The 121,896-nt window shown below is 42.0% G+C and overlaps 1 protein-coding gene across 1 annotated transcript; it reads right to left on the bottom strand.

Annotated features, from left to right (window-relative positions):
- Window positions 1-1,241: 1,241 nt before the first annotated feature.
- Window positions 1,242-104,468, bottom strand: DRC11 (dynein regulatory complex subunit 11; the record flags this gene model as incomplete). The annotated part of the gene is made up of 19 exons (XM_084289409.1): window positions 1,242-1,328; window positions 5,222-5,460; window positions 8,689-8,866; window positions 11,850-11,936; window positions 20,378-20,577; window positions 23,872-23,979; window positions 26,745-26,827; window positions 29,519-29,577; window positions 35,628-35,723; window positions 35,938-36,044; window positions 41,705-41,780; window positions 46,388-46,510; window positions 54,035-54,119; window positions 76,842-77,029; window positions 88,651-88,722; window positions 89,416-89,604; window positions 91,901-92,014; window positions 95,618-95,942; window positions 104,458-104,468. The coding sequence occupies 19 exons, from the start codon at window positions 104,466-104,468 to the stop codon at window positions 1,242-1,244; spliced, it is 2,427 nt and encodes an 808-aa protein (XP_084145535.1).
- Between the last annotated feature and the right edge of the window lie 17,428 nt (window positions 104,469-121,896).

Below are 121,896 nucleotides of genomic sequence, written 5' to 3'. Positions count from 1 at the left end.
CGTGCATGGTGCATCTGTTTACAGATACCTGTCCAAATACTACCACGGACTACTTGGTGCTCTGTGTTTCTGAGCAGGCTTAGCTCCCTGAACTTGCTCCTTGTGATAGCTGGACTTTAGGCCTAACCCACTCTAATGAGTAGGAAACGCTACGTCAAAGCACAGGACCAGGGAATCTGCCCCTCCAAGTGGCTCAGGTCCTGTGAAGACAGCATTCGAGTCACAGTGCTCCATGTGCCCAGTAACACAGAAACATCTGCTGTGATCCCACAGGAGTCTGAAAGTATTGAGGTAGACTCTCACCAGTGGGTTCCTTGCACACACAGAGCTTGCAGGACTGGATTTAGAAGAAAAGGCTAAAGCAGTCTGGGCTGGATTGGGTTTAACACAGCAGGAAACAACCTTTTAGAAAGCTGAGGCTCTGTGACCATATTCCCTAATGCCATAACCACTGCTGTTCTGTTGCATATAATCTATTTATTTATTTATTTATTTATTTATTTTGAGCAGCAGATACATTGCAGTTTGGGCAAACAAGATAATTGGACAGGGTTTTGTACTACAAAACTGTACTCAGGACATCCACTAAACCTAACCTCACCGTTTGCTTTTGCTCTTGTTCTGCTTTTTAATGTTGCTTTCTGTGATGCATCAAAAGGTGAAAAAGTGCTGGTCCTCATGTGGCTATGTAAATATTCAGCTTCTGGTAGATTGCATTAAGTGTCTTATAATCCATCCCAATTAAAAAGCAGTCTTTATAGCCGTAATAGTTTTATTGAGAACTGTAACACATTAGACTTACAGATATATAAAGCAGTTAGTTTTATAAAGCATATAGGATATTAAAGTAATGAAAGACATTAATGTGACATCAATTTTTAAGGAGAGTTACTTGCTGAAATAAATGAGGATAGCCTAAAAGTTGATGGCATGTTTCAGTCCTGAGTAATGAACCCCTCTGCCCCCTAAAACCTCTTAGAATAAATAATGCTTGAGCAAGTCAGTGGCCATTAACTCTTTATCCTCTGAGAGCTACATGTCACATTGATGTCTCATCCTATTTTGTAACTTTTAAAAATACATTCAGAAATGACTTCTGTTTCCTGGGGTAGCTGTAACTTGCGATGCATTATTCTGAAGTGTCTGCTTTCCTATTGTCTCCTCGCTTTTCGGTGAAGTAGAGCTGTGACTGGTGTGCAAAAGTCTTGAGGAAGCTAGTTTTTCTCTTTTCCTTCATTTTCTTATTTTGTTTTTCCCTTTCCTGCTTTCTCACTCTTTGCCAGCGCTCTGCTTCGTGCTCTACCCAGAGGTGTCTTGGCATACCAAGCCTGGAGAATCAGAAACCATGAGTATGTTTTAATAATACTAAAAAAAAAAAAAAAAAAAAATCATGAAAGAACGTCTAAGAGACTTTTTACTAGTAAAATGGGACATTCCTTACAAAAATCTTAAAATCCTGGCTGGTTTGTGGAGAAGCAGAAATGAAATCCTTAGATCTCTTGAGAACATTGTTATAACAAGAAGTATAGCAATTGCTCGCTTGAAGTGTGTCTCATTAACAGGAATACTTAGCCGGGCCATTTGTGTTGCTATAGTTATGGAAATGTTAGAAGTTCTATGATCAACCCTATTTCCGAGGTATATAGCTCTTGTCAAAACCCCCTCTGGTCTGGAACTTGGCAGTAGACAAAGCATATGCTTCTCATGGTTCTGCAAATCAATCCAGACAGTTTTTATTTCAATGAGAGAGCTTAAGAAACAAAACAAACCCCAAACATTAAAAACCTGTTTATTGCTTTCAGATGCCTGTTCACAGTCCTGTGACTTGTAAATGATTTTGGTACAGTTGCTCTGCAAACTTGCCAAGCTCCTGGGCTGTAATGTCAACAAGGCAGTTCTCGGCCATGTTAAAACCATGTAAAATGAAGGAGAGGGTAGTGCTTTAAAATTAGTAATGTGCAGGGACTTGTCATTCCCCACATGTACATACAGGAACCTTTATCAGCAAAGTCCTGCCTACGCCGGAGACTGAAATGCCAGTAGGTGCTGACATGACTGATAAAATGCATTCCCTCTTGGCCGTACTCATCTATACGCTGCCCCAGGAATGAATGTCTTTCCTCTGACCACAGACTACTATTCAATGCCACCACTGCGTCTCCTCTGCCCTTTGTTTGGGCTGCTGTCTCTGCCAACCCTCCCACCCTATAACATCCCATCTAGTCTGTCCTTTCCATATGATCCATCCAAAATGCTGCCTCCAGCTTGAACCTGATAAGGCTCCCCATAGGAATTCGCCTTGTCCAGTTTCCTGCTCTATGTTTATGTGATATAGACGGGCAGCAGCAAGAGAGAGAAGTTTTGGGGAGAAGAGGTTTTGGAAGCACAGAGGGAAGATGAGCCCTTGTTCCTCTCTCAGTCCTGGATGGTCCCCGTGGGTGTCCAAGGGTTCCCTGAGTCCCAGAAAGGGGCTGATGACAGCCACCCTATTGGTGCCTCTTGTGCTGTGGATTAAATACTGTCAGCAGGTAAATGAAGCCTGACAGCTGTCAAACGTTCAGCTGTAGTGCTGATCTCTGCTCTAATTGCCTGAATCCGCTGAGCATTCCCCCTCCAAGAGCCCTGACTCCACGGATTAAAGCATCACACAACCTCTCACGCACCCACGTCTTGGTGGTGTGACGGGAGGTGTCTGGGAGGAAACCCTGCACTCCTAGCATGGTGGTCAGATGGATTTCACTGTCCTAAACACAGCCAACCCATTCCTCCATCAGAAGAGACACAGATGGGACGGAATAGGGCAGGGAGAAGCCTGGAGATGGCTATTTCTGATCCTTCATGCATGAGTGGGATACGAAAGGCAAGTTGTGCTCTCAGGTTTTGACCACCGTGGCCTTGGCTGAGGACCTCAGTGCAGCATGAGGAGAGGAGCCCTGCTTGTGAGCAGAGTTAAAAATCCTCGCTGCTTGGAGGGATGACATCCACAGCTCTTCAGTATGGGCTTTCGTACGTCTCACATGGATTTTGTACCTGTCGCTGCCAGGCAGAGCTGGCTGGGCCACCCTTTGCTCCCGTAGGGCCACTGCTCTGTCTGTAAAAGGATTTCTATCAATCACCCTGGCGCAATAACTTACAATTTCACAACCACAGATATATAATTGGGGCAGAAATTCAAGTAAATTGGATGAAGAAATCACATTATCACAAATTTTTGCATTATTTATATTCATTTTGGAACACTGGCAGAATATAAATGTCAAACAGGGAGATTCATGTTTCCAGTGAATAGAAATCAAAGATTCATCACAGCGCTAATCTTCGCTTTGAATGCCGCTTTAAGTTTTAGCCACCCCACTTCAAAAGGGACAAAGCAAAGCAACAGAAGAGGTCCAGCAATGGCAATGATTAGAGGCTCGGGAAGAGGGGCTTCTGTGCGAGACGAGATGAAGATCCTGGAGTTAATTAATGCGCAGGCCATTTTGACAATCCTCTTCCCCTGTGCCACATTACAGGTGCTGAGGCTGGGTTTCATGACATTTAAGGGAAACAAATTTAAAACAGATAAAAGGAAATACTTTCTTAAGGGCTCTAATTAATGCAAGGAAATGATTGCCATGGGATACTGAGAACAGCATCATTTTACCAGTGTTCAAATGAAGTGCTGTCTGCATACCCGTGCTGTACAAAACAGGCACATTTGTAGTAAGGGGAATAGTATTTGCGAGTTAAACTTGCTTTAAGTACCAGCTCTCATGTTTCAGGCTACAAATGGATTACTACTTGGAGCTGGGAACGATATGAGCTTTTTCTTCGCTGTAACACTGAACCATTAGCCTTTCCCCGAGGAAAGATATTGGTTTAGATAGGAAGCATGAGGAAAAAAGAGTAATTTGCCAAATATCACAAATGCTGCCTATGCTGAGCGAGCCAAATGGCTCAAAATGGAAATTGGAAAGCGTTCAACAGGGCTGGGAGAAATATGCACTATCATTAGGTTAGCCGTGGAAGAAGACTTGGACAAAGTTGCATGGAACTACATCCTGTTTATTGTGCAGGGCGCTGCGGGGATTCAAAACCAGAGGGCATTCAACGAGCAGCACGAGAAGAAACCCTTTCAGCCAGGGGAACTCAAGGGTTTGTAAGCACGTCTGTGAAGAAGTTGGCAGGGGTGGGGAGACCAGATATCCTTTGTAGGGTCTCTTGGCTTTAGTACTCAAGTTCTGTCCCGTTTGGGGCCCCTGGTGCGGGCTTGAGCTCTCCTGGGTGCACAGCAGGGCCGTCCTGCTCAGTGGACAAGGGTTTTACTAGCAGCTAGTAGGCTTTTAGAGCCTCAGACAAGTATTGTGCCATTTTCCTGTGGTGTCAGCGCCTCAAGCTCTAGTGCTGTACTCAGCGAGCTAGTTCAAGCCCAGTTCAACTGTCCCTAAGCTACACTGAAGTTACTATGGCAAATAAATTGTAGACCTGTAGTTGAGATTGATAAACTGTTCCCATTATTAGGAAAATCAAATGCAATACAGTGAAAGCAGAATTAAGCACCGCATAAAAATAATCCTAGTCTAGGGAAGAATAATTATTACTGAGCTACATGTGGAAAAGGTATCTCTCTGCAGGATGATCCCTGTATATTTGAGGTGCATGTTGTGCACCAACTTTATGGCCTTGGGGGGTGGAAATTGAGGCAGAAAGTAATTTATTTTTTTTTAATCCCCTACACAAAATCTTGTATGAGAAAATTCTTGTCTGAGAAAATTTTAAAAAACAGGCCCTGCTCCCTGTGTGGAACACCCGGAAGATCCCAGATGCCCAAGATTTCTGCCTTCTCAAGAAAATACAGCCAGGCCTGCCAAAAGGGATGAGTGCACCGTGCCACCAGCACATGCATCGTTTACCCGTGCATGTGAGGGCTGCTCTGCTCGCGACGATCTGGGTGCAGGCAGCAGGTTCAGCAACGCAGCGTGCCGGGCGCGCTGCCTGTGCAGAGCTGCTGCCTGTAATAATCACCACTCGCCTGGCACATCCAGCTGCCCAACAGCCGGGGCTGCCAGACATCCAAAAATGGGGGAGATGGGTGCTCAGCGCCGTCGAGCAATACATCATCACTCAAACAGCGATGTGCCAACCCATCAGCAGAATTAGCAGGTCCCTGGATCAAATGTGCCGACAAGGACACAACAGGGGACGATGAAAGACAGCCGGTTAACATAGCTCTTAGTGTCACCTTAAACGTTTCCTCCTCCTCTCTGTACACTGGGTCCTGTCTGGCCAGGGGAGTCATGAACTCGGCAGTCCGCAGCGGCTTCCTGGGCATCTGCAGGAGGCGCAGCTCGCTCAGGACAGCTCGCACCACCTGGACGATGTGTCCCTGGGTGAAACCGTCAGACACCTTCGCGAGGCAGCTTATGTTCAGCAAGTTGGTGATCACTCCTCCATTCTGCTGGATGATGTGCTTCCATAACACTGCTCATCGGGACCCGGAAAAGAGAGAATGCCAAAGACATTCACTAAGGAAAGCATGAGAAATGCTGCTTTTGGGTTTGGAAATTGAACTGGGGAAATAAAGGTATCGGTCAGTGAAGCCAAGATTCAATTTTTTCTCATTTGCTGCTTCTTTCATCCACAGATTTGCAGCATAGAGGCCTTTAGGCACATCTGTTCTTAAACCATTAGTGATCCATTGCTGGCTACCAGTCAGTACTTTCAGAAAGTCATTAAGGGCACATAACGTGAGGTGGATATGTGTGTGAAAATGGAAAGAACTACTTAAATATTCCTGCGTGTATATGGAGGGAGAACTCGTCCAGAATTTTCCCATTTGTGTGTGCAGAGAGAAGTGCCTTTATTAACAGTCTGCTTTTATTTCCGTGACCCTGATCACAGGTGACTCCTGCTGAACCAAGGGCTGCTATGGGGACTCAATATCTGGTTTAGAAGCCAAAGGCCTCCAGCTATGCAGGCACATGTTGCAAATGCCAGGTGTAAATTTCTCTGTGATTGGCATTTTGCTTAATTAAATGGCGAACCTGTTTGTATCTTTTAGATGTGAAACACTGAGACACGGAGCTTTTACATGTTTGTGGAGTGCCTCAAATTTTCCTTACCAAAATAAAGTTATAGTAGTAAAAAGTTTTGTGTTGTTGTTTTGTCCTTTGTATAGTAATGGACTGTCTCAGAGAAGCTTAGTAAAACTTTCATACCATCTCACTATACTTTTCTTTAAAGCTTTATGTTGAAAGCACTTGGAAGAAACAAGAATCATGCATAAAGGCCTTTAAAAAGTTCTTGAATGATGACGAGCTTGTTTGAGTATCCTTTGTTTCATATGTAGTATGAAAATACTGGGTGGACAGTTAATGTTACTGGCTTCTGGGTCGGTCACGTAATGGAGAAAAGTTGCCTGACTTTTCCTTGGATTGTAGTGTAGATACTTAGGGACTTGTGCCCATAACTATTGACAACTTTGTACTACCTTTTTCTCTTGGCCAAACTGTGATCTTCCACTAGATTTATAACCGTGCTCAATAACTATTGGTCATATCAGTGATTTATAATGGAGGAATTCATGCACACAACAGCGATCACTGCTTCTGCATAGCTGTGTATTTGGTGCTGCAGCTTATCTTGCAGGAAGGGTCATGCATAAATATGAGATAATTACCCACCAGGTGATTAATAGCAGGAAACCAGGAGAGGACCGTGACTCTCCCAGTTTACTGATTTCCATTGTATGCTTGCAGTTTCCATCATGCACAGATTGGAGTATTCTGGTTTGTAGCAAAACAAAGGGTTGTAGTGAACACATAAAGTTTGTGCACAGTGGCTATGAATGTTTGTTACGCCATGGCTTTTCTGCCCAAATAGGTTTCTTTAGTTCTCAAATTGGGCGTCAGGCACTGGAAATTGTCACAATAGGAAGGTGAGTGCTCCGTACTGTTAGTATCTTATTTCCACTGAACTTCAGGGAAGGTGTAAGCTAAAGAAAAAGCCAGGCACTTAAATGGGACAATGTCAGATAATTAAAACTACAAGTTTAATCTGCTTTAAAATGTCAAGAGTTAACTTTTTGGGGGCTTTCTGAAGTTTGCAAGTTGAAATCCCTTTGGCTGGCCCTTTTTGTGACTCCAAATTAGTGGTGAGAATCCCAGAATGTGACAGGTTGAATCCCCAGCAGTGAACTAGCTAAATTCAGATGCTATCACCTCCTTTCTCTAGGTCTTACTCATGTCCCTTATCTGTTAGTAATTTATCAGAGCTGTAACGTAACATGAAACACATGTTAGCTTGCTTAGAGACCATTTCCCATCCACACTATGAAAATTATTGAATGTGGGAGAGATTTACAATGCGCTAGGCAGTCAAAACCTGTCTTAAGCTTGCCCAAACACACATCATCTCTATACCTTGGCTGCCTCCACGAAAGGCACTACAAAAATGGACTTCACAATACAGTTGCATCATTTTGTAATAAGGTGAGTATGTGGAGTAATATTGTCTGGTTTACTCAGAGTGCAGTTGTGTAGTGAGGTCCCTGAACTGAATGTGGTTTCTTTTAATTCTGTATTCTTCTGGGGTGTGATCCATCAGAGATCAGTGGCATGAAAGGAGTGTTTTCCTTGATCTGATGATCAACAGGGATATTCATGCTAGCAGCTGCCGGTAGGAGAAATGCACCACTGAGAGTCCTAACTTAGAAGTGTTTGGTATCGTTGTGAATAGTCCTAAATCTTTTTTCCACATCATCTTTAGACTGAACCTGAAAAGCCCTTCTTTTTACAAGTCCCCACATCTAGAATCCATAGTACCCGGAGAAGTGTATTAAATCACATGATGTAACCAGAAAAAAATATATACTTCTGGGAACAAAAGCCCATCTGCCAGCCACTTCTGAAGGATGTGAACGACTATCATTTTTCTTGCAGTAATTGATTCACATTATTAAGTTTAATTTGGAACATTTCATCCTAGTCAATGCTTAGCTATTTCAGACTGCAAGGCAATTCAAACCTGAAGACAAACTTCCATGCTTAAAAGTTTGTCTTTTTTTCTAGCCGCATAAGTTGGTTGAACAAAAGGCACAGTTCTTAGAAGCTTTGACTTGCAGCATTGCTGGTACCCAATGAATTTAACAGACCTTGGGAGGGCCTGTCTACCACTGTAAACATTTGGTAGGCTAGAAATGCAAAATCTTGGATGTCTCTACAATGTCCCTCATGATCTGTAAGTTCAAAAATGGAATTTGATAGCAACAAAACCCAATCCTCCAGACATTGTTCTGTTTATGGAGAGGCCCAAAAATGTATTGTTTAGAATTTGGAAACTAGATAGGAACAACAGAAATTCCCTGTGTAAAAAGAAAAGCTTAAAATAGAAAATGTGCACTGAAACAGAATCCTATCATTCATTTACTGAAAAAAAAAACAAAAAACAGCTTGGGCTGATTTCAATGCACTCTAAACAAAAACTTGAGAAGAAATGTTAGTCACCACAGGAGAGCATTTTAAACCATTTTCCCAGCTTCCACTCTTAATATCTGATCTTTGGGGTAGTGTGTTCCAGTATTACTTAAATTATCCAGAACTGAGAAGTACTTGGGGTACAAACTGTATTTAAAAACAATTCTGATGATAACCAGACAATAAACATGGATGTTAAGCAGTAGTAATTATCACAATGATTTGAAATACTTGCCAAATCTTGAAGCATAGTCAGGCCTAGGAATCATAATAATTTTCTGGTAAACTTTGCAGAAAGGTTTGAGATTAGCATCGAAGGGACGTCTGGTGGTTCCCACTAGCAGCACTCTGTCCTGTGCTTTCAAAGCCTTAAGGAATTTGGGGAGAATCTTTTCCAGACGTTTTGGGCTCATCTTCAGAGTGTACATGTAAACACAAGGAGGCAAGAATTGTTATTAAGACTGACAATTTAGAGTGAATGAGGTGAAGCTATGTTAGATATAAGTAACATAGACATGTACATTGGACATAGACATGTTATATACAATGGGATTTTGGGCTCTTTTTCAGAAGTCTATTTGCATTTAGTATAAACAGACTAGATTCTCAACCTAAGTAGAAAGCCTTTGTCTTCTGCAATTCGAGTTGATTTCTGCCTATGTATTTGTGGGTTTGGGTGCTTGTGTCTTTTACTAGTGCATCTGCTGGTCCTCTTATTGAAAAGCAGGAAGGAAGCAACAACTCATTTAAAGCAGGAAAGCCTGACTTCCAGTTCAAGGAGAAATACTGCTTGGACCTGTGCACCTGATGAATCTTAACAGATAGAAAAATTACCTGGGTGTGTAACCTTGTCTGGAATTCTCACAGCTCTTGGACATTATGATCTACCAATCCTTACTGGTGTTTTAAATGTGAAAGATATGTTCCCTGATTTCTGCTGTCATTTTAGTTTGCTGAGGCTCTAACCCAGGAACACAAGCTCTTTGAACTCAACATTCATTTCTTTGTGATAAATACTGTTTGACCTTATTATAAAAATTGAACTACTGTTTACAGAACAGATGACTGTTGAGCAAAACTTCTTATTGGATAGTTACATTTGGTAATGCTCAAGTGAGTATGGGTTGGAGAAGATTCATCAAATAGCTGTGATGTCGCTCTACAGTTAACAAAGGCATAACTGAATAAATGGGTTAGGGTGGTATATTGTATTCAGAAAAGTCTAATGACTCAGAAGCCTCTCCAGAAATGATTGAGACTTAACATCCAAGTCAGTCACACTCACTTGAAAACCTTTCACTGGGTCACCTTGTGATTTTTACTATATAGTAAGCAGGTACCTGAGAAATCTTTCCTCAATTTCAGACAAGCCTTCCTAATGTTAATAAGATGTCTTCTGCTGTGAAAATAGACTCTATTAGAAAATGCAGAGTTTTTTTTTTTTTTTTTTTAATTGTCTGCTTCCATTTTCACCCCTTACTTATGAAAATAAGTCCTAATTTATTCCTTACATTTCGAACATCAAGTTTTTGGATGACATAATATCCACAGATTCGCACTAATTCATGGTTTGTTAGCACTAATTCATGGTTTGTTAGATGTGCTCATCTTAATTTTAAGATTTTAAATGGCTGTGCCAGTTCCAGACACAAGTGAAAAGTTCCACTCTCGTGTTAAGCCTACTAAGATAGACTGGCAGTTGTGTGCCAGCAGCTCCTGTTACACTTTGAAACTGATGTGTGTCCACAGTGCACACATTCAATGGATATGTACTGAAAGCTAATAATATCTCCTCCGCCTTGAAAGAAATATATCAGCAGCAAGAGAAGCTGTCAAACAGGCAAGCCAGGATCTCAGCCATCATGTGCACCTGAGCTGGAGAAAAGTGGGGTGATTTGTGAAGGTGACCCTTATTTGCGTAAGTATGAGTGGCTGAACTGCTTGCACATCATCCTTGGCAACTGGGTTACCATAACATATTTGATATTTGACTGCTTTGCATCCCTTACAGAGGATTGGAGAGAGACTATTTTTGAGTGGGCATTTGAAGAATTTGAGTTGTCTTTTTACCAGGTTCTCAGTCACGGTACCAGAAATGTCATGCTGGGATTAGTAAAGTCACTTCCAGTCCCTCCAGCTTCTGAGGGCTGAATTTAGCTCGTCTTCTCCAAAGCCCACCTCTCCTGAGTGCTCCTAGGGAAGGCTCCCCATACTGCCAGTTGCCTCTGCCTGTCCCTCCTCTTTCATGCTCCCTGGCTCCGAATATTGGTTATGCTGTGAGCTAAGTGGGACATGAGTGACTCCAAGCCTGGAGCCCCCCACTTGCACCAAGTGCAGAGGAGACATTTCATCAAATACCTGCAGATCTAGTGATTGGATTGCAGGGACAGGGGTGATACCCCTGACTCTGAGGAGGGCACGGGGAGAAATTTTTCCTCACTGGAGGCTTTCAAAACAGTTAAAAATCATGATTGTGCCAGGCAATCTTTGGTCCCTAGTTTTAATTTGAATCCTCAACTGCACCTGCTGTGAAAATTTGAGCTGAATAGAAAGGTTTGCTTTTGGTGTAAGGACCACCAGAGGGCATCGATCAGTGCACACCCATCAGCTCGTGCAGCCCTCGCAGAAGTTAACAGCCTCATCCAAGGTGATGAGGTCTTCCAAAACACCAGGTGTGTGTCCATCACGTAGCCTAGACACGCAGGACTTGCCTTAGGAAAAAAGTTTTAATTTTTCACATGGAGTTCTAAAATCAAAATATTTTGCAAGCAGCATGAACCTAATCAGGATTTCAGGGGAATTGCTCTCTGCTGTGGTTGCTGAGTTGCCGTGCCTATTGGGCAGTGTTTTAATTTTCTTTCTAGTGGGGAAGCTACACAAGACAGGAAGGAATGGAAGCAATGGAAATGGGACTCCTGGGAGTCCAACGAAAATAATCTGTAAACATAACTATTTAATATATGCTCTTTGTTTTCACAGTGGAAATTTATCCTTGTTCCTTTATTGTTCACTTTGGCTCCATCCAATTTCTCAAATTAATAGAGCTGAACAATTTAAGCTCATCCTAACTTTTAGTTTCTCTCCTCATATTTTGAAATTCTCCATTATTCTCTTCTGCTTTTCAGTGCACTGATGAGCAGCGACTGGACTATTTTTAAATAAAGCAAGTACGGGTGTGTAGGAGAGAAATGTGACTTCTTAAGAGCCCCCAAGAGGTCACAAGACTCTCTTAAAAGAAAAAAAAAAATGTTAGTGAGACAAGCTATTAACAAGCAAGCTTTGGCAGGTCTGGTCATATTGGTATGTGCTAAGCTAAGAAATACACCTGTTCCTTTGTGTCTGGTGTAAGGCAACAGGAGAAATTATCTGCACTGAAATAAAAAGGGAGCAACTCACCTGTTCTTCAGCCTTCGGCACTGATTTATAAAATGTTTTTTCTGTCTCTCCAATCCACACGACTGAAGGCTGCAGCTGCTTAGCCACCTAAGAGAAAATGGGAGAGAGGACGCAAGAAGTTGATTAAAATGGCTACAATTTCATACCCGGGTGCCTGTAATTATGCTTTTGAATCCATATTTCAGCAGTTAAAATTAGCTTGGTTTACTTTTTTTTTTCTGGGAACGTTCAGCACTCATGGATAGCACTGGCTCTGCTGAGTAGACCTGGCAAATCAAACAGTTTCTGTTTAGGAATCTAATGTGGAGAACCCAACCCAAATCAGATCATGCTGACTGCTATGATTGTGCTGCATTTCCCAACCCAAATTCAGCTGCTAAAACCTGGACTTGGAGGTCAGTGGCATGCAGACCACCAGCAGCTTTACGCTGGTTGCCCATAGGATCCTTCCCCAGGTTTCTGAGGTCAAAACAGACAGGGAGAGGGGCACGATGTGGCTACTGAATGCTCATCTTTCGGTAAAATAGGCTGGTATGCAATCTTCTGGCTTACAACGTAGCATTTAATTTGCAGTTAGCCAAGGAATTAAAATGGAGCCTGTTAAATTTGAAGGGGGGTCTGCAGAATTGGGCTTTCCAGCTCCAAAGTGAGAGCACTATACCTCTGGTTCACAGCAGGATGGCAGCAATGCTACAGGCTTTTTCACATCTTGCACTCTCCCTATTGCTATAGAAACGCCGGTGGTTTAGACATTCTACTGCCAAATTTTAATCACTTTCCAGTGGCTCTTCTGAGCTCTGCTGCTTCGCTCAGCAACAGAAGTGATGGCTGGAGGAGTCAATGGGTAACGAGGCAGCATTCTTCTCTCCTGATTTTTTTTTTTCTTTCTTTTTTTTTTTTTTTTTTTTTTCCGCAGTTGAAGCTGCTGTTTCCAGGCAGGAAGCATACAAAATCCATAGGTTGTATTTATCATAAGCCTAGTGTTTGATTGACAGACAGTGCAGGAAGAATTAAGTCATGAACATCTTCCCTCAAAGCCCTATAGTTCATTTTTATGGACACGTTTCAAAAACACCAAGAGTGCGTGTGTGCCTGTACATTAAAAATGGATGGAAGACAGGGGAAAAGAATAGTAGATGAAAGCTGTTAAATTTACTTGCTCTGCTGTGCTGCCGATGGGGTGAGGTGGAAACAATGCCATCTTTGGCATGTGGCACTTTATTTGCAGCTACATGTCTCATGTCAGCCCTAGAGTATGTCAAGTGGTACCTCCGAGTTCAGAATGGCTTCATCAAGGAAAATAAAGCTTTCTCTTCTGTTAGAAAGCTGGGGCTATTTAGCGTTAATAACGGGGATTAAAGAAAACAATGCATCATATCATGAAAAATAATATGAATATCCTGCAAAAACGGATATGTGCGCCTAGGCAGTTCTGTGAACATTTATCTGTGTGTAAAACTGTAAAGGGTAACTTCTCAGTCCTGCAATGTATTGAGTATGCAAGCCTGAATAAAATGATGGATTAAAATAGTACAGCAATACTAACTGCCCTTTTAAGGTCAGATGATTTTTATCTATCTTCTATTTATCTATTTTCAGAGGTCTGTTTTATATTCCTAAGCCTGCATACAGGTACAGTGGAGAGAGCAAGCTTAGGGTTTTCATTGAATTGAACTGTGCAGCAGCCTTAGACACAGGTTTTTCTGCTGAGTATCCTGTTATCTAAGGGCTCAGACACCTGCAGAAAATGCAAATCAGCCCCACTGATTTGCACTTGCAGGTGAATTCAGTCAGCACATGGCAGCTTATAAATACGTCTGGAGGCAAGCAGAGAAGAGTAATGTTGTAGCGGTCATGTAGCAATGGTGGTGTGATGGGTGTTCTTTGGATAATTAAAATTTGGGAAGAAAAAGGTAAGCTGTAGGTTAGTTGCTAAAAGAAACTTGTGCCTTCTTAAAGAACAATATTTGCATTTCACGTGCTGACTCTGAAATCTATTTTAATGTGTGGAAATTGACTCAGAGTTCCTTACTAAATTCAGTACTGCTAATGTATGGGCTATCACCTGGGCTCTCCTGATGTTTCTAATGCTTCCCTTTACCTTCTGAAGCATAAGATAACAATAAATTTTTCACTTTTGTTGTCTGTGTGTGCCTGGGGAGGAGGTCAGTTGAGGTAAGGTGAGACTGCTCCCCTTGAAACCTACTTTTCCCTGGCTGGGGTTTGGGCTAGTGACATGCTGTCTAGTCAAGTTTACCAGCTGCATGTGCATGCATTACCACCCTGGTAGACTCTGTCACCACGGGATCTGCTCTTGCTGTGATGCATTCTCCTCTTGTTGTTCACTTTTATGACCCTGGTGATGTCTCAGATACTGACACGGGTTACTGCTCAGTTTAAGTCAATGTAAAGAAGCACTGTGTGTTTTGCTCTGAGAGGTGCTGCATCTGTATGAAGTCTGGGGAGCAGTGTAGCTGTTCTGCAGTGTTTCCTCCATACCTGTGTGTCTGATGCTGCAGTGTGATGTGACAAGGAGAATTGGGGTGGGGGAGGCTACTGAGGCTGTTGGAGCTTTTGGCAGGGATTGAGCTCTGCTCAGGTACTTCAAAGGGAACCATGTCGTTTCTTCCATGGGGCTGCTGCAGTCTGGAGATGCAGATCTTCCCCATTTGGCTCAGAGGTGACTTCAGTGGTTAGCAGCTCTCTAAAATGGAGCCTGAAGGTTTTAATCAGCCTACAGTTTCATTTTAACTCTTAAGGAAAAACGTTCAGTATTTTCACACCTTTTGTTGTCCTTTTTTTTTTTTTTTTTTTTTTTTGTCCCCTTTTTTACCCACCAATTATGTGGAAATGCAATGAAGAAGCTCAGTTCTGGCTGGCTCTTAAACAGGTATTTTTTCTGGGCTTTCTGTTTTAAGGAAATGACTTAGATCTATAAAGTGGCCTGAATCTATTTTCCTGGCATTGGTAGGTGCTAATGTAACTGAAGTCAGCACGCTGCTTTTCAGTCATCTTCCTATTGCCAGATCAGGCACCCAGAATCTATCAGCATCTAATTTACATTGTTGGCAGATAAGTAGCAGACTGCACATCCCCGTGAAAGTGCTTCATTTGAATTATCCATGGACAGTTTGAATCCATGGATAATTAAATGCACTGTACATAATTAATTTGTAATTGAAATGTTATTAGCTTTGCTGCATTCTCCAGTTTGTTGGAGCTGCCAGTAGATGGCTCCTTAACCCTTCTAATACTGCACTGAGTCAGCTGCGGTCTGTGCTGGAAGCTGCTGTCTGACGGTCAGCACTGAGCAATGGAGGCTTCATTTGCTCTTCCAGGAAATTATTGAGAGAGTCTTTTCTTGCTGTCTATCAATATACAAGGGTCAATCAGCATTTTTTGTTAGACTGTGTTAACTTTTTCACGCGTGAGGGCCAGAGTTTAATAGTGAAATCAGTACACATCAAAGTACAGAAACCTGATTCTAGCAGGGGCTGTATGCTCACAGCTCTTCCGAACTTGAAGGTTTTGGTTAAACTTGAAGGAATTTTGCTAAAAGATGCAAGTCTAAGTTTTCCTGAAGATGAATTTGTTGCTGAAAACTGCTTGATCTGAAGTTTATATTCACAGAAATGCTCCAAAACAGCTAAAGCAGAGATGTTGAAATCTCTGATCAGACTTTAACTGAAGGAGCAAGTATTTCAGTACTACAGGGATGATGCCAATGTACTCTGGCTTCACAGAGAGGAAAAATAACTATAAATACTTTCTAACAGGATGCAATGAATTTTTCAATGTTAGAGTAGCAGTGTAAAGCTTCTGTCATGGAAATAAGTCAAATTGAGCACTGGTGATGTTCATTGCTTCCGGGGGCTTCCAGTGCCTGGGCTTCTAGCAGGCTGCACTACACCAAGATAAAAGTATTGCTCTGGACAGCTGGAAGAAAGGCTGAGGGTGCTATTCCAAATTTCAGTTGTAATGAAATGTAATGAAAGGGTAATTTTTGGCCCTAAATAGAGATTTTTGACAGTGTACTAGATTTCAAAATCCTTGCTTCTAAATGCAAGGATTATATAATTTGGATTTGGATAAGCTCAATCTTTTTTTTTAGTATAACACTTTTATTCAGTATTATCTGCTAAACAGCATAACCAAATAGCCTGATAATGCAGTCTCGACGGTGTTGAAATACTTGTGCAGCACTGTAACACTCCTTCAGTACAGGCGGCTGCACAGCATACGCTGAGCTGTCGATACACATACACGATTTCTGTGCTGGTATTTCCTCCTGACCACTGCTTTCCCAACCTTTTAGCCTGGTCAGTGTTGCACTCATAACCCTTTCCCGTGTGTGGCTTTTCTGCACAATGTGCTTTCTGTTGCTGTGGCCCTGCTGAAAGAGGGCTTGTCTCACTCTGGCAGTGATTAACCTGATGGCTGCCTTATGGCTGCTAATGGAAGACCAGTGCTTGTGGCTTTTATTGCCTTGGAGTTAAGCCCTGTGAACTACCTGTGTTTTAACACCTCTGTGTCACTGAATCAGCCTTCTGTGTTTTCTCCATGATCCTTTCTGGATTTCCCTTAGTTTGTTTACCTCACTATCTTCCTTCATACCCTTTCTGTAAGCTGTAGCACTGTTGCAGCTGTGTTTGTGCCTTGATGGGAACGGGAGAGCCAAGCCTTTGGTTGGTACAAGCTGGCAGAAAGCTCCATTTGAGCTCAAGCTGGCTCAGTAAATGGAAAATGTGGCTTAAATGAGAGATTCCAGGATGTTCTGGTTTGTGCTTGAAGGATGAGATTCGTTTTGAGAACTGCAGGGAATTATTTGGATGTTAGAGACGGATTTTTTCTTCTCAGAAGCACAGTTGACCTGGTGGACTTTGTCTTTATGGAGGACACAAGAGCTTGGGCCTGGTGTTCCAGCTTCTTTCAATAGCTTTCCTATTCAATATTAATCTTCCCTACATTTCCTTTGAATAGGCAGATTGAAATGTTGGTGTTTTCCTGTTCTGGTATGAGAAGTCATTTCCTCCATATGACATTTAAAATGCCTGCTTTGAGTAACACACAAGTTTCTTTTTTGGATCAGGGCTGGTATGTCTCTTGCAAGTCTCCTCCCAGAAATAAGGGGGGTGGGGGATGAATTTGGCTCTTGCATCTGAAACAAATTAAAGCTTCATTTTTTCCAGTGCTGTTCACTTGTTTAGGGTGTCTCCCACAAAACAACTGCCAGCACTCAACACTCTGTTATGGACAGAAAGTTTCCTGAATGTCATTTTATGCTCTCCAGAGTTTCCTTTCATTATAGAAACTCTGTTGTTTGCTGATATGATAAGTAAATGAAAATGCAGGGTTACTTCACCTCTATCACAGAGCACCATTAATTCATATTTAGTAAATCCTGGTGTTTAACAGTGGTTACATGGGTTGTATGATAACAGAAACATAACTGCCATGTTTCCTGTCATTCACTTACAACTGTAGGCTTCGCTAGCTCACATAAGGCACTTCTGGAGAGAGCTGGAGCAGAAAGCTTGCTTGACAACATTCACAGTTGCTGTTTGCAAAAAAAAAAAAAAAAAAAGGCCAAAAAGGCCAGAAGTCTCCGATTATAGAGATCAGGTGAATCCTTCAGTAATCATCTGCATGCAAAGCACTTCAACGAGGTGTACTGCAGTAGGTCTGACAGTAGCATTTTATATTTACAGCTCTCACACTACATGTCAGCTGCAGGATACCATTTGCTTTCATGGCTCGTATGCTGTACATACCACTCTATTGTAGTCTTACAATAAAGCAAGTATGTATACCTGATATTTTCACCATGGGTGAAAATAGCTTTTTGCAGGAAAGTATTTCATGTTTCTAATGTCAAAGAAATTGCAATATGTGTTTGTCTTGCATTTGCTGTAGCTCGGGTAACAGTGGACACCTGCAAATAAGAATATAAAGGTTTCCTTTTCCTTCTTGCTTGATATTCTCAGTTAATCAAAACTGATTAAGAAAACGATGTCTAAGAGTATAATCCAGTTTCTGTACTGCTTTAGAGCACAGGACTTGATGGTGCTAGCAGCTGTAAAAGGTGGATTCTGAGCACTACTGGAAGCATAATAGATGGCCACAGAGCAGTAGGAGAATAAGGATTATTATGACAGTACTGCTCAGTGTGATGGCATACTTAGTGTGTCAGTGCTCTGACTGTTGCCAGATAACTTTCAGCTGTTGCTGCACAGAAAAAACTTGAAGGAAGGTGGATGTTTGTGGGGATATGGCTCCAGGACATGAAGGGCACAGCATAAGCAGCTCTGAGCCATGGCAACTGGTATCGTAGACCAAATCAAAGGTGGGAGCTGACTTGGTAGTTGACTGAGATGACAGGTAGGATGGAGATCTCTCAAAGAGTTTCAGCTCATTAGTCAAGAAATAACTTGACCAAACTGCTGCATGAAGTTATTCTGTCCCAGGTGCAGGACTATCAAACTGGATGGGATTACTGCATACTATAAAGAAACAGCAACTGATTGTAAAACAAGAGGAGTAGGTGGCCTCGGTAGGGACTTGAGTTTCCCAAAGACAAGGAAAATGACACTTAGCATCTTCAAAACCAGGTGAAGAGGGGCTGTAACTTGAGTGGTGGCAGCCTGAGAGTGCTAGCTGTGTAGATGGAAGATTGTTTCTAGTCTGGCTCTGAGCATAATCAACAGATGGGACAAATTAGTGACATGTCCATGTGGACAGAAGGTGGCAGGGAGAGGTCAAACAACCAAAGGAATCAAGAATGGAAACAAAATGTAGCTGATGTGAATGATGCTAAGACAGGTGCTATGCCAAAATGAGCTTGCAGAGAAAAGAGCACAAAGACAAGCATTCCTTGGGAAGAGACTATGCTGTGCTATTTGCTCTGTTATTAAGGGAGTGGAGTGTGGAGCAGTACTGCTGTTGCAGCTGGAATGAGTCACCTTTTGATAAGCAAGTGCCTGGACAGCCTTTATTCCTTGTGATTGACTCTGAGCAACTTCTATCCTAGTACATTATGCAGGTGCCCTGAACTGTCATTGCTACTTTTGCAGGAACTACAGTAGAAAAGTATATGTAAGCTTGGATTGCTTCTCACTAATTTTGGAGGAGGTGTTGGATAATGGTAACATTTGATCTTGTGTAATCTGGAAAAAAAAATGAGGGTTTTTAAGCATCTATCTCTATGATTATACACATGTATACAAACATGTATGCATATATATATTATATATGTTCCAGCTAATGTATATTATGTGTAGATGACTATAAAAAACACACCTTAATATCTTCATCTGGAACCTTTTAGGAGTGAAAAAGACTGCCATTCTTTCTCCTGTGTTTAAATGCCTTGTGCTCCAGCAGGGACTGGATGATGGAAAGGATGGTGTGTGTGCTGTGCCTGCAGCCAGACATGTGCTTTGCTGTTGATGAGGGCACAGAAACTGAGTGGAGAAGGGTGAAATGGAGGGAGGGGAGGGAGTATTAGTTCAGTCTGATGGCACTAGCTTGTGACAGGGAGTGCTAGATCCAGTGTTATCAAAGGGCCATGATCACAGCTTTTCCTTAGGCACTACTCTGACCAGGAAGAAATTGGGGTCCTTGGGGATTGCTTTACTTTTAACTGAGAAACCTGTCTTTTCTGGAGATGGAGACACCTGTCAGAGAACCTGCTATAATACTAGACTTAATAAAATACAGCTGATAAATCCCTGGGAAAGCCAATTTGAATACAGCCTTTTAGTAGGCCTCTGGCACTGGAAAAATATTGCATTTGGCTTTTTCTAGTGTATGCACTGTGTTTTTTCTTTTTAAGAGTATTTCTTCTGGAAATGTTTACCAGCTTCCTTCCTTAGCAGAAATGCTGAGGACTTAGAATGTGGAAGAAATCCTGCCAGGATAGTGTCTCCCTTTCTGATGAGGATTTGGGATATGTTTTTCACAGCTCATATGCCTTCTTTCATTTCCAGACTTCTCATACATTTCTGCTAATGTAATCCTGAACTAAGATTCCCTCTTCTGAGAAGCTTGCTGATAGGTAAACAGAGCAGTACAGTACAGGGGAGAGCTGTTTTGCAGCGATAGTCCCAGAGGAAACTTTTGACCACCCTTAGTCTAGTATTTGATTAAATGCTGCATGGCAAGCATTCCTGACTGATGTGCATATAAACAGAGAACAGAATTTTCTTTATCTACGATGCTTTTCATATTTGAGGCAACACACAGCTTGCATAAATGTTAATGTGAAAAATATGGCTACTATATGCAATTTCTCAAGGGGCATTACATCCTCTACAGTGGCACACACACTGGCTGTCAGCAAGTGGTTTTGAAGACTTGAAAACAAGAAGACAGTTTAAAATTTGGGTTGGGACCCCTTTGGATCCTATATGAGTGGTGTACCTGCTGAAACCAGAGTTTGGTATGAAGGAACTATCATACAATTTCCTATTTGTGCTATAAAAGAAGTGATGAACTGCAACAACTTTGCAGGGAAGTACACAAAATGGTACCTTGAGAACCATGTGAAGCATCATTTGCAGGCCACTCTTGCCTGGATATTTCCCAGCGATGTTGGAAGCAGATAAATTGAAGAGGTTGGCTCCTGTTTCTGTACAGATGGCATCGACCAGCATTTTCTTTCCAACACCAGCAGGTCCAGCCAGTAATAAGGCTTTCACCAAAGGAGCCTTCTCATGAACTGTTTGGGAACCTGTAAAAAGTCATATGGCACTATTATTGCTTTCATTTAAGTCTGCCATAAAGGCAATGGAATGGTTCTACTTTTTTTTATTCACAGTAAATATTTTATAATGCGAATTCATTGTTTCATTAATGTAGCACAAGTGCTCTGGAGTGAACTTGTGTATAACGATAACTGTGGCCCCTTCAGCTAACATCCCTGCTTGCAGCAAAACCCAGCCATCCCTACTTGTACCTTTGGATAGGCAAAAGTTAGCTCTAAATCTATGTGGGTTAAAAGAACGCTACTTCACTGGCAGATTTCTGAGTTAAGAGTGCTGAAATGACACTGCTGTATGTGGATGTGTACAGACAAGCCTGGTGCTCTGCACGGGGACACTTGCTTTCAGTTACACCGCAGTTGTTACCGAACTCCATCAGCTGTCAGACAGACATATAATCAGATGTACCTGTGGCTTTATGCTTGGCATTTGTTGTCAGAGCAAGTCTTCACTTTCTGCTATTGGCCTTGGGCACAGATTCCTGCTGCACATAGTACTAGCAGAATTCCTTCCTGCTGTCTGAAACGACACTTTCCAGCTCCCCCAGTTTTAGAGAAAACAAACTAATGGGACTATCTATTACGGCTGCATTTGTCAGTGATTTTGAAACCAGATGTTACCATGTATTTTACTTTCTCTCCTCTGCCTTCTGTCTGCGCCTCCATTTTTGGACATTTTTCCTCTTAAATGCTGTTACTGTTCAGTGAGTATTGAAGACTGACCATTTGTCACTTAGGCTAGCTCTACTCCAAAATCCTTCACTGCTGATATCTTTTCTAAGCACTGCTGCTGTGTGGTGTCAGCTCATCTGCAGAGGAGCAAATGCTATTCTCCAGCTGGAGTATGGCAGCTGCACGTGGCAGAGCAGGTAAAATATATCTGCTGGGAGAAAGAGGATCTTTTCCTGTTCCCTTAATTTTATTTGGGTGAGCAAATGCCAGGACTGCTACACTTTACTTGCTCTGCCAGCAGTGAGTGCTCAGCATTTTGAAATCTGTTTCAATAGCTGCTCCAGGTAAATTCATTCTGGGCTGTAAGAAATCTGCTCCATCACCTGGGAAAGCCTAGTGGAAATCTGTGTTGTGAAAACAGACATAGAGAGCGATTTAGGTGGTTGATGGTGGTACCTTGTCTTCCCTGCAGTGCTGCCATAGTATCATTTAGGTACTTTACAGCACTGTTATAGTAAAGCTCCGGTGAAACTCCAGAGGTGGAAGCACGCAGGAAATATGAGATGCTTCATCCATACCCACACCACAGCAAAATCACTGTCTTGGTGTTAAAAAAAAAAAAAAGTAAATAATAATCCTGTTGGTAGTGGTGATTGTTATAAAGTCAGTTTTGAAATGGTGTGTGTGCATCCACTTCTGAAGGCTTTTGATGTCTCCCAAAGTATGGGATTAGTGGGAGAAACTAGCTCCAAAGGCGTTGGTGTGTTTCTGAGGGAGATTAGCCTGGAAAAGTCCCCCACGTATGTGAAGGTAAGGAGGAACTCTCAACTTTAAGAACTTTAAAGAAGGGGATGGGAATAAGGGGGCAGCTAGGTAAGAGCAGTATTTAACAATAAATCAATTGGGCTGTGTGTCTGTGCCCTAATGGCTTAATGTTCCAAATAAATGGCAATGAACTGAGAGCTGAGATGAATGCCATTATTTCAGCACTGTGCAGGATGTAGTGAAGTTGTCAGCCGCACAGCCTTTATTAATATTTGGTTGTATAATTGTAATAGATTGGTACAAAACATAGATTTATTATGAGGTGTGCAGCAGACTCCTCTGTGGCTTAAGATGAAGTATCTTTTACAATTATTTCTACTTTCAGCTGCTTATAATTTTCTCAATGCCATTTAAGCTGGGACTTTCCTTGACATCAGGTTAAAATTGAGGAAACTTTTACTTCTACACATACACAATCATATAATTAACTAATTTTGAGACTAATTAAGTAAAATGCCATTCATAATGTATTGTCCTAAAGGTGAAACCATTCCTGTGATTTTGTTTTGGCTCAGGCACTTTTTTTTTTTTTCCCCTCAAGGCATTTTTCAAATTGCTATTGCAAATACGCTCTCACTAGTCCAGGGTCTCCTCTCCTTATTTATTTATTTTTTTTTTTGCTAATTTAATAGTGCGAAACTTAAGGGCTCATTCCTCCTGCCTTGGGGAGTGTCTTGGGGCTTGATTTCATTAGATTAGACGGTGTTAAACATAACCTTGGAGTTATCAGATAGGTGAAATACCACACTGAATCAGTGCAGAAAGGGATAACTGCTGAATCTTGCAACTGATCGTGGTGAAGCTTATGGCCAGTCCCTGAGGGCTTACCCCAAACCAAAAGAAGGCTTGGGATGGAAAGAACTTCACTGGTGTTGCTAGCATCACGTTTGATAACCTGGCTCTTCATGTGGGAATACCTGAGGAGAGCCCCAGAGTGTGTCCTGAACAACCTGAGCACTTCTTTTTGGAGAGCGCGTGTGTCTGGGGAGAAGGCTCTGTCACTTGATGCATTCCCCAGAAGGGGAGGCAAGGAATGTTAGTTGTTTTCCCCTGTAGAGGTGATGAGCAGAAAGTGACACAGCCTGGGGGAGGATATGCCTAGTTAAAATCTCCCTCAAAATCAAATCACAAATGGAAAATGATGCTAGTGAAGTGCAAGTAGAGGCCCTTGAGACAGGCACTTCTTGCAATCAGTAGAGCTTGGCTTAATGCCATTCCCAAGTAAAATATGGGGGTAGGTTTTATGTTAAAAGCAAACAACCCAGCACAGCGTTGTTAGATGTTGCTTAAGTCTGGCATTAAAACTGCAAGGGCATTTAAGTGTTCTCTCTGATGTCCAAAATGTATTCAGACTAATTCTTTAAATGATTGCATTGTTTAGTGCTGAGTAACATTAGCCAGCTTGTAAAAGGTAAATTGCAACCTTAGCCCTTCCCTTAACTTGATTAATTTTGATCACTGGAGCTTGTTTTAGCTATTATCTTTCCCAAGTGATTTCCTTTTATGTGCTGCCATTCACAAACTGTTAACATGCGAGCAGAGATGGTATGGAAATGCAATACCTGACAATAGCATGTGCAAGCTCCTTTATGCACTATTAAAATGATACGGTCTTCACTCGGAACGCTTAATTGAAAAACAATTATACTGCAAAATGCTTTAGATTACGATTAATCAAGCCCTGTCAAAGCCAGTAAAAATGCATGTTAGTGACAGGAAGCAAAACCACTATATTCTGCCTTCCAGTAATTTTTGCTGTGCTCTTACCTAATGGCAATATCCCATACAGCGCTATTAGCTGCCTGACATCTGCAAGAGAGGGCACCGGCTCTATATCTACCTGACGAAGTGTAGTCCCCAGATAGCTGTACTCGCCTGTAGGGAGGAAGCATGGGCTTAATAAATGTGACACTGCATTGTTATAAAATGCATAACTCAGGTAATGAAAAACTACCACGGAATACCAATACTGTGTGCTCTCAGCAAACCCTGCCCTGTCAAGGGACGGGGACTCGACCAGGGCAATATCGTTGTGGAATGTGGCCCCAAGAAATCTGAAAGGTGAACTGAAAGAAGGAAAATGACATTAAACACTCTGGACTTTCCCTGCTAACCAGATTGTGGAAGGCATTCAGTCAGTCTCAAATAACCTTTTAAAGAAACTTTGTGGAAAAGAATCATTAGTAACACCATAAATCACACTGCTGGCAAAGGATTTCTAGATTTGGGATTTTGCAGGGCTGGAATCCCAGTGAACCACACTCTATCAAAAGGATTTCAAAAAGGGGAAAAGATATTTTAACAAGCTTTTCCCTGGGCTGCGTCACATCTCAGCTTCTCACTATGTGAGACATTTAAGTGCTTCACCTAATTTGATGGGGATCTTGCTTTGCAGTTCACCTTTTTTGTTCAAAAAAAAAAAAAAAAACACCAAGGAAATGGAAAATCACTGATATGAACTCAAGCGATCTAATCTTGCCTCAGCTCTTGTTACAGAGCCATAATCACATTGCTGGACCTGTCAAAGTCCGTACAGAAGATGTGTTAGAAAGCAAAGAGCCAAAAAGATGGGCCACAAGCAAGAAAACTTGTTGTGACAACGTGGTGGCTATTTTTAGCATAAATGATGTGTCATTATGGTGAATATTGGTGAAAAATAATAGTATGCAAATAATAGTATACAGTGTTTTATTGGAGACGAAAAGGGAAAGCACTAGAGCTCTCTGCAACAAGAGGTAAATCAGCAGTGGCAAGTGCAGAAGTGGAGCTGTGATTTGGGGCAAAAAGTAGAGGAGCCTTGGTACAACTGCACCCTCCCCTTTTGAAGAATAAAATTCATTTCAGGTTTTATCTTTTATTTAAGGAGAAATCAAAAGAACTGGATAGGAATTAATCTTCACAGATTTAATTAGAAGGCATCAAAGGGTTTAATTGCAACTGAACATAAATCACAGTGGATATTCTCTGACTAATTTAGATAAGGTCACCAAGAAAATTAGTTCAGTGATGTCAGTTTGTCATAGAGAGGGACATTTTGGTGCTTTTTACTTGCTGTGGAGCACAATTCCACTCTTTGTCCTTTTCCCAGGAACTGGGAGGGAGTGACCTTCCTTAGGCTCCAGCCCTGTAAGAGCAGAGCAGTTGAGGACCTATTTATCTAGAAGCTTTGACTGTCCCTTTGTAATTTTAAAAGGAGGCTTTTGATATTTAAAAAAGCCAGGTCCAAAACCCAGACCAGCTTTAAATACCTTCTGTATCTTCTGGCAGCTTAAGCATGCCTGATTTTGGTGTGGGGAGTAGCCGGGTTGGCAGCCTGGGCTGCTTCTTGCTGCCTGGAATGCTAGTGCCCGTGCTGTGACACGCAGGGGACCTGTCATGGGGGTAAGGGAGTGATGTGGACGTCACTTTTACGCCTAACATCTTCTGCTGCTGGGAGGTGAGTGTTGCCTATGAAATGTGGAGCAGCCCTTGTGTTGCTGCAGAGGAGCCAGGGCTTCAAACCTCAGGGTCAAGGGAAGGTGGCCCAAGGACATCTCAGCCCACTTCCAGGTTTGATGTTACCAGCTGTAAATCATTATCCACTGGCTAGGATGTGCTTTCAAAACATCTGCAGCAGGGAATGTCTGGCCAGAAGTGACCTTGAGAAGGACAGACAGTACTGGCTGGGCGAATGAAGAAATAATGAAAAGCTTCCATTACTGTGCTTCATGCTTTTTAATGAGCATAAAATAGAATACCTATTAATTCAGCCTTCAACAGAATGGGCAGGGACCCTAAAGGCAGCAATTGTTGCTTCTAAGAGTTTATAAACATGGAACTTAGAAGTGATATGCAAGAATGCAGCTTTTCTGGCTCACGTACATGCTGTACTAACAGCCAATGGCTTTGTAGCTTCTGGATGTCTGCAAATTCAAATAATAATGGTGATCCTTGACACAACTGAGGTTGCTGTGATCTTACTACATACCATCAAATGCTTTTGGAGATGGTGGCAGGCCCCCTGTGAAGCCTGCAAGTGGGTTTTATAGCTCTGTGGAGAACCCAGGCTGATGTTACCTGCAGCTGAAGGCAACAATGGGGCAATTTCTGAAATGCAGAACGAGGCAGAGATGCATTTCATTCAAATCAAGGCCCAGACATGCCTCAAAGCACTGCCTCAAGGCTGAGGGGTGTTCAGGGAGCTGGAGGTAAGGGGTGAATTTTCTCTGCTGAATGAGCAGATGGTAAGGACATGATTTTTGCTGCTCTCTTGGAAATACTCAGGATGAATTATGACCCCCAGTCTATTATACTTGTGGTGTCTTGGTGCCTGAGCAGTGCTCCTTAAAGGATGTCCTATTACACCGCCAAGTTGCTTGTGACATCCAGAAACATTCAAGGCCTCCAGGTGCTAGTGCTTGGGGCCAAGTACCAGCTCTGCAAACAGGCCCTGGTTTCAGAAGCAGAAGTGAAAGGCACAAAGCACCCCTAAGAAACAGACTTGATTTGCATACACGCTTTTAGATATTCATGTTGGAAAGTCCTGAAAGTGTAATTACTCTTGAACTCATTCTTGACTGGAAATAGGGGTTAGTGAACCTTGAATGGCTTGAGATTTGGTCAGATTAAACACCATGTTAGCTGTAAAAGGTGTACTTTACCAACGTAATCGGAGAGATACACTGTCTTGGGTTTTATTAGTACTCCTTCTTCCACTAGTTCCCTGTACAGAGAATCGATGGTCCTACGGACAAGAAACATCACTCAGAAATCCCAGGGAATTGTAAATGAAAGCTCAGTCCTTCAGTAAGTGAGCTAGCCTCAGAGTTATTTATGCTTCCTCAGATTTATAAATGGATTTTGTAGCTCAGAGGTTGAGGTGATTAGCTCCATTGATATGAAATCAATAAGTACTGTTTCCTGTGTTATGTCAAGGACTCTTTTACTAACTCACACACTGTATTGCTCTGTCTCACACCAATTCCATTACCCATTTCCAGGTGATGCAAGATCAGTTATGACTTGTGTAATAGACTCATTCATTAATATCAATTACTGGGAAATTATTTTTAAATTATACAATAATAGCAATCCTAACACTACTATACCTATTCACTTAGCTCTCCAATTAGTAGTAATTCATTAATTCTTCTGGGAATTTATTCTGTTTGCAATAGCCTCGCTTCATCAGGAACATACTGTGAATGATTTGACTGGAGCAACCAGTGGTCCATCAGCTGCTGTGGTTGTGTGATGGTAAGAGGAAGACTGGGAGAAAAACATAGAGTGGAAACTGGCATAGCTCATTCAGGGGAAAGGTTTTTTCCTGTTTCTATCAGTGATTGGCAATAGTTCCTCAGTTACTGAGGATTACACTTATATTTGTATCTGGTTTTCTGTTGGTGTGGATGTTCTCCTCAGTCTCTTTTGGAGATCTATCCAAATATTAATTTCAGTGACATTCTTTGGCACTAGGTTACACGGACTGATACTGTTTCAAGGATGCCACAAAATGAATAAGCTTGTGTGTAGGTCTTGTTATAATGCTAGTGTAAACAGCACTGATCTAAGCCTTTCTAGACCTTTTACCATTTGTGCACATTTCACATCTTCTCCCTTCAATATCTGAGCATTTTTCTCTGCTACCTATCTTAATTGGGACACTTTGGTATTGCTACAATAAAAATATTTAACAGAAGCTCTCAGCTGGCTAATAAAATCACATATATAATCTGAGGTCTGTAGCTTTTTTTCCACTTGAGCTGGGAAGTTTTATGTTTATGCAGTGTTAGTGGTACAATTAATACAGGAATAGTAATAAGCAAATATGAAACTTAACATACCTTCAACATTGACTTTGCCACTCTGACTCTTGCTCTCATTCTAAGATTTTTATGTTGAGTGTGCATCATAAAAACAAGCAGAAGGTAGAATGGGACTAACCTGGCAGTTCTGTTGGGAGCATGACTCTACTTTTGCTGTCATTATTTTTACTGTGTAAGTTTAATGATGCATGCCCTGAGTCTCCTCCAAGTATGTGTGATGTGATCAGCCTCTGACTAAAGCCCCTGTGCCTTTCCACTGTGCCAAAACTGAGATGAACCTGAACTTCTCTTGGCTATTTCTGGAATACTTCCTCCTTTCCTGCTCAGCAGGGAAGAGCAAAATATGGACCCCAAATGCCGCAAACTGATTAAAAGCCAATGACTAAAGAGCATGCATTCTTAAATGGCTGTGTGTTGTGTTTAGCTGACACACAAGAAGCAGGTATGTGCAAGAGTAATTTTAAAAACACAGACTATACACATACTTGTTAAGTTTTGGCACTATTCTTGTATGATAGGTCATGCTCTGTTATAATCCATGACAAGTTTATTTTAAATATTTGCTTGGAGAGATTTTTCATTGTAAAGTAGGTAAAGAGATTGATTGTGTAGTGCTAGCACCCAAATGATCTAGTCCAGGTCTTGCTGTGCATTGTACAAATGGATTTGGGGGTGAATCCCATCTGCTGCTTCCTGCAGCGGCTGTTTGTCTTCATGCTGTTCTCCAGCCCTGCTCCCTTGGGAGCTCAGGATGCTCCTGGCCTGCATTGCTACTGTCAGCAGGTCTCAGCAAATGGCATCTCTGTAGCTGTATTATGTGCACAGGTGAAAAATGGCTGGGTTATCAATGAATGCATCACAAGATCACTGAAAATGTACTGTCAAAAGAAGAAAGCCTCTCAAATCCTCCAAGTAAAATAAGGTTGTTTAAGAGAGCAAGGGTATGCAAGAGGTTGTCAGGTCTGCCAGAACTTATTGATAAATAACTGATTTATATGATAAGCACTTTACCTCACACACGAATGGTGATTTATAGAGTGCAGGGGCCTGTCTGCAGCCTCCCTTATCAGTTGTCAGCTGAGATGGAAAAATCTCAGTAAAATTTTGGTAAACAAAACTGCCAGGTGCCTCTGCACCTGCCACCACTGGGATCAAAAAGAGGCAAATAGGGCCCATATTCTGCCTAAATGTTACATATGCTTAGCTTTACAATCTGGAATTAACCTCTCTGAAGTTAATGGAGACTGGCTGTAGTGGTGTACTTCCGCAGAACAGGGTCTGTGCTGTGCATCATTAAAGCAGTGTTTTGTCACCCTGTTATCTGTGACCCTATGTGGTGGTATTCCTTGGGAATGCAAAAATTTTAGTGTCTGTACTTCAAGGTTATGGTAGATATTTGCCATCTAGGCTTCTAGTGGAAGTTCATATCTATTATTAAGCAGATTTTACTTATTGTGGGGCTTCTGATGCTGGTTATTATATGCTGAGATGGTCCTTCTGCAGTTAAAATCTGAAAGGGTTGCCAGGGTAGTCAGCTCAAAGACAACACAATCTATCAGTGTCTGAATCTATCGTTGTCTGAATCTCAGGTAAAGGGGTCTTAGCTTTACCTGTCAGAAGTTAGGTCTTCTTCCAGCTCAGATATTTTCTTCCTTGCTGTCTTTTTTTTCTGAAGACCACAAAAACAGGCAGGAGTTAGTGGCCTTTGTACAGTTATATCTGAACCTCCTGAAGCAACATTAGGGCCAGAATATTTGGTGTCGGAATGTGGGCCCCCCTCATCACTGAGGAACCCAAAGGAAAAATCATATCCTTGACTGCCCTTAGTTGAGGAAGTCATGCCCCTACTTATAAAAGCACAGGAAATACTGTAATTTGTAAGTCCCAAGGCATGGGAGAGGTGAAACAACTCTGGCTTTGACAGAGCTGAGGATCTGTGTCCAACCTATGAACCCCATGTACACCTTGCAGCAGGTGCTCTTGAACTGGATTCTGCACACTCACCCCAAGAGAACTTATCATGCTTTTTTTCTGGAGCCTGACTTTGTTGCTGAGCAGGTATGGCCTGCTCAAAAAAAGGGTGTTGGGGTCCCAGTTGTTGCTCCAGAGTCTAAGCTTAATGTTGTGTTTAAATATGTATGCAGATGCCTTCCTAAGGTCATGCAGGCTGCTTACAGCTGGACTCAGACCTGAAATCAACACTCCCAACTCCCCAGTTAGCTTCCTAACCATTAGATATCCTGTCTTCACTTTCCTAATGCCTTGGGGAAGGAGCTTGAAGAGGCCAGAAAAACATGACCTGCTCTTCTCTTGATACTTTCACCGTACTTCTACTATGGGAAGATTTTGTCTTGGGTTTCCTTACATGCTGGGGAAAAACAAAACCACCACGGAAAACAAAATTAAGATGTGAATCAGTCACACCAGGCCTCACAATTAATTACAGCTCACAGAACATAACTATGGTTAGGGATAATTAACAGAGGAGAAAGCATCATTAATCTATGCACCATATGTTAGTGCCCAACACCAGTGTCCACACTTCGGTTCCGCAAAGCGCTTTGGTATGACTTCAGCAGATCTACTTACACAGTAATACTTAGGCACTATGGGACTTCTTCAATGGCTTAAATTTAGGCATGTGCTTAAATGCTTAGTTGATCAAGACAGCTTATTCTTTCCAAAAGTTTATGTTCAACTTTCATGGGAATAGTCATTTCTTTTTTTTTCTTAATGAATACTTCTGCAGAGCTCTAGAGGCTATTCTGTAGAAAGAACACTTCTAGCCACTCATATGAAATTTTTTTCCTAGAATATGTCAGCAATATTAAAAATGTACTACTTATAAATTTTCAAGGACAGTTGCAGTCTAACCTATGGTTCAATCACCTGTAACTACTGACAATGCAATAAAGATAATCTAGATGAAAATGAAAACTAAATGCAGAGCTATATGGATAAGCTAACTGGGAAAAAAAAAAAAAACAACAACGATATTGTAAAGTTTTGGGTTAGAATAGTGCAAACAACTCAATTTCTGCAGAATGACACCTTGGGTTTCTTTACATAAGTAATCTTGGTAGCAAATATTCCTCAAAATGTGCAAATGTTTTCTTCTAAAGAAAAAGATGAAGAACAAAGCATATGCCATGCTGTTTTAACAATTGAGGAAATGCTGAGACTGTCAGTGGTGTATCTGCAGTGTTCCTCTAGCTTTGTCTCTTTAGCCTTTCTTCTGACAAGACAGAATTGTATATCATGGGGTCTGACTGGGAAGAAAAGCTAATTTCTACCTATGTAAAGACACTAAACATATGCTGAATTTATTGGCCAACTGGTATTGTCCTCAAGGCAGCTTTACCAATAAAGTAACTCAAGCAAAATAAAAATGTACTATGCAGGGGAAAAATGTGTTTTCCTAATTACATCAGCATTCACAGGAAATTTGGCAAACACTGAGATGTGATAAGGGGAAATATGAATTGTAGACAATGGCTTTCCTCCAAAATGTCTTACTGGGAACTGCTTTTATTTAGAAAATGATAATGTTTAATGAATGTGAACATGCTCATCGTTTATAATGGAAATCTTGTTTCCATCTCTGAGATGTCAGTCTAATTCCTGGTTAGCCATCCATTTACGGTTATTTTCTGCTTTGATACATCACTGCGTAGTGAACTGCATTAGTTATTAGTTAGCAGCTGACAGAAGACTGTCTTCTGTGCTCAGTGTGGTATCCCGTCTTACTGGGTGGGCTCATCAGTATGTCTTGAGTTTGAGTAGCTCAGAGGTTGCTATGAGAAAACGTGAGGAAAAATAATGAAATTACTCCACTTAAGGGAAGTGAGTGCCCAAGTCTACCAGGTGTCTTCCTTGGATCACATGTGATGCTTAGAAGGTAGACTGAGCAAGTGCAGCCACACTGGGGGAAGCAGGAGGCAAAGATATTCCCTCAGAGCTGGTGGGTGGGAAGTGTTCATCCTATGTCCACACTGCATTGTGTGAGCACCTGCTCTTGGTTAAGTCTTTTCTTGCCATACCAAGGCTATTGATACTTGAGCAGCTCCTGATACTTGTACTGGAAAAAGTCCTCAGACCAAGATGTTCCCATTCACTGTTGGGCCCTGGCTCAAAGATGGCTCTGGTTTGTGATCCCTGTTGGATTTAACCACAATATCCAGAGAAGTTGCAGCTCCCACAGCTACCTGAGGGCTTTGGGTGGTGTTCCCTTCATCACTACAGAAAATCCAACAGGGGTCATGAATGAATCACTGTCTGCAAAACCAACCTTTCTTCACATCTGACTCAGCCTGCATTCTGGCCTTATTCACTGTGGCTTTGCTATTATCAAGTCTTTAGATGAATGTTAAAACTCCTTCCATATGTGTTGCTGTAGTTCATCTCTTCTGGGTTGCTTTGCTTCTTCCTGACTGCATTAAGAATGGATACCCAAATCTGGGTGGAGATGATAGCAATGCCTATTTCAGCAATTTACTTAGGTTCCCATGCCCCCACTTTTTTCCAGAGTTCTGGCCATCCTTTTAGTGTATGTGTGGGTGTGTTTACTTACAATGGGTTGCTTTACCTACAGTTGGATCAGAGACAAATCTTTAGGGGACCAGAGCAGGAAAAGCAACACAATAGGCTAGATAAAAAGCATTCTGATAAGCACTCAATGTAATTTCCAGGTCAGAAACTGCAGAAAGCTGATCTGTAAAGCTGGTCTGTAATTTCCTATATTGGGTGCAAAGCCAATGTAAAGACACCAGGCCTGCAATGGTATATTTGGCCACAGGTTATCAGGAGAAATGCTTTCAGCTGCTAAACCTTCTGGGTATTGTGGTTAGGTATGTGGCATCCATCTGTAGAATAAACATTTGTAGAGCTGCTGGATTGTGTTGAGTCACTCAAATCAGAAGCTTGGGCTGTAAACAGAAAGGGTTGAACCACAAAGAATAAGATTTCAATTACAGAAGTTCATGCTGGTGCAAGAATGCCACCAACTTCTTACAAAACTCCATTGCTTCTGAAAATACTAGCCATGGTGCTTTCTAACACACTCCTCTAGGTTGGCTGGAACCTTAAGCCTTCCTAGATATCAGTGCCATATTTCCCTTCAAATTTTTCCTCAACCTGCCTTTACACGGGTGCTTACAACCCCAACCTGCTGATCCACAGTTTGGCAGACAAGCTGGCACTGTGTATCATGAAGAAAGAGGCAACTGGCAGCTGAGATGAACCACTTTCCTTTGTTTCTGTTGCATATTTATTCCCTCTCCTTTGATTGCCTTCAGATCAGGAGTCATCTGGAGAGCTTTCTAGTCAGCCCCCAGCACAGTGTGTCTCTGGATGAATGAGGAGGAAACTTGTACTCCTTACCCAGCCAATGCTGGACAATAATGACAATTAATAGTTGGCAGGGTGAAGTGCTTCCAATGTGGGTAGAGTCTCTACCTCAAATGATAGTGGTATGGTTTGTTGCAGATCAGGTGCAATCTAATTAGTTCAGATATTTCCAGATCAGCCTAATGGTCTGGAGACCCATTCATAACGAGCAGAGCAATTTGCCTTTCCACCCAAGCTTATTCTTCTACAGAGGTTGGGGCTTTTTATCTTCAGGAGCAGCAAGAGTAACTCTTGACAGGGTTAAGTGTCCACTTCTAAGTGGTATTTGAAGGTTTGGGAGTCAGTGATAAAATTCAGCCTAGGAAGTACAGTGCATAGAAATAAGGAGTGGCCTAGAGGTATGCCCAGAGCTGTTAAATTTTATCTATGAGCTGAGCCATCTGAAATGCTGGCTGCGAGGGTGCAATTATCTTCCTGATACTTTCCCTTTTGGAATCTAATTTCAAAATGCTGTTGTTGAATTTCCCCCAAAAAGGGACTTCCAAACAGGTTCTGAAGCTCAAATTTCTGTAGATCAGGCAGACTTTTTTAATATGGACTTAACAGATTTTTTTTTTTTTCGAGTTGAAAGCTACTTATCCAAAGGTGCTCTTGAAAAGGCAGAGGACATCTACCCTATGTGCTCCTGGGCAGTGTCTGTTCCCTGACAACAAAAAGCTCTAGTTCTACTGCGGTGTCTTTCTGCAAAGGGTGGAAGAAATCTCACTCCAGATGTGTCCATGGATATGATGAGAATACAAAACCATTGCTGTTTCACATTGTGTAACTCAGAAGAAGGATGTATGGGACCCAGGATGTGCTGATGTAAGCCTTGGAAAAAAGGATTATTGCTAAGTAACAAGTTAATAAGCTGTTTCCATTTTTTTCCAGTTCGTATTATCCTTGTTACATAGGCCAGACTTTCATAACGCAGATCTGAAGTCTGTGTGCGCACTGCTAGTTTATGGACTGAGACATTTATGTAAATACTAATTAGAAAAAGCCTTTGTCAGGGCTGGCTGGAATTTTCAAATAGTTTTGCACAGGGAAGATGTTTTGAACTGGGTAGCTCCATACATTCCCCACCCCTAAAATAGAACTGCTATTTTTCAGAGAAAACCTTTTGGGAACTAGTATTATTTAATTAGTACTACTTTTCTCGCTCCCTCATTCTCTCAGGCTACTGGCACAACATGGGAAAACAACAGTTAAATAAACTCACCACCCAAAACTATTCCAACACTATATTGAAGAAAAACTGATGTAAAGCTTTAAAACTGCAATACGACGTTTTGAAGCAGAATTTCAACCAGCTGATCTGAAGTGGCCAAACGTGTCTACGCGGAACAGCTTAGAGAAGATTGTTGCAATACTTTGTCTGCATATCTTAAGCCTCACTATTTTTGAAACAGATTTAGAAATCCAATCAGTATCACTTTTCAGAGTTGCTCCAGTCTTTCATTATTAAATTGCCCTTACGCCTTTGTCAGGTGAAAGAGCATTTTTAAAGATAATTTGAGTAGAAGTACTGCAAAATCAAATATTTGCACGCTAAAAGGATTATAGAAATAGAATACAACACAAGATTAGGGTTGGCTATTTGCCCTGAGCCTTTTAAGTGGAACTGCTGATTGAACCGTAGGGTCTGTAAGCTTTGAGTTATTTTGTACTGACATGATCTATAGTTTAAATGCTTGGGTGAGGAATTCAGGGAACCGTGGGCTGTGGAATTTTGCATATGGTAATGCTGTGAAACTAGATGTGAACGTGACATGTGGGCAGCACATTAAAATAATGTATATCTTTAACCTATTTGATATGCTTAAATAAACTTGGCTTAATCACAAATTCTCAAACCCTTCAATACTAAGTAGTAACATAATTAAGGTACACCTGGCTGGATATCATCTACATGTTATACATAAATGAAAGGTTTTACCAAGGCACTTAATTTTTTTGATGTACTGTTTTGAAACAAATCACCAAGTCCTCACTTAAAAGGAAAACAGCAGCTGGGGATCTTACTGGCACCCAGGTCCATGCCTTCCTTGGAAGACTATTAATCTGAGCCAGTCACCTTAAGAAACAGAGGGACTGCTGAAAGATTCCTATTATTCCTCTGGACCAAAGGATTCCAAAAAGGTGTGTATCCTTCTTGAAAGTCTGATCTATCTTGTAATGGTTTATCTTTGGAATAGTTCAACTTGTCCCAAGAAATAATTATAGAGGTTAATCAATAACAGTTAAGAAACAAGGCCCTGAAACTGAGGTTTGCACTGTATCTGTGTAGAGAATTGAGATTTACCCTGAATTTTCACAACTTGCTGCTCTTACCTTTTCACTTTTTCTTCCTTTTTTCTGCTTGGCACTCTTCTCTCCATCCACAGCCAGTTTGAGATTCTCTAGTTTCTGTTGCATCAATTCATCAACCTGTCCAGGCATACAATGTTGAATCTTTAAGTCTTCTGTTTTTGCCACCACACCAGACAAATGCTTGTTCAGCCAAACAAGCATTAAAGCAGAGAACAGATAGTAGGGAGTCTGGAAAGAGGTAAGGTCTATGCCAGGGCCAGTTCTTACAGCTGTAGAGAAATATACACAGGCAATGCACATTATTAGTGTCCTCTTACTATTGTAAGCTCACCTGCACTCTGATCTCTTCCTCCACTTCTTCCCGTTTCTCTTCTTTGATCAGCTCCAGGTCGTGATCCTGGAGCAGATCCCATCCCTCATCTCTGTTCTGCCAAACGGCTGTTATCCAAAAGAAAGAAGAAAGGGGAAAAAAGTTATAGAAGCCATCGATTTCTCCAACTGCTTCTGGAGGCACAAAAAAAAAAAAAAAAGCTAGTCGTAGGCAGCTTTTATTAAATTATTAGCTGTATGAAAGTAGCAAGCTCTAGGGACCCTTACCAAGTTCAGAGCCCTGTTGTGCTAGGATCTGTAAATCTTGAGGTTAACTTCTTTTTGCCTTGGGCTGTAAATTGGTATTGGATTTCAGGAGGATAATAATGGGATATTGAAGTTGTCGTTTTCTGGTTGTAAAGCTGAATGCCTGGAGTGTTGCTCACCTTCAAGAGCAGGTAGTACAGTAGCAGCTTAACCATATCATGTCTGATCTTGGTGTCTCTTGTCTCTGCTTACCAGCATCGTGTTTAAATCTTTACCATGAAAGAGTTGCAAAGACAGCTCCTGTTCTGAGGAGTGTGCTTTCTACATACATGTATCTCTTGGCTGGCAGAATGCAGGCTTGGGGACCAAAGTGAGGTGTAATCTAAAGGAGGAAGTTTTCCCTGTTCTCTCCTGGTCTGTTATCTAGTGTTCAGTGAAAGAGGACTTTCAGCTGCAGTAATTCCCATCAAGCTGAAATATGGGTCAGGAGCGCTGGAATATAGGTATAAACGCCTGCCCTCAGAACAACAGAAAGAGGAGTGAGAGGGGACAGCAAGTCTGACAGCAATAAACTGCATCCAAGCCCTGAGTGGCATAAAGCCACAGCTCTAGGGAGTTTTAAGCTTGATGCCCTAATGAAAGGGCATCTGAAGTCCTTCTGCAGAAGAGATGAGACTCAACTGATGCACCTTTGTTTCTTAGTGATGTGTAAGCCATATGTATTACAGAGACCACACTCAAGGAACCAAGCAAACTTGTGCAAACTGATCAAAAAAATCCTATTTACAATAAAGTAGCTAATGATGCTGAAGTGCAGTTATTTTTGTTGATGCAACTGTTATTTGCTCTTTCTAAAGAACTAAATGATGTCTGGCAAGCTCTGTGCATATCTGAATCCTCTGCTATTAGCAGAAGGTACCTTTTTAATGGAAATGCCTCCCCCTTTTCTACATTTTTTTGAGCTTATTTAAAGGAGGCCAATTCATATCTTTAATTTCCTTGCATTTCAAGCTCTGACAATATCTCTATAAATGACAGCTAATCTCCAGCAGTATGTGCTAATTCAATTTCCAGATGATTTAAAATGACAACTCTCTACTTTAAGACATAGGCTCCTTTATGAATCTGTTTTGCACAGGGAACTCTTTCCTGTACCTACTGCCATTTCTAAGGCACTATAAATTCAGAAATGTTTTCACAGTACCCATAGGAGATCATTCAGGTTTTAGTTCAGTTAATATAATACTGTCTGCTATTTCCATCCTCTACGAATTTTCAGAGTCCAATTATGTGCAGAGTATTTGTGACTTTACACAAGGGGAATAGTTTTTGCAGGTGAGTAGTCTTAATTTCATAACAAAAAATGGTAGAGATGGAGAAGGACAGTGGATTTGGGGGAAGGAAGAAAAACTCCAAGGTACAGACATTAATTTCTTTCAATTACTCATGGGTCATCAAATGGCGTGACAGATGTCACATAATATTTCAAGAAAGAAAGCTGATTTGCCCTAGTTGCACAGTACCTCCTCCAGGGTTATCAGTTTGGAATTTCAGCCTTGGGGAAAGGGTGTATAACTCCTCTGTAATGTGAATTTTTAAACACTTTCTTGACTGGGTCAACAGGTTGCAAGTGCTATGTTTTCATAGAGGAGTACTAGGTCTTCGGTATTTGTCTTTCATAGAGGGATCATAGATTTTTATTGTTTTTTCATAATTGTTTATTGTCATTCTGTAAATCGATTAGCAGTTAATATCCACTGCAGGCAAAGCAGCAACAGTCCTCACACAGCTTAGGCAGTTGCCTTTGATATTACCTGGCACTGAGTTCTGAGTGCTATATTAGACACTGGGTTAGAGGTCTCTAATTTTAGAAAAGAGATAAATAACTCATAGGTGTTAGGTGCTATGTTGTTCTTTCATAGATCAACAAAACATTTCAAAGCTATTTTTAAAGTCAGGTCAGAAGGCTAAGGATGTTGTTTTCACTGGCCAGTCAAAAGAGGCTGGTATTTTGTTACAGATGGGTTGTGCAGCTATGGGAACTATTTTTGTGTGTGCACTGCGATTTATATTGCCTCTTCTAAAATAAAGCATGCTTATCTTTGGATTATTTTATATGCATAACTCCGGAGCTCAGGACTCAAAAGGCAGCCAGTGCACTAATGTGATTGCTAACATCACTTCAGCAGCATTAGCTTTCTTCTGCAGACTAGCAGGTAATTCCAATATCTCTGAATTTCAAAGCAGCTTGTGACTGATAATTGAAGTACTTTTTATCTGAAGTATGAAGCTTTTCTTCTTAACATGACTACTTTCAACCTCCTGACAAAAGGGTTTGAATCTTTTGATACAAGGCAAAATACACAATATCATCCCACCTTAAAATTTGGGTCATGCAGTATTGAAGTTGAACTCTAGTTCCGACTGAAATATCCCCTGCAACACTAAGTCAAATATCAACTGGCTACCTGTAAAATGGGGGAAATAGCACTTTGTTGCCTTACAGCATGGTGTACTGCAAAAATAAAACCCAGGGAGACCGAGGTAGTGATTCAGGCTACTTACATTTATTCCACATACTCCTGTTATTCCAGTGTACATGTATAAGTAGTGTATAAGTAAGCCTGCAGAGAAACTGGCTGTTTCCAACAAAAGTATATAAAATAAGTGTTTTAGATAGGGCTTGGCAAATGTAGTTTAGCAACTAGTAAAACTGCCAAATACAGTTTTGGGAGAGCAAAAGTGTTTGTGAATTCCAGTGAGGTTTATTTAAGTAGTTCTAATGTGGGGTGGGATCGGTATGGAAAAGTCTGTAAGTGAAATACTTAGATCTTTGTGAAAGCTGATCTACGTCTTTTACAACATTTAACCCAAGAACAAATCAACCAGTTTCAGGGGATGGAAAGACTTTTTAATTGTAAGAGTTGGGGGAGAGGTGACAAAATGAAAACGCTCACTGTTTGGACAGCTCTCACTTAGTAGACTGCAGCTGCATTCATAAAGGCCTTTAATTCCATTGTAGGCACCTGATATAAATCTTAATCAAGCTCCCTTACTTCAGTGATGCTTTCAAGATTTATGCAGTAATAAGTTTGAACTTCTATGCAAATTGTAAGAATAGCTCAATTACTATCACATAAGAATAGAAAAATGTTCCCAATGTAGAAAGATCAAACCCAAACCTTTTTCTAAACAATTCTGCTACTGAAATGAAAGCAGGCTAAAATTAAAAATGTAAGAAATTGCTTACGCTGTTCCTATCAGATGTTCTAGACTTCTGGGTGCCTTGAAAAACTGAACCTCATCCATGACTAAATTCAATTTTTTGAACCACCAGGTAATATTGCGATAAAGTGGTGATAACTGTGTGGTTAGGCACAATAAAAGCATGAAGTGCTGCTGAATGAGGAAAGAGACTGCTACATGGAGGAATTAACAGCTCTTTACTAAAAGTAACTATGGTGTTGGGTAGACTTGAATCATTAGAAGGAAAAAAAAAAAAAACACAACTGAGGTTTAACTGGACAGCTACAGATTCTTACTGTACGTAAGACAACTGAAGCTATTCTTTGAAGCTTGCGTGAGGAGCTCTTTCCACTCTGAGGAGTTCTGGTTGTGCTCTGCAGAAAATGGTTCCTTGTATGCTGTTAGAGGTACAGGTGTCAGCTCTGGTGGGATGGGCTGGCGATGAGCACTGGTGTCCTAACACAAAAGGTAGGCCTGTGGCTGACCTACCTGAGTGCATTATTATATTGTATTAGCAAGTGCTGTCAGTATGTCATGGGATGACGGAGGTATTCACACCAACTGGCTTTAAGTATCCAATTTAGGCGCCTGAGTGGGAGTGGAGATTCTATAGACAGATAATGAGCTGTTGAGTTGTCCTTGGGAGGCTTTGTGAAATGTATAGGAAAACACCTCCCAGTTCAGCACTCCTCTTCGTGCAAAAAGTTGGCCAGCATGAGTAACCCCAAAATGTGTTACATGCTTTGAGTTCTGCAAGGATATATCTTGATAGGGGTGACAGTATATGAAGTGGTATTCCATTACAGTCTGGGTGACAAACATGTCCCTGTCTTCTCATAAGCCCCCTGACTTGTTACTTGAGATCGTGGTGAAATTTGGGAGTATCCCTTCCTATCAAACTAAATTATCAACCCCCGGTGTTTTTATCCCCAGCACTCACGTCCACTGTGCTGGAAGCACTATTTAAAGCCTGAGTGTGAGGTCTTTCACAACCTGGAGGAGAGTTATTAATAGGCGCAAATACAAGGAGTTGGTGAATTCACAGTTCAGCATTGTACTAAATACTGCTAGATGCTGCAAAGCCTCAGCAGGGGTTCCAAGAAGCACTGGAAAGCATAGCTGTGCTATTGCATACTCAGCAGGATGCTGGATAAGTGTATTTGCCAAACCTACTTGACAATGTAAAACCCTCCTGCCCTCTTGTTGCTACTTTGCAAATGGTGGGGACTCTACCCTGCCTCTTGCAGCTCTTGGGACTAGCTGGATGGGAAATATGGGTCTTGCTATTGCTGGTTTTGGGTTGCAAGGTGACATCTGGTCCTGAGTGTATAAAAAAAGCACAAGTAATATTCTGGGATAGTTAAGGAAAATAGTATAGATGAAACTGATCCTTATCTAAAATTCCTGCTGACTTCAGTGGGGTTCTGATGCAGCAATCAAGAGTAAAGTTTGGCACTAAGAACTTTCTTCAAGCATAATGCTCCTTTGATTTACAATGTAGAACAGAATCTGAATTGTTAGAAGCCAGAAGTCTGGCAAAATTGTGCTGGTGCATATTTAAAGTTGCTTGCTTTCTCTCCAGCCAACTCAAATCGGGCAGAACACTCTGCTAGTGATTTGTTGGAGAGAAATGAGTATTTTTCATATAAAGAACTCTTAACAAGCCATAAACACTGCAGAGTGAGGAGAAGAGAATATTTTTAATTGTGACAGGGCTTCGATTATACAACTCCAAGCTATATGTTATATATTCAATCATATTTGGGAAGTTGCAAACACTTTGAGGTATATTCGTACTTTAGCAGCATTTCTCATGCTTCTGCTTAAAAAGATTAAAACATCAAAGACAATTTGACTAGCTGTGGACTGTGCAAATAGTATCTATAGACACCTTCCATGAATGAGGGGCAGACAGCAGTTATAAGAGCATGAAAACACTGATGCTGAAGCCTCATCTACAGTATGGTGCTATTAAATCATTTGCTGTTCAGATGTAATTCTTACCACTCTTAGAAAATTTGTATGTACTTCTGGTTCTAGTTTGGCCACTGTCACTCAGACAGGAATGTACCATCCTTTGTGATTAGCACAATGATTTTGAGACTCCTGGGTACTTGAGGTACTGAGACTTCCTAAATACCATTTATCTAATGTCCTCATTTCTATAAAGTTACACAGTTTGGGCAGCTGTGCAGTTTGACCTTACAGGAATGACATTCAGACTAAACTGAATTAGAAGAACATTCCAGCTGTAATTGTTATCTTTTTCTACTGACCTTTGTATTGACTGCTTCCTTCCTCCATTATTGAAAGGAAATTACTGGGAGCCATTTTCCAGCCCTCATCCTCTTCCTAGACTCGAGGGGGGTAAAAAGAAAAATCAGAATATTAATATATGTATGTAGTAACTTAGTGTGAAAAAGTCATAATTCTCACTTTTAATTTTTGCAATGTGAGGAATAAGGCACCATTTCATCATGCTGTGATGAAATTTTTCATCAACTACGGTTTTCCTAACAGGGTATAAAGAAAATTTATCCTCTTTAAAAAAAAAAAAATAAATAAATTAAAAAAAATAATAAAAAGAGGAGGGTAGAGTGTCAGTTCATAAACTGGCCTATTGAGGTCACAAGAATTATATTTAGGCTGGTTGGAATCTGTAATATAGGTAGCATACTTGCAAAACGTGTAAATTAAATTACCTTGCTATTTTTTCAGTTTTTCTTGAGTTGCACCCTCCATGCACCAAAGGAATTCCCAACCTGTGGGTAATTCCAAGCTGTTGAAACCTCATTTTAATCTGTTATTAGAAAAATAATGAACTTGGTGTATTTTGCAAAACAAAATATTTGGTTTCCACTTAATCAAAACATATTGATGCTTTCCTATCTGAACTAAATGACATTGACAAGTTCCTGAAATAGTTTAATTTCTTTGAACCAGCGTTTCTAATGGAAAATCTTGTCAGAAAGCTATAAAAGATTCTTCGCATTGTGTCAGTCATAAATCTTCAAAATGCTAGTAAGGTAACAGTTATGTGGGAAGTTATATCTGAGGAGGAGCTGGTGTGGATTTACCAAAGACAACACAAGTTGTATCTGGCTTTGATAATCAATGACTAGTCTGTAAGGTGCTGGTTATAAGGAAGTTATAAGATGCAGTTCCTGAAATAACTAGAACCAAAACAAAAACCCTACAAGTGTCTCCTTAACTAGATGCCATTACTTGCTTATCAGATACATCTGCAGACAGGTCACATGAATTATTAAATGTTTTTAATTAAGTTACTATAGCAATTAAAGTTTAGGCCCAGGAGGACATGCAGAACCTAAATACATTTACCACTTCTATGCCATGGTCTATAGCTATATTTGAAAAAGATTCAGGAGTTTCTAAATTAAACATCAAGAATCATTTGGGTTAACTATAGCCAAGTGCTTGAGGATTTGACTTTTGGAATCTAAATCCTTGCTTATGCAAGTATTCAGTTTTGGCAGGGTGTGGCACTTTGACATTTTTAGAAAATGATTAAAAGATGCTCTTCTAAGAGCATACTTGTAATTGCTAACTATTAAAGGCCTAAAAATGGGATTGGTATTCATTTTTAGCCACTCAGTAGCATAGGATGGGGGTTAACATTTCTTTTATTGTTAAAAATAAACCAATAGATAATTTTAATTACTAGCTTCAATGATTTCTGTATACTGACATAACAATATTTACGTCAGTATCATTGACTTTAATCAAAACTATTGTGTGTCCAAAGGACAGTTGCAGAGTGCTGTTCTGTATTCCCTCTTGCATGTATTAACAGAACAAGGGTCAATGTAATGTATAAAACTTCTTTTCCTTTGAAGTCAGTTGATGTATTTTTCTGTGTTCAGTGGATTGATTCCACGCTTATTCTGTGCTGTGTACTAAAGTACCTTGAACCAACAATATACACTTCAATTTAGGCACAAATATGGAAATAATAGTTTTAATGTTTTTGAAGCTTTCTGAATTCTAGCCCATGCTAGATGGCTTTATATTCTCATTCAACAGCAAGGAACACTGTGAATTAACTGTTCTGCACTTCTGTTATGGAGATTTTATTAATGGATTTCCATGAGGATAAAATGCACCTCACTGTTTAATGTTTCTGGATGAAATCTGTGAATTGTGCAGCCTTGCTCATGTTCTGTAGGGAGACCAGTTGCAGAATGTTACTGGGTGAAGCAGCCCAAACTGGTCTAATGTGCTTTGCTCTTGGAAAGAGGAATCAGATGGTGCTGATGGTTTTTTTTTTTTTTTTTTTTTTTTTCCCTCAAGTGTCCAATGGAAAATCAGATCAACACCTTACAGAGGAAAAAAAATGAAGTTACTTTGATATGAAATACGTCTTTTTAAAGATTGCTATCAGGCTTCAGAAATATTTAAATTTCCTTCTGGGATCAAACTTTTGTTTTCTTAAAGAAGTGAAGTTATGAGCAAGGGTTTTCTTTGACTGCACTGCTATGACTTATCGCCTATACTTATTAAAATAAGAGTCCTGCTGTTAGAACTTTTCCATACACTTCTCAACTGGTCTTAGATGCTATTTTCCCTGTCAGTATTATAACCTTGGAGAGAATGTTCCCTTTGTTCTTTCTCAATGAACCATAGAGAACCTGATATAATGGCTCAGAATTTTACTTGACAGGACTTGTGATGGCTGAAGAGATGAGAACGACATCAGGTTATAAAGCCCCAGAGCTCTATATTGTTATTTCACCCTGTTTCAAAAGAACCTTGCAGAGGTTGTGAGAGGATAAGGATTCATTTCTGGTGTAGTCTTGGTTCTTATCTTACCATCTTATGGAAGATGAAAAACACAAGGAATCAAATTTATTCTGTGAAAGTCATGTTTTTAAGCAGGTGGGTTAGTTGACATTCAGTTTCAGAAGCTCAGATTGGAGATTAGGTTTGGCGTTTTTAGCATGTCTAAGCATTAATGACTCACTTTAACTTGGACTGAAGGGTCTGGAACAGCCTTCTCTGCTGCCTCTGCATGACTAGGTGCATCACAGCTTCTTTCTGGGCTGGCTGAGTTGGAAAGGACAGAGGACAAGGACAAAGCCACGTAGAAAGATGCTAGAGGACACCCTTGTGAATGCTTCCAAGCAGAGCTGGACAGTTTGAGATGCTACGAGGTCCTGTAGCTGGGAATAATGCTCTTCTATGTCTGTAATGGCAAAGGCTTTTCTAAGCAATGGCTTTCATTATGTGTACTTTTATCTGATCCTCCAGAGCTCTGCAATAGCCATACTGATTAAAGGGGTCACAGGAGGAAGTGGTCCTGCAGAGCTGAACTTGGCACTTGAATAACTCCCTAGAAATCTATGGACAACTTGGTATCGGTATTAGGTTTAGGTCTGCAGGGATTATGCTCCTCTTTCTGTCCTCCTGCTCTTCTGGGCTCAGCTCTGCCAGCTAAGGTACAACGAGGTGGTGCCAGCAGTCCACTTCCTGCTCCTTGGAGCCTGGTGCCCTCACTAATGCTGTCACCCTGTGATCTAGCAGCACCCTGACAAATAACAGATGTCTGAAGATGTGTGTGACTAAGATTTGGAGTTTCAAGTTATCCACACACTCTGCACAAGATGGGCCTCAGGCTCAGAGCTTGGAGAATTTTTATACATGCTTTTCCTTCAGCCTTCTATACATATTCATTTATAAACAAAAAAAAAACAAAACCCCATAACCCAAATTCTTGGGTCTTGTATGACCCAAACAGCATCTTTCCAAGCTGAAAACACTATCTCAGCTGTGGGTTAACACTTTATCTTCATCCAAATTAGACAGATTGATGCTTCTTAAATTCATGTAACTTAGTTTCCTGGCTAGCTGTTATAAGAGCTTTGGCCAAAGTGATGATTGTTGCTTGAGAAAAGCATGTTTTTGGTTTGTTCCAGGGTTAACACTTAAAATCAGAAATTCAGAAAATCAGAAATTGTGTAAAATTTGCAGTGAAGAGTAAGCTTTGTGCCAGAGTATTGACCTCTTTTCCTCCACATACTCAGATTAATGACCCTTATTAAAAAACAAAAACATTATTTTGTGTTTCTTTATACTATAAAGTAAATGATAACTAAAAGTTGCTGCTTCAGCAAAACTATACGATTTTGTTGCAAAGCTTGGTTTTGAATATGCCCTCAGGTCACTGCTGTTGCAGGGATGCTTTTCTCTGTAAAGCTGCTCCTGAAATAATTTGGGAGCACACCTTTAGGGAAACCAGAACCTTAGTGTAACAAAGATTTCAGGGAATATATCACACGTTAAGTGGTGTCTGCTGTAACACGAGGCAGAAAAGAGTTCATATCCTAAGAATGCAAACTGAAAATGCATGACTGCTATTTACGGGCTTACAAAATATTGGCTTGCACTACAAAACACAGCCAGCCATTAGTGAACTGTATGTAAAATAAGTTTTGAAATCCAAGCAAGATCAAAAGCGGGTATCTGATGGAAACTGAGGTTCTTGTTTCCTAGTTCTTGTGTGAAGTTACTAAATTCTCCCTATTCCACATTAAGAGTGTAAATGCCTGGAGAGCAAAATGGTGGCCAGTTTTCCATCTGTACAAAAGGCAGCAGTGCTTTGAAAAGTGTCTTGGTAACAAGGTCAATTCCACAAAGTGTATTTTTTTTTCCCCTCATCTCTTTCTGGCATTCTGTCCACCTACATCAGTTCTTTCCACTTAGCTGAGTCATGGCCAAGCAAACTCTTTTCCTAAAAAATGAGAGGTGAAATTCAGTTCCCTGGGAGCATCAAGCTGACTGAAAGTCTCAGAGGGTCTGGCCTTAACCAGTCCCTATATCTTCTGGGCCTAGGCCTTGGTGGCAATACGAATTAATATTCTCTGCCCACACATAGTTGAGAAGGCCGGACTTCAGCTCTGTTTTCACAAACTGCTAACTGATTTTACTGCAGGAAGCCTTACCTTTTTTCCAGTTTTCTGTGTTTTTCCTTTTGTCTTTTCCTTTTCTTTCTCTTTTTCTTTTCCTTCCTTTTGGGATTTTTTCTGCAGAGCCATCTCCTTTTTGGCAGCCAGTTCTGCAGCAACCTGAAAGAGATAAAAGAAACATGAATAGCTGGACAAAATTTTCACATGCAAGGTAAGGTGTAAGGCATGTCCTGCAAGAGTTAGGGACTAGTATGCATTTCTCCTGCCTTGGTTGCAGCTTTCCTCTACTTTCCCAGTAGAGGAATCCAATATCCAATATTTTATCCAAAATGTTGCTTGGTATAGTCTTCTATGGCTACGTTCTGACTAGACCTTTCCGCTTGTCATTCAGATGGTGATGGGCAACTCCAAATACTCACTCTGCATTGTGGGGGGTGCAGGAACAGAACTTACATGTCACTGCAGCATCTGCAACCATTTTAGAGGTGAGAAGGGAGTGGGAAAAAAAGCTCTCAAACACATGATTCTACAAATCTAGGTGTCAGAAGATGTTTGGCATGGTGTGGAGAGAACTTCAGAGCAGCTAATCCATGACAGAGTGACCCCTTTCACTTATGCTGACAGCACTCCTACCTGCAAACGTTGATGCAGGTGATACAGACTCCTAGCATGTATTTGAGAAAGTGATTTCCATGTCCCAAACCACTAGGGCTTTTATCGAGTAAGGCCAATTCCTGAAACCACCCAGAAGCACAATATTCTAATGATATACAACTTTGAGCTCCCTCTGGACTTGTATTTGAATTATGAATGTGTCTTAGCATTTTTAAGGCAGATTGATATTATACAGATGGATTCTGAGAGACTGCCTTGAGGCATGTCCAATTTCAATATTTGGCTAAAGACTGAAATTGGTGCAGTGGAAGAGAGACTGGATAGAGAGATTGTGATGATCTCTGACAGATATGCACTGATAACCCAGCATCTTTATCCCTGCAAGGTAGCAGTAGCTGATAACTGGATAGAGCTACTTCAGCTTAGTTCCTGTCCATTTATGCATTACTACCTGAAAAGGGAGACAGGGAGATTTGCTTTTTCTATCACTTTCTTGTTTCCAGACACCTTTCATTGTGTTCTCTTGTCCTAGAGATGAACTGTAAGATCATCCACTGGTGAGTGTAAAACAATCTGTGGACACTGAAGCTTATTAATGCACCATTAATACTGGCAGTACTGTGAAAGTGTAGAAAACAGATTTCCAAGTTTAAGACAAGTGTTTCCTGTAACAGTAAAAATACTTGTTTTCTAAAAAATGCCTTTTAATGGATTAAAGATTGGACAGTGGAAGCGAGGGGCGACAAGGGCTATATTTTGCAGTCAGTGAAATTTCATTACTGAATTTCCCCAAGCATTTCAGTACCTTACATTTAATTAAATATGGTAATTTAAACCCCAAGCACCGTTCAGTCATATCTTGCGGTGATAAGCAGTGAAGCATTTCATTCTCTTGGATAGATTAATAGATTGACTAGAGTTCAAAATAGGTTTTTAGTGTCCCAGCAGGCCTCTTGTATCCAAAACCAACAGAGCTACTCAGACTGTATCCTTTACTGTAGCACTAATACCCGGCCAGATATCCAACCTCGTCACCTCCACCTCCAACCTCTGCTCTGCCTGCCTGCTAATGGGTAGCTGTAACCATTTCCAGCATCCGAGGGGTGGGTTTATCCAGCAGGAGTCCTGTAAGCACGCATGTGATTAACAAAAGGTTTTAATTTTAGGCAGTGCTTCCAAGTTCTACTGGCAGTGTTTTAAGTATATGCAGACTTTGATTGGAACGATTTTCTTTTTCATGTTTTTATGCAGATGAATAAAAAGATGTGGAAAGGGGTTAGTTTCTGTTCTTGTGAACAAAACATATAATGGGATGGAATTGTTGAACTGCCCTTATCCTTCTGTCTTGCCTTCATCAGCTTTGTAGGGTGGAAAAACAAAGCTTGTGTTTACCATTTTCAGAACTGCTTGTGTGGGGTATGAGCAGTGGTGTGAAGCCTCCTACTAACTGCTTAGGTAGGTAACAGCAAATGGTGCCTGCAGTCAGTGCTGGGTGCAACATATGGGAACACAAGAAGTCAAGTCCAGAACCATGCCCAGTGACTGAAGGCAGAGGTTGCGTACATGTAGGGCCTCTGTCCTAGGTGGTGGTGTGGTCAGCATGTAAAGCCAGACTTTTCTGAAGCGTGTCTCTGCTTCCCAAAAGAGAATGACAGAGCAAATAGGATTTTTCCTTTTCTGCATCAGATATATCTTCTCCCCTATGTTCTTTTGGTACGGCTTCTCCAGCTCTGCTTGCACTTGTGCTCTAAGCAGCTTCGTAATTGCAGAGGACTGGGAGGTGGGGTGAAAGCTGGCTGTGTACCTAACCTTACATGGCTTGTATTCTTCTATACAGAACAATTTCTCCTCCAGCTACAAGAAGATGCCTGAGGAATCTGACAAAAGAACGGGAAAGAAAGGAAAGGACAAGCAAAGGTTAGTTTGAGAAACTAAGCAATTCACCTGCATTATAATACATTTTTTCCCCTGAAGAAAACTTCATAGTGGAAATAAAAGCAGATGCCTTCCTAAATTATTTCAGCCTGCCCTTTTCTTTGCGAGGTTGTCTCTTTTTGAAATGATGCTGAAAGCACTTTGAAAACCCTTAATGTTGGGGAAGGGAATGCACATCGGTGAGAGTGGATGAATTTTAGTCTCAATTTTTCCTAGTCTTGCTGTAGGAGCCCTGTAGACCTAGTGATGACTTTTATCCAGTAACTTTTTATTTCAAGGCTGAAAAGACACTTTGCTCTAAACTGATCTTCCACAAAAGCCAAATTGACTTTCCTTTTTATATATCAGTTTAAGTGTTTCCAAACTTTTTCAGTGCAAATCCCCTTTTTTGGGAAAGACGGGGGCGATGAAACTGAGGGCAGCCAATGAATGGGAATGCCTGATGTCAATGTATGAGCCAAGTATCCGAAAACCACTGGCTGCCAGTAGGACTCACTTATGTTCTGTGTTCCTCAGTCACAGAAAGCTTGGTGTTGGCTCAGGCAAGCAGAAACTTGAAGTAAATGTTCCTCCTCAAGAATAACCCCTTCCCTCATTCCTTGAAAGAAGACCTCGTTTGAACCTTTTGCCTTTATTAGTGTTGTGGGCATAAAAGAAAAAAGCAGTGATAGAGTGAGTTTGGGAACTTTAGATTGCCAGCTGCGGTGGGTGAGACAGCCTCAGAGCCTTGTAATTCTGGCTCTGAAACTACTTTGAACAGAAACAATGTGTTCAGAGCCTACTGTCTCTGGAGAGAATTTGCTGTCTTTGAGAATTAGCTCTTCAAGAAGAAGCTATTCTGATGTCTGAGGCAAAAATGTTTATTCTCCAAGGAAACAGGACTGAGATGGGAAGAAATGCCATCCCCCTGTCCCACAGTAGCATACCAAATATCAGACATCTACACGACTTGTGCATAACATGCAGTATGCTGTAAATGTTCTCTACCTGCCACCTTCCCTCCAGCTTCAGGGCACTTAATTAAAACTTCTACGAGCTGATTATTTCTATAAGATGGTATTTTTTAGCTTTGGGTGTGCACCTGCAAGTAAAGATTAAGCTTAAAAAAATATCCCAGTGATGTCTGTCTCGCAGGAATGAATTAAAAATGATAGGGAAGATTTTATAGTTATATGGGATCTTGCAAAACCTTACAGTTGGATTTAATAGACAGTCTTGCATTTCAGTCCAGGATTGACACGTGCTCTCATCTCTTTGCAACTGGCAGATGTTGCCCAAATGTAGCTTGGCTCACCAGTTAAAAACTTGCTTGCTCTTTTGATCATTTTCTGGCAAACACTTCAAAATGTTAGTCTCCATTGAATGTGTTTATGAAAAATCTATTAGTGTTGCTTGGTATATTTTTTTCTCTTTTTTCAGGGAAGGTGGGTGGTAGAGATGAAAAAAGGGGTTGTTGATATTGCCTGGCATTTAGGCACACGATATAGCCTGCTGACTTCAGCCAACAGAGAAATGATCATGCTCAGGGGGCAGTGGAGAGCTGCTGAACCAGGAGCCAACCTGCCGGTGGCTTTGTTGTAGTGCATCAATGTCTGGAGGTGAATATGTCTGCCTGTTGTGTAGCCTAACAGAGCCTAAGTACCTTTTTTTCCTTTCTGCGTGGTTAACCTTAATAATGATGATATGAGACTTGGAGGTGCCCAGGTTCAGCTGATGGCACTGTTTAGCGCTTGTGAAAATCCAGCCTGATAATTTCTGAAAGGACTAGCCAAAATAGTGTGGAACATGGGAGAAAAGGGTAAGTGTAATTGTAGGCATCTATTGCGACTGCTGAAAAACTCACAGTTGGTGTATTTGCTATCAAGATAAAAGTGTATTTGCAGAAGGCTGGATACTACAACACGCAGCTCCACAGAGCCTCTTGGAGCCATCTCTGGCACTCTAAGGCTGTTTGATATACTCATTTGGAAGAAGATAATGCGTTTAGATGTGTGTGTGTGAACATGGTGGTACTTGATTGCATAATATCACTTTACTGTCTTGACCTGGGAAATAGACAGGTTTATTAATTATTAACTACTGGGATCCCTTGCACTGACATTCACAATCAAACTGATTACTGGGATTCATGAGAACTTTTAGCTGCTGGTAATAATGAATGCTAATCAGTGGTGTAGTGTTGCACAGAGTGCCAAATGAGGATTAGGAGCTTGTATCTGTAACAGCAGTTAATGCATACTCTTTCTTGCCCCTTTTCTGTGCTTCTGGATCAAATACCGGGATTATGTTAATGTGGAAATGACTGTGCTCCAAACAGCAACTGAATGTGTAACCAGAATCTCAGTCTATTTTATTATAAGGTGCTTAACAGTGGAAGTGAGAGGGAGTTGGGAGAGGGGGAATGTGACTGCTAAGTGACAACTCTCTTGGCTTACTTTCATGGTGATGAGACTTAATGAACTACAGGAAGAGATCATAATTTTGTTGGCAGCAGTATAAGGGCAAAGCCAAAAATTGTCATATCTGATGATTATCTCTGGAGCAAAACACGAAAAACCATTAGGGATAGACATCTGGAACAGATGCAGGAAGATTACACTGAGTCTCAGAATCTTAAATTTCTCCTGAAAAGTGCATCAAGTAATAGAGAATTGCTTCTGTTCGGTTGAGACAGTACATATTTTTCTGACTAAATTGCCAAGCCCTTCGCATCTGGATGTCTTGGGCTTACCTTTTTGAAAGATATTTGTAAAATATCTTGAAAATGTCATGAAAGCAGTTTGTGCAGAAGGCTAGCTACATTACAAAGTCGAGTAAGGTCAGAGTTGTCAAAAGATAAAGAAATATAGAATGTATAATAATGCAGCAATGGTTCGTGAAGTGATTAATTTGTATTTTATTTTCCCCAAAGTGTCTTTACCTAAGTCTTATAAAATGCTCACTTTTTAAATGCAGTTCTGTCATGATTTTTCATGGAGTTTAACTTGAGAGTAACCAACCCATTCACGGAAGGTAATATATACAAGAGGTGAAATCTTTTGTCTCCCCTGAATTCAAGGGCAAAGCTCCCATTAACTTCAATGGGGCCAGGATTTCATTTATTATGTTGCCCAGTAGACCAGAGTGAAACAAAACCAGTTGCCTTTGGGATTTTTTAAATGCAGGCTGACTCAGATGATCAAAAAATATTTTACTTTTCTGACATTCGGGTAGGAGCATGAACAAACTGAACTTTCTTTTGCCAACTACCTTCTGGATGCCTGTTAAGGGCATGTGAAATACGTTCTGCTCTCAGTTGTGCTGGCTGAAAAGGGAGGAAAAAATGGCTCCAGGGATCTCTTCGAAATCAGATAACTGCTGGTGAAAATTTGCTGGGAAAATACATGCTTTTTATTTTTTTATTTTTCCTTGCAGGTATTTTCCTTTATGCAGGGAAACCAGGCAGTAAAATGATCTCTCCAGGTTTTTAGATTCCTTTATATTTTATGCAAAGAGAAAGCAAATACCCAGGAGCCACAGCAAAATACCTGAAGGTGGAAATTCAAAGCTAGGAATAAGATAGGTAAAACACATTTCTCCAGTATTTACTAACATACCTAGTTTTGCTCAGTACAATTTCTTGTAATTTTTATTTTCTTTCTGAATTGTATTTATCCTTGTTGATAGCACGTCTAATTAGCGTTGTGACCCCTGAAGCCTTCTCCAGCAACAAGCCCACACGTGCTGGGTGGCTTCCCTGCTGCTTAGAGCAGCCAACAAAGCCTTCTTGACACTGGCATGTGTTTCTACTTTAGAAGCTGAAAACTTAATGGACTGGTCTCCTTCACTCTGTCTGGGACTGAACAACAGAGCGACTTAGATACAGAGGCTGGCAGGGTTGACCTTAGCACACTCTGAACTTGGCTAAAAGCAGGAGCATTCCCTGAGCTCAGTTTTAGTGAGGCACACAGCTGTTTGTCGCAGTTTTCTTGTGTGTTTCTGTAAGCAAAGTAACTAACAGAGCACAGTGCCTTATGCTGCTCTGGTCTGTATTTATATTTCCCCAAACCACACAGATGCTGCTAGCATGCTCTAGACTTCTCTCTATGATTCCAAGAAGGACTGAGTCCAAAATATTGTTTTGCCATAGTTGTGTGAGATCATCAGTTGCAAGCAACTAATGAATAAAACAGTCTTTCAATAGAGGAACATTATTTTAAGGACCACAAAGGTCTGTCTTTCATGGTTTAGTTTTCCTAGCCCACTAGTAGCCATCATGCCTGGTTTACTCAGGGGCCAAATCCTAGCCCTCTGTGCAGGGTTTCCTGTTTGTAAACTCCCTCAACAACCTCATCATCCTGTTAAGATCACTGTGGAGGCTGGAAAAGGCTCTAAGTGCCAACTATTGCCTTCACTTCTTTGACTGATCTTAATCGCCTTCTCTGTGTGACACCCAAATGATCAGAGGAAGAGATTATCAGCTACTTCCATTAGTCAGAGAAGCCAGAAGACTGTTTTTTCTCAGGAAAACAATTGAGATTGTTACAAGAATACATAAAATAAGCCAAGATGATTCCTTCACTTGAATGTGCCCCTTGTTCAAGCTCTCCTTACGCAGGCAGGCCTAGGCCTTGATTTACTGCCAAGAAACTGTTCTCTGCTCAGCCTAAAGTTGCTGTGCTGGTACTGAATGTAGATACACTGGAACCAATCTCAGATTCTTTTTCCTGAACTTGGTAGCTTTGGATGCCTTTACCAAAGGTAAAACTTTGATATATGTTTCCACTAGTGTCTAGCACCAGTCAAACTACATGGATTTTTGAACATTTGAGCAATTCTTTGTAGCTGAGCCCATTGCTCCCAGCTGCCTCACACATTTAGCTGTGTAATTTGTATGGCTGAGCACCTTCCACTGTGATTAAGTGGTTACGTATCCTGAAAGGGGACAAATTTTGGTACCTGAGTTTTGTGGTTTACCCTGGAAGAAAAAAATATTTTCACTAGCAGCAAAAACCCCTTTAATCATAAGGTACCTGAAGAACTGAAGGCCATGGTCATGCAAAATTGCAACTTAAATAAACAGACATGTTTTGTGGAGGTTCCTTTCCCCTTCCCCTACCCCATTAGCCTTTTGCATTAGAGGAGTGACAGTACCTGCTCTGGGGTTTTCTCAGAAAAAATAGTCGCTGAACCTCCTGCTTCTTTAGTAGGATAGTCAGGAAACCTGCCTATGATGTGCCTGCATGAGAAACAAAAGATGGAAAAGGAATTAAAATCCATAAATTTCATGCAGTCGACAAAAATGTCAGATGGTGGTGAAGCATACTATTTGCTCCCCAAAACAGAGTGCCGTCTCCTGTGTCAGTGGCTTTTTGTCCAACAAATTCATTAAAACAGCTACAAGCTCATTTCTCTTATGTGGTCTACCAAGCACTGAATGTCCTTATGGAATTTCTTAGGGCTGTGCATCACTTCATAGCAGAGAAATTGCCTAAAATACTTATATTTATAGCTTTGCTCTCTGCTTTCAACACCCAGCTTTATTAAAAAAAAAATAATAATAAATTGCTTTTTGATCTACAAATTCCAGATTGTATTTTTATGTGAGGATCTCCGCTCCCCGCCCCAAAAATTTCCAATGTACTTGCACAACTGGGCAGTGATAAAAGCTGGGGAGGTGACAGTGAGAGGCTTTGTGGTAGGATTTCACAGATGGGTATGGATAACATCGGTGTTTCCAGACCCTTCAAAAAGAGATTAAAACATATAAATAAAACATATAAATAATTACAGTCCAAAGGTCATTTATAGTGGTGAGAATTTTTCGCCTCTTTCATAGCTGTAGCTTTTTGGATCATATCAGTAAGAGTTTCTGCTTGGTAACATCAGGACAATTTCGTGTTCCAAAAAAAACCTCTGACACATCAGAAAACTATCTGTGCTGCTTTCAAATCAAATGGTAACATTTCTTCTAAATGAAACGAAATTTCCCTTGAGAAGGAAATAACTTGGGAAGGTTGACATGATTCATAAAAATTACTTTAATTTTTTAAAAAAACAACTGGTACCTTAAGGGACTTTCCTCATCTACAGTTACGCTGCACTCAATGTTGAGCTCAGACCCACATGTATGGTTTGGATCCCTAGCTGGTATTAAAGTAATACCAATTAGAAAAGAATAAACAAACATTCATCTGTGTTTGTAAGCCCTGACTTGCATGTTCAACAATTACTAGTTCTGTATGCGAACAGATGTAAAACTTTGTCCCTTGCATTCCCAGAAACCAGTCTGCATCAACAAAGGGGTGGCATTGTTAGTGATTTTTTTTTTTAATCTAATAAGAATGGGCTTTTGGCCTCAAAAGACTGCATCATTTAGTTTATTTAATTTTAGATCTTTTTTTTTTAAAAAAACAGGCAGAAAATTGCTCAGTTTTGTTACATGCACTTTTATTTTAAATGTTGCTACAAGTCTGGCTTACAGCAACAAAAAATCTTAAAATCTGCTGTTAAGGCTGTTGCTATTTCACTAACACCAGCTGGGAGGAAGGAAAGGCAATATGCACTGTGGGTGAAGAACCAGTTTGGAGTCCACCACCCACTGAACGTAGTATTGGTGCCAGCTTTCAGTATTTACTAGTGCTGCATTTGCTATTTTGCTAGCTCTTCATTTTGAAATCATTTACAGCTCTTGCAGACAAATATTTATCCTTTAGATATGTATGCTAAGTTTATATCTGAGTGCTGAATGAATTCTATCACTCTCCAATTCGGAAGCAAGTTGTATTTGTCCATAACCTGTATTTTCTGTGTGATTTTTTTGCTCGTGGTACAGCTGTTTAGGATGACGTAGCTCTTGTTTTTGTAGCAGCTACGGTAAGAGCTTACATTGCAAAATAGCTTGAGGTTAAGAGAAGGTAATGCCAATCTTTTGAAACAAATGGAGGAAAAAGAGCATCAGCCCGTTACTAACCAGTCAGCTGTTTGGGGACTGGGTCTTTGGTTGAGGGCAATACAGAATAAGTTCCCATGGTCATCAGTGACCTGGGAGCAGACAACTACTGTACATTTCAGGCATGCTAATTCTTCAGGGACATCTGTTTTTTTCTTTCTGGGCTTTGTCCTTTCTTGTGTACTGTTGCCTAGCATATCAATTGCTGCCCAACAGCCTCAGAGCATTGTTCTTGTTTCACTTCCCTATCAGACCTCTTCTGGATTTTACTATTTTTCCTCTAGTTTTAAAGGCCTACAACTTCAGTCTTGTAATGCCTGGAAATGCCCATGCATGACCCTTATAATCAGATTCCTTTCTTTATGAAACCCACAGAGTTTAACTCAGGGATTCAAAATCTGCCTGTAAATCTATATAGAAAAAAATCAGTAATTGATCTTCCTGGTCAGAAGTCCATTTTAAAGGTAATGAATCACAATTTTCTTTCCCTGTTCACTTTTTGGCAGTGGTTTACTCAAAGCACCAGCACGCTGGGTAGTCTCACGCACTTCTTGTAAGATATTATTTCAGATTCAACTGGGCCTAAAGTTACATTTTGCATAAGCTCATTTACAGTTGCTGATAATGGCAAAACATTAGGACAAAAGTGGACAACGCGTGCTTTGTGAACAGCCAGGGATGTTCCTATATCCTTGTTCCATCAGATGCACTGCGTGTTATATGGTGTAAGAAATTCCACCCAGCATGTTCCACGTCGAAGAGGGAACAGTCCTTGAACTAGGATCTTCCAAACATGTGGAATGACTTTTGAGGTTGCTTTATAGTAATAATTGTTCATGTAATGTTAAACTGCCCTCCCCTCTGGAAACATCCTAGAAACAATGAAGTATTCATGATCAGAGCCAGTTTTAAGGCAATAATACTGAAAGAAAACAAAAACAGATGATGTAGGAACTTGCTCCAAGCCTGAGCCTAGGATGCTGTTTTGTTCTGTGGAGCCAGGAGGGTGCAGTGTAGAGGAGGGCTGTATGTCTGAAATCCTTGGTTCCATCTCTGGCATCAAAGGCACCACCACACTCTGAACCAAAACTTGCAGAAGGTGGAGCTGCAGAGTTTCCCACAGTCAGCAACAAGCCTGAAAATCAACCTGGGGACTAGAGCAGCGTTATACAGGCACCTGAGTTGTTTGTGTACTCCAAAAACTGAGATGCAGCTACAGTCACTGTAAAACTTTAGCCCATTAGAGATCACTGGGTGAGAATCTCAGGCTGGTATTTGTTATTTAGATTGCTCTTTTGGTTGAGTGAAAAAGAAAACTACTTGGCTGTGTTTCCTCCAATCTGCCTGGTATTTATTTTTGGTGTTCATTACTACCTTGACATTTCCTTTGCATGCCAGTCACAATAGACAGATTACCTGCAAAGTTCATAGACCCTGATGCTTTCACTACATGTCACTGTAAAGAGAATAATATGTAAAAACTAAAAATTGGTCAGAAAGTCTGGTTGCACGTTGAGGGGGAGTGGAGAATGTAGAAAGGTTAGGTACTGGAATGTGTGTGTATCTGAGAGGTATGCTATGTGTCAGGAGCACCTGGTTCCAAGGCAAGTCAAACTTGCCTTGTTGCAGTTCCACTGGAAGAATAAGGGGATAACAGATGGAGGAGTGAAGAAACCATCTTCCACTCCTAGCTAAGTAAGAAAATGATGTAATGTTGTTACTCCAGCTATGTTCTGCTCTCCTCTCTGGTTCACAGTTACTGCTCTCCCCTTTTCCAAAGTTATTCCTCTTATTATAACTTAGATCTGTCAAAGGTAATTGAAAAAGAATGGTCTTTTATGGTCTGCAATGTAAACCTTTGTCTTTGGTCATGTAGCATAGACTTCTAGCACTTGAGGGCTCAAATTTGTTTTAGTGTACAAGCCATATACGTGTCTGGGTTTTAATGAGGTTCGAATGGCTCTTAAACATCTCCAAATCACCACCAGACTTGGTGTGAGTCAGTGTGATTGGCAGCCTACTGCAAGTCTCTGCTTGGCACTGAATGCTCTGATACCTTAATTCCGACTTGAAAAATCAGTTCCTTGTCTGAACGACGTCTGTGCACTGTGCTCGTCTCATCTGGTGCTTCCTCCTCTTCTTGTTTCAGGAGCATCATCAGAGAATCAGAATTTTTCCTTGCGTGTTTTCTCTCTATCCCACATTGCTCAGGGATGGTTATAGTTAAGGCTAAATATGGCTGATTTATGAGGATATATTGTTGATTTAAACATTTTGCCTGGTAATAGACTCAACAAGTTACTACCTACTCTATGCTCTGGCAAGATTTTACATGTGTTATTCTTTCTTTTTGGCCGTCACTTCTCTAGCTAATTACATAAAAGGCCTCATCATGAAAATAAAAAATTATTTGGAGAAAAAGGAGTGTTTAACTCTTTTTCAGGTTAAGAAAGGATGTGGGCTGTGCACAGAGAAGGCATGACTGATGGCTGTATGTTCTAGGCAGAGGAACACCAGGAGCTTTCTGCACAGAAAAGAAACAAAAACACAGGGTGGGGAGAGCCTTGTAAAGAAATAAACCCCTCTTTGTTTTGTGATCTTTGCCTGTTCCTGTAATCCAGCCTGATATGGGTTCTCTCAAACCACTTAAACAGCAGTGTTATTTTATTTTAGGTGTCTTTGCTCCAGCATTTTCTTTCCTTGTGTGTGCTTTCTTTAGCTCTTTGAAAAATCACTTCAAGATAAACTTAACCTAAACAAATATCAAATTACTCATAAAGCAAGATTGATTTCCATAGGTTCCTTGTCATCTTTAATGGGTTTGGACACAGATGTATTACAACCAGACACATTACAACTGATGCTTTACCTATGGTCCTGATCCTCCAAGCATTAGCTCGGATGTGTGGTTGTTATGCATGGATGTAAGTCGGTGGGGAGACTGGCAGGGAGAAGTGCTTGGAGGATTGGAACCTTAATTGTTCTGGCAAAATACTTGGTTTCAAGTTTAAGATCAAGTGTTGTGAGGCCAACAATGTGCAAGAAGAAACATTCCCATGGAGAAACGGGTGTGAAAGGTTTTGGGAGAAAGGCGATATCTTTTATTGCAGTAACTATCACAATTGAAAACAATAGATTGTCTTTTGGGGGTACCCAATGACTTCCTTAGATCTGAAGTGGCAGAACTGAGCTTCAAAGCCAAGTAAGAGTTGGGAACAGTTGTTGGAGGGGACAGGCTTAAGTGTGGAATGTGGTAATCCTCTGTGATAGTTTTATTACATGTAGTATTAGTGGCCAGGAAAGGTAGACCTTTGGCTGACCCAGTACAGTTGTTCTTAAGCTTCTTGAGTTCACAATGAACAGTTCCTAAAATGAAATAGTCTCTTCTGCTTTGTCATGAAGTTATTTTATCTGTTCAAGAGTCCTCTTGGTCTTTTAAGGATAGCAATATGTAGTTAATGTACTGGGAAAAAGGGGAATCTCTGCTCCATTTCAGACAGGCCTGGCCAGTCTGAAGTCACACTTCTGGCTATCCTGCTGTAAACCATGCTGGGAAAAGGGTGGAAAAGGGATTTTTGACCTATTGGTAACTTCAAAATTCTGACCAAAAAAAAAAATATATATATATATTCCTAGTTTAAAATAACAATAGGTTTTGCTCCTTGAAATTAACCAGAAACATGGGAAGGTGGTGCTACAAGTTACTGCTGTGTTTTTGAATGGAAAAAAAAAAGGCATTGTGGGCAAGAATAATGCCAACAAGAAACAAAGCTTTATCACTTTCAATATTTCAGCTTAAATTAAAAAAAAAAAAAAAGGCAATATCAGCCTTCACAATATTTCTGTGCTGCTGATTTCGCATGTCCCTTCCTACCCCGCCCCCCAACATTGCCAAAAAAAATTTCTTGGAGCTCAAATCTGAATTAACTCAGGACTGGGAGTTGGCCACAACCTGACCTAACTAGCTGAACTTGTTTGCAATATTTAATAACATCTAACCTATACTGAAAGCTTAGATAAACCTACAAAAGTTGAATATTAAATTTACCCACCATGGCACAGAAATGGAAATAAAATTAAAGTGGCGAGAAAGCAGATTGCTACAAAGATATTCAGTTTTTCTGGCTTGACTCCTGCAATGGAGAATAGTCTTGGGCAGAGCTGCTGGTGAGCCTGATGTGAGGCTCTCTAAAGTAATGCTGAAAGCATCTCCGGGTGGACGCAAAGACACTGGGATCCCATCACCACCCTTGGAGGGAAGAGTTTCTGGGCAAGGAGCAGGGCACATCGTGGTTGTCACTCAGCAGTCCTGTCTGCAGCATTTCTGCTGCTGTTGGCCTTGCCAGGCCTATCTGTATCTGCCTTAGTGAGTAATTCATTAAATTGAGTATACATGCTTGTGTTGGGGTATATCTTGATTATCAGACACAGGCCCTATAGAACCAGAAATCCTATTTTACTTCTCTGAAACCTACAGGAGAAAGTATTATGGAACCTGTGTTACTAACAGGATACTAAGAACACACAAAACTAGTCTAACAGCAAAATAAAAACCTGATCTATCTGATTTAACCTGCACTAATAACCAGGTCTAGATAATAACCAGGTTCATGATAGGTCTAGAAATAGAGTATGGTGAACCGTATTTGCTGGAAATACCTGCAGGTACCGACATCCACACTCGTTATCTGTTTCCTAAAAGGTTTACACTTCTTTTAGTTACTGTCATTCTATTTCGGACTTCTTAATGACCCGTTATTTACTGGAGCCATGAAGCGGGCTGTCTTCCTCACTGGGCTGTCTCATAAAGTGAAGAGCTGCTCACCAGCTTCCACAGACAGACTATCCTTAGGCTTATTTCCAGCATAAGCTTCCTGTTGACTGTCTACAGCCTTTCGAAGAATGCAGCTCTGTCAACCAGGCTGTAATGAGGCTGAGTTGAGCAATCCTTATGCGGAGGAAGAACTCCCCTCAGGGCCTAGCACCATGTCTGGGGGACTTGGCTGCTGGAGTAATGAGTATGCTGGAGCTCAAAAGTCTCATTAAACTCTCATCTGTTTTGATTTTCTTACATCTTTCCATTCTTTTCAGAGTGAGGTCAAAAATACAGAAGCTGACTCAAAGAAACGCCAGGTCAAATTCCCCTTGCATTTACTGAATTCCTTACCTTTGGTCAGCTTATCCTGCTTTCCCAGAATGTCAAATCCTGACTCAAATTGGCAATATTTCTTGTGCTTAGTATTAAACTTAAGAGACTGAAACAATTATGGCCAGTTTTAAGCAAGATTACTTTAACTCAGACTAGAAGCTTTGCAAGAATTGCTTTTCTGCAGAGTCAGCCAGAGGGAGTCAACAGTTCTTTATTAACACAATATGAATTCTGTAAAGAGGAAAATAAAGCATGCAATTTCGTAGCAAGGCCAGCCAAGAAAAATAGCTTACCCTCCAACATCACCAAGTCACTTGGGAAGTGGAGTGAAATGGAGTACTCTGAACATTTTCTCTTATCGGCTTTGTTTATGAAAAATTTGAGCGATTGCTTTTGCTTCTAGAAGTCAAGGTGTCAGAAGCAAAAAAAAAAAAAAAAAAAAAAAAAACCAACCAAAAAAAAACCAAAAAAACCCAACACATCTCTTTTGGAGGAGAAAGAAGGTACAGGCTGGGCATCACTGCTTTGTGTTGTTTTGCCATGGCCCATCACTGACCTGCACTTTAATCTGATGGTGTTGCTGTGGCGAGGGTGCCCTGGACAGGTCACCCATCTGGAAAAGTGCTGCTCACACTCATGCTGTGTTGGCTCTCCCTGGGCTTCGCCTTCCTCATTCTGTGATGTTTTGGCATGTGCTGTATTTCTTCTGCCACCACCTGACTGCAAAAGGTACTTGAGGTATTTCAAGGGTATTACAGGTATTAGCTGATTAAAAGCTCTCGAATGCCTGTGCTCTGCCTCAACCTTTTGTTCGTATGCTGGACGGAGAGTTGCGTGCGTGCATAATAAATTCAGCACACTTGGGGCATGTCAAACTCCCCGCACGCACTGTGCAGCATATGCATCCTTTATGTCTGTCTGGAAAATTTGGGACCGATAGCTTGAAAACGAACAGAGAATCTTTGTGCTTTGATCTACCCTTATTTAAATGCTCAAATAAATACAGCGCAGCGTATAAGCATAATAGTTAACCTTGTGTGTCAGTGGTTAAAACAACCCAGCCTACCAGAGGCAAGGTCTAAATCAATGTGATTTTTATCTGGTTTATAACTGCTTGCATAATTTTACTGTGGGGTGAAGATGGGTAAATCTGAGGTGATGGTGAAAGCAGCATCAGATGTATTTCAGCAGTTAATTTCCTTCTTTTGAGGAGCTCTAAGTCTGCCTTACTTCTGTGCAGAAACACAGTTCAGTCTGACAAAACTGGCAGCATTTTTCACCTCCCTATATTAAAATTATCTGCATGTGTGTGCTGTCTTATCCAACCACTATATCAGAGCTGTCCCATTCAAGGATTGTTGTGCCTCTGACCTGCTGCCACTCCATGACTTGTCTTTAAGCGTTTGTAAAGGACAATGTGTAATCAGCATCTGTCAGGCATCACATTACTGCTTGGGAGAGTGGCTTGCAACTTCATTTAAGATCAGTATCGCAGTGTCGCACAAATGGCACTACTTGTAGCTAAGATGATGCTTGCTTTACAAGCACTTGTGACGGGGGAGAACTTCAGTGGGGAATAAGAGGTTGAAAATGTGGCATGATGTATTCTTCAGTTAAGAAAGCAACCAAATGCCTTGCTCTGAGATTTTCTGCTGCTAACATTCTTGTTCACTTCGAGAGATCCGGTTCTCTGTGGTTTCCATGAGTGTTTAAATGAACTCTTTAATGATAAATCTGAGGCAATTTCATGCATATGAAAGCAGTCACAGTGCATGATTTTCAATGTTCGTCCCAATTGGCTTGAGCAGCCTTATTTGAATAAATCACAATCAGGTATACACAGAACATAAAATGGGGAAAAACCTGAGACTGATCTTGAAGAATATTGCTGAGAAAATGTATACAAAGTTAGAAATGTTTAAATGTGCCTGGTCCAAAGGATCCTTGTCAATACTAACAAACTAATAGTTCAGTACCAACAAAAATCAATTAGAATCTCTGCATTGGCAATTTAAAAGCGGGTGGGAAAAAAAAAAGGGAGAAACATTCTAGATGAGCTCAATTAGAAACTAGTCTCAGGCTGGTACTAAGAGCATCCATTTATCAAAGGTGTTAATTGAAAAACTTAGTCATCTTTGCAGTCCAAGAAACACACTGATACCTTGAGATGCCAAGCTCATTAACCCTCACCTTTTAGTTATGTGAAAGAAAAATTGGAGTGGTGTGTATATATACATAGATAAATTTTTGTTTACTTGTTTTCTGCATCTCTCTGGTGTATATTCTGTCATCTCCTGGAACTGGCTGAGAGTGGGGGCAATCTTAAAGACTGATAAAGAATTGAATTCTTAATTCAATTCTGAGTCCTATTGCAGGGCTCAGGCATTGCCTCTCCAAATGAATTCTTTTGCCCATGCTACTCTCAGTGGAATGCACTCAAATTTAAACAATTATAAGCACAAAATGGAGCTTTGTTATTATTCTTCATTTATGTTGTGGCCTGATGACATGGTTTTTAAACGTTTCCTTGGTACACAGGGCAGGTGCTGCAGAGAGTTGCTGGCAGTGGGGCAGGAAGAGGCAGACTGTCAGAGGTCTAGGGGCTGTCCTCTGGGAATATGGAGCTGGTCCTGCAGCCCACTTGTGGCAGAAGCAGGGCACCCAAACATTGGTAACATTCTTCTTCCCAAGTGGTGTAACATGTAAGGAAGTGTGGGAAGTGCAATCTGAGAAGAAAGGCTGAAACTCGAAGGACAAGTTGCATATTCACTTGCTAACCCTAGAGGTATGTTTTTTTCTTCCCCCTTCTTTCTCTTTCTCTTTCCTTTTTTTTTTTTTTTTTTTTTTTTTTTTTAATAGTGGAGATCTAAATGTGTTGCTTTATGGGCCTATACAGAGGATCCGTTCTTTGGAATGGCCTTATTGTAGGAAAGCAGGGCTCACGAAGGGAGGAATGTAAAGATTAGGTTTGGACAGGAATGAAATACAGGCACATACGTGGGAGAGGCTACAATCAGCTTCTCCCACCTTCACTCCCACCAGTTCCCAGGCCTCCCACAACTGCAAACCTTGCAATCCATAAAGAATAAAAGCCCATGTTATACATGATTTCCCAGAAGAGGATGACGGCGAAATGATATGTTGGGCATAGTGTTACCCTCTCTGTGGCAGCCACGAGTGCTGAGCCTGTGATGGGAAGCACATGTATGCAATACGGAAGATGGCAGAGCTCTGGAATTTGCTCCCCTGGAGCAATTGTGTTTTGTCTTGGAATACTTTGAGGAATCCTGCAGCTATAGAGACTGCAGGCTTTAACTTACAGCCGCACTTTAAACCAATATCTTCAAAATTACTTGCTGGATTAGATGCTTTCCAGAAAAATCTGCAAGGAAGAGCCAGTCTCCCTATGTGATGGGGAGCACAAAACAAGAAAGTAAATTTCCTTTCCAATCCACCACAGGATTCATGCATCAGTAAGGCAATCTAAGAGGAGAGGGGAGTGTTTGAACAGATTTTAGTTAGGAGCGATGCAGTTTCCTGATATTATATAAATATCTCAGTAAGTACTGAACTCTTTTATGTAAGTACTGAGACATACTCAGTACTTTTATGCAAGTATCGAGCTCTTTTATGGTTCTGTGCTCTTTGCCCAAGTGAAACAAGTTTCTATTTGGTGAGACATCACACTGACTGGGACTATGCTGAAATTGTTATTTTTTATGAGCAGAGCCTAACAAGAACCAGCAAGCCCCTTACATGCAGTGTAAAATCTCTTACTCTGCCTAGGATGGTAACTCCTAATACTGCAATTGTGTAAGTCCTGAAGATGCCTGATACAGCAGACAAAACATAGTTTGTGATGCCAATAGCTGGGCATTTTTAAAGTAAATTACTATAAATAGATTTTCTGTTGTATCTGCACATGGCTGAAACGCAGCATGACTGAAAAGCCCTGGACTCTGACCTGGATAATAAAACCAACCTGATTGATGGAGTCTGACTAATCTCCCCCATGCCGAAATTCTCAGTAAAACTGAAACATATTGATTCTGGAAGGAGTGGATGAGACTCAGGTTTCAGGCAAGTTCTTGTTCCACTCTCAGAAATAGTATCTCAAAACCTTTTCAGTGTTAAGTCAAGATTCAATCCGAGCATAGCGTTTGGATGGACCAACTTTAATGCTAACTTTGCACTGGGGAGGATTTACTTAGGTGCTTGCCAAATCTTGCAGCACACTGCTCATTTAGCAAATGTGCAGTTTGGTGCTCCAAAGGGAAATATGCAAAGTCCTTGAAGGAGAAAAGATGCCTCGCCTCACCTGCCCTTGGCACCCTTACCTGGGTGCAATATTATCCAGGTAATACTGCTGTCACCCGGAGCCTGTACTGGCTATTTCATTATAGAGATCTGGAGGCTGATGAGGTAACCTGCTTCTTCCACCCTGCTGCCCACATCTCCTTTTGCTTAACCCTATCAGAATTTGAATTATGCCCCAAACTGAAGAAGGGCATAGGTGTGAAACCCTAGTGGTATCTTATGGCAGCTGAGCTTGAGTCTAATTGTGTATTTTGACATTTGGCTTGAAAAACAGATGGGCTAAGGTACAGGTGAAGAAGGGCAAGGAGAAATGAGACCAGGATGGAAGCTGTCTTAACAGTGTGGTGGATGTTACACTGATTTCCAGTGAAAGCCTGGATTTTCTGTGCTAGACGATGCAAGTCCCTTGTGTGTGGGATTCGCTTGAAATTCAGCACTTAAGTAACTTGTCAGCAGCTTGTTAAATAAACACGCTGGCATATTGAAACCGCAATGGCCTGATTCAGTCTTATATTCCATCAGACACACTGCCGCTATGGTCCCCGGTATGTAAACTCCGAAAAACCCACTGTCAGTGAAAACAGTGAAAGGACTGTATTTCAGAACTAAATATATCCCTCTTATCCCGTGAGAAAGAATAACAGGCTGTCATTCACAGCTGTATTCCCAACCATAACTCACATGCTTTCATCCACTCCATAGTCAAATCAGACTTCCTGGCTGTAGACAATCGTGGTTTTTTTTTTTTTTTTTTTTTTTATACCTCCACCTGAGCTTGCTTGGTGGCATACACCTCCAGAGACTGCTCTTTTGTCTTTCTATTGGACATGCTTCATATTTTCCATCAGTCTCTGGTTCTAACTGTCCCTGTTTTTCAAATTGGTAGCTCAGGGTATTTTTTCCCCCAGTTATATGCCTCTTTCATCCATTCTTTTCTGCTTCTGCCTCTCTAGCTCCTTGTGAATGTTTCTGCTACCCTTTTGCTCTGCTTCTTGTGTCAGTCCATGCCATGTTTCTTTTTTCCCCACTTGCTTCCTTTCTTCTTTGCATTTTATAGAGCCAAGGCTGAAAATGTCTTTTCTACCTCCTTTGCTTGCTTTTCCAAAGAGATCTTTCTGTGGAGCAAGGGCTGTAGTTTGGGAACCACTGCTCTGTGCTTCCTGTTCATTTTTATTCGCCTTACTTCTAAGCTTTTCCTTACTCTTTCTTTTCCCAGAATATCTTTTAAACACCTCTCCTCTGCCAGCCACTGACTCCCCAGTACCTCTCTGTCCTTCCACCAGGCACCAGTGGGACTCCTGAGGCTTTTTTCTCTGTCTGCTCCTTGTTCCTGTATCCCAGCATATCTTCATTCACTCTGTGGCAGGAAAGGGGGAAGTGGGAGAATTGGTTCTTCCACCTGCTCTGTATTAACTTGCTGGAGAAGATACCTCTCTCTACCACAGAGTGAAGTGAAAAACTGCTGGGCTGGGTCCCTTCCTCTTCCCCTTGGAATTTACTCCCTTCTTCCTTTCTTATTGATCAGGACTGTGCTATGCTGCTCAAACAAAGAATAGATGCCACTGTTAAATACCCCACTTGTCCCTTCCCTCAGAAATCCTGTCTGATGTGTGGGGACCCTGCTTGAGAAAGGAATAAAGAAAATACAGTGTGGAAGAACTGCGACCTTACGTGCCCATTGCGCCAGGCACTACTGCAGCATTTCCCAGAAAAAAGTCCAATCAAACCTTTAAAACATGTGGAGCTGTATTGTAATAAGCTGCTGGCAAGTGCAAGCCCTGAACCTTACTGATGTTTGTGTCTGTGTGAGTATCTATGACAACAAATAAATCTACTGTTCGGGAAGTGTCCTTGAGAATATCAGCGGGAGGTTGTTGCATTATGTCGGCAACACTTAGCGTTTTCAAGCTTTTAATTCCCAAGTATTACTGTAGATGGCTATGAGTACTTTAGGAAAATGAACTAATTAGTTACAAGATTTTTCTTCTTGCTTGCAAATGGGACCAACTCAGAGTAATGCTATTTACTTTAGCGGATTCCAGACTTTTGGACGTATAAAGGAATGAATATTTTTAGGAGCTTTAATGCTAAGCAGGAGGTTTAAACTCAAGGTCAAGGGACCCTGGATATCTGTGACTCCTTTTCAGCCATTTAAGGAAGGTAGGAAGGGAATCTAACCTAAATTTGTTATAATGGTCAGTTTTGCCTCTGTAGTGCTGCAAATCCAAAAGTAGAAAGCGAGTGAAGCCAGGAATTCAGCCTGCAGAATAGTGCTCGGGATGGGTATGTCTGTAAGAACTGGGCTGGAAGTGACTGGCATGACAGGTCAAAGAGCAGCCTGCCCTTGGTCTAACACTGTGATTTGGGTCCTTTGGTTTTCCCTTACTGACCATCAGCTGTAACACCCAGTGCACATACTGAGACTTCCTGCTTTGGTCTTGCTAGCTGCAGACACCATTTTGCTAAAAATGCAAATATCCAATGAGACCTATCTTTTTGATCTCAAGATGTAGGACAAGGAGCTGCAAGCCTTTTGAACATATATAGTTTTGCTGTCCCTGTTAAAAAAAAATAAATAAAAAAATCCTATCTCCACAGGCCGAGCTAGTTGTCTCTGAAAATTTTTGCCTATAGTCTACAGTCACCAGAGTGTTTAGGGCTTTACAGTTGAAAACTGCAGAGGCAGACCGTGAGATGGGGTGGGGAATCACAGAATACTTAGGGCTGGAAGGGACCTCAAAGCCCACCCAGTACCACCCCTGCCTCAAGCAAATCAGGCCCTATCCAGCCTGGCCTTGGGCACTGCCAGGGATGGGGCACCCACAGCTCCTCTGGGCAGCCTGGGACAGGGCCTCACTGTCCTCAGAGTGCAGAATTTGTTCCTTTGTTCCTAATCTGCATCTACCCTCTTTTAGTTTAAAACCATTACTCCTTATCCTGTCACTACATGCCCTTGCAAAAACTCCCTCTCCAAAAAGGTTAAGTCTTTCTGAGCAAGTGATTTAGAAGGAAGCAGGTTGAGGAGGAAAGTGAAGGAGGAGGACAGAGTGATCTGAAGAAGAACCATGCTCGTTATGGCTTTGTAACGTGTGACTGTTCAAATCTGAATGAGCTTTTAATGCTGCTAATGAATAATTTATATGCAAGTACGGCAAGAAGTGTGCAATGCAAATCATGCCCAATGAAAAGATGAATATGTGTCTGCAGATGCTTGGAGTCCTGAGTGTTCCTGCAAGATGCTGAGCCCTCCATGGCACTGAAATAGTTTTCCCTGAGCTTGTACTCGTGGTGAACTGCTTGGAGAGCAAGTCCTTGGGGTCCAACAGCATGCTCTTCTGTCTGTAAAACCCTTGAAACAGCCCTGATCTTGTTAAATTTGCTCGTAAAGTACATGAAACCCTCTTTAGAAGCTAACAAGGGTCTGCTTAGGGTAAAGACTTAGCTGTGCTAAATAATATCAGGGCCTGACCCCATTTCAGAAACAAACTGTCAGTCAAAGGAGAGATCATTCAGGTAAGGTCACCAACAACTTGTAGTGATTTAAGACATCTGAATGTCTATCTGGAAGGGAGCAGCAGAGTTTGGAAAACTGGTGCAGTTGTGTTTATGTGCAGTGTTGGCTCATTAGGTGACAAAAGTGATGTTGAAAACTGGGAATCTTGACTTGCACCTGAGATATTTTAAGAATCTTATTTTTGTTCCTCGATTATTTCAAACTTTTGAAAGTTCAATGAACAAAATAGGAAATGAAGAAAGAGCAGCAGGGTCCTTTGCATATGTTTTTAATCACTATGCAGAGCTGCCAATCACTATAAATTGAAGTGTAAATGCAAGGAGCCTTACAAAAATGGGAAGGCAACATATTTCAGAGTTTGTGATGATTTAGAAAGCAGAACTAGTAATACTATCAATGCCTCTCTGGAGGCCTGACACCAGGGTTCAACTGGTCTTACTGTTGCAGATACCCGCTACCAAGATTTATCTGTGTTTCACCAAGTATGAGAAATATATGAATCCAGGGGATTCCGGCTGATCCCCCCCAAAAGCCATCAAGCCGCCTCCATTAATGTCAGCACTCTCATAAATTCTTAGCACACACTGAAGTAGGCAACTTCTGCCACTGCACAGAAGCTTCCAGAGGTGTCCCCTGCCTCCTGTAAATCCACGGACACCCAATAAAGTGGATTAACTGCAGATGGACTTAATAACAGTTGCCCCTCCTCTGGAATTAGAGGGGTTCACACTTTTAAAAGAGGACAATGGTGTTCCCACAAGCAAGAATGACTGAGTTATTTTTTTTTAATGGTTATCAGATCTTAAGAGTTGATTCCAATGAATGGGAAAACAGGTTGCAGCACTGTGGGCTGCAGTCCTGGCCTCTTCAACATCCTGCTTCTCATGATAATCTTGCTATTTAATCCTCAGCGCACACTCTCTGCTCTTCCCCCACCATACACAAACCGTCCTCTTGTTTATGATAACTTATTTTCCCTCTGCTCAAAGAAACCTGGTGGGTTATTTGTTCTGGTACTCCTCCGGTAAGCCAGTGATGCATTTGCATTCCCTTCCCTCGCTCCCTCCAGCCCTAAAGATGTCTGCCAAAATTAGTCAATAGATAACTACTCAGTGGAAGCTTTAGGAATGCGTTAGGAAAGGCTTGAACATTACCCATTAATGTTTACAGCTCCTAATTATGTTAATTAATCACTCTTAGAGGTTGTCTCACCCTGCAGCCCAGAGGCAGGGTTTCAGTTCCCACAGATGTGCTCTGAACTAACCAGCTTGGGCTCAGATGGCGGTGTGGCTGCTTGCAGCGAGGGGCTCAGCATAGCTGACAAAATCTCTCTGTAGGGTCCTGTGCAGGTTTTGCTGCCAGGGCTAAGCACTGTCACGGCTGCGGTGTTCCTTGTGGATTTTGAAGCTAGCTTTGAGTGTCTACGCAAGGTACAGTCAAGCACCTGGGTGCAGGCTGAGCCATGTCCCCCATGTCCAGAAAAGTTGATGTTAGATGTAAGCTGTTCCTAATGAATGGCCTTTTGGCTTTGCAGAAAGGTGTACAGAGAGCACCTTGTACTAGCACTAATTGTTACAATGCCTTTACAAAATCTAAAGTTGTTATTTCTGTCAGAAAACAGAGGTGAAGCTATGGACTGAAAAACAGAACTCATCTCTTCTGTCCCTTGCTTGGAGGTTTTGTAAAAGACAAATCTTGTTCCAACATGAAATACGGCAACAATTCTGGATCAGTTGATTTAGAGACTACAGGAGTATCTCCTCCTTAGTACTTAAAAAAAAATAAAAAAATCGATTATTCAGCTTTATCTGAACCTTCTCTCTTGTTCTCAGCAAGCCTGATGAAAGAACAACGTAGAATTCTTAGTATTTAGCCAAAGTTTAGCAAATGTGCCCATTTGCTGTAGTATTGATGTCCCAGTAGGAACACAAAGTACTGGGAGAGAAGAGGACCCCCAAGCCTCTGCCATCACCTCCCAGAGCTTCACCTCCACAACTTAGAGCTTGTCTTCACCCTCCTGAAAAAAGGCTCAGAGGAGAAACACTCTGTCTGCAGATTGATTCAAAAGAAACTTCGACTTCTTTTGTGACATTCCCTGAAGAACTCACTTTGTGCAGGCTTTCGGTGTGTTGAATACACAAGGCTAGGAAAGGATACGATCAACTTTAGCGAGCAGATAAGGACAGGAGAAAACTGTGCTGCAGATATAGACTTCTTTCTAATTTCATTCATCTCCTCCTCATCTGATGCGATTAGGAGACAATTCCCTTATTTATCCCCGACTGCAGAACATCCTCCTGTTGTACATTGAGCTCACAGCTACTTCTGGCTGGTAATTTTTGCACCCAAATGGAATGTCGCATACAAGTGGCTCATGAGTGCGTGATGATCCTTTAATGATGACAGGGAAAACAAGTAATGACAATATGGATTAGGTGAAAGAGAGCATTTCATCACCCATCTATAAACAGCTCCTGTGGGCAGTAACTCCTGTCTGTGCTGAATATAAAGTACCAGATGCAAGAGAGGCATTCCTCTGTAGGTTTCTATGGGAGAAGTGCCCTTGCAGGGGTAGCAGAGAAGAGGGAAAGGCATTTGTAAGAGTAATGGGGCATTGTAAAGTGTGGATTGTGATTAAGGGTCTGATACTCTGTCTATTTGGTCATTTTCCAGGGAGTTCCAGACTGGAGCTTGCTCTTTAAAAGAACTGTCTGCCATTGTGGCTCGCTGCACAGAAACTAGTTATTAAGCAATTTTCGTATCAGCTGTTTTTCAAACTGGTGCCATATTGTGCAGAGACTGTACTCTGTACTCCTTGGTTCCTTGGAAAGAGCTTCTGGCAGCCTGAGAGCACGTCCAGTAATCCCAGTGGGGCTGGAGACCGAGACAAGTCCGGATGGACTTGGAGCGGCTCAGCTCCTCCGACCCGGGGCCAAGGGAGCAGAGGGCAGGGGTGGTGCAGGCTGGCACAGCTGAGGTGCTATCTGTCTGTGTCCTGTTGGCAAGATTTTGGCTGTTGATGGATTGCCTGGCAACTTGCACACGCATTAATATTAACTTCGTAAGGAGCAGAGTGTAGGGAGTGTGAAAGGCGATACAGGCAGCACCTGACACAAATGAATACTTGCCCTATTCTGTGGAGTTTCAGTGCAAAACCTCTCTCTCCATTCGTTTTCCTCCTGCCTCCGCATCACCCACCCCCTGCTACCTAGGGAGTCCCGTGAACAGGCATATTGGCAGTGAACTCGGCTCAACAAAACAGTCCTGTGAAAAAGGGAAATATAACACGATCGCTTCCTATTTCTTTCTCTCTTCCCCTGCATCAAAGCCTGGGCTGGCTGTCAGGAATGCTCCAAATGAATAAATAAAGCACAGGAACCCCCCGCTTCAGAAGAAGTCTCACTCGCTCACCATGAGGCTTGGCCAATTCTTTTTCTGACAGCACTCAAGTCAGCAGGCAGAGCGAGAAGATCATTCAAAGCTAATCAGTAAAGTGTAAACCTATTATGAAAGCACATTTACCCCTTGCCTCCTCCTTCCTCGAGAAAACCAATCCCCAAATCTGTGGGAATAACACATAACGTACATAAAAGTTGCTATTACTTAGATCCCCTGTTATTAGGTCAGCAATGCCACTGATGAAATGCTCCCCAGAGCGCTGAGCAGAGGCATATAAATCCTCCAAGAAATTCACGGCATAATTTGTTACAGCTAGAGGGCATAAGACACATTACAGCAAAGCCTGTGTATTAGGCTCTCCCCTGTGATTCTTCAGGCTATCTCTGGTAATAAAAACCTCATCTTGATTTCTGATCCTTTGTATTGATTTCTGTCAGAGCAGACTTTTCTTAGACAAAAATGCTACAACAGTTTTCCATATAATAAGGGGATCCTTCTTTACCCTTCTTCCTGCTTTTTTTTTTTTTTTTTTTTTTTTTTTTTAATTTAGGGATGAATCCAAGAAAGATTTGTTATCTGGGGACTGTTGGTATATACCGTGGAGAAGACAATGATGACAGTTCTTGCATATGCAGTGCAAAACCCTGAATGTGAAATTAAGAGAAAAATGTTTCTGGTCTGGAATAGCACAGGAAATTGAAACTAAAGCCCCAGCTATGTAATTGCTACATTTTAATATAAAACTCTGTTATTAATATAATGGATGGAATGTGTGGGAGTCATTTGATTAAAATCCAGGCTCAGAGGTACATAATCACAGCAAGTATTAATTCTGGAGCATTTGTACTCCTGTTCCATGAATAACATAGCTACCTTGAAAAACAGGGAGGACTACAGGTAGATTGCATGATGGTTTTTTTTTTTTTTCAAATGATCTCAAGCGTTCAAAAAATCTTTCTTTTTTTAGTATTGACCACAGGAACAAGGCAAAACAGAAGTCTAGAAAGCTGTATGTGAATAATCTGCCAGCCACATAAGAAGAGCTCCATAAAAGTTAATACAGATAAAGAGAACGATGGACAGTAGGGCTATTAATTGTAGTGTTACATTAAAAAATATTTTGTGTTATAAAGCAACTGAAACTTTTTTGTTCGATCTATTCCTTTGGGTTTTGCTTTTTTTTTTTTTTTTTTTCCAGAACCTATCTTCAGAAGTTGTTGTTTTGGTTTTTGAAATGACTGAAGCTACTCCTATTCCCTTGTGCAAAGAAAGTGGTAAATATTTATAACAGTTCTCTGTATAAGTGGAGAAATTTAATACGTGCTCATTGCTTTTGTAATCTGATAGTAGCGGTGCTGAAAGACAACACCTGCTAATTGTATTTCCTATCACATCCCGTTCCAATTGAAGGATGCAGTATGGAAGTTTGGGTTTATTTTTTTAGTACATGCAGCAAAATTCATTCAAAAGAATCTTTGTTCCCTTTTAGCTATCTGTTTATTTAATAGACTACAGAAAATGGTAAACTCTGTCAAAAAGCCTAGTTAAAGAATAATTTATAAGCTACATTTAGATGTTGATCTTGTAGACTGGCTTAATGGAGAGCCAAAGTACATCCTGGCAGGTAATAATGTAAACCTTGACACTTCAGTTCTGGCCCGCTGCTCAGCAGGCCAGGCAGGAGCAAGACACAACTTGGCTCTGCCCGACACACGTGCTTCCCCTGTGTAGCAACATTTAGCAAAATTTTTCTTTCACCTATTTTGGAAGCAAGTGAATGTGTCTGCTGTGAAAATTCTTTTGGTCACCTCAATGGAGGTCTCCCGCGAAGAGCATCGTGGCAGGCAGCTTGGTGCCTCCTCTCTATCCCACAAACCACGGCATCACTCAGCCAGATCCACACGAGCTGAAATATTGGGTGATGTCCAGCCTCCGCGGAAGCTGATGGCAGCTCTCCCGCTGGCTGCAAAATGGGGACAGGGTTTTATCTGCCACACTGCTAAGTCGCTAGAACAGATTTTATTAATGAGATCTGTCTAGTCTTGGCTGAAATGTGCCTTAGTGATTTTTAGATAAGTTGAGGGACAGTTCATTTAAAAGAAGACAGTAACAGGGAGAATGATTGAACACAGTGCTCTGATGGCAGCAAGTCTGTCACTGTCCCTCTGCCACCTGATGACCCCCCGTGCAGGCACACCACAAAATTGCCATAAACACACATGCAGCATTTCCTTTAATTGTGCTCCATTGAAATGATCTGGTTTAGCCTAAAACTGATTTTTATTCCAGTTTAAAAATCAGATTGTTTTAGATGGGTGGATAGAGAAGCAGTTCTGTCATAACACAGTTCTGATTATAACACAAGATCAGAGGGGAGCTGTTTTCTCAGCCTTTCTCAGTTGCAGAAGAACAACTTGTCTGACTAAAGCCTTGTGGATAAGCAGCATTGTCACTGATTAACTCTGTGTGTGGGTGTATCTTAATCCCATTTAATACAATCACTTGCTCTGGAAAAGCATACCCATAAAGCTATCTGAGAACAGTTAATGTGGTGCTTATACTCACACATTGGCTTTAATCTTTGTTAATTTTCAAGTCTAGATGAGATTCAAGACTACTGAACCTGACTAGATCAGACCAGACAACTTACTGGGTAGTTAAAGACTCCTTACAACTTCTTTAATCACATATTTATATGCTGGGATACTGACTCTGTCTGCCTACAGTCTTGAAGTCTCATCTGAAGTTGGGCCCCTGGGCACATCTGGGATATAAATTTAACAACAGGGTCCCATTTTGCTTGTAAGGCTTACTAAATAAGAAGGCTCAGCATTTAAACTCCACTTCCCTTCTTCAGAGTATTTCACAGATACATGAGGCTCAGGTCGTTTATAAAATAGGTAGCAAGGGTTTTGATGAATAGCTCCTTCAGCCACTCCTCTCTGCCTCCAGTGATCAAACATTGGTATCAGCTTCCTCCAAATGATTATTTGGATTGGTTAGGCTCTTTGGTATCTGCTGTTACTACCTTGATAGGAAGGATTTTACTTTTAATAGTATCTTGTAACTGTTTTTAAAGAGGTTTACAGCTGGGTTTATTCTCTGGGAGATTGGCTGTTCTCTGTTAATCTCCTAAAGAAACAATTATACACAGTATTTCAGCTAGCTTTCCTCAACCTCTAGCATCAAGATAATTGGACACGATTGACCTATGCTAGAGAATTACTATTAGATGAGTAATATTAAGTAAAGGAAATAAGATCTTTCTGTACCTCAGACCATGGGAGTTGTGGGAAGAGGCAGGAAATGGCAGCTCAAGCACTGTGCAGTCTGGGCCCTAAGAGCAGGGTTGATTTAGGGGATGGGGAAGTGCTTTGTGAAAACTGAGGTTTGTAAAACCCTGAGTTATTTTTAAAGGAGGGCTAGATGGGGTAAGTATATACTAGAGTCTAAAAGGTAGGTAAGATCCAGAAGTACAAAAAAAGGAACATAGATTGTGATAAACCTGCGTGCTATTTTAATGACTTTTTTTTTTTTTTTTCAACAAACGCAATTGCTGTTGTATAGTCACCAAAGGCAAGGGATAAATAAGAATAAGGATATTTAATGAGAAAGATTTCATCAGAAAGCATTTGTGTTTCCACCTGGAAACTACACGCCAGTAGACTGAAAGGGCCAGTACACTGAAAAAATACCGAATGATGAATGGATGTGACACCAGCCCACAAGATGAATACAAGCCCTGTAACATCACCAAGCAGCTCAAGACACAAAACCACTGGAAGTGATCATATGCAGAGCAGCTGAAACTTTGCTGATAAATCCTGGAATTTCTGGGCCCTCCTTCCCAATTTACTTTTACATACTAACCCACTGGATAGGGTAAATCCTGGAAAAAAATATCTGTGTCACAGAAACAGTGTGCATTCCTTAGAATGAAGCTTTACAGTATTGCTGTATCGAAGTTGCCAGTCTCAAACTTCAGCTAAAGTAAACTTCCTGAGAGAACTATAGGTGTCAGCACTCAGTTTAAAAACGTGTAAGTATGTGCTTAACTCTACTGAGACGTGAAGTTTCACTGAGATCAGCAGCACTACTAAATAAAGTTACATTTGGGGGAGTGTCTTCAAGGTCAGGCCTCAAGTACAAGCATACTTCAGACTCATATAGGCTGATAGATAACACTGGCAGCAGGCACCTGGACTGCAGTACCAGTGATGTGATTTGCTATAGGAAGTAATTACACTTCTGTCTCATGGAAGTCCGTGTTACTCTCTTAAACCTTATGTATTCAGACAGGGAAAAAAGTCAGCGTTCCTAAACTGTAGGTGTGCTTTTTATAATTGCAAAGCTAGAGCCCGAGCTAGCATGCAATTTGAATGTGCCCCTGGTTTAATCTTTGTGGGTCTGATTCTGCAGCCAGTCTTTCAAGGTGCACCTCTGATCCCTGCTGGGCTGTGTACAGAGTAATGCTCTAGCCTGGGTTCCCCAGTTACAAGCTCTGCTGCTCGTTCTGCAGGTAATGCTTGCAGTGGGATTGGAAGGTGGATTTGCAATTTGTAAGAACTACAAAATTAGGCTCCCTGGGGCAAATGGTTTTCTTTAGGGGCAAGTGTTTCTCTCTGCTCACCGACACTCGATGAAACATTGGCCGATCTGGTCCTCGAGAGTTTCCTTGATGTCAAGCCCCTCTGTTTCTCTCAGCTTGTCCTTGATAAACACCTCCTCGTTTCTCTCATGCACCTCACCTTGCTGGGCATTTATTTGCTTGGCATGCATCTGTGAAGAGCTCATTGCCTTTAAGTGAGGAGGTAGGCTCTGAAAACAACAAGGGGAGAAAACAAAAGATATACGAATGAAAAGAAACTTAATACACTCTGGAATGCCAGGTTGACAGTGAATCTCAGCTTAAGCCTTAATTTATTTGCGGGAAGCCAGGAAAAAAAAAAAAACTATGCTCATAAAAAGTGCCTGGATGCACACAATGGCCTATTGTTAGTTTTTCAGCATTAATTAACAACATTGTAATGTACAAAAACAACCCTTTCAGCGTGGGATCCTGGGAGCTCAATGAGACAGGTGAGAAAGCTGCTGTTCTGCAAATGCCAACTTTATCCATGTCAGAAGGGTGCCAGAGATTTTTAATTGAAATTTCAAATGTTTGGACTTCCTATTGGTACTTTTTAATTAGCCAGTATTGTTTTTAATTTGTTCACTTAAAATTTTTATATGCACCGCTTGGTCAGTGGTTTCCTGGTATTTTGTTGCAGCTGGTTGTACTCCTTTAGGAAATCGACTTCCCTTGAGGAACAAACAAACAAAAAAGAATAAACAAACCCCCAAACACTGCAATAAAAATCATAGCTCCCCAAGTTTCCCATGATTTGATAACCTTGGCAAGAAGGACTTTTAAACCAGTTTCAAGTCTTACAATAATAATTTCTACTCCGTGATTGATTTTACATGTGCACTTTAAGAGAGATAAAAATGAAAGTCATTCTGGTATGCAAATACAGAAGCATGAAAAATACCATCTGTCTGGGTGGTCTGAAACTTTATATTTTTTAGTTTGCAATGGTTGATAAAGTTAAGATGTTCCCAGTGTATTATGAGCTATTCCTAGTTTGGAAGGTAGAGAAAAGGGTATATAAAAAAAATAAAATAAGCTTTGATTTTTTTTTTTTTTCCAATTCTAGAACAAAATATTTTCCATATACTTGGGAAGTATTTATATTTTATGTCATATTTAAGAATGGAAAAGAAGATAAAATCTAATAAGCTGGTTTTGTAATTCAGGGTGTTTTACTCCTCAAAGTCAGTGACTCACATATAGGTGGCAGCATATGTGAACAAAAGCTCAGGACTGTTGGTTTGCACAACCCCCCCTGCATTTCTGCTCTGGCCTTCCACCTTCAGAACATATAGATTGTCCTTAAATCAGCACATCTCACACTAATTTAGTCATAAATTCTTCTTGCACTGGTGATGTATTTTCTCTCATGCTCCAAGTCCTCATTCCAGAGGACTCCCGCAAAGACAAAAAAGCTTCTATCAAAGGTTTGGCCAGCTTACGTTTAAGATCTGTTATTCAGTGTTTTTCCATGCCTCAGCCAGGTTCCAAAAATCACTAACAAGTGCCAAGCAAATTTGGTTTCAGAAAATACACGGTGCGTTTGCACACTATCCAATGTAAGCATTAGAGGCCCTGTTCAGGAAAGCAATTTACTGCCCTCCCTGCATCTGCAATGTGTGACTTGCACTATACAAAAGGAATTGGTCAAGGCCACCGGTGAGAAAATATTCAGAAGGAAAAAAGACATGTAGCGTGCGTTTGAACGGCAGCTGCACATGCTCTGAACCTGAATATATGACCCAAAGATGCTGCCTTTCACCCTGAGATCTTATCTTCACCCATTTCTCACTCTCCACAGCAGTCAAGTGTTTCCAACTCTTCCCTTTCCACAGCAAGTATTTTAAAGTACAGCATAGGTAATGTTGGTTCTATTTATTTGTGTTTTACCTGTAATGTTAAATGCACCTCAGAATAGCCATACCTGGCAGATGTGATGCTAATTCCTCAGTGCTCATTTGGAAACCAGTGGTGGGCCCATGAGGCTTGCTTCCCAGATTGCAATCTAGAAACAAGATCCACTTCCCTTAGGCAGTTTCCCACTCAGCTATTTGTTTCACCAGTGTAATGCTCAAGGGACTGCTGTTCTTAGAAGTTCCCATCAGAGTACTAGTGCCTAGAGGTACTGGTACCATTGCTGCTACTGAAGGGATGAGCAAGCTAAAGCCAACACAACTCTTCCATGTCTCTGTAGCACAGCCTGCAAATAGGCAGTGTGTTATGCACAGACAGCCTGCTAGTTTTTCTAACCAGATGCTCACCAGGGGAACTGAAGGTAAGAGATGTTTTATATAGAAATATGTTTTCCAGCATTTCCTGGGAAGATATGCAAGAAGAATAGGGATAAGGGAAAGAAACCTGGGAAATAAGGGATTGATTATTTGAATGAGCAAAGGAAGTTGTGGTGAATATCAGAGGTGTCTTGCTGGGTGGACAGAAGATTCTCTTGTCCCATTTCCTTTGGGACAGAGGCAGAAAAAATGGAATCAATGTTCAGGCCAAGGCAACTGGGTACAACAGGCACGAGGATATCCCCAGCTTTAGTATGGCTAACTTGCAGTCGACGGAGAAAGACAGGTTCCTCTACCGGATTTATCTGAACACTTAAGGATGAAATTTCATGAGCTGGCTTGTTAGATGAACAGCTTATTGGCACTGGAAACGGCCAGTTTCCACCTCCACTCTGTCTGCTGGATGGGTGGTCCCTGTCTTCTCCTGCACAGGCTCTGGCACTCACCTGACCCTGCAGTGAACCAGTCCAGCTTTCTAAGAAGTAGAAAATAATCTCCTTTATCTTTTCTCCCTCTCCCATCCCCTCAGGTTAATTCTCTCCCAGGATAATGAGGTGAATCAGTCAACCAAGGAGGCAGCTGAGGGCCAGAGCCATTGCAAGGGGAGCGATGGGTGAGCGTGGAACAACAAGGAGGCAGGAAGGCCCATGCAGCAGCACAGAGAGGGGAGCTTCTCTTCACCATCGCTGACCCTCATCTTCACTCGGCTTCTCTTCTGAACTGCTCTCCAGTGGGTGCTTGGGGAGCCTGTGATGATCAGCTTCTTGTCACTGCAGATTTACTACCAGCATTTCTCATCAGTACCTAAGGCAGGTGAGGTAAGAACAGTTTGAACTCTCAAGAACGTGCCAGCATAAGCAAGACCATAAGGAGGAGATCCTTATCTCTCAGTGAACAGATCATACCTATGCTTGAATCCCGAGTCACAAAGCTCTAAGCTAGCTGTCTCAGATGCTGATAGCAACAGAGCTACAGAACGTGCTCTGGTCTGCAAAACCCACCCAAGGCTTTGAGTAAATATTTGTGCAGCTACCTGTCTGGTCTCCATATGGTTACCAGTATGTCTGCTGATATTTGTGTATGAGCTGCAGTCAAAGCCCTAAGGCTGAAGTACAGATATATCCTTCTACAACAGCTTATAAAAAGAAGCTCTGTTATATTTGCCCTTCGTGTTTTCCTTATTCTCTTTTCCTTGTACTGTTTTACTTTCATAAAACAAAACAAACAGGAACCACAGGAAAACACCTACCCATGAGTCTAGTTACCCACCTTCAATAACTCACTAAAAAAAGGGGAAAAAGGGATGAAAGAGAAGAGGAAGGCTGGTTAAGACCACACTCTTATTGGACTCTCTTTTCCTCCAGATCTATTCCTTTCTTGTTATTAGTATTTTCTAAATTAGGGTACAGCCACTGCTCATGTGGAAAAGAGTTTATTTACAAGGAGGAAAAGGCTGTTGCTGACATGAAAAGTGCTGTTGCTTGATTGCTTCCATTGCTGGGAAAGCAGAGCTGGCTCGGAGCTAGACGGCCAGATAAGCCAGATTCACAGGAAGGAGGCGAGGGGCTGGAAAGGAGCCAACGAGATAGTATGACATGGCAGGTACAAAAAGACACTTGATCCGAGTGGGAGTCAGCTCCGGCAGACAAGCTGTTGTGAGGAGTGACAGTGAGTACGTTAATAACAAATGACAGCCTTTGAAGTTGGCCTAGTGGTGGACAGACAGTTGCCAAACAGGGGCTCCTCCTATAGTGCAAAGCCTTGGAAGGAGTACACTGTGATTCAGATGGGTGAGGGGGAGCACAAAGTGAAGAGCAAAGCTGGTCGTGATAAATGAGTCCTGGAGGATTCGTGGCAGCCTAATGGGGAACATACGCAACGCACCCTGTTTATGAGTGAAGACCAGGAGGCCTACACATGTCAGGAACCAAAAGCTGGCTTCTGTTCTGGGGGAGAAGGAGGAAAGCATCGAGCAGCTGTGAGGAAATCAAGCTACAGCTATTGGATTTTAAGGGAAGCTTTACTGGTGAGCATACAACTGGCCTGGCTTTTCATTCAGTTACTTTGATATCAATGCAGTCATGTCAACAACAAATGAATTGAACTTGGTGTCTCTCAGAATCTTTCCAAGCAAATTCCAGCTTGCTGGGCATGAAAACCAGCTGAAGAACTGCACAGAAAAATGGCAACAAGGAAGAGCATGAATTTTGTTTAGTGACAGGAGGAATAAGGTTCTGACACATGAGGAAACACCAAAAGAACTTAGGTGTACGTGGGCTAACATGTAAAACAGAGACTTAAAAACTGCTTCCTTGGCCTGTAAGAACTGATCCAAGTGCACTTAAGGGTGTGAAAGATCAAGATAAAGAATCAATGTTAGAGTATAGGTAGGGAACAAGAAGATGAAATAGATAAAATTTGAGTGTGGAAGTGAATTTAACAACATCACCTAAAACAGACACTTCAGCAGCACGAGCTGCTGGAGAGATATACCAAGATGTCCAGATGATATTAGTTTAAAAATGATGTAATTGTACCATTGTTTTATCTGTCAGTTCTCTACCATCTGTTGTACATTTGCAATGCATTTTCAGAGCAAATCTTTTCTTCTTTTGTCAAATAAAAGACTCAAACTGAGGAAAGAAAACTGAGTCCTCAGGGAGCCTGTACAACGGATGGTATGAAATGTTTTAGACTTTTACAACACCTTAAAAAAAAAGATTTGGATAGCACGTGCAGTCTGAATTAGAGAACACTGGTTCCATTTTCTTGCTTTGCAAGTGAAGAAATAAACTATGTGAAGCTCTATTTCTTCTGACCCAGTGTTCTCGTCCTAATCACAAAAGTGTATGTCACCCTAAACCTCACTGGTTCTGGAGTTCAAGCGATCCTTAATCCTGCCTCAGTTGTGAGGAGGCAACTGCAAAATGTTGGAACTTAAATTTGTCCTTCAAGCACGCTTGGGTCTTCAGAGCGAGGTGGCTCCAGTGGCATTTGTGTTCTCTCATCAAGGAGCAGACTTCAGAAGAAAATCTGTCTGAAAAACAATTGTCCATCTAATAATGCAAGAGAAAATAGGTATAGAAAGGGCAGAAACAGTTCAAAGACAGATGGACAGTGCAAGAGGATGGTTTCAAACAGCCTCAGCTAGTCTTTGACCTGTCCTTTGCAGTATTGCAGATTGGCTTTCCATGTGCCCCCCATACTTGTTCCGGAGCTCTAAGAGTTATACTGAGATGATATGATGACTGCAGCTTTACAGCTATCTATACTTAATGTGCACGTTAAGGAAGACAAAAGCCAATTTATTTCTAACATCACTTCTCTCAGCGCCTCTAATGTTTCTGCTTCTGAATCAAAGGGAGGCATTCTACAGTAGGACATAAATAAATAGCTTTTCCTTGGGGGAAGAAGCATTTTCCCATCTTAAAGAAATTTCTTTGGCCATGTGAAATTCAAATTTGTTAACTTGCCCTACAAACAGCAACTCATTTAGAAACAAATTACAAATATTAGATGGAGACAGTGAACTTGATAATGCAATGCTGCCACATCAGTTGTAGAATAATGCATCTTAATGAAGGCTTCCCATGTGAATAAACCATTATATTTACAAGCTTTTCACAGTTAATGACCCAGAACTGGATAACGAAACTCACATTTTTAGTGTGGTCCTCTGTCAGCAAAAGTATACATATTAATAATTGATGTTGCTGTAAAAATAGGGCATAATAGGAAGATTCCTGAGTTTGTGGGAAAATAGGACTACATGGTCCATTAACTTAAAATGCTTATCTAATGTTTGATGGGCTTTGTCTTTAAAATCCTTGTTTAAATTAATAAGGCAAAATGGACATTTGTCTAAAAGAGAATTTTGTTCCAACTCATCAGTCACAAGCATGCTGATGAGAGAGCTGTTTGATCTTCTGCTCTTTTCTGCTCCCCCTATCCTCCCCAAAGAGAGTTGAGGTTTTACCAATGTGGAAGACCCACCAGTAGAAGGAAGGAGAAGTTCCCTACGCATTCCAGGTAAGCCAATGTGATGAAAGCCTCTGTACATGTTCTCTTTCACACGTAGGAATTCAGTGGCATAGATCATTCTTTCCTAGCTTGAAATGTCTGTCTTTCTGCTTAGTCAGCTCAACAGCTTTTTTCAACACAGACTGCTTTATTGTTCATTATAAAACACTTAGAGGTGTGCAGGCTGGCTGAACATGCTTAAGGCTAGACTTCTACATATAGGAGGCCCCATACTGTGGAACTAACTGCTCTTCAATTGTTCCATTATGACTACACTTACAGGGAAAGATAGTCTTCATTTTAGAGAAATAAATAAATTCATTCTATTTCATGTTTTAAGGCTACCATACATATTATGCCTGAAAGGTAGATTTACTGGAGCTTTTATTACTGGGTACTTAATTTAGGACAGTTTCCTTTCTTAGATCTGAAACAGCACAGCTGAAAGATATACAGTGTGGTTTTAAGAGACTTTTCCAGTGTATGTTCTGCTACAGACCATATCGTCCAAAATTGTAATCTTCCAATAGATGTAGTAATTGAGTAGCATTTTGTTGCTCAGTTTCAGAAGTAGCAGAGTTTGCTTCTCTGGAGGACTATATTTCCTAAGCAAAGTAAGTATTTTTAAGGGTCATTTGTTTTCACCAGAATTGAAAGTGAGATTTCTACATTTCGACTACACAGACAAGTAGCTCCTTACTAGCAGAATAAAGGAACTTACTCCCTAAACAACCAGGGTCCTGTTTTTTACTAACTTATTATACTGACATTTAAACTGTGATGTGAATTCTCTTTAAAAGTTTAATATATGAATTAGATATGCTCTTGCTTTCTTGTTCCCTCAATGTATTTTGTCTGGATGCAGGAAGAATGTATTTTGAAAAAAGTCTCATCTGATGAATATTGTGTTCATATAGATTCCATGGTACACAAATGGTGATAGCCACATCAATTATATGGCTGAATTCCTAAATTAGGCACAAAAAAGGAACAACTAAAGAAAATATATTGCGTTCATTAAAGCTTTCCTACTATATGATTCACTTCAATGGCTTTGCCAATTAAAGTAATTGTCATATGCATTCAAACAAAGCATTTGTAGTAAAAGGTCTTGTTAGAAAAATATTGAAAAAGGCTGTTTCATAGATTTGTACAATATATAAATAAATATTGACATGCAACATTTTTTCATAAGATAAAAGAAAATTTGGAGTGGGAGAAACATTTATATTCATGACCATATAAGTTTATGTAATTATGGTTATGTTTATTTAGATATTATACCTGGGCATGCTGTCAAACATACTAAAAATGGCAAGTATGCTTTGGACTCTGAAAGGCAGTGATTTCATCGCTAGTGTGACTCTAGTCAATGAGAGCCAAAATATTCAGTGAGATTCTTGCTTGCCAGCATCTTGCTACTTCAAAAATAAGCAGGTTTGAAAATTATGTTGAAAGCCTAGCAGATTATTTATCACTGTTTAGATGTGTATGCATGCCTGGTGAAATAAAACTTCTTCCTGATGTTTAAGCATCATCTAGGTTAAAAAACAAACAAACAAACAAACAAATGTTAATCTTGAACTGGATTGAAACAGTCTGGATGTGTAACACTACTGTGTTTGTCTGTTTCCAACTACTGAAGAAATATTTTAAATTTTATGTATTTATGGAGTTTGCAGTTTGTTAAATCTCATATAATATTTATTTAGCCATAACCTTGAATGTTTATACAGAAGGCTATTCTGGGAAATGCTAATTTTTTTCCGACTAGATGAAATGAATTATATTTATCAGGAATTTAAAGAATAAGAAATGTTTGGCAGACTCTTTTCTCAGATATAAATAAAAGCATTACCCAAGACAACATGCCTAAATTAGGGTATGTTTAAAAGAGGTAAGAAGGAGAATACAGTTATTTATTTAAGACCACATAGATCCTTTCATGTGAAAAGGATACAGAAAGAGGAAGACTAGTGGAAATACTATATGAGAAAATTGTAGATAAGTACATATTGTACCACTAACTGTTTGGCAAGGGCTGAAATTATGGAACAGAACAGTGTGAGAGCTGTGTAACCGTGTAAGTCAATAGATTTATCTGTGAGACAAGAAGGCATTTATGCGTGTGCATGTCCAAAGCATCCAGGGTTCGGTCCTATAAATTGTCAAAGCATGCGAAGCACTTGGCTTCAATGGGATTGATTACTTGTGCTCGTTATGTGACAACATGAGCAAGGGAACATCCAGGGCCTTTGGAATACTCCAGCTGCAAAGCTGCAACAGTAGGCTGGGTCCCTAAATTGAGACAGATTTTGTCTTGTCTTTTTGTATTTGTTGTTCCTAGGCTCCTCCTCCCCTTCCATAAATCAGTCATTGCAAACTTATCATAACATTTTATGCTAAAACCACTTTTTTCCTCTTTCCAGTAGCAAGTGTTTTGAGATTGTAAGTATAATGTCCTGCAGGGTCTACCCTGTGAGGAGAGCCAGTAAGTGAGAAAGCTGTGTGCAGATTCATTATTGGGCTGTTTTGCACCACTTTGAGACAAAGCAGTTGCCAAAAACCACTCTGCAAATCCATTTACACCAGGCTGACAGCTAGCTTGCACTGCTGTAGAATGGAACAATCACACATCCTGTAACTGTGGTGCTTAATGACAGAGTTTATGAGCTAAAAACAGACAAGTGCAAGTATATGCCAGTTTAAAAAATGGAAAAATGGTCCATTATAATTGGCCTGTAACTGCAAAATAGCCTGAGCAAGGAAAATACAAGTCTGTTTGGACAGCACATGCATGTTTTCCAGACAATTTAATGTTTCCTTGCAACATCAGTGTGGTCAGTGTGGCTTAAACACAGACCTTGGCCTGGAACATTGGTTGTGGTGCTAATGCTGGGGCTGGCAGTAAACAGCACTGTGGCAGCGAGGTGAGGAAGATCAGGAAACAGGTCAGGATACAGTTATCAAGATATATGTGCTCTTAGCGAGGGTTGCTTCTCTTTACAAATTAAACTGGTATTGCAAATTGTGATTTATCGGAGATTTAGAAAAACATGTGCTGAGGGAATCATGCTGTTTCTGCAATTAAGCTTTAATAAATAATAATAATAATGAGGCTTTACTTTTGAGCCAAGAAAAATCTCCGGAACATAGACTTCTATTCTGTCATCAAGCAAAAGAAAGAGAATCGAATTCCAGAAAACATACATAAATTTTACAGAAGTAAGTAGGCAGTAAAGAAAATAAAATTGGATTAAGCAAAAGACTGAACTATCTTTGTTGCACAAATTTCCATGTTTTTAGACCAACATGACTGAGTTTTTCCAACAACCATTATTCAGAACTTCAAACAGACTAGCTCTTTTTGTAAGGCACTCTTTATATGAAAGCAACATCTACATTTTTTAAATAGCTGTAATTATAAGAGAAATTATATTTATTGCAGTAAAAGTCAGGTCTCCTTTGGGATGGACTTGGAGTAATGGATGGCTAGGTCTTCTAATTTATCTAAGTCGTGCAGCATTGGAAAAGCAAATTCAACATATTTACACATGAAGATCTGTGGTCATTTTTTAGGGGGCTGACATGATCATACATCAAAGAGACTTGACCTTTGGAGCTCACTGCCTATCTGTCAGCATGAACCAATGCCTGCTTGCCACTCACTTCCTGGGGAGACCACGGAAGGGAGAGTGGCATGAAAAGTACAAGCGAAACATGAAGGGGGAATATAAAAACATTGGAAAGATGAACAGATTTTTTTTTTATTATTATTTAGAAGTATCCATTTTTTTCCCACATCCTTTGATTATATACTTGATAAAGAGTAATGAGTTTGAGTGCAGAATTGAAAACATCAATTCTCTTGCTCCTAAATGGAGGTCAGGAAATTAATTCACTCCATGTGTTTGGTTTTAATTCCCTTCTTCCCTATGATCAAATAGATCTTCCTCCCCATAAAATACAGTAGATGGCTATTTACACCCCAGTTATCAGTTACTCCTACAGTTGGCCACCATGGAAAGAGTGCTTGGCTGTGAACCCTTCAATAACTAATACCAGACTTAGACTTCCTCCATAACGCTCTAGTTTTAAGACAGTATTGTCATGGGACTTGATAGGAAATGATCTCTTGTTTTGCAAAAGGTATATTTTATAATTTGTTTTCAGTACATTCCAAATATTCACCATATTAGGTCTGCACTACTTAAAATCTTCGTCTTTTTCTTAAACAGAGGCAGAATCAGCGCACAAAACTCTGGTTACCTGTGCTGGCCGTGTTTACTGTTAGTGACTAGCAGATATTAAAGGTAACAATTCACAACATTTTATCTGTATTTAACTTGGTAAAAACTTAGATAAATGTACATGTTACTTCCTAAAGATAAGATTTTAAGGTCATTCTTAACTGATGATACATGTTTGTCAGATGTCTGCTACAGGTACAATTGGTTTTCTTAAAACCAAAACCTAGCTAAGTGTAATTCTATTGCTGGCTAAGAAAATCATCAGAACTGTCTGGGAGAAGCAGAAAGCATGTTTTAATTCAAAATTAAATTATTAGTTTTCAAATTATCATTTAAGAGCTACAGAACAGAGGCAATAAATAAACTTACCAAATATAGAGCAGGGATGAATGTTTCTGTAAGGCAGGTGCTAAGCAGCAGCATTACAAGAACCTGGTGTGAGGGACACCCTACTGTAGTTGGAGTTGAAGAGAGCTGCAAGGCTTGACGCCTGCTAGTGTCTAATGGAGGCACCCAAAGAATTGGTGGGGGACAAAGAAAATACCAACTCTAAGGTGTCTATTCTCCTTCTCACTTATTTGCTAGGTGCTGGTGTTGGTGCACAAGATGTTGGTGGGAGATGTACCTTCTCAGATTGTGGGAGATTCCTTCCTCTGTCTGTCTTATCAATAGGGGTGCTTTCATTTTCCTTTCACCCCATACAATCTAACTGACCACAGACAACTGTTTACTTCCCCATACCTTTGCAGTATGATGTGAGGAATTTTTAGGTTCTTTATTTCTAAGCGGACTTATACAGTAATATAGCAGTTCTAATACCCCTTTCCCTTTCTCTTGAGATACATATATACATTGGCTTGCAAAAGGGTGTGAGGAGAAGACACTGCTGCTTTAATTCTTCAGGAATAAGGCAGATCAACTCTCCTGGCATTCTGAATTAAAAATTGATGAAATTCCCTTGCTCTGTCATGCCTGCATCAAATTCCCTAGAACCTAGGGCAAACTCTAAACTGTCCACATCTGCCATATATATTAGGCTATGTATATATAGCATAAGAGCATGCAGCTCAAGACAAATTGGGTTACTTACGTGCCATTTATCATTTCTGCTTAGTTCTGTATTCCTTAGAGATCCCCTTTAAAATGGGAAGAATCTTAGAAATTAATTTATTGTCTTCTGGTAAATTACAAAAGTCTGAAGAACAAACAGACTATGGTATTTTATATTCTCTAGACAGCATCACTTACCATCCCCAGAAATATCATTTCCTCTTCTCTCATTTTCTCTGTTTTCTTGCGCTGGATATATCCACGCCAAACCTGAATTGTAAACAAAACTCTAATGAGATAAATGGGCCTTGTTACAGCTTCCTTTACTGTGGCAGACACAGGAAAAAACAAATAGAGGAAGGAAAGGCACAATATACAATTGAAACTATTACTCTTTAACAGGTTGCCAGCTGCTATATTTTTCTATAAGAATTTCTGAAGTTTGTTATCTCCTCACACTGGCATATCTATCTTCTAATACAACAGCACTAGGATTCAAAAAATGTTTAGACTGAAGATTTAGACTGAATTCCTGTTCTCATTTGGCTGAATTATCTGAATTATTCATGTGAAACGACTTTTTCTGGAATTTAGTTGTGATAAGCCATTCTCATTTTCTCAAGATATGGGATGAACTCTTTCCCCAGAGACCCCAGGAAAAGGCACTGGATTTCAAGGTGGTGCCAGAAAGAGCAATTGAGGTCATAAAAATCAGAATGGAAAAACAACATGTAGGTTATAAAGTCATCCTGTATTGTCAGTGCAGGACTGTTTGCATTGATCTCACATCTAGGGTTCTGTCTCATTTTTAAAGTGGTTTAAATGATATATTTCACCTTGCTAAACACCCTCAGAGCAATCCATTCAGAATGCTTCCCACCCTACGAGCTCTGTTTCTCCCTACTGCTGTTCTGAATAGAACACTTGCCTCTACCAGAACTGTTGTTACATCAAAGATCTCACCTTTTGAATGCGAGTGGCAGCATCATCTGGGTTTGGACCAGTCTGTACCTGAAGTTTTGTTTGTCTTTTCCTCTTTTCTTCAAGGTACATTTGCTTCATGAATACTGCTCGACGACGACCCTGGCGAGCCCGCTCTGCAACCTGGATCATTTTAACGGCTTCTTCAAATGTCATGGCCTTGACAGGTATCTTCAATGGCACAGATAAAAATGAAATGTAAAAGCAGAGTGTTTTGTTAATTGCCTAGCTAAGTTAGCAAATGAGACAATCAATTAACCTTTTGTGGAAACTTTCTAAGACAAAACATCCCTGTCACAAACAACAGAGACTCCTCTCTTATGCCACTTTGCAGTATCTTCGAAGTTTGCTGTCTTGAGACACACGTTTTTCCGAGGACCTTAAGGTGAAGGTGAACCTGACATGTTGATGAAGTTTCTATAGCACTCCAGGTAGGTAGATGGTTAGGCTGGGCAGAGCCAAAAGAGTCAATGGAAGATGGAGAGGAGACAGGCTGCAGCCCTGGGGAGCACCCCTGAGAAGCAAAAAACTCCTGATGCTATAGTGGGAAACATGGTTGGCTCTATATAGTTTACGCAGATTGCTAAACTTTATCCATTTGAAAAAAAAAGACATAAAGAACCATGGGGCTTTCTCCTATTAAAGAAAATTCCTTAGGCTATGGAATGTCTTCCTTTATTTTTCCCCTAGTTTCTGAAGAGATGGGTTTCTGGATGTGCTTCTGGGTCTCCAGCTCTTTTGTTGAATGAAAGGACAGGTTTTGAACCGGCACAGGCATGGTCAACCCAGCCTGGGTAGAAGAGGATCAGGAAAAAACAAGTCAGAAAAGGGCAGCTGGAGAGAAGGACTCCCCCTTCTCACTCCTGGGGACTCTTGTTAATACCTCATGCTCCCCATGGAAAGGCTGAATGGTTGTCCTTTCCTAACATGAATCCCCCTGTTGGAGACAGTTCACACCTAGTATTTCAATATATACTGTGTGGAGCTCACTATACACATTTTCAGTAGGGCTTTCTGCAATGGAAATACACAGGAGGAGAAATGATCTGCAGAGCAGACTCCTCTGATGAACTCCACAGTTTTGGATGTACACTAAACTGTTTGTCACGGGGCTGCCATGGACACTCAAGAGCACATTTGTCTGCTACACAGCAGGCAGGATTTCCTGAGTGTACATGGCTTGCTATGATGCATGCGTAAGTGCTGACAACCCTCTAGAAATCACAGCGGTGACTGAACTGGAAGCATAGCACTGGGCACAGGACTGAAACTGTGTTCATAGGAGATAGTTTTATTCATGTTTATTGATTCCTATGTGTATCTTGTGGCATCCTGGCAAGGGTCCTGCCGGGGCCTGGTGCTCCCAGGTGAGCTGGCTGCACACAAGATAGTCTCATCTGTAACGGATGCCATGCTGAAAAGGGATGAGAGCTCAACTGTGGGAAACAAAAAGGCTCCAGGATGTAATGTGCTGAAACAGAGGATTTCCACAGCCCAACACTAGACTATTAGAAAGTGCAGAGAATATACCCAGAAATTTACTGCGGAGGCCAGGAGGACCGCAGCTGCCCATTAAAGTAATCTAGCAGGGAGACTGCTCTCTGCCTCTGCAGACTGTCTCCTTCTGTCCCTGGGAACCTTCCCTCGGTTGCTTTGTGGGATCAATACTACCACGTAACGCAGCAGGGAGGCAGATTTCCCCCAACGGCACAATTACTGTGGAGAATTCAGTGGTTGGGGCAGTGCAGCAGTTTGACTAAGTGGCCTGATCAGGACTGTCTCTTACAGCTACAAAGTCGATGAATCTCAGTCGCCAGACTTGTAAGCACAGTTGTTTATTTCAGGAGGTTAGAGGACTGCTTGCAGGCAGTGCGCCATTTCCAAGAGGTCAAAAGTATATCAAATCCAGAACAGTCTTCACTGGAGCACTCATGTACTTCTCCGTAATGACTTTTGCTCTGCCAAAACTCAATTTTCTACTCCTCCTAGCAGCTGCAGCTCGATAGCTGTACAGAAGAGACTGCAGTCATTGTTCAGAGGTTATAAACAACTGAATACTAACAGTTGCGCTGACCTGAACTCTGCGTTTTTCCTGTTCCAGCCAGGAATCCTGGTTCAGTAAAACTTAAGCCCAACTTGATTTCAGTAGGACGAATTATGTGATGAGAGTTAGCTAGGTAAATAAAGCACCTACTAAACTTGGCCAAAGTACTGCCCTTTCGCTGACACTCACACACATAAAGCAGAGTCGACTCGTTTCTTGAATCTTAGACCCAAGATGTGACTGGGTATTACTACACAGGAAAATTTAAGGTTACTTTTTATGTGTGTCTTATCTGTAAGCAGACTTTTACTTCCGAACTACGATAAAAATACTTTTCACTTCAGTGGCTTATGTGCTCAGACATGTGTGGCTATAAACTAAAAAAGTTAAGCATGTTATTGTGCAAATACATGGGATGCTTACCTGTGTCTGCAATCCAGCATCACATAAAATCTCATCAAGCATTTTCTCTCTCTGCTGCAAGACTTCCAGGTTTTCTTTAATGAAATACCTTGGGATAGGTATTTCTATGTCTTCCTAGGGGAAGAAATAGTCACGAGATGCTTTTTTAGAACTGCATTAAAATCACATTACTTATTAATTGAACACCTTTACAAAGCAATTAAATTGGACTGAGATTATTGAATTTTTTTGGAGTGTTAGGGAATTTGACCTCTGTAACAGCTGCCGAGCTGTTACTTCGCAATTACTTAAGACCTAATTCAACAACAACAAATAAATCAACCCAGTTTCTGAACCATGGCAGCCCAGAAATCTTTCTTTTTATAATGGCTCAATTATATTATGAAACTGTTGAAACATTTGGCATGGTTGCCAGTAATTTAAACATGATTTCCACTAAATTGAATACCTCTGGCTGTGTGATCATCCCACTTCTTTTTTAATCAACATGAAAAATAGATCGGTTCTCTTGCATTTTTTGGAACCATTACAAAGAACCAAAGCACAGAATTCTGTTTGTCTACAGGTATTTCTGCACTGTCTGTGACTGTGATATCTCAGTCAATTCTCAAAATCAGGCTCAATTAGAAGTGGCTGTCTATTCATTTCCATCATTAAAAAGATGTAACTGATTCACTTTTCTGCCAATTTGGCTCCTGTAGAATTTCACAGTTGAGAAACGAAAGAAGTGACAGACAGGCAGGTAGACAAAAAACACCCTAGACACTAAGATGCTGCAGAGCAGCATCACCTGATCTTTGTATTGTATTGAAGGCTAGAGACAATTCTTCAGAAATAGTTACTGCCAAGTATAGTTCTTTGGGGATGGAGGGCAAGACCTATATTTAATAGGTCTGGTTCATACTGGTGCCGTTTTCCCTATGCAGTATTTCAGGAACATCCAGACATCTGAAGCAAATGATTCACCCTGAAGGACAGAAGAAGGGATGAGGGGAAACAGGCAGTTATCCTGCCGCGCTACTACTCATCAGGAGTTGCAAAATCAAGTTCCATAATAATGTCTCCAGGTCCTTTTGCCCAGAGAGACTGACAGGTACAAGACTTGATGTTGCACTACCACTGATCTCTGCACTGTCTTCTGGGGGAACTGGTGGGCTTTGACCTGCTCAGGGCAGACCTCTGACTTGATCCTCTGCAGCCTCAATGCCAACTCTGCTGTGGACAGATACAGTGAGCAAAAGCAGGAGAACTGTGCTGATTGCGAAGGACAGTGAAAGCTCCTGGGCACGGGGTAAATGTGCTGCTTGCAAACTCGATGCCTTTCCAATTTCTAGAGCAAGAGTTTGCCAGGAAGGTTATGGGCAATGAAAACAGCTCCTGCAAACTGCCAACTTACCCATTTCATTACTAATAACCACCTCTGCACACTGTGCAGAACTGGGCATCCCTATTATGGTAGCACAAGAAAGCCTCCAAGTAGGATTGTGCTTATCTCTATTGATTTTATCAATGCAGAGGTCTGGTCTGCTGAAGTTTCTAAATATTTGTCTTGTTAAGGTCCCTGTTTGCATTTTCTAGCATTTCAACTGTTGATGGAAATGATTATATATTGTATGTTAAGAGTGCAAATTGCTCTAGGAAGGGATTAAAAATCCATCTGGCTTTAGGTACGAGAAATCAAGTGGTTTGTCTGGACACCCCCGCATAGGATGGGACGGCTGTTACACTGCCAGGTAGCAGTGCAAGGCAGTCAGTGCAGGGTTGATGAGTATCTCTGGTATCTAACCTGGGCTTTAATCACCAGTAATTCTGGACTGTGACTTTTACTGACTGGAAAGATGAGATCAAAGCCATAACACTGGGGCTGGCAGAGGTGGGGAGTAGAGACTACTCTTCTTAATAATCTCTTTTTGGGGCCCAAGACTGAAAGGTTAGGCTTGCAATGTTTATCCTCAACTCAAATTGACAGCTTCCTAGCCACTCCCAGCTCCACATGGGATTTGTGTATCCAAATACCTTTACAATTACCCTAATAAATGGAGTCACTGAGTGTTGGAAGGCAACCATAAAAAAACATGAGACACAGAACTAGAGAAAGATGAAACTTCACCCCAGCTGGCCTCAGTAATGCAGCAAAAAGTAGAGGAAGCACTCTGCAACATCAGCCATGAGGTATGAAATGAGAGTTAGCATCTCTGTTCTGCTCTCTGCTGATAACCATGTTGGTTTTTAGCCCATAATAATATGTTGAAAGAAAGAACTAGAGACAGCCTTTCTGGAAATGTTCTTTAAGAATTTTAAGTTATTTTTTAAGTTCTGGCCAATGATTTTGTTTTGGAACCAAGAATATGTGATTATAAGAAAATTTAATCAGGTCTGTATTTCTATCTACTGTGGAAAACAATGTGTTTTTTGAAAAAGTCCAAAAATTCTTCGGGGCTTTTTTTTCTATTTTTGTAGTAGGAAGCTATTTCAGGCCTTCTTCAATTTAAGGTGTGGCTCAGGAATTTGAATTTATGCTTGTTTTTTACTAGATGTGAGGCATTACTTTTCAGGCTTGCCAACTTTTTCCTGCAGGTGGATTTACTGATAAGTCATAAAAACAGCAATCCTTAGTGATTTCAAAATATGATTTGAAGGATCAGTTTCCCCAGAGGTGTGTTTGTATCCCCACTATGCCTTCTCATAGTTTAAAATAATTCTCTGTTATGATTAAAAGAGAAGGTAAATAGTTGGTTGAAATTCTTGGCAATTACTTCCTAAATTTGCGGAATGAAATACACATGCAATTGCAAACAGTAATATGTCTGCAAATCTCGAAATAATTCCCTAATGATATTAGGCAATTTATCTCGTGTTGTAGCTGAGATCCAGAAAACTGAAGTAACTTCAGTTTCGACTTTTTTCTTCAGCAAAGCCGTTACCAGCGGTACCTAAATTTGACAATAGGTGGAGCTGTCTGCGAGAGAAGTAGCTATCCTTTAACAGCTCGTTTTTCATCCTGCTTTTAAAGCACAACTTCCAGACTTTGCCTTATTGTCAGACTCATTTGGTTTAGCAGGCTGTATGTCGGGGCTACTTCTAGCTCAGGCAGTCCTGAATCCTGGATGTTGAAGATGCTCCTAGCTCCTGCCTCCTTTACAGTAAGAACCTGGTTTCAGATCTCTCATTCTAGTACTCATTTTAGAAGTCCAATGTACTACGAAGTACTGGGACAAATTATGCAACTTTTAGCACTACCTGTAGCTTCTGGAAGAGGCCTGGGACCAGTCTGCTTCAGAGTGAAGCAAAGGGCAGACTGAAACAGACTGTACCTTAGTTATCAATTGTCCTTTTCTGTCTAATCCCACTGTAAAATCAGGTAGAGTCATTTTCGTTGTTCACGCCGAAGCTGTCTAAGCTAATATGACTTCATGTTAGGATATGTGCAAGAGCAAGACCTCCAGAGCCTGTGCTGCTACTGATAAGCACAAATACAACATACTGATCAGGCAGATCAACTTAAAATCTTGCTCCAGTACATAAAGTTCATCACAGACTGAATGCACTCTGATCCTTAATAACCATGCCATAATTACTGATTACTGTACACTACTGAACATCCAAGAAGCTAAATCACTCAGTGCAACTTCATAGACAGCGAGTAAATGAGACTCTCCTTCAAATACAGGGTAGGCAGGGTTCTTGTGGAATTGCTCAGTACAGAGGTAGACCTACCGGGAGAAGCTTTAGATCTTCTAGGATGTTATCGATGTAATGAAACTCGGAGTTCTCCAGCGCCACCATCTCCTTCTTCATCTCCAGGATGCGGCCAATCACGCCATCTAGCACTTGCCGGATCGCTGCCCGTTTCTGCTGGTGAACAAGTCCATCGTGCGCCTCCTCCAAGTTGCGGAAGATCTGCATGTATTTGATGTAGGAAGAAGCTAACATCTTGAACACTTTCACGCGGTCCTTCTCTGGCTGGAGGAACTGTTCTCTCTCCATCTGGAGCTGGATGTCGAGGTCTTTCTGGGCATCTGTCCATATCTTGTTGTAAGTGCTGATTGAAAAGAGGAGACTGTCTTAGTCTGACATAGCAGCAAGAGCCAGCACGCAATGATATCAGGACTCTACAAGCATGGGTTTCTCCAAAAAGGAAGTTTGGAAATGCAAGCCGTTGTATTTCCAAGGAGATTTTAACTGCAGTTAATTTTCAAAATCACTAGCAAAATTACTCTTTTTGTTTGTTTTACAAATAGGCATCTTAAAATGTTGCTTTATTAGTGAAACTTCAAATATTAAAAACTTTTTGACTTCATCCTTACCATCCACTTTAAGCTACGACCCTGACAGGGCAGTCAGTGAGTTTCATTCAACTGTGCTAAGTGAGAGGATGATTTCATAGAAAAGGTGTCTCTCCCTAAGTCCTTAGAATAGGGAAAATTCTATTTTAGGTCTCTCCACGTTTGGGGTGAGGATTACTTGATGTTGCTAAAGGGCGTGCTGCCTTCCTGCCTTTCTGAAATGGTTGCTCTGAGTTAATTTTAGGGTGAGGACTGTATTGGTGCCAATGCTACACTGTGGCTGTGTGTGCTATTTCAGAAGTGAAGGGAGGAAAAGAATTAACTTATTTTCTGTGGAAGCAGTTGTTGCACTTCAAGCAATTGCTATGTGTCTGGTCCAGTGGCCAGGGAGCTCTGTGACATGGAAGATGTCGCCTAAGGCCAGCTTCATTTCCAGAAGCCATAATGCTTTTTACCTGGGAACTTCTGCACTTTATGATGTGAATAGGCTGAGCTCTGCTGGGCAGGTTGTCAGTGGCTTTGCACAGTAAGGTAGACCAATGCTGAATAAAGAAATGAACTCTGGGCAATGACTTGCTCAGAGAAGAGCCCAAACCGCAGGCTTGTCAACCCTGCCAAGAAAGGTGAGCACAACAAACCGCTCCGTCTCCACTAAACAAATTTCAGAGCAGACTTCTTGCTGATCCATGCAGCACCGAGGGTACACTTGGGTGTTAATTCTGAAAAGAGAGCCGGGCTGCTGCTAACTTCGCTTGTGCTTGATACTAAACACCTAGGCAGGAGCTCTGTCAGCTGCCCGTATCACTTCTGGTATCGGAGTACAGGCTGACCACAGCCAGAGACTACCAAGTGGCAGGACGCTGCCCCAGCCCGATCCCAGCAGGATGCTGCCAGGGCTGCTGAGACTCACCCCAGCACTCACCCAAACCCCCTAACAATCTAAACTCTGCCATTGAATGTGCTCCATTAACTTTTTAAGTGCATATTATGCTTTTCAGCTGACCTGGGTTTCTGCAGGATGCAGCTGGACTTGCTTTTCCTACTGCCTCTGCGGCCCACCCAGGTCTTTCCCCTTCCTTTTTTCCTCCCTCATTTACATCCCATTACACGAGCTGAATCACTCAATTGCAGTAATTAACCCAGGTGCAGGAGATAAACAAAATAAAACCAGCAAAGGGAACAAAGATGGCCCTAAACAAGGCCCTTAGGTTTGACCTGGTGGTTTGGCCAGCTGATCAATGGGATTTTTGTGCACTTACTCTGAAGCCAGCCCATGGAAGAACATAAACCGATGAGATTCATCAGCACAGAAGGGAACAATGTGGTATTGTACTCGCTTAGCTCTTGCCTACCTATGGATGATTTGATAGTGGGGAGATTATAAATCTTCGTGGAAGTCCATGGACTGTCCCCACAGCTATATGGCTGATTTATGAACGGTAGTGTCTTTGGGCTAGAGTGTTTCCAGCACAGGTTGCTGCATGAAGACACCAGAATATACCCAAACATGAACTAGCTCCACAATCGTCCCCTCTGGTTTACAAAAAACCTCTTTCTCTCTCCTCTAACTGAGGAATGTCAAGTGATTCCCCCTGCTGAGCCAGCTAATATCCAGTTTCTTTTTCTATTTTGAATGACTTTTTTTAGGGCAGAGAGGGAAGAAGCGCTCTAATCCTTTGGAGTACGTTAATGTAAGGCTGCGCAAACGGGATGTAATTGTTTCCATAAAGTATTAGTTTATCAGATCGGCACTGGGATGATTGCAAACACGTTGCTGTGGGTCTAATGCTAAGATTATGGATATTATGGTATGGTTGGAGCTCTTGCAGCACTGATGTCCTGCGTAAGTGAGGGCAGAAGAGGGGTCAGACTCAGAAATGAAGCACTGCGGTGGACCCCCTGAATTTCCAGCTGTGGGAGGCTGGTGGCTGCCTGCTGCAAGAAGGGTGCCCAACATCTCTGTCCCTAGAGCTTTTGGGGTTGTGAGCTGGGTGGCTGGGAATTGCAGGCACTTGATAGCCGGGCAGTATCAGCAGAAGGACGATTTGAGTGTCTCTTGGGATCCCCTTGATTTATAAACTAGAGGACATGCGCATTGCTATTTGCTTCCTTTCCCCAAATCTGGATTTAAATAATTATTTGGGCGTTTCCTAGTGTCCAGATAAGAGCACTTCTGGGTAGTTTGAAGGATAAGATGTGCTTGGTGTTTATAGCCCTTGCTGGAGGACTTGGCTCTTGAGGAGTTGTTTAGGTTTGGGGAAGAAGTGACCACAGAGAGTGTGCATCTCACTGCCCCTGAACACAGTCACCCTCTGCTTAGGGACTAATGTGTTCAGGGGAAGCAATGCACGTCCTCAAGATGCTGTGTTAAAAGCAAGGGATGGCACTGACCCTCCTTGCCTCTTAATCAGACAGCATGCAACCCCAAATTCTATTTGTATTTTTCCCAATTTGCTCAGTGTCCCACTGTGTTAAGCTGCAAACTCCCTCCAATTGCTTCCATGTGCTGAAGGGGGAATGTAGGACAGCCTCGAGTGCTCCTTATTTACTGCTGCTGGTTTGTCTGGTAGGTTTGTTCCCACTCTGTAATGGCCGGGTTGTGAGCTACGCACGTGCCTGAGGACGATATTGCACCAGAGATGGATTAGAGCATCCGACTAGCCTGCTAGTGCTGGTAAGCTGCAGGACTGAATGTAATTTCCCTTCTTGAGGCATAAGCTTATCAAAACCTGGGAAAGAAGGAAGTCAGTTTCTTGATCTCTGCAGACAGTCTGTGTATAAATGATGCTGCAAATTAATTGTCATAGCAACTACAAATAGGAGTGTTATGGGAAAAATAAGCAACGCTGTAATGGGACAAGGGGAAAAAACACATTAAGTGACTTAACTCCAGAGCCCCCAGAGCAATTTCTGGCAGCTTACAGCGGGGAGGGAAGGTCAGGGCTTGCCTCCTCACCAGCATCCCTTCTTTTCACTCCCACGAAGTGGAAGCAGAGCCTAGTACAAGTGTGTAAGAAGACTCTTGCCTTCACATGACTTCCAGCTTCAACTTTATTTTATTGCTCCTGATCTGCTTATTTTGAGTGAAATTTAGACACATGATTTTCTGCTGAAGTTATAAAGAGACGATTAAAATCCTGCCAGGTCACACATTGCCTCATTTTTTAATAATCCAGGGCCTTTTAGCTTTACATGTTTGTTTGACCCATCTCTTCTTACAGTTAGAGAAATCTGTTGGTTTTCAGTACAGCTGAGATTAGCCTGCCTACTTGTGTTGAACTGGCTTTGAGACTTAAGCACACCCTTCTTGGAAGGATTTGTGCTGAGTATGCAAACTGTCCCTCAGACCACTCTTGAGCCAGGAGTGGAATCTGGCATCAGTGGGGTTGCTTTTGTTTCTTTTCTTTTTTTTTTTTTTTTTTTCTTCCAAATTGTCTCTTTTATTTGGCAGCCAAAGGGAACGCTTTCTGCTCCTCCAGGCTGTGGCACAGTTTGTGCTCCAAGCTACGCCAGGCTGGATTCATACGCAGTCTGATGAACCCAGGCTGTCTTGATGCCTGGCTTTTCTGGGGTGTCCTCTGAGGGCAGAAGTACCTCAAGCTCCCACACTCCAATCGTGGAAATGCACAGCATTTTCTGATGTGAAGAGGTGGAAGTGAAAACTGCGCTCTGAACTGGTGCGGCTCTCTTTAGCCACCTAGTGTAGAAACTCCCTTGTCTGGTTACGAATGTTGTGGTGTGTATTGCAAAATATACGGTGTGAACCAAGGCAGCAGAGGCTGTACGTGGAGTCACGGTCTCCGTGCAGGGCTGCAGGCGACCGAGGCGTGGGCTGAGCGACAAGGAAGCGTGCGCAGGGTCCTCGGGTCTCCTCTGGGTGCTTGACAGGTCAGCCATTGTGCTAAACCCTGGGCAAACAGGAGGCAGGGAAACCCAGCCCTGCAGCGTTTGTGAAAATAAAGGAATAGGAGACAAAGGTTGGAGGAAAAAGCGAGGCCCCAGGAGGAAGAGGGGCTTGCAAAAAAGCTGCTGCCTTGCTTTTCTCTTCTGAAAAAGCACCAGGCTTGGGCTGGCTGCTGGATTATTCACGTCAGCAGAGTACCTGTTCCCTCACAACAGCCTGCTCGAGCATTGCGTAGTGATTGCTGGGCTAAACTTATTATAGGACAGAAACAGATCAGCGGGGACTGTAAGAAGGAGAAAGAAATGGCCTTAAACATTGTCTGAATCAGTTCCTGCTTTAAAAGCCTTTAGCTTATGGTCTGGAGCAGTGAGGGCTTGCCACTTGGTCAGGCCTGCCTGCCTTGCTCCTAGTATAACAATAGCCTTGTAATTATGCCAAACTGTTTAGCTGGTGGCTAACGCAAGGCTGCTAGATGACTTCCCTCTTTGCTCTAGCTGCGATGTTTTACAGTTTGAAGTATTTGAGGAAACTGAAGGATAAACCTCAACAGGCTTCAGTTGTGAGTGGGGAAGAAAACATACACAGCACAAACAGCTCTGCACTTCTGTCATCTCCAGTTCCAGTCTTTGGTACTCAAACAATGATGTGATGAGGGGATAAAAGATTTTTGTAGCATAAACATAATAGGAAGTCTTCCTATTCGTCATAGGAAACCACCTCCAGTTGCATGCACGAAGGACAAACACTCTGAGTGCCTCTCTACTGTTGTCAGGCTTTTTGCTCATTTAAACTTCACGCTGCCTGCTCAGTTTCTTGAAGACTGTAGCCTCGTCTTTCAGCTGCTTTCTGGCACGAGTGCTGCTGGGATAGATCTGCTGACAATGCTTTTTCCCAAAGGAGGAAAGGTATGAGTAACACACAAGGTCTTTCCCTACCTGCTCATTAAGGGAGGCACGGGAGAGATGCAGCCTCGAGTCTTGGTTGTGATCATTCTGATTCTGTCTCTGTTTTCCTCTGTTAATACAAGGAGGATGACACTGATGCTTGCCAGGGGTGGAAAAAGGGGTGAAGATGAATCCGTGAATGTCTGGGAGATGTATTGGCGAGAACATGATAAGAATGCCCAGGAGGGAGCTAATAATTGTGGTGTTTGGATGGAATTTGAAGAATATGGCCTGGGGCCACGTGCTGGATGAGGGGATAAAAAGAAACATTCAACAACAGCCCAATCACCGCGTGAGGCTTGGGCCTCACGGGAAGAAAGCAGGACATGATCACAAAATATGGAACTACATCATAGTGCAGCCACGTAACGCAGGGGGAGAGAAGGGGAGGAGAAGTCACTCTGATATTTTCTTACGTTTTCAGTGCTTGGTTTTGCAGCCTTCATTTTCTTTAACTGAGCTTTGGGGATGTAACATAAAATATACAGCTCTCCTTTGGTCGCTTTTGTCAGAAGCAGAAGGGGAAACGCTAGAGATCTTGTCTTAGATTAATATTTAACAATTGACTTTATGTAAGTTCTGCTTGTGATACGAGATTAAGTTTTAAAGCTTTTGGATTGTTTAAAGCTCCTTGGTGGCAGTGGCAAATGTCTTGCAGCTGATTAAAACCTGGTACAAATGGCAGCAGTGCCAAGACTCGGCTCTGAACATGTCTGGACTGGGGTGAGTTAAGAAATTACCGGTCAAGATCCTACAGGTCAAGTAAATGGTAAGTGAATTCATAAAAGAGGAGGAAACGCAGCAGGAAAACAAATGCAATAACATCTACGCAAATCTCCTGCTCAATGTCTGGAACAAAATGTACATCTGTATGCAAATGCTGGGGCTTGAGCACTTGAGGAAGTGGGATACATCGAGCACCTCTTAATCAACCTCACAGCAAATGTAATGGGCGTGCTTCCTCGTGAGCGCTACCAACTGTCCTTAGAAAATGTCGAGCGAGTCTGGACACGCCAACTTTTCTTTTGGCCGGCTGCTGGAGCTTATCGGCCCCACAGGGATGTAGCTGAGCTCTTTGAGTGTCCTGCCTACAACCCAAAAAAAAGACACAAAGCTTACTACAGCAGGGAACAACATGCTTCCACCAGCTGCAGAACACACCTCTGTGAAAACCACAGGGCCTTGAAGATCGTCAGCACTTACATGGATGAAAAATGCTGAAACCCTCAACAAGTAGGCTGCGTGCAGCATGATGCTGCGCTGCAGTGCTGCCAATCCCACTGCTTGGAGATGCAGTGCATGCGAGGCAGCTGCCCTGTGTGCACAGTTAGTAACTCTGGCACGTCCAACTGGCTGCACGAGGCGCGTGTGATTTCTCTCTGTGCATAGCAGCTGTTTTTCCAGATGTCTGAAAAGCAGCCGTTTACCTCAAACTCGAGGAGAGGAAAAAAAAAAAAGCTGTGCAGCTTTTCTATACAGGACACAGGATGTGACTGTACAGTATTGAAAAATCTGTGTTACAAACTCAGCTGTGGCTTACTGATGTGCCTGCCTCCTTCCAGGATGGAGGCTGGCTTCCATGTGACATGGCAGCTTAGGCAGCCATTCCTTGCAAAATAATATAACCTAGGGCAAAACGGAAGCACTTTCCTGTTTCTTAACTAGCAGCATTGATTACTGTTCAGCTCTGTGCTGGGAAGCACAAAGTTGTGAGTAGTGAATACTCATATTGACATACCAGCATTATCAGCCTCAACCACTTAAAAATAATGAAATTAAGCCTATGTATATTTAGCTAAGAATTTAAGAATTTAGTACTTTTCATTCTCCAGAGTGATTGGAAGAATTTTTGATTCACTTTTTTTTTTTTTTTTCAAAGGGATGCTATGATTCTTATGTGATGACCTGCATCTAGTTGCTGGGGAGGTAATAAAGAGCATGAACTACCCCAAAAACTTGGTCTAGTGAGACGCAGAATACATGAAACAAAACAATCTAGTCAGCTGCTTAAATCCAGCTCTCCAGATGCAGCACTTGGTGAGCTGGTGCGTATTCAGACTCGTGTTTACGAAGGGCTGAATTTGCTTAGCTGTAAATGTGCACAGCTACAGCATGATTGCAGTAAGTGAGCCAAGCAGCTTCAATGTCAAACTGGAGACCCTTAGCAGTATCACTACCTCGTTTGGGAACAGGAGTGTATATATATTTTTGTCTTGTGGTGTAGCGATGCATATCATGTTTATATGGATTTACTGTGTAGGGCTGGCAATGCGGCAGGAAAAGGAAAGGGCACTCTCTCTATTAATATTAAACTGAGTTAAACCAAACTGTGGAAGCACAACAATTCTTCAGCTACACTCAGTTTAATTCCTTCTGTGTTAATTGAGCCCAAGTAAGAGCGGGCTGTATTTCAGACAGCAGGAACTACGGATTCTGAGAACTCTCCTGTGAAGAGGTCAAACGCTACTTTTGCTGCTTGTTTTAAACCATGAAGTTTAGATACCCATTTATGATTTTATAAACCTCCCCTAACAAAGTTATAGTGCCAGTGTGAGGCACAATTATTGCGTTACAAGCCAGGGTCTGCACCAGGTCAGCCAGCAACCAAACTGAGCCTTCCCCAAACCTGCAGCAGCCACAGGCCGGCTCTGGGTGCTTGGACAGAGCCCCCGGACACTCTGCAGCACCCTTGCAGGTGTTTTTCCTTATTCCTCTCAGCTCACCCTTCTCCTGAGCTGGGAAAAGTAAGCTGGCTGGAAAAGAAGCCGCGTCTGGGCTTTTGAGGGCAGATGAGGCAGCGGCAGGGAAGGATGAAGGTGGAGCTGCTCCAGTTTGGAGGTGGAGGGGTGTTTTAAAGCCTCCGGGGTCTCACCTGGCACAGAGAGATGTCTGGGAGGAAGGTTTCCTAAACATAAGGGTCAGGTTTTCTATGGGTGGTATTGCTGGAGGAGCGGGCAGGGCTCCTTGCAGACATTTTGATGTGATGCCATCATCGGTGTCTGGCTATTGCAAATAAACTTGTGAGGCTTTGCATTGTGCTGAAAGCATGAGGAGTTCATTACGGAGGAAAAAAAAAAAAAAAAGATAAAAAAAAGAAGAAAAAAAAAAACATATGTGCAAACTTTGGTCTGTAAGGGAGGAAAAAGCGTGTTTGGCGAGCAGGAGAGGACCTAACTCGGGATGGGTCGTATTGGGGTATGGATAATATTTCTGTTGGTGACTTGAGGCTTTGTGGGGCTGAGCCCAGCGCTCTCCAAAGGGCTCGGTCTCAATTTTGGGGCGCTCGGTCTCAATTTTGGGTGTTTTCTCCCCAAGCCGCGCAGCTCCCGTGCAGCCCCACGCCGGCTGTGAGCCCTCCCCGGGCGCTCCCTGCCCCCCCAGCCACCTCCGGGCTCGGCCCGGTCCCCCCCCGGCGCTACTCACGCCTGCGACATGCCGAGGGCAGCGGGCACCGGGACGGGGCCGGTACCGGGCACCGAGCACCCGGCGCCGGGATGCGCCGCGTCGCCGTTGTCACGGAGATGGGGGCGGGCAAGCCGCCCGAGGAACGGACGGGGCGGCAACCCATATATATATATACGTATATATGGGATATATATTTATATATATAGCAGGTGGAAACCCGTCTCGTGTTTTTATTCCCTTCAGTTTCATCCCAGCGCTGTTCATCGAGCGCATCTGCAGGCATGGATCTGTTGAGGAGCGAGCGCACGCTCGGCGACGTTTGGCGCGCAGGCACGCGTAGCAAAATTTGCTCATTTTTTTTCTGGCTTCATTTTTTTCCTTGTTGTCTCCCCCGGTCAGCGAGAGGGGACATAGCAGTGCGTTGCAGCGTGGCCTGTAAAATCACACCCGTAATTTTGGAGCCCTGCTTTTGTCGGAGGCTGGCAGCGAGGGTTGCACAGCTGCTTCCTTTCCTTGTAAACAATGGCTCCTTGGCAGCCCAGCAAGCCACTTACATGGTGGTGAAGCTGGAGTCTTTAAAAATAATCCCGTTTTAATTTATTGCATGTATACAGCACGAGAAGCATCCATTACAGAACATTAAAGGCCGCCTCCTTTAAAAGGGGAAAAATAAAAGCCAGCAAGACAGGATTACGGCACATCATTCTGGGGAAAAAATGCACTCCTCCACAGAACGGGTGGGGAAGGAAAAAAGAGAGAAGCTTGGGACAATGAGCGTTTGCCAGTGATCACATTTTTTGCCATAAATCTCTGGGTGTCTGTGTTCCTTTTTTTTTTTTTTTTCCTTTTTTTTTTTTTTCTCTCAAAATCCTGGCTTGTATAATTAGGTGAGAATCTTGGCTATAGCGTTTTCAAAATAAAGTTCCTAGCCCCCATGGTTTTGGAGAAAAGTTTGAAAATGTGAGCCTTGAAGAACCAAGACTATAATAAAAATCATGTAAGACATATTATTTTTCAGGCCATGTGATGGCTATGCCAGTCTCATGATTTTGTTGGTGTCCTGTTGGACTGGTGGTTTGGTGCTATGTGAACTGAGTACCTGTTCCTTTTCTTTTGGTCGGAGGATGGTGAAAATCCACTTGTAATTAGCAGTGTTAATCTGAAAGCACCACTTCATGCTGGTTCTATTTCTATCAGGCATCTGCCTAGTTCCTTTCAATGTCTTCTAATTCTCACTTACCTGCAGGTCAGGGGATTTTCTACATCGGTAACTAGTTTGCATTTTGCTCTCGCTGGATACCTTAACCAAGGTAACTCCATGGTCTGAATGGAAACCTCATATTTTTATTTCCATTACTGCGGGCATCTGGCCAGCACTTCCATCTGAGTTATTTTTTCAGCCAAGGGTTTTACCTGCAGAGTCCCAGTGATACTGTTTCTGTATGTGTGTATGGTTTTAAGGACCAATTTGGCTGTAACCCCCAGGCGATACATATTTTCTCATCCACCTCAAGATACCTTTCATTCTTTTGCTCAGTTCCCAGATCACCAAGAGAAAGGGAATTGACACTTGTGTTTCAATAAATAAATTCAAGAGTCAGTCCTAATAGAAAATCACTGTGGTTCTTTTACTCTACAACGTGTCGCTCAAAAATAGCTTCTAAAATAATAGCTAAGAAACCCATCGTGTGTGCCTGAGACTAAAAAGCAAGAAGCTTTCTGAATCAGTTGAAATGGGAGTGACAAGATTGCTCATAATGATGTGGATGGCAAAGACGGTGCCTCAAGTGAGGAAGCCTGTGTATAGTTCATGATGCATGAAAAAAAGATCTTCCTTTTTGTGAGCCACACAGTGGAAGTAAGGTTTGTCTGATATAAAAGGCAACCGCTCTGGTGTTGATACTATGTTAATGTGAATTCATTGCCCTCTGTTAGCACCTTAGTACAAGGATGATCTTTTTTTCTGCTGAAAGCAGCATGAAAGATGAAGTAATGCTCATTGCTCATTTTGCTCCCCCTCTTCCCCTCCCACCAAAAAAAAAAAAAAAAAAAAAAAAAAAAGTTGGAGGAAACCAAGCATCTTCCTTTTAAGAATGGGAAATTGAGCCTCAAAAAGTGATGTGCACAAGTCTGTGCAGAAGTTCAGGGGTTTTTAATTTTCATCAGCTGGTAGGGAACTTGAAAAGAGTGAATCACTTTGCTGAGAAAAGTCATGCAGTAAAATCAATTATGAAATGCGTGGAGTTGATATTGTTGTCATGGAAAAGAAGCCTGCTTTGTAGCCGAAATGAGAGTATTGTATGATTGAGTAATTGGTTTAGGCTAAGAAAATACAAGGTTATGATGAGAGAAACTGAGGAGTGTGAGATATTCTGTTTTGCTTTAGGTTTCTTGTTGAATCCTTGTGCTTTCAAGTAAAGATTTGAAGTGAAATGGTGAAGCTTTGCCTGGGCTGTTCATCCTGAAATGATTGCCTGGCATTGTATTTTCTGCTGTGGCTGCATCTCTGCCTGGGGTCTGTCTCAGCTGCTTTCCATCCCCTTCTCCAGCTTTATTCTCCTTTTCCTTCCTTCATCTCCCATCTAGTCTCTCCCCCTGGAGCTACCACAGCCCTCTTTCAAGTTCTGTGCCTCTTTCTGAGCTTCCTTCATATTGTGTGGGTTGTGAGCCTTTTGGGGCAGGGGAGATCCTACTCTCTGATCCATTTCTGCAGAAAAGATCTAGGCACACACCAAATTGTAATTGAAGTCCAGCAGACCATTGACAGTCAGTCGATACTGTGAAGTGTCTCAGTCTTTCCAGTCCCGGATCACGCGTCTCCGACAATTCCTACAGGCAGCAGGCTGATACTTCTCACTACAACCAGAAATTAAAGGGATTTGTAGTTGTTTTTCCACACATTGTATATTTTTGTATAGCATCGATAGTGACTTCTTGTCTTGACCACGCTGCATTAAAAAATAAAGCCATGTTATTTAATCTATCCAGCAGGAATAGGTGATGGGTTTTCTACAGCGCATTCCTTTTGGCATCAGTAATTCCTTAGGCTCTTGCAAATACGAGCTTAAAAATTCTGCTGCCTTGGAAACTAGGTGCCATCATTTTTCAAAAAAAGCCTTTTATTACAAGCTTAATAGGCGACTAGTGAGCTTACAGGAGGATAACTTTTAAAACTGGAGGGCCTTGTTCCTCTAAATTCAGGTCCCTGGCAAAGAGCTTAGTGCACCTGTCTCTTATTGAGTGGGGGCTTAAAGTAAAGCGAGGAACATAATAGAAAAAATGTTATGCCTTTGCAACTCATATTTCAAAGCACTTACAAAGGTCTGGATTGTGCCCCAAGGCACAGTACTGAGGGAGGAGTGCTGTTTTGTGCATTGCTGCCCCAAAGAGCGTGCAAAGGCTGGGTCAGGGCTTTCTCCAGCATGCAGAATGGATGATCGGAGGCTTTGGGCCCCAGCTTGGGAGTCCTGCTGCTCGCTTTGCCGTGGGGACTTGGGGCACAGCATTAAAAGTTTTGGTGCGAGAAATATTTCAGGGAGGTGGTGTCGGTCGGCATTTGGAATAGACCCAGCAGCGTGAGGGGTGGGAAGGCTCTTTGGCCAAATTCATTCTTTCCTTTGGGATGGGAGACTTGCAAGGTTTTCTCGACGTTGTGGCAGCATTTATCTGTATGTAACCCCAAATAGCAGTGTGGGTATTGCATTTGTTCAGCCTGCAGTACAGTGTGGGAACATGTCAGGTCTAAGGAGCATCTCTTGACAATGTGAGCAGTCCTTGAAGGGGCCTCTCTGCATGCTGAAAATGAGCTGGATGAAGCTGGGGTTGCAAAGAAAGTGCCCAAATGGGGACCTGGTTGCAATCCAGTTGAGTGGCAAACTTGTGTGTTCAGGGCAGGAAGAAGTAGGAGCTCTTTCAGACAAGCTTGGCAAGCTGTTGCTCTAGGCTTCCTTGCAGATAGATGTTTGGTTTCCCTTTAAGCTTGGATTAACGTGCATAAAGGAGCTCTGGGCGGCTTTTCACTGCAGGCTTGGGGACTTAGGACTGCATTACGGCTTCAGAGCTGACTTCTAGCTCACATCCTTGCATGCTCTGATATTGGGGAGGAATGGCGCTGCCAGTAGGGCTGCGCTGACCAGTTCATTTTGTCGTGTGATGAGTCTCTGAGCTATTTGCCAGTTAACATTAACTACCATGATCTACAGGAGGTTTGCTGCTTACTTCAAGGCTAAGTGAAGGGGATTTGTCGGTAGTCAGGTCTATTAGACTTTGATATAGCACCAGCGTGTTCATCAGGCCCGAGCATGGTATGTGGAGGAGGAGGACTGGAGCAGAATTAGAAGGTATAAAGTTCAAATCTAATTTGAAGAATTTTCCTCTATCACTTAAATGTGGGAAATGTTCCTGTGGTTTCAGGTATAAAATGTCATACTTCATAAGGAGAGTGCGTTTTAAATCTCAGCCAGATATTAAATGCCATGCCACACTCCACTTCTCTCTTTGTTAAAAAGTAAAACCCCAAATCATCTCTCATGAAATAAATGTTGTTCAATAAAATTAAAGCTTTCAAAAGAGCCAGTTCAAATAGTGTCAACTCTCTATCATTAGGAAACATCTGGTAGCGTATTGATTTTTTTCGGTATTGACAATTGTTCATCAGCATTCAGCCTTTTAATTATCTGCGATGCTGTTCGTAAAGCCGCCGACCAGAATAAATCTTGCAGTCAATACAGATTGACAATTAACATACACCAGATGTTTTTTGGCGAGAAAGAAATAGAAAAAGGGATTGGATTCAGGCTTCTGGCGATTATCCAAGTAATTTGTTAGCAGAGGTTTTAGAAAACTAGTTGGCTTTAACATTTGGCTTCACCTAGCAAGCTTTTAATAAATTAATGCAAACCCTGTGTCAAGCTTTAATCACTTAGGAGGGCAAAGGTCACCTCTATATTATTCTGGAAAGCAAATATTGGAAATAAGTAGCATTTCTTTTGGTTGTGTAATATGAAGACGTATTCACCATCAAATGTGAAATGGCACTTCCGGACAGGCCCATTTCAATTCTTTTTAAGATATACAGATCCTCTAACCGTTCACACACTTCACAGACTCAACAGCCAGCAATTTAAAACACTGTATACATTTCTCTCTGATGTAAAGGTTAAATAAGAACCTACAAAGCCAAAATCTGCTGCTCTTATTTGTTTCTCACCCTTGTCAAAATGAAAGGAGGTAAATGGGGTTGAACCCACTCTTGGAGAATGGTTGCCAATGCAGCTGTCAACCTAGTTTTTTTCCCATTCTGTCCAAACCATTTGCTGTGGTTTTCTATCTGATGGAAAATTTTCACAACCCTATTGAGAGAGCTCAGAATATCTTGTATGCTTTCATTTTTTCCCCCCAGTCATTTATTTGGTGTATAACATTTAGTTTATTTTGAGCCAAAGTATCTGTTGGATATTAACGCTCTACATCACTGTCTCTTAATTTTGCTTGTTCTTGGGTCTGTGAAGTAATCGTGGTGAATATCCATGTTTATGGGGTGGCCTCTGTTCAAAACTTATGGAGAGGTGAGAATGGCTATAAGTCTATCTGTTCCCCTGTAGGAAGGAAAAGCGTGCCTGTTATACATGCCTTCTGAAGAGCTGAAATGGGATTCGGAAGGCAATGACTTCCAAATGTTTTGAAAACACTAGCAAGGGCAACTGAAAATATGTTGGGTCTGCTGCTTGTGGTCATTTCAGTTTGTTTTGCATCTCTAGCTTTATTCTCCTCCCCTAATTTTTAGCATACCTTTCCTTTTCTCATTGTTTTTGCCATCAAGGGAGAAAAGCTTAAGCCCATGTTCTGAGATGCTTTCCAAAGCCAAAAACAAATGTATGATTCCGATGGAAAAATGACAAAAAGTTTGACTTCTAACACTAGCTATGTCCGCACATTCATCACAGAAAACTTCAAAAATTCTCATGGTTTTAACAAATAAGGAGAAAGAGCCACTATCTGTTCCTTTCAATTGCATGAGCCATTATCTGTTCCTTTCAACTGCAGTTATTGTCCATGGGATTGTAGTTGACCTGAGTCAGCGTGCCTCATGCTGTCTTAAATAGGCAGGAGATTCGGTGTGACCGGCCTCCCGGAGAGCCCTGGGTTAGTGAGAGCTCGCAGCAGTAAAAGGCTGCTTGCTTTCAATGGAAGGAGGGGGAAAAGGGTCGAAGATGCTGGTCAGTTCATAGCCGTGCTGTTTGCTATTTGATGGTCTTCCTGTTCAGGGGAAAAAATAGCTGTTTTACCCAGTTGACGAATTAAGTAATTACATATATCTGCAGTGAGCTACTGCCATGGATTTACAGGGTGGTGGACTTGGCTTCAGCTGTCCTGCTCAATACATAAAACGGAGACTGATGGAAAATCTCTCATCTAGGGCAAGAAATTGTGCATATGACTAGGGTGCCTTTGCAGTCCAGCTGGGTAGCTGGTGTTTCAGAGGATGACCAGGGAGGAGACCGTGATTAAGGGGCAGAGGAGGCATCTCAGCCTTCAGGGGCCACATCTGGATCAGCAAGATGCACTTCAGACACTCAGTCTGATTGATGGGAGGTGTTTGGGCTCTGGGACTTGATGTCTTTAAAGCCAGTGACATGGGCCTGAAGGAGAAGTGGATATTAGCCATCTGCTTTAGCAGTTCCTCACCCAGCAGACACATTCATCTGGTATTTGTGCACGTAGCCTGTTGTTCCATTGTGTTTTGTTTTGTTTTCCCTCCCACTCCCCAGTAAAGCACCTGTTGAGTTAATCCACTTTGATTCATCTCAAAAGTAAGGAAGTCAAACTCCTTGGGAGGCCGGGCAGATCAGTTCTCTTTTCTCTGGGTTTCTGGGGGGGCTCTAGCTAGCATGTTTTGAAGGCTTCCAGAAGTGAAACTCTTAAAGCAGGGAGGATAGAAGGGTAGGAGGGGTATAAACAGATGGAATACTTAATTTTGCTGGATATAAGGATGACCTGAGCCATGAAGCATTAATGTGGAATGGAGAAATACCTTGGAGCTTCACATGTTATTGCTGATGGGGAGCAATGTTCTAGAGGTCTCATTTTGGTGCATCTTTAATGAAAACTAATTTCTAATTTGAATTAAAAAAAAAAAAAAAGTATAACAGCTTTTACTAAAAACTTTTACTAAAAGCCACTTCACTGGAACTGGTTGCACTGAGAAAGAAGAAGAGGGGAATATAATTTCGGCTGAGAACTGTGGTTTTTGTAGGTAGCCACAGTCCATCAGCAGCTGAAATTTCATTGCAACCTTTGGTTCTGCAGGTGTGCATGATGCATCGTGCATTCACATTTCTAACCCTGAAGGCTGGGCAGCCAGAACCACCTATGCAGGGAAGGAAATTCCTCCAGAGGGTGTACTGGGAGGACCCTCTATGTCCCCTCTAAGCAGTCAGCTCTCGAGGAGCCTCTTGCACTCTGCTGGCCGTAAGGATCAAAACACAAGCACTGAAGGCTAAGATGGATGAGCAATTTCCACGATCCCTCCCCCATAATTGCCCATCTCTTTGTGTTGAAGCTCTAGGGATGTTATATTCAGTACATGATGACTGAATTTCCATCTGGAGTGCCCCAGAATGAGTTAGCAAGAGAGGTGCAACTGATACGGCTGTATGAATGCAGCAAAACCAACTTATACCCAGCTAATTCATTAGTCATGGCAAGAGCTCAAGGGTTAATACCCTAGGTAGAGCTGAAGGAGCAATGCGAGCAGAGTGCCTGGTGGCCAGTCCCTTTCACGTTGCTCGTGCGTCACGTCTGTATGGAAATGAGTGTGAAACTTTTTTCCTCCTCCTGGTTCAACTTCTCGAGCTATAAATAAACTGTACAGTGTGAGAGAAAAATGAATAACAAGGGGCTGTAGTTTTTAGGTGCCTGTGGCAGGATGTTTTCTTGATTATCCTGTTTCTTGTAAACACTGAGATGGCTTTTGTAGCCCAGATGTAAAGGCCGCCTGGGTTCATTGTTCTAACACCTGCTGTCCTTTAAAATGCACCCAACACAACCCATTGATAAAATTCAGACTCAGAAACCTGCAGCACCAGACAGAGCTCCTGTAGATAGCTCAAAAAAAAACACCAACCCTTGAGAATCTGACATCCGCCTGTTTTTTTTTTTTCCCATTATATTTTATTTGGAGTGGGGAGGGGAAGGGAAGCTCAAGATTATTTTTTCCCTGCTCTTGTTCTCACAATAGCAATAAAAACAATACGTTCTGGCTACAAGGTGGTAAACTGTGAGAAATGACCACAATAGCTCACTTTGCTGTGCCAAGGATTCAGGCGGATTTATGAATGAAAGCTGGTGGCTGCAATCTTGTTTCCAGGCCTGCCCCTGCTTTTGGTGTGATGAGATAAAAAGACCAGAGAGAAAACAGCTCCTAACTGTTGCAGGAGAAAGCATGGGGTAAGACTGTCAGAATTGGAAAGGGGTAGCACAGTTTCTTTCTGCTTCTTCAGAGCACAAAACAGGTGAAATTGCTCAGTTAAATCAAGGCTTTGCAGTTTTTTTTTCTTTATCTGAGACAAGTGTGTGGTGGTGAAATACCTCTGAGACTTCTGTCTGCTGTTGCTGCCATCCAGCTCTTCCCAGGCTGGCCGCATGGGGTAAATGAAGTAATTTTTATTTTTTTTTTCTTTGCTGCCTATTGAATCACTCTGTTAAACCACAGACCCTTGCTGTTTTACAAGGCATGCAGTGTAGATTATAATGCCACCAGTCCTTGTCGGGGGGGGTAAAAGTTAGACTTAAGGTACCGTATATATTCTCCTTTTTACAGACAGCCATGTGGAAGCACAGATAGTTTATGTACCTGATTTTTTCATTGGCTAGGGCTTGAGGTCTAAAATCAGGGAGAATCTCTAAAATGTGTCCTACAATTGTATTTCCTTGGCCTCCTCTCACGCAGGAGCCCCAGCCCATTGGCCTAGGCTCATGTTTGTGCTGGAACTGGATGTATATCAATAAAACTGTCATTTGTGCAAACCTGCACCTGAAGACAGAAAATCAAACCAGTGCAAAGAAAGAACCTGCATGTTCTACGTCCACATCCCTACAAGTGCCTGCAGCGTGAGGTAGCATTGCTGTGAAAGCAGTCCTTTAGCTACATGGGTGTTACTGAAAATATCATGAGGCCTGGACTTGGCAGCCCCCGTGGTCATTTTGTGATGAGCAGACAGAGCTGGTGTGGTTGTGATGAGAGCAGGAGCACCGGGGTGTTTCCTACAGCAGAGCTAGCTGGTGGCAGCACTTCACACCTTCAGTACTGGACTTTTTGGGCCCAGACACAAGATTTGCTTTCAGCATCTTCAGTTACCGCGTGCCTTTGGCTCACCCTGAATATTGAAATGTTTTTTGCATTACGCTGTGTCCTGTGCTGTGGGAAGAGGAGAGCCTCCCAGGCTCTGGAGTGCAGGGTCGAAGAGTTTAAATGCTTGGTTAGGGCAGCGTGTGGTTTAGCAGCATCTTCTTAGGCAGGAGACTTTTTTCGGCGGTGCTTTTCAGAGCAGGAGAGGTTTTCCTTGTGTCGAGGTCTCTCTCTTGCTCCCCCACTCCTCATGCGTTGCCCACCTGTGCCTTTGGCTGCACAAGCAGAGGAGACGTGCTGCTATTTATTTGCTGCTGCGCTGAGCAGGGGATTGGACCAGATGGTCTCCAAAGGTCCCTTCCAACCTAAATTATTGTATGTTTATCTTGCTGAGAGTGTTGGATGCTAACACTGAGACCTTCACGAAGGCACTTGACAGGTCAAAGGCTTTCTCCCACCACCTCTGAAAACAAGGTGTGGGACTGCAAAGGAAGAGGTCCAGCCCCCCAGATAATCATTTTGTCTGCGATGCATGAAATTAGGTGGCAAGATCTGTGTGTGCTGTGGCTTCATCCTGCTGAGCAGATGTGGGCAGCCCCTGGGAGCACTGCGCTGGCAGGAGCCAGCCGTTGCTGGAGCACAGGAGCGCGGGTCCCTCCCACAGCAGTGACCTCTCAGCAGCCCCAGCTCTGCACCCTGGGGGAATTTGGCTCTTAAATCTGGTTAGGTTTGTAGGCTGAGCTCCTCGGGACGTGACTTCGTTTCGTCAATGTGAACACTTAAGTATGCAGCCTTTCTGAGTGTTTTGGTTTGCTTGAGTTTCTTTTTAATGGCTGTGTTTAAGAATAAGATAAGAAGAAGCTGGAGTGTGCTCAATGTCCTCAGTTTTCTTATGCAAGTACTTTCTGAGAAAAATGCCTGTTTGCTGATATCATCTCAGCAAAGTGCTGACATTGTGCCATCTATGTTTACTAAAAGAGCTGCATTAACCACTTAAAACGCTTACATCACTTTTTCTTGCTTGTAGAGGGAGGTGTCCTTGATAACTGTTCACTGTAATTACAGCAGATAGGAGATGCTCGTCCCAGGTGTGCTAAGTGCCCTCTTCAGGTCTTCAGCACTGTGCACGTCAACAGTTATTTTGGATTTCCCCTTCCAAATTATTCTGCGAAACATCACTGTGGCCACTGATGTTTTAGTTTTCCCCTAAAATCTACCAATTGCTCTCCGGAGGCAGTGAAAGCTGCTAGGCGTTTTTACAAAGAATCCCAATATGGTTCTAAGGAAGCAGTTGTATTTCCTATTTGTGTTTTGCTTTTAGACCCTGGCTTCCAGAAACCCTTTTTGCCCAAGAAAAAAGGAGAAAATCAGACTACCTTTTAAAAATCATTATTGTTTTATGAGTACAAGGTAAAGGGTGAACATCCGTGAGTGGCAAATTTCCTTTTTGAGCAATTCTGAGCAAAACTGAAGTCTTTTTGAAGTGGTTTGCTGCAACTGCATTTTCTCTTGCTTCCTGTTCATACTTACTGCAGTTCATTTTTGGGGCATACCTACCAGCACTTTGTGTGTGGTTACAGGCAGCAGAGAAAGCTAGAAGGCCAACAAGAAGCAAGGGGGTTTTAAAACCTTATTTCTTATTCTTCTTAGGATACTGCTAATGAGAAGGTGCTTTTATTCCTTCCTACCAGCAAGGCATGATACAGTCCCCTAGATCAGCGCTGGCTGCGGCAGGGAGGGATATGAAAGAAAAGGGAATAGCAGATTTCATGCTGTATGATTCTCCAATTACGGGTCCAGACGGTGGGCAGCGTAAAAACTTTTGTTTAGTCTGCAGGCGTTAGCTGGTGGCTGCTTTTAACTTAAGCTCTGGGTGCCGAGCTGGGAAGCTGGGTGTCTTTTTGAAGGGATTTCAGCCAGTGCCCTTTACAGCACTGGAATAAAGCTGTAGTGCAGCTGCAGTATGGATGGAGCCCAAGGTGACGGAAATGTGCCAGGGGTGAGGTGTAGGGGCAAAACTGCACCTTCCCTGCCCATGGTTGCAGGGACATTTGGCTTGGTACTTCTGGACCCTTCTCTGCCCCACAATTGTGCTGTTTGTGGGACCTCAGGATGGACTGGGTGAGGATTAAGGCTTTGCTGCAGAGAGGAGCCGCAGCCCTGAGCTCTGTGGGATGGTCAGGAGGAGTGAAAAGCAAAGCCTGGAGATGCCGTGGCCCTGCCAGTTGTTCTGCTGCATCTGTGAGAGCAGAAAACACCTTTAGAGCCCTTCCTGGCCTAATTTCTTTAATAAACAAAATATGTTCTTGGAGCAGGACACATTTTAGAGAAAGATGCATTCTCTTCATTTGATCAGCATGGGAGTTAACATGTGGAAAGCTGTGATGCTTCATGCTGCCTGTCCTTTTTGCTGATGGGCCCTAGAAATCACTGTAGTTCCTGGTCCATGTGTGAATTCCTGAAAACAACATCACTATTTGGAAACTACCTGCCTATGGCTGCATGAGTCCAGTGTTCCCATGCTTTCCTGGTGCTTAAACCAAGAAAACCAAGTCAAAACTTGCCTCGTCCAGCAAATTAAAAATACTCTGAATAAGCCATTCATGCTAATTAACATTTAGTCATCAGCTTGTGTTTTCAGTTGTTTTGGTGCTGAATTGTTCAGATCTGCTGGCCTGGCTAGTGAAGCAGACTGAGGCAGCACGGACGTGAAGGAGGCCCACAGCCAGGGCTGGATATCAAGTGAAAAAGGTTCCTCCGTGTGCGAAATCATCAAACATAAAATAGGCACGTATGGCCTGATGGTTTCTGGGACACACAGACAAGCAGGCTCCTCTAGAGGGCTTGGATATTATTTAAAGCAACACTATTTCTGTACACAACAGGGAATGTGAGTGCCTAACAAGATGGGTGCCACAGGGCTGGTAATAGGGTTCATGTTGGGTGATGCTTCACAGGGATGGGAGATCAGACTGGGGTGTTCCTGTCTCCCTCTTGATGTGTGAAATGTGGCAGGTTTGTTTCAGTTCCCTGGGTTTGGGCTCTTTTGAGCTATGGCTGGGTTAGATGTGGTTGTCTCACTGAATCACTTGTCTCGTGAGCAAGGCTCTGGTTTCAATTAAAGCCCAGGGTTGGAGTCTACTAGCACGGCAAAAACGCAAATCCGTGAGTATGATTGTGAGGATTAAGTGGGAAAAACAAGCAACAAATGTTAGGACTAATTTGAAAAATGTTCTGGTGTTTGCTTAACCTCATGCGTTCTTGCTTTTTTCCCCCCCTGAACTTAATTTTGCACACAATTAACCTTTTTTTCTGAGAGGCAATGTTGCTACAGTGGGTTTCTGTCTCTCAAAAGGCTGCTGAGGAGCAGAGCTGACAGCAGGCCTCTTCATTACGGCGTGTTTCCGCACCGACTGGGCAGGGGGAGGCCTGGGGCTGCAGCTCAAACCACGTGGAAAATGGCTTTTGGTTGGGCTGCCTGCCCCTGTTGGTTTGGTCCTGACTGCCCCTGGTGCCACAGGACAGCAGTGGGGGTGATTTGTTTTAATATTAAGCAGTGCTAAGAAGAGAGATCTGCACCTGGGCTGCTCCCCTGCCCTTGGACGCTGAGAGCTTCTGAAGAGGTTGAGCCACATCGCCAAGGGCTGCCCAGTGGTGCCTTTAGCATGTCCAGGCCCCTAGTGCTTTCACCAGAGTAATTAGAGCAGCAATTAGTTTAATTCAGGGTGGTTTAAAATGTGCTGTTCATCTTTCAGTCCAGATCTTGGACTCTACCCTGGTGTGAGCCCTGCAGATGGGTTTGTGGGGTCCGGGGCTTCCTTGCCTAGCCCTTCAGCACCCCTTGGCTCTGGTGGGAGTTCAGCCTGGGCAAAAAGAAGCAGCCTCAATCCCAAACTCCCCGAAGATGCTAATTTTCCCATTGACTTGGGTTATTGTGTGCTATTTCCATTCAGATGGTAGCTGTGGGCTCTGATATTTGTGCGAGGCACTATCCAGTCCCAGCACAAAAAGACAGCTTTTGTCCTGAAGGGTTTACATGTCAGGCAAATGGGCTTTGGCTCTGAACCCAGAGATTAGTGAGGAGCATATGGTCCCTAAGAGGTGCAGCCTGTATTGCTAAAAACGCCTGGAAAACTGGAACCAAAGACATTGTGTTTCCCCCTTCCCTTCCCTCTCCAGCAAAAATTCCTGTCAGTACAAGCCATGATAAAAAAAAAAAAAAAAAAAGAAAAAAAGAAGAGCAGCTCTACATCTGACATAGAAAGGGGGAAAAGGGGGAAACAAGTCCCTTTTTGGCCATAGTTGTGTGGGGAGTGGTGCCTGTGTTTTCTATCCTTCAGCAGTCCTCTTCTAGAGATGTCGTGCCATCGGAAACCCACTGATCAGTTCCACATGACGGCCCGTCGAGGGGCTGCTTGTTAGGGCCTTGTATTTCCCTGGGATGTAACCAGGGCTTCTGCCCTGAGCAAGCTTTTGGCCAGGGGGAGATTTTGTCTCGGATTCCCCCTCCTCGCCATGCGATAGATACTGCAGCAATGCAGCTGGGAAGGCAACGCCTGGGCGTTTGGGTGGGGGAGAGGAACATAGCCTCACATGTGCTTGCAGCCTTCCTCATTTATTAGCACTCGGCCTGGGGAGAATCTGGATTTGAGCACGTACTTAAATTTCAGCGTGTGCTGTGGCGTTGCCCTGAACGGAGACCATCTCAAGCTTTTGCTGAAGTGCTTTCCTGAAGCGGGGCCAGCAGACTGTGAAAGTTGTCTCGTCTCTTTTCTGCTCCACTGTGTACATGCTCATTGTGGCTTGCTGGCTATTTATTGCAAGAAAAAAAAAATCAATTGAGTTAGAGCTAGCTAAGTAACTGAGAGTAAGTTGGTTAGGAGGGTCATGCATGACTTGGGAACAAGACATCTGACCGTGCCATTAGTCTCTCTTGTTTCTATGATCCTAATTCTGCTCTAAACTAATTCTTTTGTTTAGCTGCTGTTTTTTTTTTTTTCCCCCCTCCTTTTTGTTTTCGCATGAATGCTTGTCTCTATATTTAGGTCTGCTGGGACGGGATGTTACGAATAATTGTTGATTGATATTATTAAACACTAACACGCTTGGCTGTGTTGCACTAATGATGGGGCTTTGGGGATATGCAAATCAATTAATTGCAGTAATTGCTGTAATAGCTGTTTTGGAGGATGCTGTTGAAGAGCCCTTGGGATGGCAGACAAAGAGACATTTGGAAGTGTGGAGGAAAAGGGGTCCTTGAGAGTTGCTGAAGATTGCTGCTACAAGCTGCTGATTTGCAAACCTGTGTTTATTTTGTTCTCCAAAACCCACTCAGAGCAAATCCTTCTTTGCTTTGTTTCAGGCTTACCCCTGTGTGGCTTCTCCTGGACTCCTTCTGAGGCCCATTCTGCTGAGGCAGAGCTGAAGAAACTTAGAGATGAGGCACAGCCTCTTTCAGGTAACATCTTAAAAATATGGGAGACCTGCTTGAAAAACACCCGAGGAAAAAGTGTTTTCCAGCTGGCTCAGACCTCTGTGACACCTTGCACCGAATGGTTTTGATTTGCCAGCTGATTCTCATTCATGACAAAGTTTTTCCCCTTCTGTGACAACATCATAGGGCCTTACAGTGGGCACAGAAGGGACGTGAGATGCCTCAGGAATCATTGCAGGGAGGCTGTGAAAAGAATGGGCTATGGGTATTGTCAGGATGGGGAGGAAAAGGTCTCTTCTGGCTTCTACCCCACCTTACATGTGCTCTCCTTGCCTTTGAGCATTATTGTATATTCTTTTGTCTCGGTTTCCATATGCATCGTGCTTTAGTCTCTGCACTCTGGGGCGAGTGTTCAATGTGGTGCACAGATGGTGCTGCCAGAAATCCTGTTATTTGCTAATGGGATTTTGTGCAAAGCATTTCCACTGTTCTTAAAAAAAAAAAAAAAAAGTGTGCATATTTGTGTAAATATGTCCAGACCCTCATCTTGCTGCAACATCCCCTCCCGTGCAGCTGAGAACACAGCTTTATTTTTTATTTATCTGTTTGTTAATCCCCAAGAACAATGTCAGACCAGCTTCTGTGGGAGGCAGCGGCTGCAGGAGCCGGCACTGAGGGCTGTACCTGTGCCTTGCACAGCGCAGGAGGGTTGGTCCCCGCCAGCTCTGCCAGATGTCACAACCCTGCCGGGTGGCCTGGACGGATAGGTTGAGGCTGTCATGCCCTCATTGCCTTGCTGGTGGTCCTGCCCTCACGTTTTGTGCCGATATATGGCTGAGAGATGCTTAACTATTCAGCAGCCTCCCCCTGGTCCAGCGATATTTCTCTAATGCAAAGTTCAGCTATTATGCAGCTATCCCCCTCTGTGCCTTCTATTCTTCAAGTAGTGCCCAAAATTATGATATAAATAGCAAAGGCCTAGAGGATGTTGCTTTTATCACCAGAGGCCTTTCAGAATAGGTTAGCCACGTGCCTGACAAGGATAATACAGCGCTGACTCTTCCACGAGGCGCAGAACTGGGCTAGGTGACCTCCCGAGGTCTTTTCCAACCCTTATTTTTCCATCGCTGCGTGACGTTTGCTGCCAGTGTCAAGACCGGTGAGTGGAGCTTTGTTTTGCGTCATGCTCGCTGGAGGGAGGTCAGGGTTCAGCAGCCGTCGTGACTAACAGACAGTTACGGGGTGTGTTTCAGGAAGCGCACTGCCCGTCTGTGCTCTCCTCGCCCAGCAAAATGCTGTTCCCCTAAAAGTTTCTCAGCCTTGTTCGCGATGGGAAGGTGAGTCATGCGAGGGCAGTGGTTCTCCTTCAACGGGCCAAGGACTCCAGGTGGTTCCTCTGGGGCTGACTTTAGCCAGAAAAATCTCTGGCTCATCACAACCTGGGTTCAGAAAGTATGGGCAGCCCACAGCAGGAAACCTGCTAGCTGTGGGATATGTGTCAGTGCCAATGCCAGGGGGGAAACCACCGAGCTCTTCCAGTTAGCACAAGCATGAGTCCTGCACCTTTTAACTGCTATAGGATTGATGCTTACTGCTTCTCTGGACAACCAGGACTCTGTTGCCCTCTAAAGTGGGATCCAGGTCTCAAAAAACCCTCATCTCCAGCCTTGTGCCTGCTGGGGAGGGGTGCTAATAAAATCAGCCTGCTGTTGCTGTCGACTCTGCAGCATCTGGATCCGCCTCTGTGGCTTTTTTGGACATCATCACACTGATTAAGTGTCTGGCCGGTGTGGTGTTAGGCCATTCGCTGTGCTTTTGTGACCATTTTTCCAAAATTTAGGAGCCAAAGGGGATCCTGTGCCTTACCTGTCTTCCAGAGGCAGAGTTTGGGAAATAACATTTATTTTGGTCTGCAGAAATAGGCAGAGAACCTGCCCAGACACCAATCTTCAGTAATGCCCCAGTGAGATCTTCAGCCTGATGTCCTCTGCGGGGTGGGATCTCCACAAGAAAACAGCTCTTTGGAGGTGTCAGCTTTCCGTGCTTTCGTAGCCCCTCAGTCTTCCTGATTTTATCTCCCTTTCTGATAAGGGCAGCTCGATGGGAATTGTTTGTGTTATAGCCTGGCAGCTTTCAGCTCTCACAGACACAACACTGTGCCACGCGACGTGAGGGAACGTGAGGGGCTCACACCAGCCCAAGGAGGGGAGCCTTGCTGATGCTCTGGTATGCAGCAGATGCGATACTATTACCAGGACAAGGATCTGAGAGCATCAGGAAGCAGAAGAAAGCTGTGCTCAGATGTTACTTTAAAGCTGTAAAGAGGAGGATGTGGCAGGGGCTGAATCATCCTGTGCTCAGCAGCAGGCCTGAGCACTGCTCCACAAGCTTTTACAAGCTGTCGTGTATTTTAGTAGTCCTGGTCTGGACCCAGAAGCCATTTCTTTAGGTCTGCACTAAGCTATTAACAATTTCTTCATAAAAATCAAGTCTGCTTGTGGCTCATTTACTGCCTGAGAGCTATTTGCAGCCAGTTTGTTAGTGCTCCATGTGCCTTGCTTCTAGGGGATTGTCATTCTCCTTTTTTTTTTTTTTTTTTCATTTTTAGAGGCTTCTGGGCCACTAGAAAGGCTTTTCCCCTCTAACCAGGTTCTGTCAAGACTGGTGACCTGCT

This window comes from Netta rufina (genome assembly GCF_964035555.1).
Source record: "Netta rufina genome assembly, chromosome: 6".
Lineage (NCBI taxonomy): Eukaryota > Metazoa > Chordata > Aves > Anseriformes > Anatidae > Netta > Netta rufina.
Note: the sequence above shows the minus strand (reverse complement) of the source record. Positions and strands in the feature narration are given on the sequence as shown.